This window comes from Rhinoderma darwinii, chromosome 1, assembly GCF_050947455.1.
Source record: "Rhinoderma darwinii isolate aRhiDar2 chromosome 1, aRhiDar2.hap1, whole genome shotgun sequence".
NCBI classification, from domain to species: Eukaryota; Metazoa; Chordata; class Amphibia; order Anura; family Rhinodermatidae; genus Rhinoderma; species Rhinoderma darwinii.
In genome coordinates this window covers 636,322,374-636,465,142 of record NC_134687.1, presented here as the reverse complement: position 1 = coordinate 636,465,142, position 142,769 = coordinate 636,322,374, and the positions used below count along the sequence as shown (strand labels likewise).

At 43.5% G+C, this 142,769-nt stretch overlaps 2 protein-coding genes across 3 annotated transcripts in view; both read right to left on the bottom strand.

The window, feature by feature from the left end:
- The window catches only part of LOC142660751 (uncharacterized), an 85,656-nt gene extending 68,843 nt beyond the window's left edge, over positions 1-16,813 (bottom strand). For both annotated transcript variants that reach the window (XM_075837714.1, XM_075837624.1), the window contains exon 1: positions 16,713-16,813. The gene's annotated coding sequence lies outside the window, so the exon portion shown is untranslated. The remainder of the gene's footprint in view (positions 1-16,712) is intronic.
- Positions 16,814-38,467: 21,654 nt separating this feature from the next.
- On the bottom strand, positions 38,468-85,675 carry LOC142693710 (uncharacterized). The gene is made up of 13 exons (XM_075847609.1): positions 85,658-85,675; positions 85,240-85,425; positions 85,041-85,119; positions 78,093-78,190; positions 77,817-77,928; positions 74,340-74,444; positions 73,268-73,365; positions 73,096-73,174; positions 72,872-72,969; positions 71,853-71,931; positions 71,661-71,758; positions 71,380-71,494; positions 38,468-39,542 (listed from the first exon to the last, which is right to left on the bottom strand). Exons 1-13 carry the CDS (start codon positions 85,673-85,675, stop codon positions 38,485-38,487), a joined length of 2,223 nt encoding a protein of 740 aa, XP_075703724.1. The 3' UTR covers positions 38,468-38,484.
- Between the last annotated feature and the right edge of the window lie 57,094 nt (positions 85,676-142,769).

Genomic DNA, 142,769 nt, shown 5'->3' with positions numbered 1-142,769 from the left:
GCCCGCCCGCTTCTCAGCTGCTTTAAACATTGGAATGAGGACCCCCAGCGTTAGTCACTTGGAGAAAGGAACGGACCCTGCAATGTAATAGGGCCCGTTCCTTAATCTGAAGTAACCAACGCTGGGGCCCGGAGAGGACTAACAGAAGAGGAAGATGCAGCATGAGAAGCAGAAGCTCCGTGTGGAGATCCTGCCCCCCAGACACTTCCTTCCCTACACAGCTGACTGGACCTGCAGGCTGGTGAATGGTTCCCCCACGTGTAGAATATATAAATGATGTTAAAATGTTTGGGTTTTGTGTTTCCCTAGCGTCTTTTTGCCGCGATTTTCGCAATCACAGCAAAAATAGCGCAGTTTTGCCGTGATTATGTAAAAATTGTGGCAAAACCGCGTGATTTGTGCCTCAATTATGAAAATTGCATTAAAAAAAAAAAAAAAAGGATGCAAAACATGAAAAAAAATAGTGCTGTTAGGCTATATTCTCATAGTGCGGTCAAATCACGTTTTTTGCAAAAAAAAATAAAAAAGGGGTTTGACCGCACTGTGTAACTAGACTAAGGCCTTATTCAGACGGCCGTGTTCGGTCCGTGATATACGGAGCGTATATCGGGGGTATTTCCCAGGCTGACCACAATTCATGGAGTCGGACTCATAGCATCACAGTTATCAATGCTGCTGGGAGTCCCTGCCTCTCCGCGGGAATACTGCCCCATACTGTAATGATGCCTTCAGTACGGGACCGGGGACAGTATTCCCACGGGAAGGGAGGGACTCCTAGGATCATAAAAACCTGGCTCCCTGAACTGTGGTTGGTCTGGGATATATGGCCGACACGTGGTCCGTATATGACAGACCGAATATGGACGTCTCAATAAGGCCACTTACTTGTCCCCTATTTTTGGTGCAGATTGTGCACTGAAAATTCACTACAAATGACAATATAAGGCGATATTCAGACCAACGTGTGTGACATCAGACGTGAAGAACGGATGATTTGCACCCGTGCGGGACCCGTTTTCACAGGTCCCTCAGACTTGAGTCTATTGAGGGATCTGTGAAAATGGACAAAAATAGGAAAAAAAAATTTAAAGCAACAACCGTATGAATAGCCCCATAGAAATACCTGCAGCCGTGTGACGGTCATTAAAAAAACATCCTTCACACGGACGATTAAGACGTTAGTCTGAATAAGCCCTAACTCGTGTGAATGGGGTTTGCACGTGCGGCAGAAAAAAAAATCTGCATGGAATTTAAGACAGATAACCAAAATGTACACGAGCAGCAAAAGTGTGAACTCCAAATATCTATCTTTTGTTATGTGTCTAGAACAGTCAAAGTGACATAAGTAACCATAACTATAGACTAGGGAGAACACACATATAAACCCAATATGACCTGGTACTCTGACCATAGCATTACTAAGAAAACCTATAGAGAAAGAGGGCAAGTACACTCAAAATGATGTGTGATAGAAAAACCTTCTTTATTAATAGATACAAAAAAAAACACAGAACAAACAATTAAAAATGAGTCATACAGTGTAAAATCGGCGTCTACCCATGCGGAATACATAAATTGATGGTAAAGCGTGATGGAAATGAATAACAAGAACCCAGAATCAGTATTGATGACAAGAACAGACTTGATGTATATGGCATATGTGTGACAAACGTAAATAAATAGTGGATTCTGCTATGCCAATACGTATATATAAAGCGATTCTCAAGTTAGAACCACCATTACCTGGTGTTTGGAAATTATAACCAGTATATATAGTTATACAGTGCCAATACACACGGATAAAGTAATTCTCATATGAGATACACCATTACCTGGTGCTAGGATGTGTAACCAGTATATGTAATTTGGCAACATAGAACAATACAACTGAGGCAAATATAAGTGGAAATGTTAGACCTAGATCCTAATACCAGAGCAGCCACATACAACAGAAAGGAAGTAATAACACGTACCCGGATTCATATGACCGCATGGGGGAGACGCCAGTCCCGACGCGCGTTTCGGCAGATGCCTTCGTCCGGGGGTGGCGTCTTCCCGGTGGGGCCCTCCCTTATATACAGGCATAATTAAAACGAAATTGGTGTCAGTGTGGGTGATGTGGGAGGTTCTCGGCGACAGGCCGGGGGTATAGCAAGATGGCTACTCCCCACTTCCGGTGCCGCGTCATCGAGGCGGAAATGCGCGAATGCTGTCTGACAGCGTCGCCCACGTCCAACCAGGATTGAAGACTCGGCCGAGAGTGAGTGAGCCACTCCCCCACCCCTAGCCAGCGCACACCTCTCCCACCCATGTACTACTCAAAGGGGAAATGTGAACTTAGAAACCACTGATCATATTAGCAATAGGTATATGGAAGTACAAGCAGAGACTTTGGAGACAATAAATATTGTTAGGAAATACAAATATAACATATATAAGGTAAGCTGTCAACGAGGGGGAAAGAGATAAATCAAGAAGAAAGAAGAACAGAAAAGGGAGAAAACGGAAAACAGGGGAAAGATAGGACTAGGGAAAGAGAAGCGCGAATATGTGTAGTGTGACGTGAAGATTGTCCATGATAACACTAAAATATAAATTCACTATGTAAGAAAGGGACCGAAAGAAAATAGATTAATAAATATGTGAAAAACATGTTAAAGAATGTGTGTGAATGAAAGAAATATAAATATGAGCAGTGTATTACATATGTGTACATAATATATATGCAATATACAGCTATATAAATAAAGTGAAAAAATAATGTATACACAGACTTTATATATATATATATATATATATATATATATACAGGTACATGATCAACAATAATTATGTATAAATACATCATAAACAAATATATATATAAATTTAAATACACAAATACAGCAAAAGGTACAAAAATATATTTAGACAGTATAGAGAACAATATATATATATAAATGCATAGAGAACAATATTCATAAATATAAATATATCAATAGAAATATATATACAAAGATACAAAAATATAGAAATATATATTAAATAGCATAAATCAGTGCATAAATATCTGCGCATCTATATATTAAAATCTTTGTGCATATAATGTAATAAGAATTAGTACATAAGTGACCACGTGTCTATATACTAAAGATCTACACATACAGAAGACCAACAAAAATATATATACAGAGAATCATCGAACATACTGACAATAATAATTGACAATACATTATTAATAAAGTAACAATATATACAATATATTAAATCAATTGTATACACATATATATATATATCAATAGAGTACATATTATGACAAATTTTAAAAAAACGCACATATACAACAACACCCCCTCACCCATTGACCAGATAAATCAGACACATATATTAATAACTTCATCACCTCCAGTAGCCCCAATGTACACATCTCCGAAGGATAACTGTATTTCTTTATGCCTTAAAAAAATAAATTTTTTAATTCAAACAAAAATTGGCACAATGCGAAGCACGCTGGATTTGGACCCTTGGGTCAATGCAGCCTTTGGGTCTTAATGAATCTCTTAATTTCGCTCCATTTCTCTGAACCACTGACTCTCTGCGGGTCAAGGTTTTTTAACACATTTTTTAATATAGTCTTTATTGGTTGCTATTTTTTATATATATATATATATATAGTCATTACCTTGTTAACTACCCTCCTTTGTGAATTTTCATTTTTTGAAGGCATAAAGAAATACAGTTATCCTTCGGAGATGTGTACATTGGGGCTACTGGAGGTCATGGACTTTTTGGAGATGATGAAGTTATTAAAGAGGCTCTGTCACCAGATTTTGCAGCCCCTATCTGCTATTGCAGCAGATCGGCGCTGCAATGTAGATTACAGTGACGTTTTTATTTTTAAAAAACGAGCATTTTTGGCCAAGTTATGACCATTTTTGTATTTATGCAAATGAGGCTTGCAAAAGTACAACTGGGCGTGTTGAAAAGTAAAAGTCCAACTGGGCGTGTATTATGTGCGTACATCGGGGCGTGTTTACTACTTTTACTAGCTGGGCGTTCTGATGAGAAGTATCATCCACTTCTCTTCACAACGCCCAGCTTCTGGCAGTGCAGATCTGTGACGTCACTCACAGGTCCTGCATCGTGTCGGCCACATCGGCACCAGAGGCTACAGTTGATTCTGCAGCAGCATCAGCGTTTGCAGGTAAGTAGCTACATCGACTTACCTGCTAACGCCGATGCTGCTGCAGAATCAACTGTATCCTCTGGTGCCGATGTGTCCTCGCTCGTCTGACACGATGCAGGACCTGTGAGTGACGTCACAGCGTGATCTCTGGAGAACACGGCTGTGTCTGCACTGCCAGAAGCTGGGCGTTGTGAAGAGAAGTGGATGATACTTCTATACACAACGCCCAGCTAGTAAAAGTAGTAAACACGCCCCAATGTACGCACATAATACACGCCCAGTTGTACTTTTACTTTTCAACACGCCCAGTTGTACTTTTGCAAGCCTCATTTGCATAAATACGAAAATGGTCATAACTTGGCCAAAAATGCTCGTTTTTTAAAAATAAAAACGTTACTGTAATCTACATTGCAGCGCCTATCTGCTGCATTAGCAGATAGGGGCTGCAAAATCTGGTGACAGAGCCTCTTTAATATATGTGTCTGATTTATCTGGTCAATGGGTGAGGGGGTGTTGTTGTATATGTGCGGTTTTTTTCAATTTGTCATAATATGTACTCTATTGGTATATATATGTGTATACAATTGATTTAATATATTGTTACTTTATTAATAATGTATTGTCAATTATTATTGTCAGTATGTTCGATGATTCTCTGTATATATATTTTTGTTGGTCTTCTGTATGTGTAGATCTTTAGTATATAGACACGTGGTCACTTATGTACTAATTCTTATTACATTATATGCACAAAGATTTTAATATATAGATGCGCAGATATTTATGCACTGATTTATGCTATTTAATATATATTTCTATATTTTTGTATCTTTTTTGTATATATATTTCTATTGATATATTTATATTTATGAATATTGTTCTCTATGCATTTATATATATATATTGTTCTCTATACTGTCTAAATATATTTTTGTACCTTTTGCTGTATTTGTGTATTTATATATATATAGATTTGTTTATGATGTATTTATACATAATTATTGTTGATCATGTACCTGTGTGTGTGTGTATATATATATATATATATATATATATATATATATATATATAAAAAGTCTGTGTATACATTATTTTTTCACTTTATTTATATAGCTGTATATTGCATATATATTATGTACACATATGTAATACACTGCTCATATTTATATTTCTTTCATTCACACACATTCTTTAACATGTTTTTCACATATTTATTAATCTATTTTCTTTCGGTCCCTTTCTTACATAGTGAATTTATATTTTAGTGTTATCATGGACAATCTTCACGTCACACTACACATATTCGCGCTTCTCTTTCCCTAGTCCTATCTTTCCCCTGTTTTCCGTTTTCTCCCTTTTCTGTTCTTCTTTCTTCTTGATTTATCTCTTTCCCCCTCGTTGACAGCTTACCTTATATATGTTATATTTGTATTTCCTAACAATATTTATTGTCTCCAAAGTCTCTGCTTGTACTTCCATATACCTATTGCTAATATGATCAGTGGTTTCTAAGTTCACATTTCCCCTTTGAGTAGTACATGGGTGGGAGAGGTGTGCGCTGGCTAGGGGTGGGGGAGTGGCTCACTCACTCTCGGCCGAGTCTTCAATCCTGGTTGGACGTGGGCGACGCTGTCAGACAGCGTTCGCGCACTTCCGCCTCGATGACGCGTCACCGGAAGTGGGGAGTAGCCATCTTGCTACCCCCGGCCTGTCGCCGAGAACCTCCCACATCACCCACACTGACACCAATTTCGTTTTAATTATGCCTGTATATAAGGGAGGGCCCCGCTGGGAAGACGCCACCCCCGGACGAAGGCATCTGCCGAAACGCGCGTCGGGACTGGCGTCTCCCCCATGCGGTCATATGAATCCGGGTACGTGTTATTACTTCCTTTCTGTTGTATGTGGCTGCTCTGGTATTAGGATCTAGGTCTAACATTTCCACTTATATTTGCCTCAGTTGTATTGTTCTATGTTGCCAAATTACATATACTGGTTACACATCCTAGCACCAGGTAATGGTGTATCTCATATGAGAATTACTTTATCCGTGTGTATTGGCACTGTATAACTATATATACTGGTTATAATTTCCAGATACCAGGTAATGGTGGTTCTAACTTGAGAATCGCTTTATATATACCGTATATGTCGGCGTATAAGACGACTGGGCGTATAAGACGACCCCCAACTTTTACCCTTAAAATATAGAATTTAAAGGAATAGTGTCATCACAAATAATTTTTTTATATGTTAAAGATGTTAGTGCTTTAATAAAAACGTTTATATTCATTTGTGTGTTTGTGTTTTACTGTTTCTTATTTTTACACTTTTTCTTCCCTATGGGGGCTGCCATTTTTTGTTCCATTTCTGTGTGTGTCGATTAACAACACACACAGACATGGAGTACGGCAGCCACAGTCCCATAGGGACTGTGAACGGCTCCCGTCCCATTCACGTCCGTGTACGGCGTCTGTGTGGGAACTGCGCATGCGCCGCTCCCACACAGTCCTATTCGAAATTGGCGCCGTCCGGCGCCATTTTCCAGTGGACCGGAAGTCGCGGCCGGACAGTAATATTACTACTTCCGGTCGCGGCTTCCGGACTTGTGCACATGGAACAGCGGCAGCAGAGGGAGCGGACGGGCCGGAGGGAGCCGCGGCGGCAGGAGCAGGTAAGAGATTTCAATGTATGTTAGTGTTTGTGTGTGTTTACTACTGTATGTAAACCTACTACACTGTGGGTTAGCTCAAAAAATGGCGACACACAGTGTAGGAGGTTAAACCTTTCAAACCCCTCGTTTATCCCGGCACTAGCCAGGATAAAGGAGGGGGGGATGCTGAGAGCTCACTAGAGCGAGAGCTTTTAACCCAATGTTGCAATGCTGCAATTTTGGGAACTAGCTCCATCTAGTGACCAAAAATGGGTAGTATTATAAATTAGAAAAAATTTATAATATTTCCTGACTCGCGAAAAAAATAAAAAAAATTTGAACAATGTTTAATCACCCACACACTAAATGTTTAAATTTAAAAAAAAAAACATGTTTTTCGGGCAACACCATGCCTTTAAGATATACTCACCATTTCGTGCAGGAGCGCTTCACTATGGCCATCGGCGGCAGGACCCAGGACTCTCTGTCTCTTTGAACTCGCGCATGCGCAGATAGGCTGCTTCATTGCGCGAGATCTGAGAGGCAGGGAATGAGAGGAAAGGGCGGGCCAGAGGATCTTACAGAGATGTTCCCTGGCGGCTAATACCGGCTTCCCTCAGATCCGTGGCGGATTCCGTGCATCCCGGGAGCCTGTGTACCGGACTGCAGGCTCACAAGGTAACACACAACCTGTGTGTAGACAATATGTAGACTAGGGATGTCACGATACCAGAATTTGGACTTAGATACCGATACTTCGTTTAGTATTGCGATTTCGATACCAATTTCGATACTTTTGCCAACAGTAATAAAATAAAAATTCTTCCGTTTTCTGATGTGAGGCGCGACGTGTGATGAATTTTGAACGCGCCTCACATTAATAGTAATTAATCCCATCATGTTTCTCAGTCATAATGGGTTAATGTGCGAGGTACATGATGGGGTTAATTACTATTAATGTGAGGAACATGGAGTGTAAATTCATCGCACCTCGCGCCTCACATTAATAAGTGATAGAAAGCCGTGTTTATTTCATTTTTTTACAGCGTACACATCATAAATGATGCAAAAACATTGTTGTCCGCGCCATTACTGAATGTGTGTATTTTATGTATTGAGACTTATTTTAATGTTTATTGTAAAAAAGGTGAAGGTGTATTTTTTTTAAAATTTAACAATACTTTGTTTTTACTTTATTTTTAAACTTTAATGTACTGACATATATCAGATATGTGCCAGTACATTACCCTGTGGACAGATAATACACAGGCAGTTGTTAGGACATACTTGGGTATGTCCTAACAACATGAAATATGGTAAGACAGCCCTGGGGTCCGTCAATAGACCCTGGGCTATCTGCCCATATATGGTATGGCCCTCGATCGCGTCACAGGAATTCCCTGTGATGCGATCCAGGGGCATCCCCCCTTCTCACTTTCCCCTGAATGCTGCAGTCAGCTGTGATCGCAGCATTCAGGGGAATAACGGCGGAGATGAGCGGTTTCTCTGATCTCCGCCGTTATAGAGCGGGGCTGCGGCTGTGTAATACAGCCATTGCCCCGCTCCTGACAGGAAGTGCGCGCGCGGTCAGCATGAGGTGATGCGGCCGGCGCTGCACTAATGAGCGGCAGTTCAGGCACTGAAGACAGAACATGGGGGTGTTTTGTAGCGCGCCCGCCATGTTCTGTCTCCAGTGCCGCCGCTCATTAGTGCAGCGCTGGCCGCATTGCATCATCCTGACCCCGCGAACTTATCATGACTCAGGAGCGGGGCTGTGGCTGAATTACACAGCCGCAGCCGCGCTCCCATACATTCATGTGTTACTATACTGAGCTGTGCGGCTGCAACGTGCATCCCTAATGTAGACAATATCCGGCATATAAGACGACCCCACACTTTTGACATTTTTTTAAGGGTGTAAAAAGTCGTCTTGTACGCCGATATATACGGTACGTATTGGCATAGCAGAATCCACTATTTATTTACGTTTGTCACACATATGCCATATACATCAAGTCTGTTCTTGTCATCAATACTGATTCTGGGTTCTTGTTATTCATTTCCATCACGCTTTACCATCAATTTATGTATTCCGCATGGGTAGACGCCGATTTTACACTGTATGACTCATTTTTAATTGTTTGTTCTGTGGTTTTTTTTTGTATCTATTAATAAAGAAGGTTTTTCTATCACACATCATTTTGAGTGTACTTGACCTCTTTCTCTATAGGTTTTCTTATGGAATTTAAGACGTGCGGCTGATTTTTAAATCCTCATCATGCCTATTATGTTGCAGAATTGTAACGTATTTCATCCTTTACCATGTAAAGGGTTAATTTGCTGTAAATCCCTAGCAAATTCTGTGAGGCTACACGCACACACCGAGGAATTTGGTGCACAAACTCCACATCAAAAGCGCAGGTAAAATCTGCAACTTAGGGCTTATTCAGACGAACGGGATATACGTCTGTGCAACGCGCGTGATTTTTCACGTGCGTCGCATGGACCTATATTATTCTATGGGGCCGTGCAGACAGTTGCGTGATTTTTACGCAGCGTGAGATCGCTGCGAAAAACTCACGAAATGTCCGTTCTTTGCGCGTATTTCGCGCATCACGCACTTATTGAAGTCAATGGGTGCGTGAAAACCACGTGCACCGCACGGAAGCACTTCCGTGGGACGCGCGTGATTCGCGCAACAGCAGTCAAAGTATGAATGTAAACAGAAAAGCACCACGTGCTTCTCTTTTTACAAACATCGAAACGGAGTGTCATAATGATGGCGGCTGCGCGAAAATCACGCAGCCGCGCATCATACGGGGCTGACACACGGAGCTGTTAAGTGCCTTTTGCGCACGCAAAACGCCGCGTTTTTTGCGTGCGGAAAACGCACACGTTCGTGTGAATCCGGCCTAATAGTGCGGTTTTTACATTTTGATGCGGAAATAGGTGCAGATTTAAAAAAAATAAATAAATGTAAACGCTTAAAAGATAAATTGACATGTATCATATTTTCAAATACACAGTAGAAAATGCGACATGTTGATGAGATTTCTTGATCTCATTTACTTTGCTGGTTCTGTATTACACTGCGGATTTGCCACACGAAAATGCCCGTGACAACTTTGCACATAATAAGCATCGTGTGTATTTGGCCTAACAGAGGGTTTTTTTAACTCACTCTAAGGCCCCGTTCACACATGTTGGATTTGACACGGATTCCGATGACATGCCGATGATTCTGCATCCCATGCATATGAAGTTTCTGCAACCCAGTTCACATGCTGCGAAAAATTGACCACGTGTATTTCTGTCCGCACCATGAAAAGAAATCCACCACAGCAATAAGTAGCACGCGACTTATATTACATGGAGAAGCCGAGGATGAGCAGCTCTGAATGACAATGGGACTTAGGCCTTGTTCACACTGCTTTTTGCAGGCAGTAAAATCTGCCTCGGAATTCCTTCAGTGGGAGGTCAGAGACAGAAACGCCCAAAGAAAGGGCATGTCGCTTCTTTTTCCCGCCAGCGTTTTATTCGGCTCGCGGGAAAAAAACGCCTTCACCTCCCATTGAAATCAATAGGAGGCGATTTCGGATGTTTTTTGATGCAGTTTCCAATGCGGTTTCCGCGGCAAAAAAAAACACTGTGTGAACAGGGCCTTATTCTCATGCGGATCTGCTACACGCTTGCGCCGCATCTGCGTCAGAAATCAAAGGGAAAGCCTCAGATTTTTGCGGTTGAAAAACACATTGATTTTTAATGGAAACGTAAGAACGGAGCATTAGTGCTCCTTACATCCTCACAAGCGCTGCCCCTCCCATAAGGCCCCTTCACATCGTGTTGTTACCCTAAGTTTATCGTGTAGTCAGGAAATCTCCTACCGTGCACTGTAAACAACGTGGACAATAATACACAGGGCTCCATTATGTCCTTTTAGCCTCCGTCGGGCTGGTAGAGGTCGGTAAACCTTATTTTGGAAGGATGGGATAGCAGAGTAAAGTTTGCAATTCCATCCGGAGAGATTCCACACAAAAAAAAAAACGTATACCGCTCCTGACAGTATATGGACAGTGACGTCAGGAGCTTCCCAATGTTGTAGTCCCCGGACAGAGAATCACAATCACTCTGCCCGTGGATTTTGTCCCTGGGAAAGCTCCGCACATTACTGTCCATATATGTAAAGTGACGTCAGGGGATTCTCCAGGGCCGGAATCCCTGGTCAGAGTGTTGCCGACGCTCCGGCCATGTGTTCAGGCTTTGCAAAGCTCCGGACGTCACTTACGTATATGGACATCAGGAACAGCGCCAGAGTCCCTGGGCAGACCGCTGGTAGAAGGCTCCAGCCCTGGGAAAGCTGTAGACGTCACTGCCATTCACGGACAGTGACTTCAGGAGTTTCCCCAGGGCCATTCCCCGGGTGACATATGCCAATATATGCCATACAGTGGGATACAATTTGGCTAAATAGATCAAAATCCCGAGCATTAACAAGTGACTGCCGGCTCCGTGGTTTCCTTCACTGTAATTGACATCAGCACCAAAATCAGTTATTGTGTATAACATACAAACGTGAGCTCCACACTTTCCGTATCCCACCCCCGGTAATGGAGAGGGGCCCAGACATCTTGGCTGTATGGGGCCCAGAAATTCCTGACGGCCGCCCTACACACATCTATACACCGTGACACACACACATCTATACACCGTGACACACACACATCTATACACCGTGACACACACACATCTATACACCGTGACACACACACATCTATACACCGTGACACACACACATCTATACACCGTGACACACACACACATCTATACACCGTGACACACACACACATCTATACACTGGCACTAGGGCTGGTCGATCAAATTAATTTGATTAATTCGCCTTGGAGTCCTGAGACGATTCGGTTTTATAACAGAACCGTCGAATCGATTTCATAATCTCACCGTCGGGCTGAGCTACAGGAGGAAGCTCCGCCACGCAGCATTGTCACCTGTGACTATAATGAAGTCGCTCGTTTACCACTGTTGCTCCCCTGTGTTGACCGCCATTCCATCCATTCAGTAAGGAGAGAGGAGACGCAGGACGCAACAATGAGGTCTCATCCCACCTCCTCCTGTAGCTGCCCGACATAGTGCTCCGTAGTACTAGTACGGCATGGCAGTACTGCATCGGTTAGTCTTCTATTGGCTGGCAGCTTATGAAGTCATATGCTGTCAGCCAATGGCGGGAGGTCATTCAGAAAAGAGATGGGGGTGAGAATGTAAACAGATAGGTGCCGAAGCCCCTGACATCACGGTCCACATATGAACAGTGATGTCAGGAGCAAAGCAGTGTCCCAGGCAGAGCGCTAGTAGCCCTCTACCCAGGACTTTGTCTCTGGGATTGCCCCTGACATCACTGTCCATACATGGACATCAAGGGCTCCTACTGAAGCGGAATTGAGCGTCGGAAATGCTCTGGTTGGGGATTCCACTCCTAGAGCGAGCCCCAAAAGGTGCTAACTACAGGGAGAGGGGCTGTGTGGCACTCCCTGAGAGGAGGGGGTGCTATGTGGCACTCCCTGAGAGGGGAGGGGGGGGGCTGTGTGGCACTCCCTGAGAGGGGAGGGGGGGGCTGTGTGGCACTCCCTGAGAGGGGAGGGGGGGGGGCTGTGTGGCACTCCCTGAGAGGGGAGGGGGGGGCTGTGTGGCACTCCCTGAGAGGGGAGGGGGGGGCTGTGTGGCACTCCCTGAGAGGGGAGGGGGGGGGCTGTGTGGCACTCCCTGAGAGGGGAGGGGGGGGGCTGTGTGGCACTCCCTGAGAGGGGAGGGGGGGGGCTGTGTGGCACTCCCTGAGAGGGGAGGGGGGGGGGCTGTGTGGCACTCCCTGAGAGGGGAGGGGGGGGGCTGTGTGGCACTCCCTGAGAGGGGAGGGGGGGGGGCTGTGTGGCACTCCCTGAGAGGGGAGGGGGGGGCTGTGTGGCACTCCCTGAGAGGGGAGGGGGGGGCTGTGTGGCACTATATCTATGGAGGTACAACCTGGGTGTCTAACTTTTTTATGTGGGAATAAAGTGAAGTTTTCTGCCATTTTACTGCCACCGTGACCGCATGGCAGAGCCGAAGTATGGAAAGCTGGATGAGCACGGTGAGGAATTAAATATATAAGCGTACAAGATGCTGATTACAAACGGGCAAAGAAATACAAAATTTCATGGGAGTTCTTCATTAAATTATCTCTTGGTATATTTTTCAGTTTATTATACAGCAATAAGAAAACCGATATTCAAATCCAACATCGCTCATGGGGTAGAAAGTAATCTAGTTTTTGGCAAAATCGCACAGCCCTGACACCTCTACATACATACACCGCCGCGCCTCTACATACATACACACACCGCCGCGCCTCTACATACATACACACACCGCCACGCCTCCACACACATACACCGCCACGCCTCCACACACATACACACACCGCCACGCCTCCACACACATACACAGCCACGCCTCCACACACACACACCGCCACGCCTCCACACACATACACCACCACGCCTCCACACATACACCGCCACGCCTCCACACATACACCGCCACGCCTCCACACACATACACCGCCACGCCTCCACACACATACACCGCCACGCCTCCACACACATACACCGCCACGCCTCCACACACATACACCGCCACGCCTCCACACACATACACCGCCACGCCTCCACACACATACACCGCCACGCCTCCACACACATACACCGCCACGCGTCCACACACATACACCGCCACGCCTCCACACACATACACCGCCACGCCTCCACATACATGCACCGCCACCACATACATACACTGCCACACATAATACAATGCCACGCCTCCACATACATGCACCACCACGCCTCCACATACATGCACCACCACGCCTCCACATACATGCACCGCCACACCTCTACATACATGCACCGCCACACCTCCACATACATGCACCGCCACGCCTCCACATACATACAAACATACACCGCCACGCCTCCACATACATACACTGCCACATACATACATACACCGCCACGCGTCCACATACATACACTGCCACGCCTCTAAAGACACCGCCACACCACCACATACATACACTGCCACGCTTCCACATACATACACCGCCACGCCTCCACATACCGCCACGCCCCTACAGACATACACTGCCACGCCTCTACAGACATACACTGCCACGCCTCTACAGACATACACTGCCACGCCTCCACAGACATACACCGCTACATACACCGCCACGCCCCTACACACACCGCCACGCCCCTACAGACATACACTGCCACGCCTCCACACACATACACTGCCACGCCTCCACACACATACACTGCCACGCCTCCACACACATACATACACTGCCACGCATCTATTGCAGTTTAGAAGAGTAAAATGAAGACATTTCCCCCCCAGACAATGGAGACCGGACTCCTGACAACCTGACACATGGCGGATACAGGGGAGACATTGCTGACATCACACAAGACGTGGTGCACACTATGCAGTCAGTGTTTGATATGAACTGTGAGGTTCTGCAGCAGCTGAGGTGACATTATATATAAAGGAACCCGGACAACGTCTCCCCCCGAGTTTATATGAGTGAAATACGGGGTCACACTGGTCTCCCCTCTGACGGTTTTCTCCACCACGATCATATAAAGACGACACTGGAAATATAACAAAGCCGCTAACAGCTTCTCCTCTCCTACAAATAATCAGACCCCGCGTCACGTCCCCCAGAAACCTGACCTTTATTTTTTAGTGGAAAAAAAAAACAATTTACCCCCCCTCCCCATAGTAAACGTGTAATGAGTCTCCCCGGGAAAATGCTCCAGAACAATCTATATATTCTCCACAGAGAACGCCATAAACACAAGAAGAAAATCTGATAATTATTCATAGCCCACAAGTAACAGGTCATCTCACCACTGGCTGATAACAGAGAGAACACCCGACCAGCACTGCTCTATAATACACTAACCACTGGCTGATAACAGAGAGAACACCCGACCAGCGCTGCTCTATAATATACTAACCACTGGCTGATAACAGAGAGAACACACGACCAGCGCTGCTCTATAATATACTAACCACTGGCTGATAACAGAGAACACCCGACCAGCACTGCTCTATAATAAACTAACCACTGGCTGATAACAGAGAGAACACCCGACCAGCACTGCTCTATAATATACTAACCACTGGCTGATAACAGAGAACACCCGACCAGCACTGCTCTATAATATACTAACCACTGGCTGATAACAGAGAGAACACACGACCAGCACTGCTCTATAATATACTAACCACTGGCTGATAACAGAGAACACCCGACCAGCGCTGCTCTATAATATACTAACCACTGGCTGATAACAGAGAGAACACACGACCAGCGCTGCTCTATAATATACTAACCACTGGCTGATAACAGAACACCCGACCAGCGCTGCTCTATAATATACTAACCACCGGCTGATAACAGAGAGAACACCCGACCAGCGCTGCTCTATAATATACTAACCACTGGCTGAAAACAGAGAGAACACCCGACCAGCACTGCTCTATAATATACTAACCACTGGCTGATAACAGAGAACACCCGACCAGCACTTCTCTATAATATACTAACCACTGGCTGATAGAGAGAACACCCGACCAGCGCTGCTCTATAATATACTAACCACTGGCTGATAACAGAGAACACCCGACCAGCACTGCTCTATAATATACTAACCACTGGCTGATAACAGAGAGAACACCCGACCAGCGCTGCTCTATAATATACTAACCACTGGCTGATAACAGAGAACACCCGACCAGCACTGCTCTATAATATACTAACCACTGGCTGATAACAGAGAGAACACCCGACCAGCACTGCTCTATAATATACTAACCACTGGCTGATAACAGAGAGAACACCCGACCAGCACTGCTCTATAATATACTAACCACTGGCTAATAACAGAGAGAACACCCGACCAGCACTGCTCTATAATATACTAACCACTGGCTGATAACAGAGAACACACGACCAGCGCTGCTCTATAATATACTAACCACTGGCTGATAACAGAGAGAACACCCGACCAGCGCTGCTCTATAATATACTAACCACTGGCTGATAACAGAGAACACCCGACCAGCACTGCTCTATAATATACTAACCACTGGCTGATAACAGAGAACACCCGACCAGCGCTGCTCTATAATATACTAACCACTGGCAGATAACAGAGAGAACACCCGACCAGCACTGCTCTATAATATACTAACCACTGGCTGATAACAGAGAACACCCGACCAGCACTGCTCTATAATATACTAACCACTGGCAGATAACAGAGAGAACACCCGACCAGCGCTGCTCTATAATATACTAACCACTGGCTGATTAACACCCGACCAGCGCTGCTCTATAATATACTAACCACTGGCTGATAACAGAGAACACCCGACCAGCACTGCTCTATAATATACTAACCACTGGCTGATAACAGAGAACACCCGACCAGCACTGCTCTATAATATACTAACCACTGGCTGATAACAGAGAACACCCGACCAGCGCTGCTCTATAATATACTAACCACTGGCTGATAACAGAGAACACCCGACCAGCGCTGCTCTATAATATACTAACCACTGGCTGATAACAGAGAACACCCGACCAGCGCTGCTCTATAATATACTAACCACTGGCTGATAACAGAGAACACCCGACCAGCGCTGCTCTATAATATACTAACCACTGGCTGATAACAGAGAACACCCGACCAGCACTGCTCTATAATATACTAACCACTTTGCTGATAACAGAGAGAACACACGACCAACACTGCTCTATAATATACTTACCACTGGCTGATAACAGAGAGAACACCCGACCACCGCTGTTCTCTACCTCATACACGACAATATCTGAAGGCCCTGTGGTGACGTCACCACCATGCGACCAGGGAAAGGGGCGGAGCTTATCAGTGTAGGGAAGTGGAGAATGAGGGATTTGTGATTATGATCACGTGACATGAAGAGTGGAGCTCTGTGAAGGGGCGGACCTCATGTGCTGTGCCGGTAAGTAATACTCACGTGACATGAGGGCGGAGCTCTGTGAGGGGGCGGGGCTCCTGTCCTGTGTGGAGAATGTTGGATTCGGTGTTTTCTTCTTCTATAGGTTGTCAGCAATTATGTGAGAGCTGGAGCCAGGGGAATGATGGGAATTGTAGTCCTGTCCTCTTATACCTCTCCCTGTAATGTCTTATATCCCATAATAAGAGCCTGGACATGCTGGGAGTTGTAGTCCTCTACTCTTATACATTCTCCCTGTAATGTCCTCTGATATCCCATAATAAGAGCCTGGACATGCTGGGAGTTGTAGTCCTCTACTTTTATACCTCTTCCCTGTAATGTTCTCTAATATCCCATAATAACAGGCTGGACATGCTGGTAGTTGTAGTCCTCTACTCTTATACTTCTCCCTGTAATGTCCTCTTATATCGCATAATAATAGCCTGGACATGCTGGGAGTTGTAGTCCTCTCCTCTTTTACCTTCTCCCTGTAATGTCCTCTGATATCCCATAATAACAGGCTGGACATGCTGGGAGTTGTAGTTCTCTCCTCTTATACCTTCTCCCTGTAATGTCCTCTTATATCCCATAATAACAGGCTGGACATGCTGGGAGTTGTAGTTCTCTCCTCTTATACCCCTCCCTGTAATGTCCTCTGATATACAATAGTAACAGTCTGGACATGCTGGGAGTTGTGGTCCTCTCTTATACCTTCTTCCTGTAATGTCCTCTGATATCCCATAACAACAGTCTGGACATGCTGGGAGTTGTAGTTCTCTCCTCTTATACCTTCTCCCTGTAATGTCCTCTGATATCCCATAATAACAGGCTGGATATGCTGGGAGTTGTAGTTCTCTCTTATAACTCCTCCCTGTAATCTCCTCTGATAACCCATAATAATAGCTGTGGGCATGCTGGGAGTTGTAGTCCTCTCCTCTTATACCGTCTCTCTGTAATGTCCTCTGAAATCTCATCTTAACAGCCTGGGCATGCTGGGAGCTGTAGTTCTCTCCTCTTATACCTTCTCCCTGTTATGTCCTCTGATATCCCATAATAACAGGCTGGACATGCTGGGAGTTGTAGTCCTCTCCTCTCATACCTTCTCCCTTTAATGTCCTCTGATATCCCATAATAACAGGCTGGACATGCTGGGAGTTGTAGTCCTCTCCTCTCGTCTCATACCTTCTACCTGTAATGTCCTCTGATATCCCATAACAACAGGCTGGACATGCTGGGAGTTGTAGTCCTCTCCTCTCTTACCTTCTCCCTGTAATGTCCTCTGATATCCCATAATAACAGACTGGACATGCTGGGAGTTGTAGTTCTCTCCTCTTATACCCCTCCCTGTAATGTCCTCTTATATCGCATAATAATAGCCTGGCCATGCTGGGAGTTGTAGTCCTCTCCTCTTTTACCTTCTCCCTGTAATGTCCACTGATATTCCTTAATAACAGTCTGGACATGCTGGAAGTTGTAGTCCTCTCTTATACCTTCTCCCTGTAATGTCCTCTGATATCCCATAATAACAGGCTGGACATACTGGGAGTTGTAGTCCTCTCCTCTTATACCTTCTCCATGTAATGTCCTCTGATATCCCATAATAACAGGCTGGACATGCTGGGAGTTGTAGTCCTCTCTTATACTTTCTCTGTGTAATGTTCACTGATATACCATAATAACAGTCTGGACATGCTGGGAGTTATAGTCCTCTCCTCTTCTACCTTCTCCCTGTAATGTCCTCTGATATCCCATAATATCATCCTGTACATGTTGGGAGTTGTAGTCCTCTCCTCTTATACCTTCTCCCTGTAATGTCCTCTGATATCCCATAATAACAGGCTGGATATGCTGGGAGTTGTAGTTCTCTGCTCTTATACCTTCTCCCTGTAATGTCTTCTGATATCCCATAATAACAGCCTGGACATGCTGGGAGTTGTAGTCTTCTACTCTTATACATTCTCCCTGTAACGTCCTCTGATATCCCATAATAACAGGCTGGACATGCTGGGAGTTGTAGTCCTCTCCTCTGATACCTTCTCCCTGTAATGTCCTCTGATATCCCATAATAACAGACTGGACATGCTGGGAGTTGTAGTCCTCTCCTCTCGTCTCATACCTTCTACCTGTAATGTCCTCTGATATCCCATAACAACAGGCTGGACATGCTGGGAGTTGTAGTCCTCTCCTCTCTTACCTTCTCCCTGTAATGTCCTCTGATATCCCATAATAACAGGCTGGACATTCTGGGAATTGTAGTTCTCTCCTCTTATACCTTCTCCCTGTAAAGTCCTCTGATATCCCATGATAACAGGCTGGACATGCTGGGAGTTGTAGTCCTCTACTCTTATACAGTGAAGGAAATAAGTATTTGATCCCTTGCTGATTTTGTAAGTTTGCCCACTGTCAAAGACGTGAACAGTCTAGAATTTTTAGGCTAGGTTAATTTTACCAGTGAGAGATAGATTATATATATAAAAAAATCACATTGTCAAAATTATATATATTTATTTGCACTGTGCACAGAGAAATAAGTATTTGATCCCTTTGGCAAACAAGACTTAATACTTGGTGGCAAAACCCTTGTTGGCAAGCACAGCAGTCAGACGTTTTTTGTAGTTGATGATGAGGTTTGCACACACGTTAGATGGAATTTTGGCCCACTCCTCTTTGCAGATCATCTGTAAATCATTAAGATTTCGAGGCTGTCGCTTGGCAACTCGGATCTTCAGCTCCCTCCATAAGTTTTCGATGGGATTAAGGTCTGGAGACTGGATAGGCCACTCCATGACCTTAATGTGCTTCTTTTTGAGCCACTCCTTTGTTGCCTTGGCTGTATGTTTCGGGTCATTGTCGTGCTGGAAGACCCAGCCACGAGCCATTTTTAATGTCCTGGTGGGAAGGAGGTTGTCACTCAGGATTTGACGGTACATGGCTCCATCCATTCTCCCATTGATGCGGTGAAGTAGTCCTGTGCCCTTAGCAGAGAAACACCCCCAAAACATGTTTACACCTCCATGCTTTTCAGTGGGGACGGTGTTCTTTGGGTCATAGTCAGCATTTCTCTTCCTCCAAACACGGCGAGTTGAGTTAATGCCAAAGAGCTCAATTTTAGTCTCATCTGACCACAGCACCTTCTCCCAATCACTCTCAGATTCATCCAGAAGTTCATTTGCAAACTTCAGACGGGCCTGTACATGTGCCTTCTTGAGCAGGGGGACCTTGCGGGCACTGCAGGATTTTAATCCATTACGGCGTAATGTGTTACTAATGGTTTTCTTGGTGACTGTGGTCCCAGCTGCCTTGAGATCATTAACAAGTTCCCCCCGTGTAGTTTTCGGCTGAGCTCTCACCTTCCTCAGGATCAAGGATACCCCACGAGGTGAGATTTTGCATGGAGCCCCAGATCGATGTCGATTGACAGTCATTTTGTATGTCTTCCATTTTCTTACTATTGCACCAACAGTTGTCTCCTTCTCACCCAGCGTCTTACTTATGGTTTTGTAGCCCATTCCAGCCTTGTGCAGGTCTATGATCTTGTCCCTGACATCCTTAGCAAGCTCTTTGGTCTTGCCCATGTTGTAGAGGTTAGAGTCAGACTGATTAATTGAGTCTGTGGACAGGAGTCTTTTATACAGGTGACCATGTAAGACAGCTGTCTTTAATGCAGGCACCAAGTTGATTTGGAGCGTGTAACTGGTCTGGAGGAGGCTGAACTCTTAATGGTTGGTAGGGGATCAAATACTTATTTCTCTGTGCACAATGCAAATAAATATATATCATTTTGACAATATGATTTTCTGTTTTGTTTTTTTATATAATCTATCTCTCACTGGTAAAATTAATCTAGCCTAAAAATTCTAGACTGTTCATGACTTTGACAGTGGGCAAACTTACAAAATCAGCAAGGGATCAAATACTTATTTCCTTCACTGTATATATATATCAATATACCTTAAAAATATCTGGAAAAAACATGTATGTGTATATATATTTTTCGAATATTATAAGATTTCATCGTTATACCACGTGAAAAAATTTCAGACCTGTGCGTTGTTGTCATGGAAACATGACACACAATAATACTATTAAAAAGGATGCAAGTCTTTTTAAGTACGTTCGGCACCCCTCACCTTTGAAACCTGTGTACTGTTGTCATGGAAACATAACATTCAATAAGACCATAAGAAAGGATGCTAAGGTTTTTAAGTATATTTAGTTGTACGCATTCAGTAGTGCAAAACTGGTTGCACAAGCCCCAGTTGTCACTGCACCTATTCCTGCTGTTCCTCCTGCTACACCTCCGGTCAGTATCAGTGCCGACACCGATGCTTCCTTCCGCTACCTCTTCGCTATGATGGAAACACGAGGTCCTGCAGGGGATTTTTGAATTAGTGCCTGATCCACTTCAGACTACATGTCAGGGCCTTCTCTCTGATGACGCAAGAATCGCCTTCATAATCTCTCTACTTACTGGCAAAGCCAGTAGCAGCTGCTAAACCTAACCCTCTCCCCCTACACATTTCCCCGGTTTAACCCTTCACCTCTCGCCCTATACAAAGAGGGTGGATATTAATAACCCGACTGTGGTCTTGAAGGCGTTATTTGGCTCATAGGATGCTCTTACAAATCTGATATACTGGAGGGAGCACATACCCCTCTATACTACATGTCTAATATGGCTGCGACAGTGGCGGCCTCATACTCTGTTGTGAAGACCTCGGTCGAGAAGGGGGAGATGGGGGGCGGTGGTCTCCCTACTTACCATTATGGAGAAATTCCAAATGATCAGAACTGCTACACCTCAATAAATAGGAGTTCTGGCCTCAAAGGAGCGTCAAATATCTTACCCAATTATATGGCAACAGCACTCTCAAGTCATCTTCTGCTCTTAGACAGCAGTTTAATACAGCACAGACCTCTTTACACCGTTATCTACGTTGCGGCATGCCTGTATTGTACAATTTCGTAGGCCTCTCATATGTCAGAATGTGGTGCTTCAGAAATGGCGGCTAGACTTGAGCACCTTAGGAAGCCAGCGTCTTCCTTTTATAAAGCCATCACTGAGATGCAAAAGACACCTTTCCATTTTCCAATGTAAAGGAATTGGTTGTTACTTGTAAATCTACTGTGATGAGCTTATATATATAGGCTAAGTGGTTTCATAGTGTATTAATCCAGATGCGAAGTGATATTTGTACCAAATGTTATGGGGGGTAGGGTTACCTCAATTTATATGATCCGGGAGTGCCCAGTTATCAGATCACACTGGTCCGCTATCGACGAACTGTTAAACACTAAGCTGGGTTTCCTTTCAGTGTGCTCTCCGGAGAACAGTCTTTTAGGCCTTGCATAGGAACATCTCCCTTAAACGTATGGAAGAATCCTGCATAGAGTTATAATGTTCTATGCTAGAAAAGCCATCCTTCTTAACTGGAAAACTCCTAAGAAACCGACCTAATCCCATTGGGTGAAGCTCATTATTTATCCATGTATAAACTGACATACTCTGCAAGAGGGACTCCAGACCGATTCCTTAAAATATGGGATCCGTGGGAAAATCAAAAACAAAAAACACACCATTTCTACATCCTCTCTAAGGCCAGGATAACACGCAGTTTTTTTAGTAGATCTAAAAGACAAGAAAGATATAAAGAAAACAATGACGCATCTCCTTTCTTCTTGTGCCCACTCATGTTTAGCTAGAAAACTGAGCAAAAACACTGCATGTGCAAACCTGGCCTTAGGCTGGAATCACACATGCAGTTTTTGTGTGTTTATTGGTGTAATTTGAGCCAAAACCAGGAATGGATTCAAAAGAAATGGGAAATATATGAAGGACTTAACCCCTTCACATCGCAGATCTGTAGATTTACGTTGTGAAAGGGTATTTAAATATAGTGCCCGTTCAAGAAGCAGAGCAGGCGCCATAGCCGCGGGGTCTCTGCTGTATTACACAGCAGGGACCCAGCGGAAATGCTTGCGATCAGACAAATTTCTGATCGCAAGCATTTAACCCCTCAGATGCCAATGTCAGATGTGACCACCAGCATCTGAATGGTTTTTACTGCCTTTTTTACTTCGAGACCAGTCACCGACTCCTGCGTGGCAAGATTGCGGTAGTCGGTGTATTCCTATAGCAGTTGGGAGCCTTCTGAACACTCCCATGCCTGCTATAGGAAGATTGCTATTGAGATCTGCCTCTGGCAGGTCTCAATAGCAATGCACTGATTTTGCCAGTTTATATTGGGATTGTTTAAATCAGCTGTACTGCGCCAATTACGTTGCACTATACCTGGGTGTAGTGTGATGTAATCGGCACAGTTAAAGAGGCTCTGTCACCAGATTTTGCAACCCCTATCTGCTATTGCAGCAGATCGGCGCTGCAATGTAGATTACAGTAACGTTTTTATTTTTAAAAAACGAGCATTTTTGGCCAAGTTATGACCATTTTTGTATTTATGCAAATGAGGCTTGCAAAAGTACAACTGGGCGTGTTGAAAAGTAAAAGTACAACTGGGCGTGTATTAGGTGCGTACATCGGGGCGTGTTTACTACTTTTACTAGCTGGGCGTTCTGATGAGAAGTATCATCCACTTCTCTTCAGAACGCCCAGCTTCTGGCAGTGCAGATCTGTGACGTCACTCACAGGTCCTGCATCGTGTCGGCCACATCGGCACCAGAGGCTACAGATGATTCTGCAGCAGCATCAGCGTTTGCAGGTAAGTAGCTACATCGATTTACCTGCAAACGCCGATGCTGCTGCAGAATCATCTGTAGCCTCTGGTGCCGGTGTCCTCGCTCGTCTGACACGATGCAGGACCTGTGAGTGACGTCACAGCGTGATCTCTGGAGAACACGGCTGTGTCTGCACTGCCAGAAGCTGGGCGTTGTGAAGAGAAGTGGATGACACTTCTATACACAACGCCCAGCTAGTAAAAGTAGTAAACACGCCCCGATGTACGCACATAATACACGCCCAGTTGTACTTTTACTTTTCAACACGCCCAGTTGTACTTTTGCATAACTACAAAAATGGTCATAACTTGGCCAAAAATGCTCGTTTTTAAAAAATAAAAACGTTACTCTTATCTACATTGCAGCGCCGATCTGCTGCAATAGCAGATAGGGGTTGCAAAATCTGGTGACAGAGCCTCTTTAAATTCAAAAAAGGCTGCCTGCCGGCAGAAATAAGCCCTGTTTTCCAACCATTATTAAAGAGTAAAAATAAAAAAGTCTTTATTCAATTTGCAACAAGGACAGACTATTGGCCCCGATACCCCTGAGGACGCTACATCGTAGCGAAACATGTCAGGGGGGCTTCTACCTTTATTTTAATAATTGTCCTATTGACACCTTTGAATCTAACTAATAACTAACTGCATGTAGCGCTCTGTGGTTGTGGTACTTAACCCTTTCTAGACAGAGCTCTTACGTCTGGCACTGTGCTAATTGCTGTCAGAAATGGACATTAACTTTTACATTTCATGTAGTCTGTCCTTGTTGCAAATTGAATAAAGACTTTTTTATTTTTACTCTTTAATAATGGTTGGAAAATAGGGCTTATTTCTGCCGGCAGGCAGCCTTTTTTGAATTTAACTGTTGCACGCCCACCAACTATTGAGGTCCGCTCCATTGTATTTTATGTAATCGGCACAGGCGCAGTACAGCCGACTAGACCAGTGAAACTTTAGGGATGTACTGCGCATGTGTCGATTCAGAAGCAGAGGCGCGGGCCCGCTCAGGAGAATACGGGGCCATGCGTGATCACTGCTTTTACACTGCCTGGCACTATCAAATCAAAGAAAGAAGGGTGTGACGGAGAGAGGGTCGGACTTGGCATAGAACGTAAGGCAACAGTGATGCCCTCGTTGCTCCAAAAAGCTAATTTGCAAATAAGAAATAAAGTTATTATCGCTGCATCGGAGACACACTCAGCTGGAAAATAAAAAAAAAGCGTTCGATTCAGGTGAGGCTACGCTATATTACTGTACTGCTGATTTGATAGGAACATTTCTGGTGACAGACTCCCTTTAATATGGAGAAATTGATTTTTATTTAAGGTCTTACTGATAAATATACTTCGATCTTTTTCCACAAAAAGAAATGTCATGAGAATTTTTATTTTTTCAATTGTTTTTAATTGAAAATTTCAGAAGAAAATATGCAGTATACAAGTAATAAGTTGACAGAGTAGGCTGAAGCTCCAATATAAATAAGATATACAATGAAGTTAGAGATTGGAGCTTAACTGCACAAAATAAAGCTAATACACAAAGCAAGACACGGTTAACAATGGGTAATACAACATTTGTAACATTAATGAAGTATACCACCGAGGAGACGATAAATAGCGCCAAGGAGGTGTATAGCAGGGTAAGGCAAGATTAGTAATAGGAAAAGGTATGGTAGGAGAAGTGGAAGTAACGGTGGTGCAGAAGACAGGAGGATAGAGTACAAGGGTAGTTTCCCAATGCTATTCTGGATAGGACCTAGTCCTTAAAGTAAAACTTCGAGTGAAACCTTTGAGATGCCACATAGATCCAAGACCTGTGAGAAACGAGTGGTCTAGCTGAGCGTATTTTGTAAGCACATGTCTCTAAAGTATATTGGACCTTTCTATTTTCCTCTGCTGTACAGCCAATAGTATCCCAAATAGACAATTAGAGAACACCAGAGACAAGTTCACTTATCGAGGGGACAGGCGAAGACTCCCATCTCCTAGCTCTCAAGAAACATGCAGAATTAGACACCGAAAAATGTACTAATTTTAGGTGGGAATGTATTTATTCCAAGTAGTAGGAGGGCCAGTTCAGGCTTTAAGGAGTTGAGTGACAGACAAAAGTTAACTAGTAACCTAAAAACACAGCTTTAAAAGAGGTTAATATTGCATTTCCAAAATATATACGGATTAGTGTGCCGAGTGCTCCACAACCTCTCCAGCCCACTAGTGAAGAATATGGATATATGCGGGATAGTCTCAGTGGTACTATCTGAGCAGTAGTTTTTGGTATAGTTTCCAATGGAAAAAAAAAGTGATTATTTTTTTAGCCTACACTAGAGTAGACCTTCATTGTAGACGAAAACATTTTGGCACGGTCAGTCTCCCAATTGGGAAATTGGTTTAATGCCTGATTTTTGAGGTCCAGTAGAGGGTTTCAGGAGGCCGGCTAAAAGAGACAGTAACTGTTTGCTGTTGGGGAGGTGTTTGAGAAAGTTTTTAACCTGCAGGTAAGTCATAGCGGTCAGTGACTGGGGGAGAATATCATGATTGAAGTAGAAAAACATTAGTAGGACAGTAACAGGTTAATTACGTGTTTTATGCCTGCCTCAGACCACGTCTGTAGCATGAGGTTTGGTATCAGATGGAATATTCACCTTTGTTAGGGGAGTAGGTGTCTCACTTAACAGCCCACTTGTCACGCTGCTAGTGAGGCTTTTACTATGGGCGGTGTGGATGCGGGTAGGGGGTGGTAGTAAGAATGATCTCCAGCTGTGGATATTGGTCGGCTATGCTTCTAGAGTGGCCTATTGTTTTTCAAAGGATTGGGACATCTAGATCTTCATTTACTCTAAGAATAAAGTTGACTAAATGTATGTTGGGGATACCCATTCCCCCACGTGCTAATTTTTTTGTCACGATAGAAAAAGCAATATGAGGCATAGATTTTTGCCAAATAAACTGGTTTATTTATTTGTATATGGAGTTGAAAGTTGAGTTAGGAATTGGAACAGTCAGAGTTCTTAAAGAATAGAGGATACGGGAAGAATGAGCATTTTGTAAAGCATGATTCTTCTCATCCAACTTCCAATTCCATCCCACCTCATCCCTAATCGGGTCTATCCAAGTCCTAACCCATCTCTTCAACCTATTACTAATCACTGGCATGTTCCCTTCTTCATTCAAACATGCAACCATCCCACCCATCCTTGAAAAACTAACATCCCTCGACATGTCCCCTATCCAACTATTGCCTCATCCCATTTCTCCCATTTGCTGAGAAATTCCTTGAACTGCATGTCCATCTTGAACTGTCCTTCTACTTCTCATCCAACTCTCTTTTTAACCATCTAGAATCTGGCTTCCGACCCCACCACTCCACTGAAATGGCCTACCAAAGCGACTAATGATCTTTTAACTACCAAAGATGTTAAACATTATTCTGTGCTCCTCTTTCTAGACCTAACTTCTGCCATCTTTGCAGTCGACCTCGCTCTCCGGTTACGGATTCTCTCAGCTCTTGGTCACAGACATGGCCCTGTCCTCTATCTTCTCATACTTCACCAACTGAACAATTAGAGTCTCCCACTCACATACCACCTCCTAGTCTCGCGCTCTTTCTGTTGGTGTCCCTCAAGGCCCTATCCTGCTTCTACTACTTTACCAGATAAACGCCGTAGATGGTTAGCCATCGCGGGTTGGGTCCTCTCTCCTTCTGTACCAGTCCGTCAATTATTAAGCTTATGTTTATTGTACATGTTTTTATTTATGTACTCAAACCCCTTCTCATCTGTACGGCACCCCGAAATGACTGATACTTTAAAATTATAATAATTTTAGGCAATAACTTACTGGCTTTATTGTATGGGAAGTGTAAATAAGATATTTTTAGATGTTCGGTTTGTTTATAAAACTCTAGAGCTAGGTGTTTTTTTTAAGTGATAGGCTGGTCACTAAAGGGTTAACAAAAAGCACACATATTTTGGGTCTTAATGACCTGCCAATTTTTTCCATTTTTATTAACTTTGGATTTCAAAAGTCATAACACTTATTTTTCCTACAGACATAGCTGTGTGAGGGCTTGTTTTTTTGTGGGACGAGTTGTGTTTTTTAACCTTTGGGGTACATATTATATATTGAATGGCTTATTAACTTTTTGGAGATAATGGGAAAAAACAAGAAATGGCACCATTTTTTTTTGCGTCTTAAATTGACGCCATTTATGTATGCTATAAACAACAACTTTATTCTGCGGGTCGTTTCGATCACGGCGATACCAAATTTATGTATAGTTTATGGTTTACTATTTCTGCACAATTAAAGGAACAGTGTCACCAAAAATTTTTTTTTATATCAGTTTTATGTTAGGGTTTTATTAAAAACGTTTATATTTATTTGTGTGTTTGTGTGTTACTTTTTTCTATTTTTACACTTTTTCTTCCCTATGGGGGCTGCCATTTTTTTTCCATTTCTGTATGTGTCGACACATACAGACATGGAATACGGCAGCTCCAGTCCCATAGGGAATGCGAACGGGGCCCGTTCCATCCACTATGGTGTACGCCGTGTGTGTGGGAACGGCGCATGCGACGCTCCCACACAGTCCAAATTGAAATGCGCGCCGTCCGGCGCCATTTTCCTGTGGACCGGAAGTCGCGGCCGGACAGTAAGATTACTACTTCCGGTCGCGGCTTCCGGACTTGTGCACATAGAGCAGCGGCAGCAGACGGAGCGGACGGACCGGAGGGAGCGGCGGCGACTGGAGCAGGTAAGTGATTTCTATGTATGTTCGTGTTTCAGTGTGCGTTTACTAGTGTATGTAAACCTTCTACACTGTGTGTTAGCTCAAAAAATGGCGACACACAGTGTAGGAGGTTAGACCGTTCAAACCCCTCGTATCTCCCGGCACTAGCCAGGATAAAGGAGGGGGGATTCTGAGAGCTCACTAGAGCGAGGGATTTTTTTCCCAATTTTGCAGCATAAAGCAATGTGGTTGCTTTACCACATGCAATGCTGCAATTTTGGGAATTGCTCCATCTAGTGACCAGTGCTGGGAAATATTATAAATTGAATCCAATTTATAATATTTCCTGACTCGTGAAAAAAATAAAAAAAAATTAGAACAATGTTTAATCACCTACACACTAATTGTTTAACAAAAAAAAAAAAAAAACATGTTTTGCTGGCAACAGTTTTTAAAAAAAAACAAAAAAAAAACACACACACACACACACACACACACACACACACACACACACACACACCATACCCTAAGAGCCATAACTTTTTTTTACCAACTGAGGGCTTGTTTTTTTTGCAGGACGACTTGTAACTTTTCTTGGTACAACCTTTTGAATACTTTTTATTAAATATTTTGGAAAATGAAGAATGAACGGAGAACAGCAATTCTGGAATTTCATTTTTTTACGGCGTTCACTGAGCAGGTTAAATAACAGTTTTATAGTCCAGGTCGACACATCATTTGTCGGTTTTTAATCTTTTGTGTTTTTTATAATAAACCATTTGGTAAGGGAAAAAAAGTTGGGTTTTCATTTTCTTACTTGGTATTTTGAATTTCTTTGATGTATTTTTTACTTTTTTTTGTCCCACTACGGGACTTCACTTTGCGATCGTTTGATCGCTTTTAGAATACATTAGAATAATTCTGTATCGCAGTGTATTATGCCTGTTTGCAAAAAATTGGCAGGAATCCTATTAGGCCTTACCTTACCGCGCAAGATCACGCTGTGACGGGACTTTCTCTGACAGGTCTTTCACCGGAGCGATGGAAGAGTCAACAGACATCGCCTCCAGCCGTGCCAGGACGTGCCAGGACGAATCTACAGCGGCTGGAGGTGATGTCTGTCCATGGCTCCGATGAAGAACCTGTGGGAGGAAGTCACGTCACAGCGTGATCTCGCGAGATCACGCTGTGTAGTGAAACAAGCTGGGCATAAATTAAGAGAATTGTATGACGCCGATTGCTCAGCGTCATACACTTCTCTTTACAACGCCCACATGGTAAAAAGTTAAACCGCCCAGTTGGTCATTAAGCACTAATTAGCATAAATCTAAAATTGTTCATAACTTTTTCAAAAATTATTGTTTTTCAAAATAAAAACCACGGTTATCTACATTACAGCGCCGATCAGATTAGGTAGGAGATAGGGCACTTATAATCTGGTGACAGAGCCTCTTTAAGGATCATTAGTCCTGTGCTGGGCTCATGAGGGAGCCATGAAAAGGCGGTGCTGTGGTATTCGTACCCTTAGTGATCACCATTAAAAGGCGTATAGGTTGTTAGAAAGGAATTAAAGCAGAAGGTGGTAGGGTTGGACTGTTGTCGTTCCAAATTGGAAATTTTGTCTGGTAGGTTCTGGGATCTTTAGTGCATTGTTTCTTAAATAGACACCAATTTTTCAAACAACTTGCTAATCGAAGAGTATGCCTGATATTTATGTATATATTTACTTACTGTTAATATTTAGCTGTTATCTATGCAAATTCTGTGTGAAGTTCCTGCCACTAGGTGTCTCTTTAAGATGAGTAGCAAGTTTCTTGGATTACTTTCACCAAAATAATGTGTATTATAGGGTGTGTTGAAGTGCGGAGTAAAGAATATTGGCGAATGGTCTGACCATGTAATATTGCCAACATCACACCTGGAGAGGTCTGATAAGAATCTCAAGAGATCAGCAGCACAACCAATTTTGTTTCACAGAGGAGAAAACTTGTACAATCCCAAAGCACGGAGGTGCACGCAGCTGAAACGTCCCACTCCACAGAGACAGCATGTAACCAGTATAAATAGAAAGAACTGGAGCACTCAGGATTTCCAACAGCAAAAAAGTGTTTTTTTTTATTCACCAAGCATAAAACCTTGCAACGTTTCAACCCATATTGGGTCTTTATCAAACTAAATAAAGACCCAATATGGGTTGAAACGTTGCAAGTTTTTATGTGCTGCAGTTCTTTCTATTCATACGGATGTCTGATAAGAGCCATTTATGAACTATGAACATGTTAATCCTCATATGTGTAATGGTGTTTGGAGAAGAAAGCATAGTCTCTCGTTAGCATGAGTACATCTCCAAACAGCATGGAAATATTTTTGGAAAAGCCATGGCCCAAAATGAGGAAGAGGTGTGCTGCCTTTGGAGGTAGTATGAATTATTGCATCGTCTAGAATATTAACCCCTTAAAGGAAAGGTGTCGCGAAAAAAAATATTTTTTAGATCAATTTGCTTTTAGTGTTTTATTAAAAAATGTTTTATTTGTGTGTTTGTGTTTTACTTTTTTTTTTCAAACTTTTTCTTTTCAACTCTGTATTAACGACACATACAGAGATGGATGCGCCGCTCCCACACAGTCCAAATGGAAGGTCTTTGGCCAAGCGACATCTGGCGCCATTTTCTTGTGGACCGGAAGCCGCGGCCGGACAGTAAGATGACTACTTCCGGTCGCGGCTTCCGGACATGTGTTCTGAAGCAAGCACTAGGAGCGGAGGGAGCAGACGGAGCGTACGGACCGGAGGGAGCGTCGGCGGCAGGAGCAGGTAAGTTGTCAGTGTTTGTTCGTGTTTTACTGTGTGATTACCACTGTATGTAAGCCTACTACACTGTGTATTTGCTCAAAAAATGGCAGCACACAGTGTAGGAGGCTTGAACATTCAATCCCCTCCTTTCTCCTGGCACTAGCCAGGATAAGGGAGGAGGATTCTGTGAGCTCACTAGAGCGTGTGTGTTTACACCAAATTTGCAGCATAATGCTCCAATTTTGGAAATTTCTCCCTCTAGTGACCAGCACAGGGAAATGTTATAAATTAGAATCTAATTTATAATATTTCCTGACTTGTGAAAAAAAATGTAAAAAAATTATAACAATGTCTAATCATGTATACACTAACTGTTTAACTAAAAAAAAAAAAATAAATTCTAGCGACACATTCCCTTTAATGACCAGCCTATTTTAAACTTTAATGACCAAGCCATTTTTTACGTTTTTCCATCGTCGCATTCCAAAAGCTATAACTTTTTTATTTTTGCGTCGACATAGCTGTATAAGGTCTTGTTTTTTGCGGGACAAGTTGTATTTTTTAATAGCACCATTTTGAGGTACATATTATTTATTGATTAACTTTTATAAACATTTTTTTTGGGGGGGGGGGGGAGAATAGAAAAAAACCTGAAAGTTCGCCACGCTTTTTTGCATCTTAAATCTACGCCGTGTACCGTGTGATATAAATAAAACAATAACTTTATTCAGTGGGTTGTTACGATTGAGACAATACCAAATTTGTATAGTTTTTGTATGTTTTACTACTTTTACACAGTAAAAACGCTTTTTTTTCAAAATGATTTGTTTTTGTCTCCATATTTGAAGAGCCATAACTTTTTTATTGTTCCACCGATGCAGTTGTATGAGGGCTTTTTTTTGCGGGAAGACTTGTCGTTTTTATTGGGACGCTACAGAAGTGGTCAGGATTGTGAATACACATCACGTCCTGGCTGGAGGTAATGTATATTGATAGTCCGGACACTGCAGTAATGTTAGTGTGTGTGTATGTGGCTGCACATAGCATTTGAGCTATATCGCTATCTGAAGTAAATGAATGGAGAGAAGTGTATGACGCTGATTGGTCAGCGTCATACATTCCTCTGTACAACGCCAACTTGGTTATATAGTAAAACACGCCCAGTTGGTCATTAAGAAACTCATTTAGCATAAAGCTAAAATACGTCATAACTCCGTAAAAAGTGAGTTTTTCTAAATAAAAAACACTGCTGTAATCTGCATTACAGCTCCGATAACATCATGTACAAGATAGGCCACTTATAATGTAGTGACAGAGACTCTTTAAAGTCTCCACAGAGGACAAGATTTCCCTAAATTTGGTTTTCTAGTTTCTAAGAAGGAAACTTGGGAGGAATTGGGTGCATAGAGGTTAATTATGGTGCAAATGAAGGCAACATACCTCCCCTTTTATCAGAGATTATGCGGATCAATTGAAAAGTTAGAGAATTTCACAAAAATTCGAACACCAGCATTTTTCTTAAAAGACTTAGAAAAAATATGCCAAAGATATGCGTGTGTGTGTCCGGGGGGAGGGATTAACTTGTTAAAATATATGATTCTTAAAAGCAAAGGACATCTGCATTTGATGTTTTAGCTTTATTGTTCAACCCTTTCACATTCAGATATAAAATCTTAAAAAGGGAGATAATGGCATATAAGAAGATCGCTTAATAGGGTGCCAAGGGCATAATACAACAAATAGCCAGCTGGGGGCCACCAACTTTCACTTAAAGGTCATAAAAAAGTGGTGCACTTAAGGGGAGTAATTATTTCACCAGTAAGGTGGTCAGAAAACAGCCTGGGTATAATCAAACATAGGAAACACAGTCTTGAAAAACTGAGCAATGTGTTAGAATGTGAAAACGGGGGAACAGGACAGTTTGCAGGTACAGAATGGGACACGAACAGGTTCTGCAATTTACCAAACTTCGGAAAATCTACAATTTAAACTGACTCGAAAAAATATTGGAGCATGTAGACCATGAATTGCCTCAAGTAAGATTAAAACATATCAATTTTATTTAGAAATAATTTAAAAAGACAAAGTGATACAAAGAATAAAAAAGAAGCCATCAACAATGTACATGCAACACTGCTATAAATATAATATACATTTCCCTGTTATTCCAAATTTTATGGTCAGAATAGACGAATCATATAGTTTTATGTCAGCCGCAGAAAAATGGCATCCTCATAAGTACAAAGTGGTATTTTGTAAATCAGCATAAATATGTTATGCATGAATGGTAACAGCTGATTAAATTGCACACATATTAATAACACAGATGTTGCAACAGGAATTTATACAGAGAATTCGGGACAAACTAACTTGCACAACAAAGTAAGCAAGGAGTGAGTAGAGTAACCAGTGTGTATGACTGCCCCGACGCGTTTCGCCGTAGTTCTCAGGAGGCATGCTGCTAATAGGCGTGTTATTAATATGTGTGCAATTTAATCAGCTGTTACCATTCATGCATAACATGTTGATTTACAATATAGCACTTTGTACTTATGAGGATGCCATTTTTCGGTGACTGACATTATAAAACTATACGATTGGTCTATTCGGACTAGAAAATTTGGAACAGTGCAACGTATATTATATTTACAGCAGCGTTGTATGTACATTGTTGATAGCATCTTTTTTATTCTTTGTATGTATCACTGTCTTTTTAAATTATTTCTAAATAAAATTGATATATATTTTAATCTTACTTGAGGTAATTCATGGTCTACATGCTCCTATAGTTTTTCAGAGTCAGTTTAAATTGGATATTTCTGGGAGTTATAGCGGTCTTTTTACAAAGATGGACCAGATATAGGAATACTTAGGAAAATGTACCTCAAGTAAATTCTGCTGATAAAGTATTTCAGTCGGGCATGATTTTCAAGGGACCTCGAGCAGCTTTAGGATTGTCGGGTAATGCAGATGAGAGTTGCTATTAGCGGAGGAAGTCCATACCTTTAAATCAACATAAGTGATGGTGTGGGTGACTCCATCCATCATAATGATAATCTTCTGCAGGAAGACACATATGTATAGAACAGCTTGCTGTTAAAGAACCTGGGTGATCAGAGAGTTTCTTTCTTGTTGCTACTGTTGTTCGGAAGAGATCGGCAAAGAGAGACTTTTGGCAGAAGTCAACTGTTCCTTTATTTGAGAAAAATTAACGTGAGCTATGGCATCCAATGGAAAGAGATCTGGTAGATTCTTTAACTTTGGGAGCCTGCGGCTTGATCAGGTCTCGAGAACAGTTGGGTAGTACCACTTTAATGATTTTAGGATCATTAGGATCATATAGGTTTACCTAGACTCCATTATGGTGAGCATTTATATGCAGGTGCTCTAGATGTGGGGTCACAGCCTATTTTTTGTGCTAGTTAGTTTGTGTAGATTCTTTTGCTATAGGCCTCGCTGTTGAAGGCGTTTGAGCCCTTATGGAAGAGCCAGTAAGCGCTTGACTAGAATCTTCACCAATACAGGTCAGAGAAGCTTTGAGAAGCCAAGGAGGGAGAGAGTCCCTGTGTCTCCGTGCATGCAGCCGATATATCATTTGGCGTATAGGCAGGAGAAGTCGGAGAGCCTTCATCAATGAAAGAAATCCATCAGGCGCTTTGGGGAAGGACAAGTCATACCGGTGGTTAGGAGAGTGCACAGGTTGCTTTATGGGCAGTTAGGGGTACAGGAGGTACAACTTTGGAAATTGCTTTGCAGGAAACTGGGACAAAGCAGGATGACACTGCGGTCATTTTGCTCATGGTCCAAGCCACGACCCCTTGATTTTTTTTAAAAATAACTACAAATTATTGCAAAGTCAATTTATCAGTGTTTCTGTTCAATTCCATCACCTTCATTTTATTCTGTTTGTAGTGTCCTTACTATCCATTTTTTTTGTTAAGCTTTAAAAAAAAAAAAAAAAAATATGAGACTTATTACAGGAAATGCTAAGCTTTTTTTTAAAACCAACAGTACTTTTGATGGATGCTTTGTATCAGTTTCCAACCTTTTTTCCCTCTTTTTATTATAAAAGGGGTTAGGATTTTGCCAGTTTGTTTAAAAATAAAAATTATAATATTAACGTCACACAGAATGCCTAAAAAAAAACAAAAACAGATTCAGGTGTAAACAAGTCAAACAGACACTTAGGTTTTCAAGTAGACTTCCGTCATGCCAATCGATCAGTAAACATACCTGTTCTTTAGATAAAAAATTAAAAAAAACACACAAAACTGATATTTGAAACCGGATAACTAAACGAGATGTGAACGGGCACTAATAAGTCTTCATTCATACCGGTTTCTGAAGCTACATTAGGAGTCTCTGACACAATTCTGGTCAAAAACGGAGGAAATAGCGCAGCATGTTGTACTATTTAAGGTAAAACTACGGACAACATGCGGAAAACCCAAAGGAACCCATTAAAGTTAATAAGTACGGGTGCGTTGGTGTTCATTATATTATAGGTCTGTAGCTTCCTTTTTTTGTTCTTCTGCTATGACATGACGGAACGGAACAGAACAATGGAAAACTAAACGCAGGTTTGAACACAGCCTAAAAGCAAGGCTCATGGTGACAATTAAGCTTCCCTGCTTTGACAGTACACAAGGTTCTTTATTTTCTGAAGGTCAACTGTGAAAGGATCCATTTGGATTTAACCCCTTAATGACCAGCCTATTTTTAAACCTTAAAGAGGCTCTGTCACCAGATTCTGAAATCCCTATCTCCTATTGCATGTGATCGGCGCTGCAATGTAGATAACAGTAATGTGTTTTTTTGTTTTTTTTTAAAAACGTTCATTTTTGGCCAAGTTATGAGCTATTTTATATACATGCAAATGAGGTTTGAAATGGACAACTGGGCGTTTTTTTTTCGTTATGTCCAACTGGGCGTGTATTGTTTTTAACTGGGCGTGTTTACGTGTATGACGCTGACCAATCAGTGACCAGTCAGCATCATACACTCATCTCCATTGATTTACACAGCAGCGATGTGCAGCCACATAAACAGAGATTAACGTTACTGCAGTGTCCTGATAATGAATACACATGATCATCCAGCCTGGACGTCATGTGTATTCAGAATCCTGACACTTCTGAATCTTTTCTTTGAGATTTCTAGCAAGGGAAACGAAATCTCGCGAGATTACGGAGGTAATCCAGGCTGGATGATCATGTGTATTCATTATCAGGACACTTCTGAATCTTTTCTGTGAGATTTGCAGCAAGGGAAACAAAATCTCGTTTACCTCCGTAATCTCGCGAGATTTCGTTTCCCTTGCTAGAAATCTCAAAAAAAAGATTCAGAAGTGTCAGGATTCTGAATACACATGACGTCCAGGCTGGATGATCATGTGTATTCATTATCAGGACACTGCAGTAATGTTAATCTCGGTTTATGTGGCTGCACATCGCTGCTGTATAAATCAATGGAGATGAGTGTATGATGCTGACTGGTCAGCGTCATACACGTAAACACGCCCAGTTAAAAACACAATACACGCCCAGTTGTCCATTTCAAACCTCATTTGTATATATATATATATATATATATATATATATATATATCTCTATATATAAAATAGCTCATAACTTGGCCAAAAATGAACGTTTTTTTAAAAAAAAAACACGTTACGGTTATCTACATTGCAGCGCCGATCACATGCAATAGGAGATAGGAATTTGAGAATCTGGTGACAGAGCCTCTTTAATGACCAAGCAAATATTTTCCATTTTCGCATTCAAAGAACTATACCTTCTTTATTTTTGCATCGACATAGCTGTATAAAGGTCTTGTTTTTTGCGGGACGAGTTGTATTTTTTAATAGCACCATTTTGGGATACATATAAATTTATTGATTGACTTTTATAAGCTTTTTTTTTTTTTTGTGGGGAATATAAAAAAAAACAGCAATTTCGCCACTTTTTTTTGTGTTCTAAATTTACGCTTTTTACCGTGTGGTATAAATAACATAACTTTATTCAGCGGGTCGTTACGATTGCGGCGATACCAAAACGTATATAGTTTTCTTATGTTTTACTACATTTACACAGAAAACTATTTTCAAAATTCGTTTTTGTGTCACCATAGTTTAGGAGGCATAACTTTTTTTTTACTTTTATGCTGATGCAGCTGTATGAGGGCTTTTTTTTGCGGGATGACTTGTAGTTTTTATTGGTACGATTATGTAGTACATGTGACTTTTTGATAAAAAATTGTAATCACATTTTTTCGAAGGAAGGATGAACAGAAAACAGTAATTCTGCCATTGGTTTTTATTTTATATGGCGTTCACCAAGCAGGTTAAATAATGTAATAGCTTTATAGGTGGGGGTCATCATTACCCGGAGATACTAAATATGTGTAGTTTATTTACATTTTTCCTAATAAAGCATCTAAGGGGAAAAAGTTGGTTGTAATTTTTTTTTTACTGGAGATTTATTATAAAAACTTTATTAGACTTTCTTTTAGACCCACTATGGGACTTTACTGTGCGATCATCTGATTTCTTTTATAATACACTCCAATACTTCTGCATTGAAGTGTATTAATGCCTGTCAGTGTAAAACGGACAGCCGTTTGTTAGGTCATGCCTCCGGCATGGCCTAACAGGCATTAACTAGAGGCAGACGTGTTGGCCTTTGTTAGGCCTCCAGCTGCCATAGAAAGCACCGGCACTCTGCGATCGCATCGCAGGGCGTCGGTGGCCCGTGAGGGGGAACCCCCTCTCTCTAAAACCACTCAGATGCAGCGATTTCTATTGAGTGTCGCATTTGAGGGGTTAAACGAGCGGGATCAATATGGATATCAATCCCGGCTGCTCGAGCAGGTCTGCTCCCAGCACGCAGCTACCTCCAGTAGCTGAGAGCAGGGAGATTTACCTGCTCCCGGCAGCGATTATTTATTCCGATGCAGTTCCGTTGTAAAAAGGCTACTGCATCGGAATAAAGCCAGCTAGTGCCCACCGTAAAAACACCTATGGGCGGTTACTAAAGGGTTAAGAAAGAACAGTTTGGGTGTTCGGCAGATCCAAGCTAATTCCTCCCAAAAATCACAACACTTATTGGCTGTTTAACATCTGTGAATAACCGGTTAAAAAAAATAAAAAATTTTTTGCATTTGTAGTATTTTTCACATTCCAAAGAACGTTTTTTTTTTTTCTTCTATGAAAATGCACAGTCGAGTTTCAAGTTTGATTTTCTTGTAAAACATTATCCACATACATACATACATAATATATATATATATATATATATATATATATATATATATCAAAACGGTTTCTCCCCTGTGTGACTTCTCTCGTAATCCCGAAGCTTGGCTTTAGTAAAAAAGAAATTCTTACATTCTGAAGATAAATATTGTTTCTCTCCTGTGTGATTTCTCTCATGTACAACAAGATTTGATTTAATTTTATAACATTTCCCACATTCAGAACATGAATAGATCTTCCTTCCTGTATGATTTCTCTTATGTATAACCAGATTTGATTTGTTTTTATAACATTTTCCACATTCTGAACATGAATATGGCTTCTCTCCTGAGTGAATTCTCTCATGTGAAACAAGATTTGGTTTTTGTGTAAAACATTTTCCACATACTGAACATGAATATGGCCTCTCTCCTGTGTGACTTCTCTGATGTTTAACAAGATTTGACTGTTGTGCAAAAAATTTGCCACATTCTGAACATGTATATGGCTTCTCTCCGGTGTGAATTCTCTGATGTTTTCGAAGACTTGATTTATTTGTAAAACATTTCCCACATTCTGCACATGAGTATGGCTTCTCTCCTGTGTGAATTCTCTCATGTACAACAAGATCGGATTTATATGAAAAAAGTTTACCACATTCTGAACATGAATATGGTTTCTCTCCTGTGTGCGTTCTCTGATGTTTAAGAAGACTTGACTTATTTGTAAAACATTTCCCACATTCGGAACAAGAATACGGCTTCTCTCCTGTGTGAATTCTCTGATGAATAACCAGATGTGATTTATCTGTAAAGCACTTCCCACATTCCGAACAGGAGAACGGCTTCTCTCCTGGGTGACGACTTCTGTGCATTAAAAGACCTAAGATTTTTGTAAACCGTTCACATTCAAACCTGTTACCCCCTTTCTGACTTGTACTTGTGGTAATAATCTGAGATTGCTCAGGAGAAGGTTCTTCATTAGTAGGATTATATGATAGATCTGTACTGTGAAGTCCTGGATTTACATTGAAAGTAAGGAGATTTTCTCCTGAAGACTGCTGCATGATATCTTCATCCTCTTCCTTATAATTCAGAAATGACATGACATTCTCCACAGAGTTCTTACTGGGATTTCCTGTTAGGATTAAAAATGGATTTTATATTTTTATTTTTCAAACCACAAAGTAGACAAATTTATTACATTCATATTAGGCTGGAAAAACACATGCAGTTGTTGATGCAATTCTTTGAGCCAAAGCCAGAAGTGGACCCAGCAAGGAGGTATAAGCCATTCCTTTTGAATCCACTCTTGGATTTAGCTAAAAAAAAAAAAACTGCCACAAAAACTGCATGTATGATACCAGCCTTATAAAGCCCAGTACAACACTTTAAAATGTATAAATTACAAAGTCCAGGATTCTGGTCTACACCCAGTCACCGCTTTTATTACATAAAAGCTTGACTTGATAAAAAAATAAAGATTTTTTGAGTACTCACTGTAAAATCCAGTTTATTAGGGGACACAGACCGTGGGTATACTCTGCCCACAGACACTGAGCTAGTCACAGTCCACAAGCAATAAGAGAAGCAGATACAAGGTAAGATAAGTATGTCAAACACAAGTGGGGAATCCCTCAAACTGACAAGCCATAAATGCAAAAATACCATGAAAACAATTGGGTAGGAGAATTCTCCCACAATAAACTGGACAAGAAAAGGATTTTACAATGAGCACTCAAAAAAACCTTGTTTACTTGGCAATTACATTGGGGGACACAGTCCATGGGACGTTCTAGAGCAGTTCCCAGTGGCGGGAACAGAAAAGTCTGTTATTTCACACAGATGCCTGCGATACATTGCAACTCAAGAGAACTTGACCGGGGTGTGCAGTGAAGACTACGTGGCTGCCGTGTACAATTGAAGGGCAGAGGCCTGATGGAGCACAGCCCAGGAAGCCCGAAACCGGAAAGGACGAAGTTTCCCGGACGCGATAAGCCTCACAAACAAGCATTCAAACCGACGACCAATGGGTAAGGGCCACGGGACGTCGGCCAACCGGGAAACTAGGTTCGCATTCAAACATCAGCTATGCCAATTCAAGGCTACCATAATCAGTAATCCCTTCCACCTTTACTTGAAGGAGCCGCGGCAGGAGGCAGAGGAGAGAAGACTTACTGAAGACTGGTCGGACCAGGACGCCACGAGATCATCCATGGCTTAGGCCTCTGGATCCAGAGCTTAGGAGGAGATGACGCGCGGGCAGGGGGGGTGGCTGTCGATTGTTCCTGGAGACCAAATCCACGACCCCACAAATATTGTCATCTTGAGACCACCCCCAGGGACCCACCGTTTCGCACCCAATTGTTAACGCCGGGAATGTGAACTGCTGTGAGAGCTGGAACGTGAGCTTCCGCCCAGGCCAGGATCCAGGAAGACTCCGCCATCACTGCGGCAATGCCAGTGCCGCACTGGTGATTTAGATAATGCCATGCATTGTCAGTCTGAATGCTCAGCGTGTGTGCGGATAGAGACACAGAAAAATGGCTCGCAAATCCAGACTATTGATGAGAAGGGCAGACTACTGTGAAGACCAAAGCCCCTGAGTCGTAAGGTTCCGAAGGTAAAGCCCTTGACGCTGGCATCCGTGGAGAGGACCAACCAGTTTAAACGTGAGGAAAGAGTGCCACTAGGGAACAGCCGGAGAAGTGATCCACCACCAAACAGGGGGGGGGGGGGAAGGATGAATTTCAGAACCAGCGACTGCAATGATCAATCCCACCAGGAGAGGATCACCCGCTGTAGAGGAGACGTGTGGAACTGCACAAAAGGTATTGTCTCGATTGAGACCACCACGTTCCCGAGAACCCACATGCAGAAGTGGAGTAAGGCCGGCCCAGGTGTCTGTAAGGAACGAATCACAAAGAATGGAGAGAAGCTCTGGAGGAAGTAAAACCTTCGGCGAGCTACCCACAAAAAGACGATCTGCTGTGAAGGAGATAGGCAAGACTTTGAGTGTGTTTGGTTGGATCATCAACTTGTCAGTGTCCAGAGTGGAGCCATCTTGTCCTCCTAAGGAGGAAGATTTAAATAGGATGTTGTCCAAGTTTGGGGGTGACCGACACACCCCTGGTGCGAAGGAGTGCCATCACGACAGAGAATCTTCGAACACTCTTGGGGCAGTGGCGAGACCGAAACAAAGGGAAATTAAATGGTAATGACGAGACAGTACTGCAAAGTGCAGGAAGCGCTGGTGGGTAGCATAGAGACGTGTAGGTATGCGTCCTTGATGTCCACAGAAGAAAGAAATCCCCCCTGTTCCATGGAAGCGATGACAGATCAGAGAGATTCCATCAGAGAATGACTGACCTGAACATGCGCGTTGAGGCTCTTGAGATCCAGGCTGTGCTAAACTGAACCGCCCTTTTTGGGGACGACAAAAAGGTTAGAATGAAAGTCCCGGAAAACAGAGAGTTGACTGCCCGAAAAAAGGGTGCTGTCCATGATGGAGACTGTGGAACAGCAGACTGAAAGAAATGCTCTGGAGGGAGGTCGGCAAACGTGATTTTTTTTATTCTAAAAGATACTACCTTTTGAACAAAGATGTCCGAAATGTGAGAGAGCCAGACATCCGAAGTGCAGAAGCCGAGGAGTGTCGAATAGGAGTGCACTTTCAGGCAGAAGTGGCCTTGTGGTTCCAACCTTTGCAGGTGGTCAGGGACGACAAGAGGGCCGGGTCTTGAAGGAAGGTTTGGCCTTTTGATCCTAGTGGGTCTGCGGCCTGGAAGAAAAGGTATTTGAGAAACCATGAAAGTAACAAAAACACGGGCCCATATTTTTGGCTGGGGTAGTGCGCATAGGTCTATTCTAAGGAAGACGGGTTCTTTTGCCACACGTGGCTTCCGAGATAATCTCGTCCAAACTAGGCTCAAAAAGAGACGAGGCCCTGAAAAAGGTAGAGCAGTCCGGGAGCGCTTGGAGGCTGAATCCACAAGCCAAGCCTTGTGTATGGTCCTGCGAACAGTGACATAGGAAGCAGAAGCCTGCACCACCAGATGGGCAGCGTCAACGGCAGCTTTGCGTATATACTTGGACGCATTGGAGATAAGATGAGGCAGATCAACTAGTTCCTCCTGAGGGGGACCTGAAAGCAAGCCATGACTGAATTTGGGAGAACGTTCAGTGACGGCTCTAACGCAGGCAGATGTAAAAATTGGGCGAAAGGCATAGCCCAAGGCCTCAAAAGTGGTTTTAGCAAAGTCGTACATGCTGCGATCCAGGGGATCTTTGATAGAAGTGGAATCTGCCATTGGCAAGGTAGTGGTCTAGGCTAGGAGTCCACATCCACACGGAAGAATTGGCCTCCTGAGAGGGGTAGAAAGCATTCAGATTGGCTAGAGTGGGAAAACAAGGCCTCTCTAGGAGAGGAGGCATATGGGGAGGTAAAACAGAAGAGGACGGTGAAAACGAAAGCAAGTCTCTGGTAGACATGCGGGATACACATATACATACATAAATACACACACACACACATTATATATATATATATATATATACACACACACATATACATACACACATACAGTGAAAGAAAATAAGTATTTGATCCCTTGCTGATTTTGTAAGTTTGCCCACTGTCAAAGACATGAACAGTCTAGAATTTTTAGGCTAGGTTAATTGTACCAGTGAGAGATAGATTATATTTAAAAAAAAAAACAGAAAATCACATTGTCAAAATTATATATATTTATTTGCATTGTGCACAGAGAAATAAGTATTTGATCCCTTTGGCAAACAAGACTTAATACTTGGTGGCGAAACCCTTTTTAGCAAGCACAGCAGTCAGATGTTTTTTTGTAGTTGATGATGAGGTTTGCACACGTTAGATGGAATTTTGGCCCACTCCTCTTTGCAGATCATCTGTAAATCATTAAGATTTCGAGGCTGTCGCTTGGCAACTCGGATCTTCAGCTCCCTCCATAAGTTTTCGATGGGATTAAGGTCTGGAGACTGGCTAGGCCACTCCATGACCTTAATGTGCTTCTTTTTGAGCCACTCCTTTGTTGCCTTGGCTGTATGTTTCGGGTCATTGTCGTGCTGGAAGACCCAGCCACGAGCCATTTTTAATGTCCTGGTGGAGGGAAGGAGGTTGTCACTCAGGATTTGACGGTACATGGCTCCATCCATTCTCCCATTGATGCGGTGAAGTAGTCCTGTGCCCTTAGCAGAGAAACACCCCCAAAACATAATGTTTCCACCTCCATGCTTGACAGTGGGGACGGTGTTCTTTGGGTCATAGGCAGCATTTCTCTTCCTCCAAACACGGCGAGTTAAGTTAGTGCCAAAGAGCTCAATTTTAGTCTCATCTGACCACAGCACCTTCTCCCAATCACTCTCAGAATCATCCAGATGTTCATTTGCAAACTTCAGATGGGCCTGTATACATGTGCCTTCTTGAGCAGGGGGACCTTGCGGGCACTGCAGGATTTTAATCCATTACGGCGTAATGTGTAATGGTTTTCTTGGTGACCGTGGTCCCAGCTGCCTTGAGATCATTAACAAGTTCCCCCCGTGTAGTTTTCGGCTGAGCTCTCACCTTCCTCAGGATGAAGGATACCCCACGACGTGAGATTTTGCATGGAGCCCCAGATCGATGTCGATTGACAGTCATTTTGTTTGTCTTCCATTTTCTTACTATTGCACCAACAGTTGTCTCCTTCTCACCCAGCGTCCTACTTATGGTTTTGTAGCCCATTCCAGCCTTGTGCAGGTCTATGATCTTGTCCCTGACATCCTTAGAAAGCTCTTTGGTCTTGCCCATGTTGTAGAGGTTAGAGTCAGACTGATTAATTGAGTCTGTGGACAGGAGTCTTTTATACAGGTGACCATTTAAGACAGCTGTCTTTAATGCAGGCACCAAGTTGATGAGGAGCGTGTAACTGGTCTGGAAGAGGCTGAACTCTTAATGGTTGGTAGGGGATCAAATACTTATTTCTCTGTGCACAATGCAAATAAATATATATAATTTTGACAAAGTGATTTTCTGTTTGTTTTTTTTAATATAATCTATCTCTCACTGGTAAAATTAACCTAGCCTAAAAATTCTAGACTGTTCATGTCTTTGACAGTGGGCAAACTTACAAAATCAGCAAAGGATCAAATACTTATTTCCTTCACTGTATATATATATACATACACACATACACACACACACACACACACACACACACACACACACACACACACACACACACACACAGCAGGGGCGTAGCTAGAGGGGGGCAGGCGGGGCACGTGCCCCGGGCGCAGTTCAGAGGGGGGCGCCAGCGCCCCCTCCTCCTGCACTATAATTGTACCTGTGTCGCAAGGACACAGGTACAATTAGAAGCAATGAATGACCGGGCACGTTCCATGCCCGGCCATTCAGCGCCTCTCCACGAATGAAGCGACTGGTACCTTTTGTACCAGTGACGCTTCCGTCGATGAAAGGCGCTGACTGACTGGCAGGGAAAGTCATCCTGCCCAGCCAATCAGCGCCTTTCATAGACGCTGTGTTCAACCCCCTGGAGACCTGCGCAGAAGAGAGCAGGTCTCCATGGCTGCCGGACGGCGTGGGAGCGGGAATAAGGAGAGTTTGAATTTTATTTATTTTTTTTAAATTGTAATAGACGTGTGTGTCTGTATCTGCGGGGAGGGGACTTTGTCTACGGGGGGGGGGTGTCTATCTACAGGGGGACTATATCTACAGGGCTGGGCTATATACAGGGGGACTATATCTACAGGGGGGCTATATACAGGGGGACTATATCTACAGGGGGGCTATATACAGGGGGACTATATCTACAGGGGGGCTATATACAGGGGGACTATATCTACAGGGGGGCTATATACAGGGGGACTATATCTACAGGGCTGGGCTATATACAGGGGGACTATATCTACAGGTCTGGGCTATATACAGGGGGACTATATCTACAAGGGGGCTATATACAGGGGGACTATATCTACAGGGCTGGGTTATATACAGGGGGACTATATCTACAGGGGGGCTATATACAGGGGGACTATATACAGGGGGACTATATCTACAGGGGGCTATATACTGGAGTGGGCTGTCTATATAGCACCATATACAGGGGTGGGCTACATAGTATATAGCCCCCTGTAGATATAGCCCACCCCTGTATATGGTGCTCCATAGATAGCCCACCCCAGTATATAGCCCCCCTGTAGATATATTCCCCGTGTATAGCCCCCTCTGTAGATATAGCCCCCCTGTGTATAGCCCACCCCTGTAGATATGGTCCCCCTGTATATATACTGTAGATATAGTATATACAGGGGTGGGCTATCTGTGGAGCACTATATACAGGGGTGGACTATCTAGTGGAGCACTATATACAGGGGTGGACTATATGTACAAGGGGGGCTATATACAGGGGTGGGCTATCTGTGAAACACCATATACAGGGGTGGACTATATGTGGAGCACTATATACAGGGGTGGGCTATATCTACAGGGGGGCTACATATATGATTGGGCTATCTGTAGAGCTCTATATACAGGGGTGGGCTATCTAGTGGAGCACTATATACAGGGGTGGACTATATGTACAAAGGGGGCTATATACAGGGGTGGGCTATCTGTGAAACACTATATACATGGGTGGACTATATGTGGAGCTCTATATACAGGGGTGGGCTATATCTACAGGGGGCTATAAACAGGGGTGGGCTATATCTACAGGGGGGCTATATACAGGGGTGGGCTATCTGTAGAGCACTATAGGGGGAGTTTTTTGTGGGACACTATATACAGGGGTGGGCTATATGGGGGCACTATTTACAGGGGTCACGGTGTGTGTGGGACACGGTGTATGGCGCTATTATATTTAGGGGCGTAGTGTGTGGTATAATGATAACTTTATATTTATTTATAGGTGCAGAAATGTTGGTAAAGTGAGAAGCTGAAGACATGTGAGCGGCAAACTGCAGAAATGGGCTGTGACCGGGAGAAGTCATCATAGAGGTCTGGACCGGATGGAGAAAAAGAGCTAGAATCTGAGACGTCACCGGTGAGTCACTTAATGTAAATGTTCATTCTGCCTCTAATCAGTACTGTAGTCACTGTATGATCTGCAGCGAGATGATGGGTGGAATGATTATGATAGGATTTATTTTTTGTGAAACGGCATCTTCCAGCATATCCTTACCATTGTTCGGGCCATGCTGGGAGCTGTAGTTTTACGCCGTACACACCTATACGGCAGGGGTTGCACAAAATTGAGCTGTATTTGTGCTGGTGTTGTATATATGTAGTGAGCTTGCTTCTGGGGCTGTATAAAGAACCATATTGCTTGTGAAATGTACAAATAATTTTATGCTCACGTTACATAAAAATAAATGACACGTCGATTGGTAGAGAAAACAAACACGGCGAGGGGGAAGGAGATGTCGGGAAAGAGGTTGGGGGGGGGCGCCAAACTGAATCTTTGCCCCGGGTGCTGGAGAACCTAGCTATGCCTCTGCACACACACACATACACACACGATCGTTCAAAAGTTTAGGGTCACTTAGAAATTTCCTTATTTTTGAAAGAAAACCACAGTTTTATTTCAATGAAGATAACATTACTCAGAAATACACTCTATACATTGTTAACCCCTTAAGGACGCAGCCTAGTTTTGGCCTTAAGGCTCAGAGCCCATTTTTCAAATCGGACATATTTCACTTTATGTGGTAATAACATCGGAATGCTTAAACCTACCCAAGCGATTCTGAGATTGTTTTCTCGTGACACATTGGGCTTCATGTTCGTGGTAAAATTTGGTCGATATATTCAGTGTTTATTGGTGAAAAATTGCAAAATGTAGAGAAAATTTTGAAAAAATTGCATTTTTCAGAATTTAAATGCATCTGCTTGTAAAACAGACGGCTATACCACCCAAAATAGTTACTAGTTCACATTTCCCATATGTCTACTTTAGATTGGCATCGTTTTTTGAACATTCTTTTATTTTTCTTGGACGTTACAAGGTTTAGAACATAAACAGCAATTTCTCATATTTGTAAGAAAATTTGAAAAGCCTATTTTTTAAGGTACCTCTTGAGTTCTGAAGTGGCTTTGTGGGGCCTATGTATTAGAAACCCTGATAAAACACCCCATTTTAAAAACTAGACCCCTCAAAGTATTCAAAACAGCAGTTAGAAAGTTTTTTAACCCTTCAGGCATTTCACAGGAATTAAAGCAAAGTGGAGGTGAAATTTGCAAATTTCATTTTTCTTGCTGAATTTCAATTTTATTCATTTTTTTTTCTGTAACACAGAAGGTTTTACCAGAGAAACACTACTAAATATGTATTGTCCAGATTCTGAAGAGGTGTTGAGGTGTCAAAACAGTAGGAATCCCCCAATAGTGACCCCATTTTGGAAACTACACCCCTCAAGGAATTCATTTAGGGTTGTTGTTACCATTTTGACCGCACAGTTTTTTCACAGCACGTATTTGAATTGGGCTCTGAAATGAAAAAAGTCATTTTTTCCAATAAAATGTCATTTGTGATCAAAATTTCTTATTTTCACAGGGAACAAAATACCCCATTTTGTTGCCCAATTTGTCCTTAGTGTGGCAATACCCCATTTGTGGTGATAAACTGCCGTTTGGGCCCATGGGAGGGCTCAGAAGGAAAGGAGCGCTATATGTTTGTTGGAGTCCAGATTTTGTTGGATTGGTTTTCGGGTGCCATGTCGCATTTGCAGAGCCTCAGAGGTATCAAAGCAATGGAAACCCACCAAAAGTGACCCCATTTTGGAAACTACACCCCTCAAGGAATTCATTTATGGTTGTTTTTAGCATTTTGACCACACAGTTTTTTCACAGCACCTATTTCAATTGGGCTGTGACATTAAAAAAATGACATTTTTTCCAATAAGATGTAATTTTTTACCAAAATTTCTTATTTTCACAGGGAACAAAATACTCAATTTTGTTGCCCAATTTCTCCTGAGTGCATCAATACCCCATTTGTGGCAATAAACTGCCGTTTGGGCCCATGGGAGGCCTCAGAAGGGAAGGAGCGCTGTGTGTTCTTTGGAGTACAGATTTTGCTGGTTTGGTTTTCGGGTGCCATGTCGCATTTGCAGAGCCCCAGAGGTATCAAAGCAATAGAAACCCACCACAAATGACCCCATTTTGGAAACTACACCCCTCAAGGAATTCATTTATGGGTGTTGTGACCATTTTGACCCCATAGTTTTTTCACAGAACTTATTTGAATTGGGCTGGGAATGAAAACAAAATAATTTTTTTCTAATAATATGTAGTTTTGGCTGAAAATTTCTTATTTTCACAAGAAACAAAATACCCCATTCTGTTGCGCAATTTGTTCTGAGTGCCGCAATACCCCATTTGTTGTGATAAACTGCCGTTTGGGCCCATGGGAGGGCTCAGAAGGAAAGGACCACCATTTGGCCTACTGGGGATTTTCTAGTGCGAAGTCATGTATGCAGAAGCCCCTGAGGTACCAGTACAGTTGAAACCCGCAAGAAGTGACCCCGTTTTAAAAACTACACCCTTAAGGCATTCATCTAGAAGTGTAGTGAGCATTTTGACCGGAGACCTACACCCCATAAACTGTAATGTGGGTTCTCCCGGGTATGGCAATACCCTACATGTGGCTGTTATCAGCTGCCTGGACACACAGCAGGGCCCAGAGGGGAAAGACGAGGGGGGATAATCTGTGTGGAGTGCATCAGGGTAAGTAAAATTGGGGTAAATTATAAACCAAGGGATGTATGATAAATTTTAAAACACTTTCATACAGAGCTCTGGTTATTCTGGACATGTCACATTGATATATTGTGTCATCCATTATCGCCCTCTTATAGCAGACTTTGCACCTCTTTTGACTTTTTCCCCTTCTTGCCAGTTTGGGGAACTTCTCCTGGAAAGTGTTGCCCTGGTACGATGCGTGTGGGCTCGCTTCCAGAAGTACTGGGTGCCCCCCCTTCTTGGTCCCTAAAGATTAGGTTCTTGATAATCACCTCTTGAAATTCCAGGAAAGTTCCCGTCTGGCCTGCACATCGACGTAGCATGTACGCATTGTAAAATGCCATCTGTATGATGTGCCCGGACAGCTTCTAATACCACACCGCATGGCGCTGTAGGGCTTCAGGGCTTGATCTTACAAGTCCATCCCTCCCATGTACCTATTGTAGTCCAGGATGCAGTCTGGTTTGGGGGTGGCCTTTCCTTCATATATCCTAAACCTGTAGGTATACCCTGATGCACTCTCGCAGCTTATACATCTTCACGCCATACCTTGCCCTCTTATCCGGCAGGTTCTGGCGGAATTGAACCCTCCCTTTAAAATGTACCAGGGACTCATCAATAGAAATACACTTCTCGGGGGAGTATGCTTGGGAAAACCGGGCACTGGAACGGTCTAATAGGGGTCTCCGTTTATACAAACTGTCAAAACTGGGGTCATCTCGGGGTGGGCACGGCTCATTATCAGTATAATGTAAGAAGCGAAGTATTGCCTCATTTATTTATTTTTTTAGGTTCCAGTTCAGTTCTGAAGTTGCTTTGAGGGGCCCATATATTAGAAACCCCTATCAAATACCCCATTTTAGAAACTAGACCCCTCAAAGTATTCACAACAGCATTTAGAAAGTTTATGAACCCTTTAGGTGTTTCACAAAAATTTAGAGCAAAGTAGAGGTGAAATTTACATTTTTTTTGTTGTCAGAAAATCCTCTTTATACCATTTTTTTTATAACACAAAAGGATTTAACAGTGAAACGCAACTTAATACGTATTGCCCAGATTCTGCAGTTTTGAGAAATATCCCACATGCGGCCCTAGTGCGGTAATGGACTGAAGCACCGGCCTCCGAAGCAAAGGAGCAACTAGAGGATTTTGAAGCCTCTTTTTTATTAGGCACCATGTCCGGTTTGAAGAGGTCTTGTGGTGCCAAAACATTGGGAACCCCCCAAAAGTGACCCCAATTTGGAAACTAGACCCCTTGAGGAATTCATTGCAGTTTTCTTGGGGTGCATGCGGCTTTTTGATCAGTTTTTATTCTATTTTTAGGTGGCGTGGTGACTAAAAAACATCAATGGTACGATTGTTTTTTTTTTCGTTTTTTTTTACAGCGTTCACCGTGCGCTATAAATGACATATTCACTTTATTCTCCGGAGCGATACGATTACGGCGATACCAGATGTTTATAGTTTTTTTTTATGTCTTATGGCGTTTGCACAATAAAATACGTTTTGTAAACAATCATTCACTTTTTGTGTTACCTTATTCTAAGAGCCATAACGTTTTTATTTTTCAATCAATCAAGCCGTGCAAGGACTTATTTTTTGCGTAACGAACTGTAGTTTCCATCAATACCATTTTTAGGTACATGCGACTTTTTGATCTCTTTTTATTCCATTTTTTGGGAGGTGAAGTGACCAAACAATTGTGATTGTGGTACGGTTTATTATTATTTTATTTTACGGCGTTCACCGTGCGGGATAAATAATGAAATAATTTTGTAGTTCAGGCCGTTACGGACGCGGCGATACCAATTATGTATAGTTTGTTTGTTTATATATTTTTATTAATAATAAAGGACTGATAAGGGAAAAAGGGGGATTTTTACTTTTAATACCTTTAAATCTTTTATTTTCTTATTTTTACACATCTTTTTTTAACTTTTTTTTTACTTTATTACTTTGTCCCACTAGGGGACATGAGGGCAGGAGGCCCTGATCGCTATTCTAATACACTGCACTACATGCGTAGTGCAGTGTATTAGAACTGTCAGCTACTCACTGACAGCAAGCATAGTGGGTCCTGACGTTGTCAGGACCCACTAGGCTTCCGTCTATGGCATAGCCGGACGCCATTGTTTGGTGTCCGGTTGCCATAGTCACCATCGCCGGCCGCTATCGTGTAGCAGGCCGGCGATGGCAGCTTAACCCCTAAAAAGCCCCGATCTCTATAGAACGTGGCTTTTAAGGGGTTAATCAGCGGGGACACAGCGATCGGTCCCCGCTGTAGGAGCTGTGACAGCTGCTGAACAAGACAGCAGCTGTCACAGCTCTTGTATGTGTCGGGAGGACGGCCGAAACGGCCGTTACTCCCGAGACGTACTATTACGGCATGGAGCGCGAACGATACAGCTGCCATGACGTAATAGTACGTCAAGGAGCGGGAAGGGGTTAATTTGCTAAATGACTATTCTAGCTGCAAACGTCTGGTTTTTAATGCAATATCTACATAGGTGTATAGAGGCCCATTTCCAGCAACCATCACTCCAGTGTTCTAATGGTACATTGTGTTTGCTAACTGTGTTAGCAGGCTAATGGATGATTAGAAAACACTTGAAAACCCTTGTGCAATTATGTTAGCACACTTTTGCTGTTTAGAGGAGCTATAAAACTGACCTTCCTTTGAGCTAGTTGAGAATCTGGACCATTTAGAAAAAGAGAGCTTTCATGTGAAACTCGACAGTCTATTCTTGTTCTTAGAAATGAAGGCTATTCCATGCGAGAAATGGTCAAGAAACTAAAGATTTCCTACAACGGTGTGTACTACTCCCTTCAGAGGACAGCACAAACAGGCTCTAACCAGAGTAGAAAGAAGTGGGAGGCCCAGCTGCCCAACTGAACAACAAGACAAGTACATTATAGTCTCTAGTTTGAGAAATAGACGCCTCACAGGTCCTCAACAGGCAGCTTCATTACATAGTACCCGCAAAACGCCAGTGTCAACGTCTACAGTAAAGAGGCGACTCCGGGATGCTGGCCTTCAGGGCAGAGTGGCAAAGAAAAAGCCATATCTGAGACTGGCTAATAAAAGGAAAAGATTAATATGGGCAAAAGCACACAGACATTGGACAGAGGAAGATTGGAAAAAAGTGTTATGGACAGACAAATCGAAGTTTGAGGTGTTTGGATCACACAGAAGAACATTTCTGAGACGCAGAACAACTGAAAAGATGCTGGAAGAGTGCCTGACGCCATCTGTCAAGCATGGTGGAGGTAATGTGATGGTCTGGGGTTGCTTTGGTGCTGGTAAAGTGGGAGATTTGTACAAGGTAAAAGGGATTTTGAATAAGGAAGGCTATCACTCCATTTTGCAACGCCATGCCATACCCTGTGGACAGCGCTTCATTGGAGCCAATTTCAGCCTACAACAGGACAATGACCCAAAGCACACCTCAAAATTATGCAAGAACTATTTAGGGAAGAAGCAGGCAGCTGGTATTCTATCTGTAATGGAGTGGCGAGTGCAGTCACCAGATCTCAACCCCATAGAGCTGTTGTGAGAGCAGCTTGACCGTATGGTACGCAAGAAGTGCCCATCAAGCCAATCCAACTTGTGGGAGGGGCTTCTGGAAGCATGGGGTGAAATTTCTCCAGATTACCTCAGCAAATTAACAGCTAGAATGCCAAAGATCTGCAATGCTGTAATTGCTGCAAATGGAGCATTCTTTGACAAAAGCAAAGTTTGAAGGAGAAAATTATTATTTCAAATAAAAATCATTATTTCAAACCTTGTCAATGTCTTGACTATATTTTCTAGTCATTTTGCAACTCATTTGATAAATATAAGTGTGAGTTTTCATGGAAAACACAAAATTGTCTGGGTGACCCCAAACTTTTGAACGGTAGTGTACATTATATACACATACACACACACACATATACACACAATAGATTAAAAAAAAACAACATTTCTAGTGATTAGTCTGCTCATAATAAAAATGAAAAACATGGAATTAAGCTACCGTATTTTTCGGACTAGAATACATAACTGACAATAAGACGCACCCAGGTTTTAGACAACAGAAAATAGGAATAAAATTTGCGGTGCTACGCTGTTTCCATAACTCCCATTCACTTCTGGGAGTTACGGAAATAGCGTAGCTCAGTAAGCACTCGGCTGTTTCCATAACTCCCGACCACCTAACCAGGAAGTGGATATGTCATAAATGTCCTTCATTGGAAGAAACCTATAAATACCACGGTCGCTATTGACCGTGGCATTTAACTAGGTAAACGGCCAGGAGCAGCGCCATTGCTGTTACTGGCCGTTAGAGCAGCGTGTCAGCTGTAAAACACAGCGAACACCTGCAGTGCATGGAACGGGCTCAGAGTGTGAGCCCGCTCCGCTCCAAACATCATCACCTCCAAGCTCCATGATGCCGCCACATCATGGGTTGGGAAGGGGTTGAGTAAAAAGTGGTCAGGGGGCCCGGCGCTGCCAGGGCCCTTTACTGCCAACCATAAAAGACGGAGGGACATTTTAGAAAGATTTATTCTTGCTAAAAACTGCATCTAAATAGTCCGAAAAATACGGTAATCTGGAAAATGAAAGTCTCATAAGTCTTGTAAAAAAAAAAAGTAAAAATAGCTGTGATATTCAAAGCGGTTGCAAAGATATTATAGTTTAAAGAAGTGCATATCAGAAATGGAAAATTTGACCTGGACACAGAGGCATCAATGACACTTGGTTATGAAAGGGTTAATATTGTTATTTACAATCTAATCAGGTCCAGTGTCTACATTTAACAAGATAACGTGTCATGATAAGTACTACAACTAACAAGATAACGTGTCATGATAAGTACTACAACGGTGGACCTAGTGAAGTGGCCTCTGAGTGTAGGTGATCATCACTGAAACGTCTCTGTATGTACAATAATTACATGTGAAATAGGAGCTGCTTAATAATCATTATCCGTTAGATTGGATTACCCCTCCCCCCTACAAAATACACATCTAATTGATTGATATTGCAGCCTAAGGTTGTACTATGGAAATATCCTGAAGACAACATGTCCCGTTGTGACCGGTGTGCAGAGTTGTCATAGGGACGCTGTGTGTTTTTTCAGACTGCCAGAGTCAGCCATTTCACTGATCTAAACAGCTGCAGAAGGAGCAGCCCCGTTCCTGCCATTGATCTTACAGGAGATCACCATCACAAAAATGTATGTGGCTATTCAGGAGCCAGCACCCGACTGGGACATTTTCGTCATTAATCGTTAACAGGTTAAAGGGTTATTCCCAAGTGGAGTACATTTTTTTTTTTAGACTTTCTAAGCTGGAATTAAATAATAAAACATTTGCTGTGAAAAAATGTGTAAAAATTCATTTCCTAACTACCTTTTTTTAAAATTTGATAACTCCGCTAGTGCTGGTTATCTTTTATAAAAAGGGGCGTGAGCGGCTCAATGTCAATCAAGCCGCTCTGCAGTGTGCACGCTCCCGATTCTGCTAGATACTGTAGTTCTAGCAGCATCGGGAGAATGTTCGTCTCAACCAGGCATGGTAAGCCTGGTTGAGACGTACACACCTTGAATTTCAATAGCACGCAACCCTTCTCTGCAACACTCTTCACCCTGTTGCAGCAAGCCACATCTCCCCCTCTAGCTAAGCTGCCCCCCCATGTAATATCTTTAGTCACCGCACCGGTTCTGCAGCAGCACCCGGCGAACCACCGAAAAGATTTTTTTTAAAAACTCACCTAATACGTTTCTACGAAGATCTGAACGGTCCCGTCACTTTCCATCTTACTGCTACTTGGCGCCGCTAGCATTCACAGTAACAATGCGTTATGGTGCAGATGACGTAATCATATCACACTCACGTGATTATGTCATCTGCGCCCACCGCTTTGTTATTGTGAATGGGAGCGGCGCAAAGTAGCAGTAAGAAGAAAAGTGACGGGACCGTTCAGATCTTCGTGGGAACGTCTTATGTGAGTTTTTTTTTTCTTTTTCATTGGAGCGAAGTCACCAAACCTGGGAGCATAGACAGCAGACTAACTACTATATGGGGTCATGTATGTATGGCCATGTATAACACAGTCTGCTGGGGCCCTGTATCTAAGCCAACTTTGTGGTAGGCTTCTATACATGGTATAACAGTCAGTATCACACATAGGCCTGAATCGAAGCCTACGACGTTTTATTCACTTTTTTTTGTTTGTGTTTTTTTACAGGTTTGGTCGTTGGACTACGTCGGTTTTGAGGACTACTTTGAGGAGGGCTCTTTTTTTTCTACAATAAAATGGTTAATGAGTGTTGTGTTGGGGGTGCTTTATTTCAATAAAATATTTTATCTATATCTTTTCTTTTAAACTTTTATTACTACCGCTTTAGTAATGGCCGTTGTCTGATTGACCACGTCCATTACTAAGACGGGGCTTAGCGTTAGCCGGTGCAGAGGCTAACACTAATCCCCATTATTACCCCGGTTCCCACCACCACCAGGGGTGCTGGGAAGAGCCGGGTACGATCCAGTACCCAACCCTCTGCTGTGATGGTCGGGCACTGGGGCGGCCGCAGGCTGGTATTATCAGGCTGGAAAGGGCCAAAAATAGTGGCCCTTCCCACCCTTGTAATGCTAGGCTGCTGCTGTGTTGTATCTGGCTGGTTCTGAAAAATGGGGGGGACCCCACGTCATTTATTTTTTATTTATTACATTTTTGGGAAATATTTTTTCCCACCCAATTTATCATAACCAGCCACATACAACACAGCAGCAGCAACCTAGCATGAAAAGGGTGGGAAGTGCCACTGTTTTTTTCTTTTCCCAGTCTAAGAATACCAGCCTGCGGCCGCCCCAGTTCCCGTCCATCGCTACAGATGGTTGGGTACTGGATCGTACTCATCTCTTCCCAACAACACTGTTGGCGGTAGGTACCAGGATAATAATGGTGGTTAGTCTTCGCCTCTGCACCAGCTAACACGAAGTACCGCCTTAGTAATGGACGATGTCAATCAGTCAGCATCCATTACTAAAGTGGTAGGAATAAAACTTTCAAGGAAAATACACAGATGTAGATACAAAATTTTATTGAAATAAAGCACCCCAACACAAGAAGAAAGCGCCGTCATCTAAGTAGTCCTCGAATCGAATCCAAGGTAGTCCAACAACCGAACCTGTAAAAAAATGAGGCAGGTATGTTGGGCATTATATTGTATGGGGGGCATACATACCCCATAGTAGCCTTATGTAATGGGGGACAGCAGGCAGTAATCTTATATAGTATAAGACTTGTGTCTGCTGTGCACCTGTATCGAAGCCTAACGGTTTGTTGGCTTAGATACTTGATATAACAGACAGTGTCACCCATGTACCCTGTATGTAAGCCTACCCCATGTGTTATACATTTTGTATTTGTGTGTGTTTGTGTTTTTAGAACATTTTGGTTGCTTGACTAAGTTGGATTCGAGGACTACTTTAGTAACGCTATTTTTTTTTCTAAAGGGAAAGTGTAGTGACCAAATAAGAGATTTAATACAAATATTTTTAAAGTTTTGCTGTATTCTGAAGAAAAAAAAAAACAAAGTTAAAAAAAAGGGACAGCACAAGGAATCATTTCACAAAAGAATGCTTCAGGCCTAATTTATATATTTTAATCAGGTTACGCTGGACCTATTGTACTACGTAGTATATTCGGTGGACTATTGCGATGATCTACGATTTTTGTTTAAATAATATGGTTAGAGGATTCTGTGGTGGATTTATTTCAATAAAATTTTTGGGGAATAGCTATGTTTTTTTAGAGACTTTATTAGCGCATGCATAATGACAGTTTTTTGACGACGTCCATTAGGCTAGCAGTAAACCGCCATTACCCCCGGTATCAACCTCAACTACGGTTATCGGGAAGAGCCTGGTGCAATCCAGTGAAGGTGGATCACTTGGGCGGCCGAAGGCTGGTGTTACTAGCCTGGGAATGGACAAAACCAGTGGCCCTTCCCAATCGTGTAATGCCAGGTTGTTGCTGCTGTGTTGTATCTGGCTGGTTATTAAAAATGTGGGGGACCCCACATCTATTGTTAAATTTGTTAATTTAAAAAAAGAAAAAAACCGACGTGGGGGTCCCCCCCATTTTCATAACCAGCCAGCTACAACACAGCAGCAGCAGCCTAGCATTACAAGGGTGGGAAGGTCCACTGTTTTTGGCCCTTCCCAGCCTCATAATACCAGCCTGCGGTTGCCCCAGTGCCCAACCATCACATACCCGGCACTTCCCGGTAATAATGGGTGGTTAGTGCTAGTCTCTGCACCGGCTAACACTAAGCCCCGCCTTAATAATGGACGCGGTCAATCAGCCAACTGCCATTATCTAGGCACTAATAAAGTTTAAAAAAAAAACACAATTTTTTTTATTGAAATAAAAAATCCCCCACAAAACCCTCGTTAACCATTTTATTAAAATTTTTGAGAAAACGTAGATCTATGCAGTAGTCCAACGAATCAAAGATGTAGTCCAATCGGTACAACAAAATCTGCAACAAAATAAAAATAAAAAGTTTTCAATGCGAACAATGCCAATACATACTCACCTACACACAAACCCCACACACATACACAAGCACACACGCACACACACGCACACACACACAAACCTTCAGCGGACCGCAGACTTCTCACGACTGGTGCCTTGCCCTGCATCTACTGCGCATGCGCCGATATGCGCGTTCATAAGAGGATATCATTGCGCATGCGCGGCCACCGCTTAAAAAGTAAAAAGCGGTGGCCGGATCCCTAGACAACGAGCTACAAACAAAGAGGGACAAACAGCGACTTCAATCAAGAATATCACGAAAACGACATCGCTGGGCTATAGCCAGGTAATTAGAAAAATTATTAACTTTAGAAGGGTGTGCCTAATAGCTTGATTTTTGTAGATGGAAATAACCCTTTAAGGTCTAAGGAGATTTTATTTTTGCTACCCCGAATATCTGTCAGGCAAATTTTTTTTACATCGCTATTTAGAGGACTGTTTTTTTAAAGGGCAACCTTGTTTAATGCATCATTTTAGGGTTTCAAAGGGAGCCCCCTATCGGTGGGGTATGGTTTGATCAGAGGCGTAGCTAGGTTCTCCAGCATTCAGGGCAAAGATTCAGTTTGGCACCCCCACCGCCTCGATTCTAGTTGTTCTTTTTCTCTTTTCTTCACCATCTGGTCCAGACCTGTATGACGACTTCTCTGGGCCACAGCCCATTTTTGCAGTTTGCAACTTAGAGGCCTTCAGCTTCCCACTTTTCAAACATTTCTGCACCTATAAACAAAGATAGAGTTCTCATGGTGCCACACACTACACCCCTAAATATAATAGCGCCATACACGGTCACTGAGTATAATAGCACCATGCACCGTGCCCCCTGTAGATAGTGCTTCCCATAGAGCCCCCTGTAGATAGTGACCTCCATAGAGCCCCTGTAGATGGTGTCCCACATATATCCACCCCTGCAGATAGTGCCCACATATAGCCACCCCTGTATATAGTGCTCCACATATAGCCCAAGTAGATAGTGCTCCATATAGCCCACCGCTGCATATAGTGCCTCACATATAGCTCCCCCTATAGTGCTTTACATATAGCCCAACCTGTATATAGTGCTTCATATATAGCTACCCCTATAGTGCTCCACATATAGCCCACCCCTGTATATAGTGAATCACATACAGCCCAACCTATATATCCCCCCCTGAAGATAGGGCCAACCCCTGTAGATAATGTCACTTACATTTTTATTAGGATAATAAAAACAAAAAAAACAAACTTTACATACTCACCTTAATTCTGCTCCCGCGCCTTCCAGTGGCAATGAAGACATGCTCTCTTCTGAGTAGATATGCCATTAATTGAACGACGCAAGCGGTTCGCACCGCTTGAGTCGTTGAAAGGCGCTGATTCACAGGGTAAGTCATTCTCAGCGCCTTTCATAGACACAAGCGGCGAAATTAAGTTATTGTTCCGCTTGAGTCTATGAAAAGCACTGATTGGCAGGGCACTATCACTTCACCTGCCAATCAGCGCCTTTCAACGTCGCAAGTAGCACAATGAAGTATTCGCGCCGCTTGAGCCTTTGAAAGGCGCTGAATGGCCGGGCACGGTAGGTACCCAGCTATTCATCGCCTGTAGTGCAGGAGGGGGTGGCGGCGGCTGGTTTCAGTGGTGCCGCCGCCACCGTAGGCCACCATGGACGGCACGGCCCTGGCGCCCCCCAAATTCCCTCTTAGTTGTGCCCGGGGCAGATGCCCTGCCTGCACCCCTAGCTATGCCCCTGGTTTGATATTGGTCTGAGCGGACGCTTCAGAGTTCCCTGACCCGCCACCCTGCTGAACTGACACATTTCAATTTGACAACTTAATCTTCTGTTGGGTGTCAAAGATGCTTGCTTGGAGCTCCAGTGTTGTGGCGTGGCCTTCCTAAATGTAGGCCTCCCCTCCTGGCACGTGTTGTGGTGGATCAACGCCTCCTCCTGCCTTCTGGACATTCCACTCGCCCACTCTTGGACGGCTCTGGATACACCACTTGGATCGGAATTCTCCATAGGACCCAGGCCTACTGCTGGAGCTTGGGTCGCAGCGCACAGGAAGTTTGTGGTATTGGCGACGCCATCTTGGCTTCCCTGTCAGCAGGATATGGCCGATCATCCTAATCCTCACTGGATCAGCGGCCTGTAGGCACTCCAGATGGCATAAGTACCCTGCTGCCCACCTATTTATCTAGTGGGGGCTGTGGACATCCTCTCCCCAGTATAAAGCAGCTGTCTGTTCAGGACCTGCAGTGGTCTTGTGGGGGGGGGGGGGGGTGCAGTACGGGCCCCCCTTGCTTTTTATAAAACAGAGACTGGGACACAAAAGGAAAAACTCCTTCAATTACACGCTGCTGTATTCTGCCATATTATTACTGGGAGCGGTTTGTGTAGCTGCCGCATGCTGAGCTTAAGATATTGTCTGTTTGCACAAAGTCCTGTAGATGCAGCAGTCAGTAATCCAGCAGGCAGTGAATATCTGTGTCCTACTCCTCAAATTTTGCACTGTCCATTTACTGTTGGGACCCCCTGAGGACTGCTTCTTAAATCTGAAAAAGGTTTACCATCAATTTGGGGGCACTACAAAGAGAGGAAAGTTGAAGGCACCCCTCAATGATCACTATACAGCTGTAGCCCAGAATTAATAATTGCCGGACAAAACCCTATTTCACTCCATCGGAGCCCCTGGGGAGGAGGCATCCACACAAAAATAGAATTAGTTTGTAATGGCAGGGGGTAAGGAGACGGACAAGTGAGCCCTAATCTACCCGCCACTCTGTCCCTGCCTACTTGCAACGACCCGCCCTAGGCGACGGGGTACAACTGGGCGGCGGTCCCTGCGCTCAGTAAGTGCACGACAAACACGACAAACATACAAGGAACACAAGCAAGGAAAAGGGGCCGTTGCCCACGGCAACACCGTGAGCAACCAGAGTGGTGAACGAGCCGAGTCAAGCCAGGAGTGTGCGAGGTACAAAACGAAAAGCAGAAGAGTAGTCGGTAAGCCAGGGTCGGTATGGAGCAGGATCAAAAATAGCAGGAGCTGTAGCTGGGCCAGGAACCACAAGGAAAGAAACAAAAAGCAATAACAAGCACCGAGGGACAGGTAGTGCAGGCTTAAATAGACCGAGGGCGGGAGCTAGCTGAGTCTGGCCAGGTTACGATAGGCTCTCCCACTCCTAAGCCTGCCAGCCTGAATGGTGGAAGCAGGAGTCAGTCTCAGGGATGTATTCTCAGGTGCTGACTGATTAGTTCTGGGAGTTAACCCCGAAGCTGTGCCTGGCAGATCCTTTACAGTATCCCCCCTTTTATGAGGGGCCACCGGACCCTTTCTAAGTGGACCTGGCTTACTGGGGAAACGCAGGTGGAACCTCCTGACCAATACCCCAGCGTGAACATCCCGGGCGGGTACCCAAGTCCTCTCCTCGGGCCCGTATCCTCTCCAATGGACCAGGTACTGGAGGGAGCCTTGGACCATCTTGCTGTCCACAATCCTGGCCACCTCGAATTCCACCCCCTCCGGGGTGAGGATGGGAACAGGAGGTCTCCTCGAGGGAGCCAAGGACGGGGAGCGGCGTTTGAGGAGGGAGGCATGAAACACGTCGTGTATCCGAAAAGACGGGGGTAACTCCAGCCGGAAGGAGACAGGATTGAGGACCTCAATGACCTTATACGGCCCAATAAACCGGGGAGCAAACTTCTTGAGACGCAAGTTCCTAGACGACAACCACACCAGATCCCCGACCATAAACAGGGGGTTAGCAGAACGTTTTTTATCAGCCTGAGTTTTTTGTACGCTCTGGGACACCTCTAGGTTTTTCTGAACCTGGGCCCAGACTGTGCACAGTTCCCGATGAACGACCTCTACCTCAGGATTGTTGGAACTACCAGGTGAAACGGAGGAGAACCGTGGATTAAACCCAAAATTACAAAAAAAAAGGAGAGACCCCTGACGAGTTACTGACCCGGTTATTAAGGGAAAATTCGGCGAGGGGAATGAAAGAGACCCAATCAAATTGACAGTCAGAGACAAAACACCTTAAATATTGTTCTAGAGATTGATTAGTCCTCTCCGTTTGGCCATTGGTTTCAGGATGGAAGGCAGAGGAGAAGGACAGATCAATCCCCAACTTCATACAGAAGGCTCTCCAAAACAATGAAACAAATTGTACCCCTCTGTCCGAAACAATATTGACAGGGACAACATGGAGACGCAGGATGTGTTTGACAAACAAGGTAGCCAACGTTTTGGCGTTGGGTAGTTTCTTGAGGGGCACAAAGTGGCACATCTTACTGAAGCGGTCCACCACCACCCACACCACCGACTTGCCTTGGGATGGAGGCAAATCGGTGATAAAATCCATGGAGATGTGTGTCCAAGGTCTCTGGGGAATGGGCAACGAACGCAGTAAGCCCGCTGGTCGGGACCTGGGAGTCTTGGACCTAGCACAAACCTCACAAGCGGCGACGTAGGCCTTAACGTCTTTAGGCAACCCAGGCCACCAATAATTTCTGGTAATGAGGTGTTTGGTACCCAGGATGCCTGGATGGCCAGATAGTGCGGAGTCATGATTTTCCCTAAGTACCCTTAGCCGGAATTGCAGGGGAACAAACAGCTTGTTCTCAGGAAGGTTCCCGGGAGCTGAACCTTGATCAGCAGCAATTTCAGAGACTAAATCAGAATCGATCGAGGAAATGATTATACCTGGAGGCAAAATACAAGCAGGATCTTCCTCCGAAGGAGGGCTGGCCATGAAGCTACGCTACAGTGCATCAGCCTTAATATTTTTAGACCCAGCCCTATAGGTAACCAAAAAATTGAATCTGGTAAAAAATAACGCCCATCGAGCTTGTCTCGGGTTTAGCCTCCGGGCAGATTCTAGGAAAACCAGATTCTTGTGGTCGGTAAGGACCGTTACCTGGTGCCTAGCCCCCTCCAGGAAGTGGCGCCACTCTTCAAATGCCCATTTAATGGCTAAGAGTTCGCGGTTGCCAATATCATAGTTACTTTCAGTTGGCGAAAACTTCCTGGAGAAGTAGGCACAGGGGCGGAGATGGGTGAGGGACCTGGTACCCTGGGACAAGACAGCCCCCACTCCCACCTCAGATGCGTCAACTTCCACGATAAATGGCTCCATTTGGTTGGGCTGAACCAGCACCGGGGCCGAGACAAAGCACTTCTTAAGGACCTCAAAAGCCTGGACAGCCTCAGGAGGCCAGTGGAGGAGATCAGCACCTTTGCGAGTGAGGTCCGTAAGGGGCTTAGCGATGACCGAGAAGTTAGCAATAAATCTCCTGTAATAATTAGCGAACCCCAAAAAACACTGTAACGCCTTCAGGGAGGCAGGTTGGACCCATTCCGCCACAGCCTGAACCTTGGCGGGGTCCATGCGGAATTTATGAGGAGTAAGGATTTGACCCAAAAATGGAATCTCCTGTACCCCAAACACACATTTTTCGGTTTTGGCAAACAGTTTATTTTCCCGAAGGACCTGGAGCACCTTCCTGACATGCTCCACGTGGGAGGACCAGTCCTTGGAAAACACCAGTATGTCATCAAGGTACACTACCAGAAAAATCCCCAGGTAATTTCTCAAAATCTCATTTATGAAATTCTGGAAGACCGCAGGGGCATTACACAACCCAAATGGCATGACGAGGTATTCGAAATGGCCTTCGGGCGTGTTAAACGCAGTCTTCCACTCATCAGCGGTACCCCTGGCCGGTACTCGCGGCACCCCAGTTGGGAACCACTGTTCTAGAGCCTTCCTTAAGACCACTGGAATTAGTGGGAATGGAGAAAACACATAAGCCAGCTCCATGTTCCACTGATGGGGCAAGATATCTACTCCTACCAGGTTGTCCTTGAATTTTAGGGGGAAAAAAAAATAAATTATCTACCTGAGTATTTTGTTTTGTGGCAAATAGATCCACTTGAGGAAGACCCCATTTCTGGATTAGCGATTGAAAGATTTTTGTTCAAGGACCATTCTCCCGGATCTATTTTCTTCCGGCTCAGAAAGTCAGCGGATATATTTTCTGTGCCCTTTACATGGACTGCTGACAGACAGGACATTTTCTTCTGCCCAGCTGAAAATTTGAAAAAAAGAGAGCTTGGAGAGGAGTATGAGTAGGTCTTGTTCCCCATTGGTGACAAAGAAAGGATACTGCAGCGATGTTGTCTGACAATATCCTTATATATGTTTCCCTTTTACTAGTGGAAGAGCTTCCTTGAAGGTTTCCCATACAGCTCTCCGTTCCATGTAGTTTGAAGACATCTTCCCTATTTCAGGAGACCAAATGCCTTGGAAGTGCTCGTCTTGAATTATAGACCCCCCAACCTGGTTTGCTTGCATCTGTGGTGACTACAACGTATGGAGAAAACAACCATGAAACTCCTGTTTAGATTGTTTGGAGACACCCACCAGAGGAGGGATGTCTTGACTGACTCAGGGATCAATATCTTTGAATTTAAGGACTCTTGTTTGTGATCCCACTGGGATAGAATCAGATTTTATAATATTAGAGAATGGTATTGGCTCCACGGGATAAATTGGATACAGAAGGTCATCAATCCCAGGATTCGCATCCCCTCTTTTATCAGACAGCGGTTTTTATTCAAAACCTTCCTGATCTCATTTTTTTAGGTGAAGTTTTGGTATCTCTGGTGGAAAGGAATATGGAAGGGAGGAGTACAATAGTAGCCATAGAAAAAAAGAATTTATTTTGGGGAGAAAGATTTGATTTCTAAGTTTATCAACCAACCCAAACTTTGTAGAAGGGTCAGGAACTGGGTACGTTGGATTCTTAGGATGGATGGGGTATCTGCTACTAGAAGAACGTAGTCTAGATATGGGATGATAATCCCATTTTGCTTCCTTAGAGATACGCTATAACTTCTGCAATAATCTTTATAAACACCCTGGGGGTTGAGGGGATTCCAAAACGGAGACAAACTGGTAATGAAGGATGGGGGACCAGCTTGAATTGCAAATCTTAGATAACTCTGATATAATGGGTGATCGGAACGTGACAATAGGGATCTTTGACATCTATTGTACATATTAATGCACCCTGATTAGTGGAGTGGTAGATCAGATAGACTCCATCTTAAACGTCCGATATTTCAACCATTTGTTTAATCCTTTGAGGTTGATGATCGTCCTGTAAGATCAGTTTTTTTTTTAATCAAGAAGACTTGAATAATGGCCGTTTTTTTTACTTCGTTGTGTGGCACAGGAGATATCGCCGTCATTTGCAGAAGTTTTTGAATATCTCTGATGAGAACTTGTATAAGATCTTTGGATCAGTATGAAGTTACCCTTCTTATATAATTCGTATCACCCAAGTATTCTGGGATATCTTGGTCCACTCTGAAAGAAAGAAAGTGTAGGAGTCTTCCCCCACACTCCTGGCGTCATTGTTTTGTGGGTTGTAATGAGTTGTTGGGGTTAAGAAATACTCTACCGCTCTCCCCCTTTGGGGTAGCTCCAGCGACCAGACTTCCCTTTACCTCAATAGCTCGGTTGCTGATGAAATCTCAGAACCGGAGGCGCCTTTTTTTGGTTTCTCTTCTGGAAACCCTTTCTTTTTATCAGATGCGTTCAACATATTATCAAGGAGTGGTCAGAACATCAAGGATCCCAAGAAAGGGATAGAACACAACTTATTTTTTGATTTGGTGTCCCCGTCCAGGTCTTGAGCCACAACGCTCTTCTGGCAGCGTTGGGTAGTGACCCCATTTCTGGCAGAAAACCTGACCGACCCGGCTGATGAGTCTGCCAAGAAACCGGTCACCATCTTAAGTAGAGGAATAGTTTCTCTAATGTCTTCTATAGAAGTCTTCATTATCAAATGGTTTTCTAATGGAGTTAACCATATGAACATTGATCTGGCAACTGATGTAGCCGCAATATTGGTTGAGACTAAGGCGGATGAAGACTCCCACGTACTCTTTAGAAGACCGTCTGACTTGCGGTCCATAAGATCTTTTAGCTGTGAGGAATCCTCAAAGGGGATTGCTGTCTTTTTTGCTACTCTTGAAACCAGGATGTCTACTTTTGGAATTTCATCCCAGGGTTTTGTATTTTTAGCTTCAAGAAGTCTATTTTTAAATTAGCGAAAAACAGACTTTTGAGCCCTCCCATTCTGAAAATATAATTTATGAGGTTTTTGTTTATAGGAAAAAACCTTTGTTTTCCTTTCTGTAAGGCACCCAAACATCCGTAATTTCTAAAGAGAAATAAAACTTCCTTTCCTGAGCGGATGACGATGACTGAATCAGATCCGCTCTCTCTCCGAATTCACCTTCAGACAAATAAAAACATTCCTGTTCTGAGTCGGATGACCCCACTTCTGATCCATTTCTATCCTAGGTCTTTTTGCCTGGGACAAAGAAGGAGTCCCTTGAGGCGGTATAAAAAGGAGGCCACGGACTGTTTTACTTCTTCACCTATTATAGCCCTCAATTCGGACATAAACGAAGGTTGTTCTTCAATTTTACTATGCAATCCCGGCAAAATAGCTTTTTGTGCGTATCCTCCAGTTTTTTCCCACAGGTAGCAAATTTTTTTTATCTTTTTTAGGCCCGATTGCGTCAGAGAGGGTTTTTTTATCCTACAAAAGGTGGAGGAGGGGAGGGAGGTAAAATACCTGTATATAGAAAGGGAGTATACCTGTAAAGGATTTGCCAGACACAGCTTCTGTGTCGACGCCCGTGCGCAATCAGTCTGCACCTGCTCCTATGTCTGTGAGACTGACTCCATCTTCCACCACTCAGGATGGCAGGCTTAGGAGTGGGAGAGCCTATCACAGCCAAGCCAGGCGGAGCTAGCTCCCGCCCACTGTATTTATACCTGCCTTTCCTGTTCCTCCTTTGCCTGTGATTCTTCTCTGCTTGTTTCCTGGACTTGCTGCTGCTGCTTGTACTACTCATCCTCTGCTTGTTATTGCCCTTGGCTTTCTGACCACTCTCCTGCTCAGCGTTTTGTACCTCCTTCACTCCTGGTTTGACTCGGCTCGTTCACTACTCTTGTTGCTCACGGTGTCTCCGTGGGCAGCTGCCCAGTTTCCCTAGCTTCTGTGTACCCTAGTCTGTCTTTCACTTACTGAGCGTAGGGACCGTCGCCCAGTTGTACCCCGTCGCTTAGGACGGGTCGTTGCAAGTAGGCAGGGACTGAGTGGCGGGTAGATTAGGACTCACCTGTATGTCTCCCTACCCAGTCATTACAATACCTTTAAATCTCCAGGAGGGACTCCCATGACAGATCTGGAATAATATCCAGCCGTGAAGGATCCATATTACACAAAGGATAAGGATAAACTCCAAACATTCCTGTAGATAAGTATTAGCATACCAGTACTAATAGGATATCCGTATGCTTACCTGTGCATGTCCCGTTTTTATACCTGGGAATATTTGAATTTCCCGCTGTCCTCTCAAGATGGCCGTAGTCCGGAAGTGGTCCGACATCAGTTCCGGTGACGCTGCCGCCTATACTGAAAGACGCGCGTCACCTATACTTCCGGTTTTGACATCCGGGGGTTAGGGGGAAAAAAAACAAAAACATGCTGTGGTTTGGTCTTCCCCAAGATGGTCTCATCTTCAAGCCATGTCACCAGAGCTCGATACAGCCATCAAATTTCCCACCTCCGGACTACACTAGGATCTGGCTTAGGCCCCCGGTTTACCAATGGTTAATAGTCTGGGCGTGTGGGACTAATTGACCCCCGAGGCGGTTTTAAACTAGGGAAAAGGAAGGAGAAGCCTGGCTCACAGATCTCACCCCATGCCTTAGTCTTCCAGGTAGCTGAACTCTCTGCACCTGACCTCTGTAGGGACAGGAAGAACACTGACAAGTGGGTGGAGGGATGGATCTTTTAACCTGTCTTCCGGTCCCTATAGAGGTCAATAGGGCAACCTCCTGTGGTGCGGTCATAAGGGATGTACTGGAAAGATCACTGCTGTGAGAAAGATCTAGGCTATAATGCGCTCACAAAAAAGGTATTGACAGAGGACCAAGTGGCCGCTTTACAAATCTGTTTCATTAAATTTCTCAGCCCAAGATGTTGACATGGCTCTAGTTGAGTGAGCTTTCAATTTATCTGGGAGAAGATACATTTTGATCTTGGTAGGCTTCTAAGATGGCTTTCTTTATCCTATTGGAAAGAGTCCTCTTTGAGGCCTTCTTCCCTTTATATGCTCCAAAAGATTGGATAAATAAGTTATGATCTATCCTCCAGTCTTTTGTAGCTGCCAAGTAGGCAAGTATGATTCTAACATCTAGTGTATGAAAACTCTCTTCCTCTCTGTTCTTGGAAAAAAGATGGAAGTATAATATCTTGTGACATATGAAAATGTTAAACGACCTTAGGTAAAAAGGTAGGATCAGGGCGTAGGATAATTCTATCATCCAAAATCTGCAGATATGGCTGTCATGTTGAAAGAGCCTGGATTTCCCCTATTCTTTTAGTGGTTGTGATAGCAACAAGAAAAGCCGCTTTCCAAGAGAGATTTTCAATTCAGATTTTTTAAATGGGTTCAAAAAGGAGTGGATGTTAGACAATTTAGGACAATATTTAGATCAATGGGGGGGGGGGGGGGTGGTGACAAACTGGGGTAATCTGTTCACTCCTGAAAAGAATATCTTTTGATTCAACAATGATTTGCTAAATCATGATCAAAATATGAACAAAGTGCAGAGATCTGGACTTTCAATGTAACAGGTCTTAGCCCTTTTTCTAGACCTGCCTGCAAAGAACAAAAAACTAAAATCTTAGCTATATGTGGGTGACATATCTGGGATGTTGTCCTTACACGAGGACAAGAATGCTTTCCATACTTTACTATATTTAGTGTTGGTAACCTCTTTTCTGCCTGTTAGAAGAGTTCTAACTACTGCCTCAGATAGACCTCTAGAAGCCGGGCTGCTAGCTGGAATTTGAGGGTCCACGTAATATCAGGGCCATGGTACAGCAGATCTGGCAATGGTGGCAGGATCAAGGGTTCTGCTATTTTTAGGCTGTGGAGCAGACCATACCAAGCACTCTTTGGCCATAGAGGGGCTACCAAGTGAATTTCTCTTTGCGAATCTTCTGAATCACTCTTGGGAGAAGAGCTATGGGGGAAAGGCATAAGCTAGGGAGAAATGCCAGTTGTGGGCCAGGACGTCTACTCCCAAAATGGAATCTCTTGGAATTAGAGGGGAAAAAAAAATCTGCATTTTGGAGTTTTGTTTTGCGGATTGGCAAATAGATCCACTTCTGGGCTTCCCCACAACTGTGTGATCTGATGGAATATTTTGTTGTTTAGACACCATTCTTGTGGATGAAGATCCTTTCGATTCAGAAAATTTGCCTATATATGTTTAGGGATCCTTTTGGTGATGATATAGAGGGCACAAAAGGTTTGGGAAAAGGATGCTAAGGACTTTTGAACTTCCTGTTTAACAATTCCGCTAATCCCTTCAATTAAAGAGGATTGCCCCTCTTATCGTTTCCGTGCAATGGTAACAAAGCTTATTTTGCTGGAAGATGATCTTTTTTTACCGCATATAGCACATTTACTAAATTAAATCTCCCTTTTACTTTAAGATAGCTCTCTAGGAGTGTCCTATAAAAACATATAAACACAAAGAGGAATAAGACCCCACATATACGTATAAGGAAGATAACCCATAGCCAGACTACTCGCTGGAGCTGGGAGCATGCGAGGCTCAGAACCTAGGTTGAAGGTTGTTATCATGGCAATAGTCACAGCGTCTTACTTGACTGAGATCTTTCTGTAGTCTGGCGGCGTTTAATCTACCACGACCACTGCGTGCAGAAACCGACTACTCCCCCCAGAGTCCATGTCCGTAGGAAGGCCGCAAGAAATCATTCTGCGCATCCTCTGAACCGGAAGTGCGTCAGACGCACTGCATCATATATACCTATGGAACGCCTCAGAATGGTTTAATGCGTGTGTCCCAAGGTGGAACGCACGCGGAGGACCGAGGGATGTAAAGAGGGAAGGCTGGGGAAATACAGGACGACCGGAGACCGCTATTCAGCCACCTCAACATTACCTGGAGGCGCAGGAGGGGCAACACAAGACTAAGTGATCTTATCCGGCAATAAGAAACAGCAAACTGAACCGAAGGCCAAGCTGGAAAGTAGAACATCTTTAAGTTAAGTCTTTGCACCTATGAGGGCAGTAACCTCTTGCATGCCCCTAGCAGGGACAGGAAAAACACTGAGATGGGGAGGGGCTATATAATCCTTTGTGTGTTCCGGTCCTGGTTAGGGGTGGAGATTCAACCGGTGTGCTGTCATGGAGGGTGTAATTAAGAAAACACAGCAAAAAAATTGGTGCAATAATCCAGACTGGGACCATTACAGTAGGACTCTCCTAGCACTCACTTTCTATGTTTGATGTCTCCCTCAGTCCCCCAGAGATCTTTGTGCTTCCCTTCTCGCAAAGATCAGAAATTTGCAGACATAGCTTAAATTAAAACAGGACTGTCATCCTTAAACATGATATGAAAAGATTAGAGAACGCACGTCTGAAACTCAACGCAGCATATCGAAAGTTGAAGCTATCCAACGGCCCATTTCAACTCAAAATTTCCGTAACTCCTTTACAACAGAATTGAGAGAGCCCCGCACATGCCTCAGCCCTCTCTCCACTAGTCCCTGCTTAGATTCACCAGTTGAGTCGAGTGATCCCCATTCTCAATATAGGTGCAGGTCCCAGAGCTGGAACCCGCATCTATCAGACACTTATATGGCCAATCCACAGAATATTCCATAAAGTGGGGAATACCCCTTTAATTTGAGGGAGGAATTTGGTTTCCTAACTGGCTTGAAGGTGAATTGATTCAAATCTGCTCCATTTCTCCTACATATCAACCTACATCCAATTTGCTGGCAGACCTTCCAGTAGGCACGCAAATCAAATGTCTAGAAGTGTGGGTATCAGGAAACATCACTTTTATTTGTTACATTTAGAACCTTCAAACATCCACCGAGACACAATTAAAAACGCAACACTTATCGTTAACACTTAGTGGCCGGATCAATATATTTAAAATTATCTACCTACCAGAATTTTTCATGTCTCCCCAGTCTTCAGAACTAATATTTTACGCTCCTAAACAGGCTACTTGATTGGACCTTGTTAACAGGTAAACACCCAGGTACAAAATACTGTACATCAGTAGCAAATGTCCTTGTAAGTTTGATAACATTCGGTTGGGATAGGTTGAGCCAGACGGCGCGCTGCTTAAACTGGTTTACTTGACAGGACTTGTGCATTTATGTATTCTTACTTTGCCTCTCTCTTGTGCAAGTTTTTTTTATTTTTTTAAAGCAAGCCTCCTATCAGCATTTATTGCGGTGCCTAAGTGGTTAAACAGAGTTTTCCTAGAACCCGGCTGTTAATCGCAGCTGGAGCCCCCAAAAAAATCTGATGCTAGGCCTAGTGCATGACCGGATTGATAGAACACCTTGTAGAGAACTTCTATGTGCAGTCACAGCTCCTCAGTTCCTGCACTATGTATAACACATTGTCTGACGTGTTACTGTAATGTAGAACTAAGGAGGAACCCCACCTTAACAAACCTCCCAATTCACTTTCTAAATTCATTATTACGGACCTGTGGTAACACCTCCTGGAAATTCCTCCTCCACTTCACTCTTACACGGTTGATGGTTCCTCACTCGTTGTTCTTCTTCTTCATCCTCTGTTTTATTATTAGTCAGATCTTCCCCCTGATTTCACATATGTAACAATTCAGTACAATACAGCAGAGAGTGCGAAGAATCTAACAGATCAACATAAGAAACCACCAAAATCTATGACCACATCTGTGACCGCAGGACCAAATAGCTCCACACCCCCCTATATAGATCTGGTATAGGGCTCAGCTTCATCTACCTGATGATTCTCTGGGCCATTGTGATTTTCCTCTGGGCAGTCCTGGGAATACAGAGGACTGGGACATCTCTCTGGTGGATTTCTCCTACTGGATCCATCTGTAGGAAATACACAGTAACGAAATAGATTGTTTACATGTGATGATTAGATAACTTTTTCTTTTACAACCAATGAAAGTCTCCCCCTCCTTACACTGCTGATCAGCCCTTAAATTCGTTTCCTCTTCTGCTTCATCTTTTACCACAACATTAATATCAATCAGATTTTCACCCTAAACAGACGAAAATAAAAATAAAAATCCAAATGAAAGAAGAACTCCAATATTTTTTTTTACATATCATAACTCACCAGTAATATTGTAGCATTGTCATTAGATTTCTCCCAACTCGGTGGCAGCTATACATTTTTAATCCTTTCATTATGGGCAGCTGTGTCATATGATCTTAGTCTGACCACCAAAATAGACCATGTTCTCATGTGCATATGACTTCCTGTGAACTACAGGATCACCAATCAAATTCCTCCTGGCAGCTCTGAGACCCCTCCCCTCCCAGCTCCGTCTTCCCGATTCCTCTATATGCCCCCTATGCTTATAGTACTGCTGAAGAGATTATTTCTTCCCTATCTAAGGGAGCAGGAGTGCAGTGATATAACAGGCGAGTCCATCCCATAATTAGCTGCAAAGTTATACAACCTCTGCAAACAGCACAAACAGATAGTAGAGAGAGTCTGTGTGAGTCAGAGAGTCCAGTTTATTTCTGAGATGCTGCTCCTGTCTAAAACTGACAGAGAAATCTAGCAGGAGGCAGAGGAGACAGACTGAAGCTGCATCACATAGGATATACTAAAACTTTACATTGTGGGGACAGCAGTTCTAGGTCACTGATCTATCACTTGCTGCACTTCGATACTATTCAGAGCATAGGAAGTGCAGTGTCATGAGAATCCACCCCATGCAATGCCAGAGGCATAATGGGAAATGTAAGCTGCATTAGGGGAACCATATTAGATGAGGAACCAAGATGGCAGATAACCCATAAATGGCACATTGTCTAAACATGTATACAAGAGGCATACACAGGAGCCTATACATTATTCTTTAATAACAGTCCATTGTGCACTATATAGGCAAAAAAATTTGCTGAAATGTTTTTCACTTGGGGTTCAAATACTTCATGGCCATATTTTAGTGAGACTTTAGCGCCGTCTACCTGATGATCCTTTGGGACATTAGGATTTTCCTTTGGACAATCCTGGAAATACAAAGGACTGGGACATTTCTCTGGTGGATTTCTCCTACTGGATCCATCTGTAGGAAACACACAGTAACTGAATAAATTGTTTACATGTGATGATGGGATGATGGGAGTAGTATCTAGGTGACCCTCAAAACAGTTTTTTCTTTTACAACTAATGAAAGTCTCCTCCTCCTTACACTGCTGATCAGCCCTTAAATCCGTCTCCTCCTCTTCTTCATCTTTAACCTCAACCTTAATATCAATCAGATTTTCACCCTAAACAGAAGAAAAAAAAAAAACACTATGTGAAATGATCTTGGGTTCAATTACTTTATGGTAATTTTTTGATGAGACTTTAGCACCATCTACCTGATGATTCTCTGGGACATTGTGGTTTTTCACTGGACAGTCCTTGGAATACAGAGGACTGGGACACTTCTCTGGTGGATTTCTACTGCTGTATCCATCTGTGGGAGGCAGGATCACACAGTGATGGAATACATGACTACTGTATATCGGGCTCACCTGACACTAGACATTGAGCGTAAGGGTCCATTGTAATTCAAATGTCTATCGCCTTCCGTCTCCAAGTGACAGATTTAGGCCAAATCCCCTTAAATCAGTTATGTGACATTAAAATATTTTTATGATCGCCCCACCATTCTACACTTAAAGGGAATGGTTACAACTGGAATATGTTATCACACTTTACTGGATAGACTACAATTTAACTCCACTTCCTAAATAGGTTTAATCTAGGGTAATCCGCATTTAAATGTTAAACACAACATACGTAACGCTTCTTCTAAAGGACACGGAGTCGATAGAACGAAATATATATCTTTTTAATATTAACTTCATATACAGGAACAACGCTCACAAAAATATAGTTATCAGAATATAAAGACATATAATAGACATAAAATAACATGCAAAACAAGTATATAAAAAAAAAAGAAAAAAGATTCCTAATACTTTCGTGAGCTGGGGAACACAGCACAGAACAAGGGCCAATCCCACGATAACGTGTGTATGGATTCCCAAGTAGTGACAACAGGTCTTTTTAAAGGTGAAACAGCCCAAATAAGGAGTCTTTCTGAGAAAACGGAGATTGACATGACTTGCTGTAGCTCTCAGCTACTAGCCTGATCCTATAAGCATTACGTCACTGACAACGTTGTGCACGCGTAGACTGAAAGTACGACTAGGCTGTTAGTTCGGATCGGGAAAGTATGTGAATAAATATTCCGCTGATCTGAATTTTTAGATGTTTCGGCTAATATTTTAAAATCGATCTTAATCTGTAAACCTGAAAGTATTTAAAAAGGTCGAATAGAAAAATTTTTCTTTGAGACTTGCCACCTAATACTGCACTTTCCATGGGAAATTACCCACATCATGGTCATTTTACAGCTTGGATGTATGCTCAAACAACGCTTACCTTTGTTTTTATTGGGGAGACATCCTGCCGTTTGAAGCTCAGGGGTTCCCTCATCGACCTGTTCTAGGTCATAAACCCCTTTGAGTAGAATAACCACATGTGATCCTGTGCGGAAGAAATAAATCTGTATTTACAGCAAGTCAAGATGGTCAGGATAGTCTCTGGAATTTTGCCTTCTAGAAATGCCTCAACACATTCAATTCTGATCGATTATTAGGGTCTAAACTGACCTTGATACAGGTAGTGAGGACCATAAAATTGCAGAGTGCTTCATAGGTCGCAGGTCCGTAGAAGCCTGTGACCTTCAAAAGCGAATAGTGAGAAGGGAGCAAACTACTCCCTGCTCAGGTCATAGTATTCAACTGTGTCCCTGTCCTGTGGATGCGAATACACTTGAAAGTGGCAGGGCACAGGCGCCCTATTGAAAAAGTGCCTTAAATAGAAAAAAATAATAATAAAAGGGCCAGGTGCGGCCACCATTGATCGGACTTGTCTTTCCAGCACATCAAACAGATGTCTGGGGAAAATGGAGTCAAGTCAACACCTTGAACGCTCAGGTTTATCAAATCATCCCTGAACAATTTTTGCAGTGTGGCGTCGACATTATCCTGCTGAAAGAGGGCACTGCTATTAAGAAATAGCTTAACCATGAAGGGGTGTACTTAGTCTGCAGAAACGTTTAGGTAGATGGCACAGGTCACATCCACATGAATGTCAGGACACAAGGTTTCCCAGCAGAACATTGTCCAGATCTCTCAATGACTTTCTCCGCCACGGACTGCTTTTTTGGACTGGGGATGAAGCAGGATCGTTTTCATTCGAGTGAAAAGCAGGCAAAGCCACTACAAAATGTACGGAGCTGTAGGTACACGGTCAATCAGCTGATCGGCAGGGTTCCTGGGAGGCGGATTCCTACCTATTTGAGATTAATGGCCTATGCAAAGGGTAATATTGTAATCAAAGAAAAAACACCTTTAACCTCTCCTAGGTTCATTATAGCTTTAAAGGGACACTCATCAGAAAGGGGAAATTTTAATTTGACACAATATTAATGCATCAGGCTTTATATGTTTTTTTGCTCGTTTTATTTCAGCTGTACTGACATTTAATAGAGACTGTCACCAGATTATAAGTGCCCTATCTCCTACCTAATCTGATCGGCGCTGTAATGTAGATAACAGTGGCTTTTATTTCGAAAAATTATAATTTTTGAGCAAGTTCTGAACAATTTTAGATTTATGCTAACTAGTTTCTTAAAGGGTGTCGCGGAAATTTTTTTTATATATCAATTTGCTTTTAGTGTTTTATCAAAAAATGTTTTATTTGTGTGTTTGTGTTTAACTTTTTTTTTTTTACTTTTTCTTGTCTATAGGGGCTGCCATTTTTTTTCATCTCTGAATGTGTCGATTAACGACACATACAGACATGGAATACGGCACATACAGCCCCATAGTGAATGCGAACGGGACCCGTTCCATTCACTATGCTGTACGCCGCTCCCACAGAGTCCAAATGGAAGGTCTTCGGCTCCATTTTCTTGTGGACCGGAAGCCGCGGCCGGACAGTAAGATTACTACTTCCGGTCGCGGCTTCCGGACATGTGTTCTAATGCAAGTACTAGGAGCAGAGGGAGCAGACGGACCGGAGGGAGCGGCGGCGGCAGGAGCAGGTAAGTTATTTCTGTGTATGTACGTGTTTTAGTGTGTGATTACCACTGTATGTAAGCCTACTACACTGTGTGTTCGCTCAAAAAATGCCGACACAGTGTAGGCGGTTTGAAAGTTCAATCCCCTCCTTTCTCCTGGCACTAGCCAGGATAAGGGAGGGGGGATTGTTTGAAGACGCTAGAGCGAGTGTGTCTTCTCAAATTTTGAAGCATAAAGCAATGTGGTTGCTTTACCACATGCAATGCTGCAATTTTGGGAATTGCTCCATCTAGTGACCAGCACTGGGAAATGTTATAAATTAGAATCTAATTTATAATATTTCCTGACTCGTGAAGAAATTAAAAAAAAGCGTCATACACTTTTCATTCATGCCCAGCTTGTTTCACTGCACAGCGTGATCTCGCGATATCATGCTGTGTAACGGGACTTCCTCCCACAGGTTCTTCATCGGAGCCATGGAAGACTGAACAGACATCGCCTGTAGCATGGGGGGGGGGGGGGGGGGGAGGGGTTTACTAGAGACGTACACAAAGATAGCAAAAAGGTATTTGTTTTGTAGATTAACCAGTTGGTCATGACGAGCCTATTTTGAGCCTTAATAACCATGCGTTACTTTACCGTTTTTTCGTAGTCTCAAATGCCATACCTTTTTTTATGGTTCCGTAGACAGTCAAGTGAGGGCTTGTTTTTTGCGGTACTGATTGTATTTTTTAATGGCACCATTTTGGGGTGCATCTCAGTTATTGATTAACTTTGAACTTTTCTTTGTTCAAGAAAATACAGATCGCAATTTTGACATACTTTTTTCCATCTTAAATTTACAGTTTACCGCATGATATAAATAACATAGTAGCGTTATTCTAAGGGTCGTTACGACTACAGCGATACCAAATGTATAATTTTTTGTGTTTTACTATTTCTGCACATTAAAAAAAACACTTTTAAAAAATATCAAAATGTTTTATTTGTTTTGCCATATTAACAAAGCAAGAACTTTTTAGTTTTCCGCTAACCTAGCTCTATGATGCATTCTTTTTTGCGGGACGACACTTTTTTTGGTACATAAGAACTTTTTGATCGCTTCTTATTGCGTTTTTTGGAAGGCAGGATGAACAGAAGACAGCAATTCTGTATTTTTTGTTTTATGCAGTTCACTGTGTGATTTATAGGGTGTTTTCAGAGAAACATTTTCATGTGGTCAATTAACCCAAGGTCTACTGCACTAACATTGTAATATGCTTACTTTTTTTTTTTTTAAAAAGCCCTCATTCTTAGCTCTCCCTGAGAGTCACATGACCTGTGACGTCATGTTTTCTTCTGCCTCGAGTGGCATCCCGTATACCAATTACAGGACCGAGAATACGGAACATCACTAATGAAGTTTCGTTTAGGAGGCGTATATTATCAGAGCGGACTGGTGTTTAGAAAGTACAAAGCCTCTGGCAGCTGCATAGAAACTAATGGAGCACGCGCACCAGCGCTTCATTGCATCCAGAAAGCTGAGCAAACAGACACAGCCCGCAAGCCATGTCAACAAACAGTGCATGCCGGGAGCGCGAGTAGTAGTACGTACCAATTTTATTTGTGGGGATAATTTCAATAGGTCAGCTACAGTACGGAGAAAAACATTTTTTTTAGGTGTATCCCGGAAATCCCTTTTAAATAACACAATAGCAGAACCCCCGAGGTGCCGTGCATTAGACTGGTATAAATGTAACACATTGATGAAGTGTTACTGTAATGTAGAACTAAGGAGGAACCTCACCTTAACATACCTCCCAATTCACTTTCTAAATTCATCATTACTTACCTGTGGTAACACCTCCTGGAATTTCCTCCTCCACTTCACTGTTATATGGTTGATCGCCCCTCACCCGCTCTTCTACTTCACCCTCCGGCTTATTATAAGTCAGATCTTCCCCCTGATTTCACATATGTAACAATTCAGTACAATACAGCAGAGTGCGAAGAATCGAACAGATCAACATAAGAATCCACCAAAATCTATGACCACATCTATGACCGCAGGACCAAAAATCTCCACACCCCCCTATATAGATCTGATATAGGGCTCAGCTTCATCTACCTGATGATTCTCTGGGACATTGTGATTTTCCTCTGGACAGTCCTGGGAATACAGAGGACTGGGACATCTCCCTGGTGGATTTCTCCTGCTGGATCCATCTGTAGGAAACACACAGTGACTGAATACATGACTACTGTATATCTGTCTATATATCAGACACTTCTCTCAATACCTTCAAGTCTATGTTTAGTTACCAGAACCGATTACAATGTTGTTCTCCTCACCACCTGCGCCAGGGTCCTAGCACCTTGAAAGCCATAGGCCTGATGTAGCCTAACCAGAGTGAATGGCAGGGAGCCAGCGGCTCCACTATAGTATTCATTGTATCTGTCTCCTGAAGATGCGCATACAGTTAAAAAGAGCCTTCCCTGTGCCCCCTACGAACCAGAAATCTCCCCACTTCAAAAGGGGACCATTAGATAACAGTTCCTTTTTGTCTGGGAGTACCCAAGGGTCAGTTAGAGATAGTTTCCTGAGCCATGAACAAAAAAACCTTGAAACCCAATGGATGGGAGCAGTGTCCCCCCAATAAACTGGATCAGAAAAATAATTTTACACTCCGTACTAAAAAAAAAAAAAAAAAAAATATAAATCCTATTCTCTTGCTCGTTGTATTTGGGGGGGGGGGACAGACCCTGGGATGTCCTAGAGCAGTGCGGGAACAGAGTACAGGACCTGGTAACCTATTTAACAGATGCCTGCAAGACCTTGCGACCTAGGGAAGCATCCACAGAGGCCATGGTGTGCATCTGATAGAACTTGAAAAAAGTGTGCAAGGAAGACCATGTGGCCGCCTTGCACACCTGAAAGGTAGAAGCATTATTGTGCACAGCCCAGTAAGCCCCAACCGCTCTGGTAGAATGGCCCGTGATCCAAAAAGGGGGAACCTTACCAGCGGGCGTGGCCTTAGAGGCTGCCAACCACTTTCTGGGACCCTCCGGGAGAATGAACAAGGAGTCTGTCCTCTGGAAGGAAGAAGTGACAGAAAGGTAAGTCAATAAGGCACAGACAACAACAAGGTTGTGGAGGGAACGCTCCCTCGAAAGAGAGATGGACAAAAAGGACGGAAAAACCATGTCCTCAATCATTTTAAAAGCCGAAACAACCTTAGGCAAAAACAAAGGCACTGTGCAGAGCACCACCTTGTCCTGATGAGGAGTCAGAAATCAAGAACAAAACAGAGCCGTCAAATCAGAGACCCTCCAGATGGAAGTCACCGCAAGCAGAAAAAACACTTTCCAGGCAAGACAAAGTGAGACTTCGCGCAAGGGTTCGAAGGGTGCAAACTGCAAGACCACCAAAATCAAGCAGTTGCCAAGAAGGAATTGGAACCGCGTGAGCAACCCCCTATAGAAAAAAAAACTTGACGTCAGAGTTAGAAGGCAATCTGCGACCGAACAAGATGTAAAGTGCAGACACCTGTCCTTTCAGGGAACTAAGGGCCAAACCTTGATCCAGGCCACCTTGGAGGAAGAGAAGAACACTGGATAGAGAAAACCGCAGAAGAGGAATTTTGCGATCCTCGTACGAAGGAAAGTAGGTCTTCCAGGTACAATGGTAAATGAGGGCTGAGGAAGCTTCCCAGCGTTGAGCAAAGAGAGAATATCACTCTTCAACAAAACCGCGAGCCTTCAGGACAGTGGCCTCAATAGCAAAGATGTTAAGCGTAGTACCCTTAATTGGAAGGGAGGTTGGGACGGAGAGGCAATGGTCACAGGACACCAGCCAGCAGGGTCTATGTACCAGCAATGACGCGGCCCATCTAGGGCAACCAGGATGACCAGCATCCCCTCTGCCTTAAAGAGGCTCTGTCACCAGATTTTCAAACCCCTATCTCCTATTGCAGCAGATCGGCGCTGCAATGTAGATAACAGTAACAGTTTTTTTTTCAAAAACGAGCATTTTTTGGCCACGTTATGACCATTTTTATATTTATGCAAATGAGCCTTTAAGTACAACTGGGCGTGTTTAAAGTTATGTCCAACTGGGCGTGTATTGTGTGTGTACATCTGGGCGTTTTTACTTGTTTTACTAGCTGGGCGTTGTGAATGGAAGTGTATGATGCTGACGAATCAGCATCATCCACTTCTATTCACAACGCCCAGCTTCTGGCAGTGCACAGACACACAGAATGTCCACGCGAGATCACGCTGTGATGTCACTCACTTCCTCTCACAGGAACTTCATCGCATCGGATGAGCGAGGACACGCTGTGTGTCTGTGCACTGCCAAAAGCTGGGCGTTGTGAAGAGAAGTGGATGATGCTGATTCGTCAGCATCATACACTTCCATTCACAACGCCCAGCTAGTAAAAAACGCCCAGATGTACACACACAATACACGCCCACTTGGACATAACTTTAAACACTTTAAAAATGGTCATAACTTGGCCAAAAATGCTCCTTTTTGAAAAAAAAAACGTTACTGTTATCTACATTGCAGCGCCGATCTGCTGCAATAGGAGATAGGGGTTTGAAAATCTGGTGACAGAGCCTCTTTAAGCTGGCAGAGGAGCCGAGGCAGGAGAGTTAGAGGGGGAAAACACGTACAGGAGCTGGAAGCTGATCCACGGAGACAAAAGAGTGTCCAGTGCAGGCCTTTGAAACCCGGGCTTGGGAGATGGAGCTGGGAACCTGGCAATTGAACCTAGATGCCATCAGGTTCATGTCCGATCGGCACTGAGGCAAATCTAGTCAGAGTCATCCTCTTGGTGGAGGGACCACTCCCCGGGATCTACCTTTTCGTGACTGAGGAAGTCCATGAGAATCTTTACAGCAAGGCAGTGATGGCCGAGTCCACAATTTGCACCCTTGTGATTGAGAGAAGCCACGGCTGTGACATTGTCCATTTGAACTCACACCAGCTATTCGGACAGCAGCGATGTCCAGTGCAGCAGGCAAACGAAGATGGCTCTCAACTCCAGTAGGTTAATGGGGAGAGAGGATTCCTGTGGAGACCACAACCCCATGAGCTGTGAGGTTCTGAAAGATTCCTCACCACTCCTTGAGACTGGATTGGGTGGAAAGGATCTGCCAGATTAGCAGAACTAAGTCAGGGTACGGCGGGGAGGAGAGCCATTATCGAAGCAATTAACGGACTGTGAAATGAAGAAAATATTGGAGATCCAAGGAACGGTTCCACCGGGAGATGATTGGCTGCTGAATGGGGCACACATGTGGAACTGTGCAAAGAGGAGGATCTCTATCTATGCCACCGTGGTTCTGAGAACCCTCATGCAGAGGCGGAGTGAGGTGGGAGCAGCAGTCTGCAACAAGCGAATCCGGTACTGAAGGAGCGACTGTCTGCCAGAGAGTGTTCCTTCCTCCGAAACGAGTGTTGAAAGCTACTCCCAGCAACACAATCTGCTGGGAAGGAAAGTCAAGATTTGGAGCAGATTACAAATCGAACCGAACTGGCACAAAGCATCCAGAGTAGGGATGCACGATGCATCGAAACTTCGATACTGTGCATTCCCAAACGGTTCCATACCATTATTTCATGTATTTCAATGCTAAGCTGTGCGGCCGCACAGCTCAGTATAGCAACACATGAATGTATGAGTGCGAGGCTGCGGTTATGTTATACAGCCATCGCCCCGCTCCCGAGTCCTGACAAGTGCGCGCCGTCCGGATGATGCGATGCGGCCAGCGCTGCACTAATGAGTGGCGGCACTGAAGACAGAACATGGCGGGCACACTGAAAAACACCCCCATGTTCTGTCTTCAGTGCCTGTGCCGCCGCTCATTAGTGTAGCCAGCCGCTTCACCTCATGCTGACCGCGCGCGCACTTGTTGACAGTAGCAGGGCAATGGCTGTATTACACAGCCACAGCCCCGCACTATAACGGCGAAGATCAGAGAAACCTCTCATCTCAGCGACTATAGTCCTGAATTCCAAATTCTGGTATCGTGACATCCCTAGTCCAGAGTGATCCAGAGCGCAGTCGGGTTATCCGCCCTGGTGGGAGACTTGATCGAAATGTCGTCCCGGTTCGGGGTAGACACCCACATGGTCCAAAAGAACTCTATCATTACAAACAGGATTTTTGTGAGGACACTCAGGGCCATAGCCGAGCCAAAAAGAACAGCGAAAAATTGGTAATGATGGGATAGTACTGCAAAGCACAGGAAGCGCTGGCGAGTCTGGCAGATTGGACGTGCAAATACGCATCCTTAAGGTCTACTGAGAAAACTTCCCGTTCTATGGAAGCGATGACTGAACAAAGATTCCACAAGGAAATGGTGGACCCAGACATGTGAGTTGAGGCACTTAAGGTCCAAGATGTGCCAGACAGAGCAGTCCTTTTTTGGTACGACAAAAAGGTTGGAGTAGAACCCCCGAAACCTTTGGGTCGGGGGAAACGGAACGATGACCCCTTGAAGTAGCGGACAGGCGATTGCATTAAAAAAAGGTGGCCTACCTGGGAAGGGGACTGAGGAACAGCAGACTGAAAGAAATGCTCTGGGTGGGGGACTGGTAAATTCGGTTTTGCATCCAGAAGATACCACTTCCTGAACACAGGAGTCCAAAAATGAGAGCCAGATGAACTTTGGGGTGCAGAAGCCTGCCCCCCCACCCAAACTGAATCGAGCGGGGGTGCACCTCTAGGCAGAAGTGGACTTACCAGCTCCAGTTTGGGCAGACTGAGGTCAGGGTCGCCAGGAAGGGCTAGCCTTAAAGGAAGGTTGGTCCTGGCGAGACGTCGGTCTGGAAGACAGTGTTGAACCCACAAAAAAAAATAAAAATTAAAAACGAGGACCTGCCTTCTTTATAGGCGCAGTCTACTTGACTAGGTTCCAGGGCAGGTGGGTGCTTTTGCTCCCAGTAGTCTCTGAGAAGATTTCATCCAATGTGGTCCTGAAGACACGGGAACCTGAAGAAGGAAGCCGTATTTGCAGACCCAAATATTAGCCAGGTTGTCCGATGAATAGCAATGGTAGAAGCCGAAGCCACCAGTCAGCAGTGTCAAGAGAAGCCTTGCAAAGGTACTTGGACGCATTAGAACGAAAATCCACCAACTCCTACTCAGGAGTCCCAGAGATCAGGTCATAAATGAGTTTGTGTGCCCATTCAGCGACAGCTCTGCTGACACAGGCTGAGGCAAAAACAAGGCGTAAGGCAAAGCCGGAAGCCCCAAAGGCGGACTCGCCAGAGGATTCCACACAGCAACTCAGAGGATTCTTGAAGGAAGTGGCTTCCACCAAAAGCAAAAGAATAGTTTTGGCCAGATGGGAAACTGGGTTCTACCGCCATAAACTTAACTCACTTGGAAGAGGCCCATTCCTAAAAAGGATAGATGGCGTACAGCCAGCTAGCGTGAGAAAACATCTTGTCTGGGTATTTCCATTTGGAAACTATGCTCTGAAGTTCAGAATGAGCTGGAAAAACCACCTTGGGCCATTGAGATTGATGGTAAGAAACAGATTCAGTGTAGGAAAGGGAGTGGTATCACAAACCTGTAAGGGGGTCACAGACAGCCCTAAGAAGCACCTCAACAGAAGTAGGCAGATCCCTCGTCTTCCAAACCAAAATCAGAATGTCCCCCCTCCGACAAGACCCATCTAGGACCCATCTTCGGGGGCGAAGAGAAGGCACCAGACCGTACCTCCATTGAGGGTGAGGCAGAGAAGGCCTCACAAAGCACAGTCAAGAGGTCCTGTGTCTCCAGCAGCATCAGTCGGAATGAAGGAGAGAGTGGGGAAACTATCCAGGCCCCCCCCCCCCCAACCGCCACAATTTGCCCCTGAATTCCTATGAGGAAAGAAAAAGAGCACCATTTGAGGAGCGTGGGTCAGCTGCTCTCACTCACCTAACAATCACCATGACATCATCCTCTATCTCCAAAACGTGTGACCAGCAGCAACAACCCCCTCAGTGGATCACCTGTGGTAAGGGGAGGACACTGGTGGAAGAGATAGGAGAGGAGTTCCTTAGGCTGGTGGGAGCCAGAGGAACTGAACCTCGTGTCACACTTGTCTTCATAGGCAGAGGGACAATGGCGAATTTGATTACGCCGTGCACCCGCCATGGAGGGGAAAACAGGGAGACATCTGTCAGCCTGTTTATCTGCTGTAAAAGGAAAAAAATAAACTAGAAAAATGGTAAACTTCTGCAACAGCAGAAGTGTATGCCTCTTAAAGACACCAAAGCCCCGCGCACACTACCGTAGATTTTGTCCGTAATTACGGACCCATTTACTGCTACTGCCCATGGACACCTTCCTGTATATTTACAGAAAGGCTTCTCAAAAAATAGGAACATTTTTGCTTTTTATGTACAGTGTTCCCATACTTTATTTGGGAGCACGGCCTGCAAATGCGGGTGGCTGTCCGCGGCCGTCCGTGCCCGTAAAAACACGGAATGTGATTACAGGCACAGTTGTGTGCAAGGGGCCTAAGCGAAGACTTAATAGCTCAATGTCTGTAGATGGGGCATATCCTGTAGGAGACAATTTAATTCTTAGTGTCAAGACTCCTACTGGCAAACAGCATATACCCAAGGTCTGTATCCCGCAATGCAACAAACGAGAAAATAGATTAGTCTACAATACCAGCCCAATGGATGCCGAAAGGACACTCTTAGCATCTGTCACATGAACGAATCCCTATGGATTTATTGGAAGTATTCGGGAAACGTAGGGCTCTAACATGATGTGGAAAGAGACGAAATTGTGGATTTCCTACATTACTTGTCATTGTGCATACGTGTATATTTACTGCACATGACCGTATAAAAGGAAATATGCACCTTTGAATGGAAAATATAAAGCAAGGTGTTGTGTTTTTAAGCAATTTTTCTGATGGACTTTTATCGAAAAAATAAAAAAAAAAATTAAAATTTTACTCTTTACGATACAGCTTCTATGCATCGTGAATAAATAGAAGATCTCTGCTGATTCCGTCAGTTCAACGGTCTAACAAAACTCAAAAAAAAAAATCTGTCTCTTACTTTGTGATGTGCGGGGCCGGTAGTTCTCCATCATGACCTCCTGGTACAGATCCTTGTGTCCTTCTAGATACTCCCACTCCTAGATGGAGAAATAGACAGTGACATCCTGACACCTTATAGGAACCTGACACACACAATGACACAGTCATTACCCAGACACCTCCAGTGCGGTTACTGGATAATTTCCCAGCAGTGTCACCTCTCCAGACAGCAGCTCCGTCATCTTGTAGATCAGTTCTAAGATCTTCTTCTTATTGTTCTTCTCCTGTATCCGGGAGTGAGGGGGAGGCTCTGTGATGGGGCTCTGACTACTGCTCCATCCTCCTGACTCATGGATGATGGGAGTCGTACAGTCACCCGATGTCTTCTTCACTATTGTGTATTCCTGTGTATGGAGAGAGACACTTAGAGAACTGAACACAGTTTCCCCCCCCCCTCAGTAGAAAGAGGGAGATTGTGACCCGCTGTATAGACCTCTAGTGACCCCACATCTGTAATACTGGAGACCTCACCTACAAAAGGACATTGAGAAAATAGAACGAATGGGCTACTAGATGGACCATGTGCTCTCCTCCTGCCGTCATCTTCTATGTTTCTATATAGAGGTCACCCTGAACCTCCAGGTTCCTTGTCATTCTCATTGCTCTACAACATTACTATTGCTGCATTGGTGACATGACACATAACTGACCATATTGGTGGCTGATCTTCAGCTTCTTGACGTCACTTGGAAGGTCTGGACGCTGTTATACAGGACACCGGATTCTTCCTATTATGTATTGTCCCTTCCCTATGGGTGACTTGTTCTATAATGTAGAAAAGTTTACCTCTCCGCTCAACAGGTAGATGATCTCCAAGGTGAAGTCTAATATTCTTCTGCTCATCTCATTCCTGTCCTTGTCCATCCTTGGTGGGTCATTCAGGAGAAGGAACGTTGTGGAGGAGAAGATGAGAAAACTGGAGGATCTGGAGGATCTAGTACTGCAGACGTCTTTATGAAGAAAGGAGAAGATGGAAATCATACAGGGGACAACATCATGTGTGACATACAGAACCTCACTTATTGATCATTGAGAGAAACATCTTCTCAGAGCCGTCACCACATGGAATAAAGGGGTATTCCCAACACGGACATTTCTCCCCAGGATATGCCAGAAATGTCTGATAGATGCAGCTCCCACCTCTGGCCGTGCTCGGCTGTTTCTGGAACTCCTATACAAGTGAATGGAGAGAGTCGTGCACATGTGTGGTCACCTCTCCATTCATTCTCCACCTGGATGTAGTCATCACCTCACCAGGCGGGTCGGGGGACCCCGTTCTCCACACACACCTCCCAACTTTCAATTATCGCAAAGAGGGACAACCTAATTTTTTTCCTTTTGAGCCACGCCTCTAATTCCACCCAGACACAACCGGTTTAGACCACACAGTAAAATGCCCCCATACAGCTTAATGCCCCATAGTGCTCACTAAAACAAATACATAGGCTACATACATGACCGTAAAAAAAAAAATGGTCATTAAAAACAGAACAACGGTCAGTATTTCATGGCAGTTTTGCATCAGTGCGTCTCCACATTTTCATTCATTTCCAGTCCATTTTTAATGGCCACTAAAAAAAAAAAAAACGGATGGATTTAATTTGGCAGGGTCCTTTTGTCCCAACCCCATGAAAGGACCACAGTGCCCACATATAAAAAGCCAGTGTCACCTGTAGATAGAGCCCACATAGTGCCACAGTGAATTCAGGTGGTGGAGGAGCCACTAACGTCACTGTCCATACATGGACAGTGACGTCAAGGGCTTCCCCGAGTTCAGCGCTTAAAGAGGTTCTTTCACCACATTATATCTTGTACATGATGTGATCGGCGTAGATTACAGCAATGTTTTTTATTTAGAAAAACAATAATTTTTGACAGAGTTATGACCTATATTAGCTTTATGCTAATGAGTTTCTCAAATGGACAACTGGGCGTGTTTTTACTTTTTGACCAAGTGGGCGTTGTGGAGAGAAGTGTATGACGCTGACCAATCAGTGACCATACACTTCTACACTTCTCTCAATTCATTTTCATAGCACATAGCGATATAGCTATATCACTATGTGCAGCCGCATAAACACAATATGTGTCATGACAATGACTATACATTACCTCCAGCCGGGACGTGATGTGTATTCAGAATCCTGACACTTCTGTGATTTACAGCATAGCAGGCGAAGTCTCGTGAGATTACCCTGTAAGATGTCATTTACGAGATCTCGCTATGCTGTAAATCACAGAGACGTGCAGAGAAGTGTCGGGATTCTAAATACACATCCCGTCCTGGCTGGAGGTAATGTATATTCACTGTCAGGACACTGCAGTAACGTTATAGTGTGTTTATGCGGCTGCACATAGTGATATAGCTATATCGCTATCTGCAGAGTAAATGAATGGAGAGAAGTGTATGATGCTGATTGGTCGCTGATTGGTCAGCGTCATACACTTCTCTCCACAACGCCCACTTGGCCATATAGTAAAACACGCCCAGTTGTCCATTGAGAAACTCATTAGCGTAAATATAATATAGGTCATAACTCCGTCAAAAATTATAATTTTTCAAAATAAAAAAACACTGATGTAATCTAAATTACAGCGCCGATCACATCACGTACAATATACAATATAGACCACTTATATTGTGGTGACAAAGCCTCTTTAAGTGGCGCTGTGCCCGACGAGTGGAGATCCCTCTGCTCCTCCGCTCTGTGCAGAACGGTGTGACGACGTCATTGCGTCGCGCCTGTCTGTGCCGAGCGGCTCACGGCCTCTTCCCAGTGAATGCTGGAGCAGGGAGCCGACGATGCCTTACCTCAGCATTCAACTGTATCTGCGTCCTGAGGACACAGATACAGTAGCCACTGGGACATACTAACACCAGTCGCCCAGGACACCACCCAGAATCCGGGACTGTGGAGAGGTATGGGCACAGAGATGGGACCCCCATATGTAAGACATTCATAGCTGCAACCCCACGTGACCTAAACAACAGAAATGAGGACACCAAACCCTACTAGCACCAGGCCTATGAGCTTGCAATCTATTCAAATTCACAAAACATTCTGCCTTTCCCTCATAGTCAGAAGAAAGGAAGAAGTAACTAATAGGAGATCATGACGTAAAAGAGAGCGGCCACCCGGCTAATAACGAGGCTGATTGTCTCCACCCTGTCACATGCTGAGAACAGGAGAATCTCACCAGTAATCACATCATCTCACCACCGCCATCATGGCTGATAACAGAGAGAACACCCGACCAGCGCCGATCTCTACCTCAAACACGTCAATGGCTAAAGGACCTCTGATGACGTCACCACCATGTGACCAGGGCGGAGCTTATTCGTGGCGAAAAGTGGTGGATGAAGGACCTGTGCTAATGATCACATGACATGGGGCGAAGCTCTGAGGGGCGGGGTTACTGTGCTGTGCAAAGAAGTGATGATCACGTGGTGTGAGGGGCGGGGCTCCGGAGAAGTGACGGTTCAGTGTTTTATTCCATAGGTTGTCAGCAATTGCGTGAGAGCTGGATCAAGGGGAATGCTGGGAGTTGTAGTACTCCCCACTTATACCGCCTCCCTGTAATGTCGTCTGATATCCCATAACAGCCTGGGCATGTTGGGAGCTGTAGTCCTTTCTTATAACTCCTCCCTGCAATGTCCTATAATATCTCATAATAACAGTTTGGACATGCTGGGTGTTGTAGTTCTCTCCTCTAACACCCCTCCCTATAGTGTCCTCTGATATCACATAATAACAGCCTGGACATGCTGGGAGTTGTAGTTCTCTCATACCCCTCCCTGTTATGTCCTCTGATATAACAACGGCCTGGACGCGCTGGGAATTGTAGTCCTCTTCTATTATACCCCTCCCTGTAATGTCCTCTGATACAGAGCTGGCTTTAGGGGGTCAAACGGGGTAATTGCCCAGGGCCCCCATCTTCTCAGGGCCACCTGCCCACTATAGTAGCCATAGCGGCTACTATTGGGCCCCGCGCTGTCCGGCACATAACATTTAAGGGACAGGCGGCACAGGTCCCCTCGTGCCCGGTGGCGCGAATGCCACACTCAATTGTATCAGCATCCTCAGGACGCTGATACAAATGAATACTATTTGCTGCAGGCCACGTTAGGCCTGCAGCCTATAAGATGCTGGGACGATGAGTCCCTGCGCAGGCCCGCGTGATGACGTCACTGGATCACGCTAGCCTATAGAAGGCTCCCGTCTGGAGGCTGTGTGGTGCAGTTCCGTCCGTCGCGGGAACGGGGCTAAGTAAAAAAAATCATTTTGGGGGGGCTGTGTGGCACTATATAGTGTGGCACTCTTTACAAGGGGAGGCTGTGTTGCACTACTGGGGGGGGGGGGGCTTTGTAGCACTATACAGGGGGGAATTGGTGTGTGGCACTATCTACTGACGGGAGGTCTGTGTGGCACTATCTACTGACGGGAGGTCTGTGTGGCACTATCTACTGGGGGAGGGCTGTGTAGCACTCTACTAGGGGGGATGTGTTACACTATTCAGGGATGATTGCTGTGTTGCACTATCTACAAGTGGGGGCAGTGTGGCACTACCTACTGGGAGGCTGTGTTGCACTATCTACTGGGTAGGACTGTGTGGCACTATATACAAGGGGAAGCTGTGCGGCACTATACTGGGGGGGTTGTGTGGCACTATCTGCTAGGGAGGACTGTGGCACTATCTACTGGGGAGGGGCTGTGTGGCACTATACAAGGGGGATTGCTGTGTGCCACTTTCTACTGGGGGGGCTGTGTGGCACTATACAGGGGGGGCTGTGTTGTACTATCTGCAAGGGGTGGCATGGAACTATCTACAAGGGGCTGTGTGGCACTTTACAGGGGTGAGGGCTGTGTGTGGCTACCTACAGGGCTGTGTGTGGTTCTATCTACAGGAGGCTGTGTGTGTGGCGCTATCTATAGGGGTCTGTGTGTGCGGCTCTATCTACAGGGGGCTGTGTGTGGCGCTATTTACAGGAGGTCTGTGTGCCACTATTTACTAAGGGGGTTGTGTGGCACTATCTACTGGGGAGGGCTGTGTAGCAGGAGGACTACGCTGCACGCAGGTAAGATGTCCATGGCCACAGCCGTCGAGGATTTAAGTCAGAACGACGGGCTGTGACCATAGACGCTACATTCAGCAACAGTATGGGGGTATTATTCAGTCACTATGTGGTCATGGTGTGGTGGTACTATTAAGTAGCAGTATGGGGGTATTATTCAGTCACTATGGTTATGGTGTGGAGGTATTATTCAGTAACAGTATGGGGTATTATTCAGTCACTATGTGGCCATGGTGTGGTGGTATTATTCAGTAACAGTATGGGGTATTATTCAGTCACTATGGTTATGCTTGCCTGACGAAGACCACAGTGCGTGGTTGAAACGCGTTGCAGCAATCGAATTTTATATTGTTTTAATAATAAAATCGTTGAAAATAAACCCTGACGATTTTGTGAAGATACCAGTACAAGCCACACCTAAGCGCCCGTTCAGAGGAGCAGCTTTTTCTTCCTAATCTGCATTACTATGGTTATGGTGTGGCGGTATTATTCAGTAACAGTATGGGGGTATTATTCAGTCACTATGTGGTTATGGTGTGGAGATATTATTCAGTAACAGTATGGGGGTATTATTCAGTCACTATGTGGTTATGGTGTGGCGGTATTATCCAGTAACAGTATGGGGGTATTATTCAGTCACTATGTGGTTATGGTGTGGCGGTGTTATTCAGTAACAGTATGGGGGTATTATTCAGTCACTATGTGGTTATGGTGTGGAGGTATTATTCAGTAACAGTATGGGGTATTGTTCAGTCACTATGTGGTCATGGTGTGGTGGTATTATTCACTAACCGTATGGGGGTATTATTCAGTAACAGTATGGGGTATTCAGTCACTATGTGGTTATGGTCTGGTAGTATTATTCAGTAACAGTATGGGGGTATTATTCAGTCACTATGTGGTTACGGTGTGGCGGTATTATTCAGTAACAGTATGGGGGTATTATTCAGTCACTATGGTTATGGTGTGGAGGTATTCAGTAACAGTATGGTGGTATTATTCAGTCACTGTATTTTAGCATTATTCAGTCACTATGTGGTTATGGTGTGGCGGTATATTCAGTAACAGTATGGGGGTATTATTCAGTCACTATGGTTGTGGTGTGGAGGTATTCAGTAACAGTATGGTGGTATTATTCAGTCACTGTATTTTGGCATTATTCAGTCACTATGTGGTTATGGTTTGGTGATATTATTCAGTGACAGTATGGGGTTATTTTTCAGTCACTATGTGGTTATGGTGTGATGGTATTATTCAGTATTAGTATGGGGGTATTATTCAGTCACTATGTGGTTTTGGTGTGACAGTATTATTCAGTATCAGTATGGGGGTAGTGTTCAGTTACTTTGTGGTTATGGTGTGGTGGTATTATTCAATAACAGTATGGTGGTATTCAGTAACAGTATGGGGCTATTCAGTCACTATGTGGTTATGGTGTGGCGGTATTATTCAGTAACGGTTTGTTGGTATTATTCAGTTACTATGAGGTTATGGTGTAGCGGTATTATTCAGTAACAGTATGGGGGTATTATTCAGTCACTATGTGGTTATGGTGTAGCAGTATTATTTAGTAACAGTATGGGGTATTATTCAGTAACAGTATGGGGGTATTATTCAGTCACTATGTGATCATGGTGTGGCAGTATTATTCAGTAACAGTATGAGGGTATTATTCAGTCACTATGGTTATGGTGTGGGGGTATTATTCAGTAACAGTATGAGGGTATTATTCAGTCACTATGGTTATGGTGTGGTGGTATTATTCAGTAACAGTATGGGGGTATTATTCAGTCACTATGTGATCATGGTGTGGCAGTATTATTCAGTAACAGTATGAGGGTATTATTCAGTCACTATGGTTATGGTGTGGTGGTATTATTCAGTAACAGTATGGTGGTATTATTCAGTCACTATGTGGTCATGGTGTGGCGGTATTATTCAGTAACTCTACAAATAGAGGGAGTACAGGTGGATACGAGTCTTATTAAACATGACCTGTCTAAAATAAGAGAGGCTGAAGGAAAGGGTCTCTTCTCTTGAGGATACGGTGACCACTTTAAAATCTAAGATTGCCATTTTGGAGAGAGATGTGAAAGATTCTGAGTTAAGTTAGTTGAAATTAAGAAACGTCTGAGAAAATGGAGTTATTGTGTTCCTTGCTATTCTCGGCAAACTCTAAGGGTTTTCCATAAGAAGACCAGTTTGTTGCCTGGATGGACTCTATGTGACTGTTCTAAGGAATTGTGATGTTATAAATAAGATGTGGGGTGGTATGTGTCATGGCCGCGGGCCGTCAGGCTCACTCACCTCCTGGCGGCCGCAGCCATAGATGTGCGAGCGCTGGCCCCAGTCTCCTCAGGAGACGCCAGCGCTCACTTCCACTCAACTCGGCCGGGTCCCGTAGGGTGCGCGCCCACGATTGTGCCCGCTCTTAAAGGGGCAACGCGCACCGGACTTTCATGTTTAATTATCCCATAGCACCCTGGACTATAAGAAGGTCTCAGCCCCTTCCTCCCACACCTGAGCGTTGTTGTCGTACACTAAGTTTGTCTATGCAAATGGTCTCCTAGTGTTTCCCAGTTCCCAGTGTTCCCTGTTCCTGTATCCCGTGCTATCCTGGTCAAGTGCCGTGCTGAGCTGAAGTCGTGCTCTGCGGTTTTCCACGCCTGTCCTGCTACACTACGCCTGACATCTACCTGCTGCCTAGTCCCAGCCGAGCCTGCCTTGCTACTGTCCGAGCTGCCACAGGTACCCTATACGAACTGTAGACTGTAACCTGTGCCCAGTTGGCCAGCTGCCATACCGCCAAGGCGGTACTGCCCAGTGGGTCCACGAACGTGACAGTACGCTCATGCCATGGACCTTGCTGGTTGATCCAAGATGACGTCACAAGGGATGCGGACGGATATGCTGGACCTCCGGTCTCGACAGGACCAACTTCTAAAGGCCTTGAAAATTCTTGCATGTCGGCAGGAGGCACAAGCTGCCGTTCCTCCTACTACACCTCCTGGCAATGTTTATCCCTATTTTTCTTTGCCACTTCCTGACTGCTATGATGGAGATGCAGGTACCTGTCGTGGATTTTTGAACCACTGCCAGATCCACTTCAGCCTGTATGCAAGGACATTTTCGTCTGATGGCGCAAGGGTCGCTTTCATCATCACTCTCCTCACTGGCAAGGCTCGAATCTTATCTGGGACAGACAAGGACCAGAGACCCGTGACTTCCAGGGCTTCCTCCGGACTTTTCGCATGGTGTTTGAGGAGCCTGGACGAGTCTCATCTGCAGCGGCTTCCTTGCTAAACCTACGCCAAGGAGACACCTCCGTGAGCAAGTACGCCATCCACTTCCGCACCCTGGCTGGAGAACTGTTGTGGAACAATGAGGCCCTGGTGGCTATATTCTGGCAGGGTCTGTCTCCTAAAATTAAGACCGAACTTGCCGCTCGAGATCTACCGTCTACCCTGGATGACCTCATCCTTCTGTCCGCCCGGATTGATATGAGGATCCGAGAACGGCTCTAAGAGGCTCGTCGGGAGGGAGGCCTTCCTAGTCCGGTCCCACCCTTGCAGCAACCTCTGCTGTCCTAAGGTGCCGATCCTCCTAAGGAGTCTGTGAGGATGGACCAGTGTAAGCTATCCACCCAGGAGAAACAACGCAGGACGCACTTCGGGACTCTGTCTATATTGCGGCCTCGGAGGCCATCTTGTGCGTCTGTGTCCCCAAAAGTCCCAAAGCCTAGAGTTGCCCGGAGAGGCAACCTTGGATAAAAAAGGACTTCCGTCTAAATTGTCCATACCAGTGACCATAGTGTCCGGCGAGAAAACGAATCAGGTCTCTGCGTATCTGGACTCTGGATCCACTGCTAATTTCATTTGTAGAGACCTGGTGGATCTTCTTCAATTACCCACTACCGCTCTTGAGAGGGCGTTGATGGTTGCATCTGTGAATCGACTACCTCTGCCAGATCCAGTTTTTGCTTTGACCAAGCCGCTGAGGCTCCAAGTGGGAGCTCTCCACTCCGAGCTGTTATCGTTCTTTGTCTTGTCCAAGGCTGTTAACCCCATGCTGCTGAGCCTGCCTTGGCTCCGATTACATGCCCCAGTCCTGGACTGGAACTCTGGAGAGGTTCTCCAGTGGGGCCCCGAGAGTCTTCAGCAAGAGGCGGAGACGCTGCCCCCACACAGGGCGTATGACTGCCCTATTGAGCGGATTCCTGGTGCATCCCTTCCCCGTGGTAGGGTATATCCTCTCTCCTTACCAGGGACTCAGTCCATGTCCGCCTATGTTAAGGAGAACTTGGAGAGGGGCTTCATACGGAAATCCTCCTCTCCGGCAGGAGCCGGGTTCTTCGTGAAGAAAAAGTATGGTTCTCTACGTCCCTGTCTCGACTACCAGGGTCTCAACCAGATTAATGTGAAAAATAAGTATCCGTTGCCACTGATCTCAGAACTGTTTGATCGTATACGTGGTGCCAATATTTTTTCCAAACTAGACTGCGTGGGGCTTACAACCTAATCCGGATTCGCCGGGGTGACGAATGGAAGACTGCATTTAACACCCGTGATGTACACTATGAATATCTAGTAATGCCCTTCGGCCTGTGTAATGCTCCCGCGGTCTTCCAGGAGTTTGTTAATGACATCTTCCATGACCTCCTCTAAGTTTGTGTTGTGGTCTATCTTGATGACATTGTGTACCTGTGGCAGCTCGGTCAGTAGCAATGACAGGCTCGGCTGGGACTACGGCAGCAGGCAGACATCAGGCGTGGAATACAGCACAGCACGACTACAGCTCAGCATGGTACTTGACCATGTAGCATGGGATACAGGGTACAGGAACAAGGAACACTGGGAACTGGAAAACACTAGGAGACCATTTGCTAGACAAACTTAGGGAACGACAACAATGCTCAGGCAAGGGAGGAAGGGGCTGAGCCCTTCTTATTGTCCAGGGTATTCATGGGCTAATTTTAACAACTTCAGGTTCGCGCGCTGGCCCTTTAAGAGCAGGCACGAGCGTGCACGCGCACCCTACGGGACCCGGCCGAGGTGATCGGAAGTGAGAGCTGTTGTCTCCTGAGGAAGAGACGGGGGCCAGCGCTCACAGACCCATGGCTGCGTTCGTCAGGAGGTGAGTGAGCCTGACGGCCCGCAGCCATAGACATGACAGTATCACCCCTCTTACGCCCCCTCCTCTTGGGGCCAGAGCGAGAGAGAAACTTCTTCAGAAGGGTAGGAGCATTGAGGCTCTCCTCTGGCTCCCAGGACCTCTCTTCATGACCAAACCCCCTCCAATACACCAAATAAAAAGTTTTTCCTTTTACTTACTTGGTGTCCAAGATATCCTTAACCTCAAAGGTGTCTGAAGGGCCCCTGGAGGCAATTGCAGGGCTAGGAGTCTTGGTATAATGGTTCAGAACTACTGGCTTCAGAAGGGAGACATGGAAGGAGTTGGGGATCTGGAGAGCAGGAGGCAGCCGAAGCTTGTAGACGACAGGGTTGATCTGCTGCAGGATCTCGAAGGGTCTGAGGAAGCAAATTTGCATGATGGCACCCTCAGTCTTATATTCCTGGAGAACAGCCAGACCTTCGTGCCAGGGAGAAACTGAGGAGGTTCTCTTCTCCTTGTATCTGCCTTCCGTTTCATGCGGTCGACCGCCAGCAGGATGGAGGATCGAGTCTCCTGCCAGATCTGCAGAAAGTCCCTAAAAGCAGTATCAGGAGGTTCTCTTCTCCTTGTATCCGCCTTCCGTTTCATGCGGTCGACCGCCAGCAGGATGTTGGTCATAGACGATAAAGAACGGTGTATTCCTTGTGGACTCGCTGGTGTGATTATTGTAGGAGAAGTCAGCCGACGGGAGCAACTACACCCAGTCATCATGCTGCTTAGAGATGAAGTGGCGTAGGTAGTTCTCCAAGATCTGATTGATCCTCTTGACCTGACCATTGAACTGAGGATTGTAGGCAGAGGAAAAGTCCAACTTTACACCAAGGAGTCCGCAGAGGGCTCTCCAGAACTTCGAGTTGAATTGAACCCCCCGATCAGACACAATATGCTGCGGCAAGCCGTGCAGGCGGAAGATGTGTTGGATGAAAAGCTTGGCCAGTTGAGGAGCAGAAGGAAGACCGGGCAGAGGAACGAAGTGGGCCATCTTCGAAAATCGATCCACCACCACCCACAGACAATACTGCATCCAGCAGAGACAGGCAGGTCAGTGATAAAGTCCATAGCTATATGCTGCCAGGGAGCATCGAGCACATGCAATGGCTGGAGCAGGCCAGCAGGTCTGGAGTGAGCAACCTTGTTAGCTGCACACACTGAGCAAGTAGAAACAAAGTCCATAATGTCCTTGAGCAGCGTGGGCCACCGGAAATGACGGGCAATCAGATCCCGGGTCTTATGGGTCCCCGCGTGACCTACCAGTCTAGAGGAGTGTCCCCAGCAGAGGATTCTCCCTCTGTCAGCCAGGCGCACAAAAGTCCTCCCTGGAGGAATGTTCCCAACTTGCAGGGGATTGACAGAGACAATGAAAGACGGATCAATAATGTTCTGTGGAATTTCCATGGTGTCTTCTGTCTCGAAAGACCTGGACAAGGCATTGGCCCTGACATTCTTGTCGGCCGGGCGATAATGGAGCTCAAACTGGAACCTGTAAAGAACAGTGACCACCTGGCCTGACGAGGGTTCAGCCATTGGGCCGTCTGAAGATAGGTGGGGTTGCGTTCTGCAGAAGAGAAGAGCTTAGAGAAATATCCACATACCATTGACTTGCCCTTGTAACCACTCTGGAACAGGAGTGCACCAGCACCGACAGAGGATACGTCCACCTCCAACGAGAACTGTAGGGAAACATCTGGATGATGGAGGATTAAGGCTGACGTGAAGGCACTCTTCAGGCTATTGAATGCGAACTCTGCCTCAGGAGTCCACACCTTGGTGTTAATGCCCTTCTTAGTGAGGTTAGAGATAGGAGAAGTCAGTGAGAAGTTTGGAATAAACGGTCTCTAAAAATTGGCGAATCCCAGAAAGTGCTATATGGCCCTCAAGCCTTGACGGCGTGGCCATTTCAGGACAGACTTTACCTTTTCAGGATCCATCTTGAGACCTCTATTCGAGACAATGTAGCCCAGGAAGGGTAGAGCATCTTTTTCAAACTCGCACTTCTCCAACTTGGCGTACAGACGATTCTCCCTTAACCGCAGCAAAACTTGACGGACATGTCTCTGATGCGTCATAGGATCTGGAGAAAAAAATCAAGATATCATCAAGGTAGACTACTACACAAACATAGAGGAGGTCACGGAAAATGTCATTAACGAACTCCTAATAATGTAAAGATTCTTCAAAAAACGGGACTACGTGAGGCGCTGCTACTCAATGATGATTCAGTTGTAATGGATAATGATATTTATTGATAAAGGCTACGCGTTTCAATGCCGCACCGGCATCTTCCTCAGGCCATATGAATTGCAGTCTAAACACCAGCCCTTTTAAATACACCACGCGGGAAAAAAAACGCCAATGTAAACAAGGTCAGAGTGCACCAGTGACGTAGTCGCTGGAGGCAGTTATACTTAAAAATACATCAAAACATTTGTAAATACAAAATACATCATTAATTGGGACAAGAAAAATGAAAAGTTAGAAAAAAGCAGAAAGTAAAAAATAGTGACATTTAGTAACAGTTAAAAGACAATCTGACAGATTCAGTAGTATACATGGCGATGAGTTAAACGTGAGTTCAACCTCAAAAGATCATCTGGATGTGCAGAAATTTTCCTATATCACATTTGCGATGTTTTACAGTACTAGACAATCAATTAGAAAGAAAACTAAATTAAAAGAAATAAAGGTAATAAATAAAAAAAATTAAACATACTGGTGAACTAAAACCAAGAGGAAATCAACTGGACGAAGAGAACAAACCTCATGATGTCTAAAATAATAAGAAATAATACTAATAAAGACCATCCGTTGCTCTTATTGATATTCTCAATAGTAACCATTTGGACATAAATATGATGATTAAGGCTCCCAGATACGTCCCCAGTGGAGACATCAATCATAAATAAGTGGGAATATCAGGCTTACGATTTGATGCAAATAAGGTTAACAGAATATATGGAATACTGAAAATTAAAAGCAAGAAAGAAGGGAGCCAAGCATATTAAAAAAACATTATAAACATATACACATATATATATATATATATATATATATATATATATATATATATATATATGTAAAAATTGCACATTAAAAGATAAAAAGAAATAACCAGAATATTTAAATCCAGATTATATGTATATATAAAACCTAAATCATTAGTCAAGAGATGTTTCCGAAATATCATTCAAACCGTTTGGATGCAGGGTCAATAGCTTAAAAATCCCAAAATTTTCTCTTTGTTTGAGTTTTTGGAACCAGTTAGGAATATCACAAGAAATTTGTTCAATGGGGGTGATTGTAATTCTATTGAATTGGCAGTTATGGGAAGAAGCACAGTGTCTCGAAACACTATGTTTTAAAAACCGTTTTAGAACATTATATCTATGTTTATTAATTCTGCTCCGCAGGCATTGGATAGTCCTCCCAATGTACTGAAGCCGACATGAACATTCAAGGAGGTAAATAACAAAACTGCTACCACAATTGAGGAAAGCCCTAATTGGGAAAATTTCATTGGTTATGTTGGAACAGAAGGTATATTTTTTATGTGAAATATTATTGCAACATAAGCAGCGCCCTTGGCTGCATTTATAGGAACCATTTAAAACTGGGAGAATTTTTGGGATAAAAGACTTAGAATTGTTAATCCGACTGGGGGCTAATATATTTTTCAAATTTGCTGCCGTCTAAAGGTGATACCTGGTTTATCTGGCAGGGAATTTTTGAGAAAAGGATCATTTTTCAAGATATGCCAGTGTTTGGACAGAATAGATCTCACAAATTTGTGTCCACTATTATATGCTGTGATGAAATTGTTTGTATATTTAATCTTATTTGTATCTATTTTTCCATTTTCGTTTGTGCAGTCAGTAGTAACCGCCATCTTTTTTATTGGGTTTACACAGGACTTTTAGGTTAGTTCAGCCGCTTTGGAGCGCGCCCCTTTAATCAATTGCATAGGAAAAATTTTTTCTTTAAATCTGCCTTCAAGAATATCACATTCCTTTAGAAAATGTTGTTCAGAGGAGCAATTCTTCCTCACTCTCCTGAATTGCCCAAAGGGTACATTTTTAATCCAAGGAGGGTAATGGGCACTTCTAAAATCGATATAGCTATTAACATCAACGGTTTTAAAATGTGTTCTAGTATTAAAATTGCTAGTAATTTCATCATAACCGATGGTTAGATCTAAAAAGTCGATGCAGGTAGTGGAAAAGGTGTAAGTGAAAGTTATTCCAAAATCATTAATATTTAACGTTTCCATAAAATCAGTAGCTTCTTTTCCATTACCTTTCCATACAATAAATAAATCGTCGATAAAACGTCTATAAAGTAAAATTTTATCTTTAAAATTGTGACCATTAAAAATATGCTTATCCTCGAAATCACCCATATACAGATTAGCATATGCCGGGGCAAACCTAGAGCCCATCGCACCGCCCTTTACTTGGTTGTAAAAGTTGTTTCCAAAACTAAAAACATTATGCTTGAGAATGTATTCCACACAATTAGTTAAAAATAGAATTTGTGCAGTAGGAATGTTGGGGTTCGAGGCTAAAACTGATTCCATCACTTCAAGACCTCTGTCATGGGGAATGTTGCTATATAAGGCTGTGACATCAGCTGTTAAAAAACACACTTTAGGTAAGGGGGGCTCAAACACCAGATTTTGTAAATCTTTAAAGGGAATGTGTTGCCAGAAAAACATGTTTTTTTTTTAAAATTTAAACATTTAGTGTGTGGGTGATTAAACATTGTTCACATTTTTTATTTTTTTTTGGCACGAGCCATGAAATATTATAAATTATTTCTAATTTATAATACTACCCATTTTTGGCCACTAGATGGGGCTGTTCCCAAATTGCAGCATTGCAACATTGGGTTAATAGCCCTCGCTCTAGTGAGCTCTCAGCATCCACCCCTCCTTTATCCTGGCTAGTGCCGGGATAAACGAGGGGTTTGAAAGGTTTAACCTCCTACACTGTGTGTCGCCATTTTTTGAGGTAACCCACAGTGTAGTAGGTTTACATACAGTAGTAAACACACACAAACACTAACATACATTGAAATCTCTTACCTGCTCCTGCCGCCGCGGCTCCCTCCGGCCCGTCCGCTCCGTTTGCTGCCGCTGTTCCATGTGCACAAGTCCGGAAGCCGCGACCGGAAGTAGTAATATTACTGTCCGGCCGCGACTTCCGGTCCACAGGAAAATGGCGCCGGACGGCGCCAATTTCGAATAGGACTGTGTGGGAGCGGCGCATGCGCAGTTCCCACACAGACGCCGTACACGGCAGTCAATGGGACGGGAGCCGTTCGCAGTCCCTATGGGACTGTGGCTGCCGTATTCCATGTCTGTGTGTGTCGTTAATCGACACACACAGAAATGGAACAAAAAATGGCAGCCCCCATAGGGAAGAAAAAGTGTAAAAATAAGAAACAGTAAAACACAAACACACAAATGAATATAAACGTTTTTATTAAAGCACTAACATCTTTAACATATAAAAAAATTATTTGCGATGACACTGTTCCTTTAATGAGCTGAGTAGAGTCCCTCAGATAAGAGGGTAGTTGCAGCACAAATGGCTGGAGATGTAAATCAATATAATGATACAGATTACTAGTGAGAGACCCAATGCCGGAGATGATGGGACGGACTGGTGGATTGCTAACACATTTGTGTATTTTCGGTAGATGGTATATGAAGGGCAAACTAGGGCATGGCATATTGAGGAAATTCTTTTCTTTTTTAGTCAGTAATCCCTCTGAGAAAGCTGTATCTATGAAATTTCTATATTCACATATATAAGAGGGAAGCGGGTTATCCACGAATTTTAAATAAAATGAACTATCCAATAAAATCCTGGAGGTATCCTTAAGGTAATCACATTTGTTCTGTATTACAATACCCCCTCCTTTATCCGCCGAGCGGATAACAATCTCCTTATTGTTGCGTAAGGATTTGATTGCTTTTCTCTCATTGGTAGATAAATTGTCTGGCATAAAATTAGGTTTATCCAGTAAACGGAATTCATTTCCAACAAGTGTAGAAAAGGTTTCCAGAAAGGAACCTTGGTGGTGTATAGGATAGAAGCTGGATTTGGGATGTACTTCCACACTTACAGCCATTTGGGTAGACACACTCTCAAGAGAATCATTTTTTGGAGGAACAACTGAGAAATAGTCGGACATAGAAAAGTGTCTAGATAAGGTTAGTTTTCTGATAAACCTATTTAGGTCCATAAAAAGTTCAGACGTATCTGGAGGGGCCACTGGACAGAAAGAAAGCCCCTTACCCAATAAACTCATTTCCCAATCATTTCATTTATAAGAGGACAAATTGAAAAGTTTTACTGTGTGTTCCTTTGTTTTTTGGACTGCAAGTGGAGTGTTGACAGAGGGGTGGTAGGAGCCGTATATCTGTCAACACTCCACTTGCAGTCCAAAAAACAAAGGAACTACTAGCGCTCCTACTGGGACTCCAGCTGTGCTCCTGACATCACTGTCCAGCTCTGGGGAAGCGGGCCGCGTGCTTGAGACCCCTGGTTTAGACAAACTTGGATACAACAAACAATGCTCAGGCACTGCAGGAAGGGGCTGGGCCCTTCTTATAGTCCAGGGGGCTCATGGGCTAATTTGGCATTAAAGTCCAGTGCGCGCGCTGCCCCTTTAAGAGCGGGTACCGGCCGAGGTGAGTGGAAGTAAGCGCTGGTGTTTCCTGAGGAGGAGACTGGGGCCAGCGCTTGCCGACCCATGGTTGCGGCCGTCAGGAGGTGGGTGAACCTGACGGCCCGCAACCATGGACATGAAAGCATGCAATATAGATCTAAAATCAATGCAATATTGTGATCACTTGTCTCATCTATCCATGCTCAATATATAAGCTTATATCAGTCTGCCTTGCAGACTTCATATCACATGTTACATCACACAGCCTCCCTCCCTGTCACAATCTATATTAGTCATCACATCTCCCTCACACCAACCTACTTGTAACCACCTGTAATCAGTCACTTTGTCATTTTAAACTACGCCTAGTTAACAGTTAACTCCTGGCCATCCACCAACCCTTATTCAACTTTCCACAAACCATTGTATTTACCACATGCAAACAACCATCTTTTGGCCACCAGCCTTTTCAACAATTTTTTCCCCAGAGTTTGACAGTTTGCTATTCACATCTGGGTCTAGGGGTTTTAGTAATGATTTCTTTAGGGGCTTTGGGTGTGTGCCAATACCAATGTCCTTCACTGTAATTTGTGCAGGTAGTTAAACTACTACGACACATGTGGGTCATTCTTTGCTTTGAACACAGATTATTATGTTTCAACGGTATTCAGCTCCAGCGGTCTCATGTTATATATACTACAGACATATTTCAAAGTCAATAAGCCAGATTATCAAATGTGTGCTAGAAATCAATCTGTACTGATTCCTTATACCTGATTCCTGTACCTTATGTCAGTCTGACAATGCATACAACTGGTGGTTTTTGAGGACCTTTACACAATATGTCAAGCTGACAGTGTGCTAGAAACATATACTGAATACAACATTCAAAGTTTTCCCTATTGCACTGTGTAAGGGTACATACACACTTCTCACATGCACTTTCATATATATTAATTTGACTACTACAATCCTGACAAAGAACCTGATTATTACAGTACCCCTTTTGTAGTTGTTATAGCGTCTATTTGTCACAATTTATTTCGCTCTATATCACACTATGGAGTTTCCCCTGCTGCTCTGCTCTCCGACTTCTCCATTATCAGGACTACCACAGAAGTCCTAATGATACTAATGGATATCACCTCCGAATATCCAACTTTTCTGTCCCAGACTCTCTGCTATAAACGCGCAGTTTGTCTATCCGCGACTCTCTGCTATAAACGCAAAGTCTGTCAATGTTCGCGACTCTCTGCTATACTCGCGCAGTCTGTCTATTCGGACAGTTGCCCAAGTCAGGGGTCCCTGACACTCTGCTCCCTCAGAACAACCAGGCAACAGGATAACATTCCCCTTTGATCGTTAAAAGTTTATACACAACAGCGAAATAATAAATGAAATGTTCTACAGACCTATAATACACAAATCCAAACAGCACGGTTCATTGCAGGTTCCCTGACACTTTAAAGTTCCTCTTTTCCTCTCTTTCTTTTTACTACGTCATCACATTCCACAAGTAGGGTTCACGCACCACTCCTCACAGCTTCTGTTCCCACAATCTTAACAGTTTCAATGCTATGCCGGCAAAAATTCTCTCATACCATGAACCTCAAGATTCAGACATCTGTATAACAACTCAAGATAACGTACGTATCTGCAATCATTTATCACACAAAAAGCTTTCAACATACTTCTGGATAAATTACTGCATTCAGGAAATGTGACGTCATGACCGCTAATTCCAGCCTCGGCAATGAATTAGTGAAAAATGTTTGTAAGAATAAGCTTCTTACGTCCCGTCCGGTTTTCAATATTCACGGATGCAATACCGCCAGGCCTCCAGCGACAGCTTATCAGACGAGCAATCTCCCGCGTTTACGGCACTAAAACTGTTAACGAAATCATGGGCCAAAATATATTAGACTGAAATTTGTATTGGGTTATGTCAACCGATACCCGCCGTCCAGTGATTTATCCAATTTCAAATGATAGGTAATCGATTATATATATATATATATATATATATCTCTCTCTCTGAGAGAAAAGATGACACAAGAGACCATGCTTGGTATGCTCAAAATTCTTCTCTGCCGTTTATTTATCAAACCATTACAATAATATCTTTAGAACTAGGAGCAGCTTGATTCCATTCAATCATTTACAATGTTTACAATATGACATTAATTTGGATTTCATTTAGCCAATAGCACATAATGACAATATGTTTTGTCCTGAACCAATCATACACTTACATGACGTCTGAAGTGTAAAACTATGAGTTCCCAAAATATACTGCCTCATAGATGCTAGGACTACCCCCTCCCTTATATTAAACAAACCTCTTCTCCAAGGCTAAGAGTCAGACTGACCCCTCCCTTATGGTAAACATGGTCATTCTCTAGACTCTCAAAGATGAATAGCTCATCACACAAAAATAATAAAAACATTCAACTCGAGAACAAATAACATAGAATTGTTTCTAGACAACTGCTGACGTAGATATTTTAGCTTTTTAAAGCAATCATAACTTATTAATCTCAAAATGGCTCCTTCAGGCCACAAGATGGATTCCAACTATTCAAAATGGTCACCACCATACAAGATGGAGTCTATGCAAGATGGAATCATTTAAACATTTTAATCACTTTCACACTGCACAGTAGTCACATGATGGCGGTGGTGATATGACATGTTACATGTGGAGTTACTGTAATATATGATGTATAGAATATAATATAATCGCTACAGGCGCAATAGTCACATGATGGTGGTGGTGAGATGTTACATGTGGAGTTACTGTTATATATGATGTATAGAATATAATATAATCGTTACAGGCGCAGTAGTCACATGATGGTGGTGGTGAGATGACATGTTACATGTGGAGTTACTGTAATATATGATATATAGAATATAATATAATAGTTACAGGCGCAGTAGTCACATGATGGTGGTGGTGAGATGACGTGTTACATGTGGAGTTACTGTAATATATGATGTATATAATATAATAGTTACAGGCGCAGTAGTCACATGATGGTGGTGGTGAGATGACGTGTTACATGTGGAGTTACTGTAATATATGATGTATAGAATATAATAGTTACAGGCGCAGTAGTCACATGATGGTGGTGGTGAGATGACGTGTTACATGTGGAGTTACTGTAATATATGATATATAGAATATAATATAATAGTTACAGGTGCAGTAGTCACATGATGGCGGTGGTGAGATGACATGTTACATGTGGAGTTACTGTAATATATGATGTATAGAATATAATAGTTACAGGTGCAGTAGTCACATGATGGTGGTGGTGAGATGACATGTTACATGTGGAGTTACTGTAATATATGATATATAGAATATAATATAATAGTTACAGGCGCAGTAGTCACATGATGGTGGTGGTGAGATGACATGTTACATGTGGAGTTACTGTAATATATGATATATAGAATATAATATAATAGTTACAGGCGCAGTAGTCACATGATGGTGGTGGTGAGATGACGTGTTACATGTGGAGTTACTGTAATATATGATGTATAGAATATAATATAATAGTTACAGGCGCAGTAGTCACATGATGGTGGTGGTGAGATGACGTGTTACATGTGGAGTTTCTGTAATATATGATGTATAGAATATAATCGTTACAGGCGCAGTAGTCACATGATGGCGGTGGTGAGATGACGTGTTACATGTGGAGTTACTGTAATATATGATGTATATAATATAATAGTTACAGGCGCAGTAGTCACATGATGGTGGTGGTGAGATGACATGTTACATGTGGAGTTACTGTAATATATGATGTATAGAATATAATATAATAGTTACAGGCGCAGTAGTCACATGATGGTGGTGGTGAGATGACGTGTTACATGTGGAGTTACTGTAATATATGATGTATAGAATATAATAGTTACAGGTGCAGTAGTCACATGATGGTGGTGGTGAGATGACGTGTTACATGTGGAGTTACTGCAATATATGATGTATAGAATATAATATAATCGTTACAGGCGCAGTAGTCACATGATGGCGGTGGTGAGATGACATGTTACATGTGGAGTTACTGTAATATATGATGTATAGAATAGAATATAATCGTTACAGGCGCAGTAGTCGCATGATGGTGGTGGTGAGATGACGTGTTACATGTGGAGTTACTGTAATATATGATGTATAGAATATAATAGTTACAGGTGCAGTAGTCACATGATGGCGGTGGTGAGATGACGTGTTACATGTGGAGTTACTGTAATATATGATGTATAGAATATAATATAATAGTTACAGGCGCAGTAGTCACATGATGGTGGTGGTGAGATGACGTGTTACATGTGGAGTTACTGTAATATATGATGTGTAGAATATAATATAATAGTTACAGGTGCAGTAGTCACATGATGGCGGTGGTGAGATGACGTGTTACATGTGGAGTTACTGTAATATATGATGTATAGAATATAATATAATAGTTACAGGCGCAGTAGTCACATGATGGCGGTGGTGAGATGACGTGTTACATGTGGAGTTACTGTAATATATGATGTATAGAATATAATAGTTACAGGTGCAGTAGTCACATGATGGCGGTGGTGAGATGACGTGTTACATGTGGAGTTACTGTAATATATGATGTATAGAATATAATATAATCGTTACAGGCGCAGTAGTCACATGGTGGCGGTGGTGAGATGACGTGTTACATGTGGAGTTACTGTAATATATGATGTATAGAATATAATATAATAGTTACAGGTGCAGTAGTCACATGATGGCGGTGGTGAGATGACGTGTTACATGTGGAGTTACTGTAATATATGATGTATAGAATATAATATAATGGTTACAGGTGCAGTAGTCACATGATGGCGGTGGTGAGATGACGTGTTACATGGGGAGTTACTGTAATATATGATGTATAGAATATAATATAATCGTCGCAGTAGTCACATGATGGCGGTGGTGAGATGACGTGTTACATGTGGAGTTACTGTAATATATGATGTATAGAATATAATAGTCACAGGCGCAGTAGTCACATGAGGGTGGTGGTGAGATGGCATGTTACATGTGGAGTTACTGTAATATATGATGTATAGAATATAATATAATCGTTACAGGCGCAGTAGTCACATGGTGGCGGTGGTGAGATGACGTGTTACATGGGGAGTTACTGTAATATATGATGTATAGAATATAATATAATCGTTACAGTCGCAGTAGTCACATGATGGCGGTGGTGAGATGACGTGTTACATGTGGAGTTACTGTAATATATGATGTATAGAATATAATATAATCGTTACAGGCGCAGTAGTCACATGATGGCGGTGGTGAGATGACGTGTTACATGTGGAGTTACTGTAATATATGATGTATAGAATATAATATAATCGTTACAGTCGCAGTAGTCACATGATGGCGGTGGTGAGATGACGTGTTACATGTGGAGTTACTGTAATATATGATGTATAGAATATAATATAATAGTTACAGGCGCAGTAGTCACATGATGGCGGTGGTGAGATGTTACATGTGGAGTTACTGTAATATATGATGTATAGAATATAATATAATCGTTACAGTCGCAGTAGTCACATGATGGCGGTGGTGAGATGACGTGTTACATGTGGAGTTACTGTAATATATGATGTATAGAATATAATAGTTACAGGCGCAGTAGTCACATGATGGCGGTGGTGAGATGATGTGTTACATGTGGAGTTACTGCGATATATGATGTATAGAATATAATATAATAGTTACAGACGCAGTAGTCACATGATGGCGGTGGTGAGATGACGTGTTACATGTGGAGTTACTGTAATATATGATGTATAGAATATAATATAACCGTTACAGGCGCAGTAGTCACATGGTGGTGGTGGTGAGATGATGTGTTACATGTGGAGTTACTGTAATATATGATGTATATAATATAATATAATAGTTACAGGCGCAGTAGTCACATGATGGCGGTGGTGAGATGACATGTTACATGTGGAGTTACTGTAATATATGATGTATAGAATATAATATAATAGTTACAGGCGCAGTAGTCACATGATGGCGGTGGTGAGATGGCATGTTACATGTGGAGTTACTGTAATATATGATGTATAGAATATAATATAATCGTTACAGGTGCAGTAGTCACATGATGGCGGTGGTGAGATGATGTGTTACATGTGGAGTTACTGTAATATATGATGTATAGAATATAATATAATAGTTACAGGCGCAGTAGTCACATGATGGCGGTGGTGAGATGACATGTTACATGTGGAGTTACTGTAATATATGATGTATAGAATATAATATAATCGTTACAGGCGCAGTAGTCACATGAGGGTGGTGGTGAGATGGCATGTTACATGTGGAGTTACTGTAATATATGATGTATAGAATATAATATAATCGTTACAGGTGCAGTAGTCACATGATGGCGGTGGTGAGATGATGTGTTACATGTGGAGTTACTGTAATATATGATGTATAGAATATAATAGAATAGTTACAGGCGCAGTAGTCACATGATGGTGGTGGTGAGATGACATGTTACATGTGGAGCTACCGTAATATATAATGTATAGAATATAATATAATAGTTACAGTCGCAGAAGTCTCATGACGGTGGTGGTGAGATGATGTATTACATGTGGAGTTACTGTAATATATGATGTATAGAATATAATAGTTACAGGCGCAGTAGTCACATGATGGCGGTGATGATTTGAAATGTTACATGTGGAGTTACTGTAATATATGATGTATAGAATATAATATAATAGTTACAGGTGCAGTAGTCACATGATGATGGTGGTGAGATGACGTGTTACATGTGGAGTTACTGTAATATATGATGTATATAATATAATATAATAGTTACAGGCGCAGTAGTCACATGATGGTGGTGGTGAGATGACGTGTTACATGTGGAGTTACTGTAATATATGATGTATAGAATATAATATAATAGTTACAGGCGCAGTAGTCACATGATGGCGGTGGTGAGATGACGTGTTACATGTGGAGTTACTGTAATATATGATGTATAGAATATAATATAATAGTTACAGGCGCAGTAGTCACATGATGGCGGTGGTGAGATGACATGTTACATGTGGAGTTACTGTAATATATGATGTATAGAATATAATATAATAGTTACAGGCGCAGTAGTCACATGATGGCGGTGGTGAGATGACGTGTTACATGTGGAGTTACTGTAATATATGATGTATAGAATATAATATAATAGTTACAGGTGCAGTAGTCACATGATGGTGGTGGTGAGATGACGTTTTACTTGTGGAGTTACTGTAATATATGATGTATAGAATATAATATAATAGTTACAGGCGCAGTAGTCACATGATGGTGTTGGTGAGATGATGTGTTACATGTGGAGTTACTGTAATATATGATGTATAGAATATAATATAATAGTTACAGGTGCAGTAGTCACATGATGGCGGTGGTGAGATGACATGTTACATGTGGAGTTACTGTAATATATGATGTATAGAATATAATATAATAGTTACAGGCGCAGTAGTCACATGATGGCGGTGGTGAGATGACGTGTTACATGTGGAGTTACTGTAATATATGATGTATAGAATATAATATAATAGTTACAGGTGCAGTAGTCACATGATGGTGGTGGTGAGATGACGTGTTACATGTGGAGTTACTGTAATATATGATGTATATAATATAATAGTTACAGGCGCAGTAGTCACATGATGGTGGTGGTGAGATGACGTGTTACATGTGGTGTTACTGTAATATATGATGTATAGAATATAATATAATAGTTACAGGCGCAGTAGTCACATGATGGCGGTGGTGAGATGATGTGTTACATGTGGAGTTACTGTAATATATGATGTATAGAATATAATATAATAGTTACAGGCGCAGTAGTCACATGATGGTGGTGGTGAGATGACGTGTTACATGTGGAGTTACTGTAATATATGATGTATAGCATATAATATAATAGTTACAGGCGCAGTAGTCACATGATGGTGGTGGTGAGATGACGTGTTACATGTGGAGTTACTGTAATATATGATGTATATAATATAATCGTTACAGGTGTAGTAGTCACATGATGGCGGTGGTGAGATGACGTGTTACATGTGGAGTTACTGTAATATGATGTATAGAATATAATATAATAGTTACAGGCGCAGTAGTCACATGATAGTGGTGGTGAGATGACGTGTTACATGTGGAGTTACTGTAATATATGATGTATAGAATATAATAGTTACAGGCGCAGTAGTCACATGATGGTGGTGGTGAGATGACGTGTTACATGTGGAGTTACTGTAATATATGATGTATAGAATATAATAGTTACAGGCGCAGTAGTCACATGATGGCGGTGGTGAGATGACGTGTTACATGTGGAGTTACTGTAATATATGATGTATAGAATATAATATAATAGTTACAGGCGCAGTAGTCACATGATGGCGGTGGTGAGATGACGTGTTACATGTGGGGTTACTGTAATATATGATGTATAGAATATAATATAATAGTTACAGGCGCAGTAGTCACATGATGCCGGTGGTGAGATGACGTGTTACATGTGGAGTTACTGTAATATATGATGTATATAATATAATATAATAGTTACAGGCACAGTAGTCACATGATGGCGGTAGTGAGATGACGTGTTACATGTGGAGTTACTGTAATATATGATGTATAGAATATAATATAATAGTTACAGGTGCAGTAGTCACATGATGGTGGTGGTGAGATGACGTGTTACATGTGGAGTTACTGTAATATATGATGTATATAATATAATAGTTACAGGCGCAGTAGTCACATGATGGCGGTGGTGAGATGATGTGTTACATGTGGAGTTACTGTAATATATGTTGTATATAATATAATAGTTACAGGTGCAGTAGTCACATGATGGTGTTGGTGAGATGACGTGTTACATGTGGAGTTACTGTAATATATGATGTATAGAATATAATATAATAGTTACAGGTGCAGTAGTCACATGATGGCGGTGGTGAGATGACGTGTTACATGTGGGGTTACTGTAATATATGATGTATAGAATATAATATAATCGTTATAGGCGCAGTACCTGTATTCTGTATGCAGAGCAGCTATATGTAGCGCTAAATTCTGTTCCTGTCAGGTCCCCGGGAGTTACGGGTTCAGTGACAGCGGGTCCTGCGTTTCTCCTGTTATCCATCACATCTAAGTACATAACTTAGATGTGATAGATGACACGCAGGACCCGCCGAAACTGGACCAGTCGGGTCTGCGGGACTGACGGATTCAGGTCATCGCAAAAGATACAGCTGCTCTGTATAAAGAATACAAAGCAGCTGTATCTAAAAAAAGTAAAACAAATTTTTAATAAAGAATGATTAAAAAGTTACACCAAAACACACTGACTGGTCTGTATTAAAAAAAAAAATGCCGATCAAAGGTGGGCATAGCCTTTAAAGGGTAACTAAACATTCAACAAACTTCTGACGTGTCATAGTGACACGTCAGAAGTTTTGATTGATGGGGGTCCAAGGAATGAGACCCCCCAATCGCTAAAACGAAGCAGCAGAAGCGCTTGTGTGAGCGCTGAGCCACTTAATTTGTCCATACACCGCTACATCGATTTTTGGAAAAAGCCGAACCGAAACAAAGCGGCTCAGCGCTTACACGAGCGCTTCTGCAGCTTCGTTTTAGTGATTGGTCGGGGTCTCAGTGCTAGGACCACCACCAATCAAAACTTCTGACATGGTCACTAAGTTTGTTGAACATTTAGTTACCCTTTAAGTTATGGAATTTATTGAACTAAAAGTTGCACTTCCTCGCATATGATCCCAGAATCTGCCTCTTACTACTGGTGGAAGATTTTATACATAGTGTAGATGCCAGATCACTTATGATGCTCTTATTGTTTTATGCAAAGAAAATGATCCTCATGCACTGGAAACACCCCACAGTTCCCATATTGTCAGAATGGATCACGTTGGTAAGCTCTGATCTGCCACTCTGTAATCTCGCATATGAAGCACGCAGATGGCGAGATAAATTTCCATAAAAATATGGCATTCTTGGATAGTCAACCCTCATACTAGTCAATAGTTTTGACCTCAATTTTGATATCATGTTGACACCTTAATTTCTTCTTGCTCACTGTGAATCGTCGCCACAGCTGTAGCCCCGACTTACAGTATCGCAGCCTTTTTCTCCCATTGAAGTGAATGGGAGAAAAGGCTGCAATACCTGTAAATCACTGCAACGATTCATAGTGAGCAAGTAGAAATGAAGGGTAAGCGCTGCACACCCTTCAAAACAGCTGATCGGTGGGGTCCCGGGCCCTGACCCATCAGTTATTGATGGCATATCCTGAGAATAGGTCATCATTTTTTAGGGACTGGATATCTCCTTTAATAAAAATTACCTTTAAAAAAAAAAGTAATGTTCAATAATTCCGCTAGGGGAATACAACTGCGCATACAAGATTTGCACTACGCATACTATTGTAACTTTGGATGCTGTTCATTTCCTTTTGCTTGCACCTTGAACTCTTAAACATTTACCTGCGTCCTGTTGGCCAGCTGCCATACCGCCAAGACGGTACGGCCCAGTGGGTCCACGAACCAGTCGTGACAGGGAGCACATAGGTTCCATTGTGAACTATGACCAGAATGAGAGAGAGAGAGAGAGTCGAGTCCAAAATAAACCCTTAAGGCCTAATTCACACGAGCGTATTTAACGCCTGTGCTACGCGCGTTAAAACAACGGACGTCACATGGACCTACGCCATTCAATTGTGCCATTCAGACATTCAGTGTTTTTCACGCAGCATGTGTCCGCTGCGTGAAACTCACTTCATGTCCTATACTTGTGCGTTTTTTGCGCATCGCGCACCCAGTGAAGTCAATAGGTGCATGAAAATCACGGACAGCACACGGGCGCACATCCGTGTGCTGTCCGTGATTCACGCAACAGTTTCTAAAGAAACGATGAGTAAAAGAAACACACCTCCTTCAGGTTTTTTTGCTGACGTAAAAAACGTGTGACATACGCGTGACATACGCGCGGAAAAAACGCAGACGCGCACCGGTGCGTACACGAATGTCACACGGTACTGCAACGCAAGAAAAATGCTACATGTTTTACACGTGCAAAACGGACACGTTCGTGTGAATAAGGCCTTACTTCAACACCAATTGCCAGGCACTAGAAAAAATGCTTAATTTGGACTGGACTAGCCTTAAAGGATGGGCAATTTATCAGGTACGTCTTGGCATCAGAGGAGGGAACCTTGATGAGTGCCTCCTCAAGAGAGAGAGTCTTTGGATTTTCCGCATGGATTCTGTAAGTCCCCGAGGTTTGAATGAAAATTTCAATTTTGGCTGCTTCCTATAATAATGGTGAACAAACCCTCCTCTCATTGTGATTGAGCTCATCCCCTTAACTAAATCAAAACAGGGGATACTTTAACCATCCCCAGCATCCTTTTTCCTTTTGAATCAATTCTATTACTTACCCCTCCATCTGAGAATTATTAGGAGAGCTTTAGAATTCATAGGCATACATATCTATATGTATATGCATATGATTTATCTTCACGTTTTATTGTAAGAACAACCAGTAATGGAACGAAAATTAATAAAATGGTTAATAAGTAACCTTATGTCATTGTTTACAATAAAATATAAATTTTGGTTCCTAAATTTCACTATTGGGTTTATCAATGCAGTATCAATGTTATTATTGACATAACAATTTGTTGTGATTTATTGTTATACTTTACTCATAAGAGCTATTATGGTTGTTTTCCAGTCTATTAAGGAATAATTATCAGGCTCTCTTGAAGTTCGGAGTAGTAGTCTTTGAGATGAAAAGGTTATTATCCCTTTTCTTTTGGCCATTACCTAGTAAACATAATTACTTGCCATGGACAGAGCTTTGTACTTCCAAGCTGTTACCACACGTTGAGACATAGTATTTTTTCTAAATTGGTTTTCATTGGCTCTTTGTGATGTCAATCATTAATTGACCTATAAAATAGCTGTCAGTCTGGCGATCGCCATTCCTAGAAGAAGCCAGAAATGCTGGCGAAACGCGTGTCGGGTGTCACAAGTTTTTAATCCTATGTTGTTAGCCTCACAACCAAAATGTATCTCTCATAATACCTCTCAAACATAAAAAGCCACGAGTTCCTCACCATTGCCTCTGCTCTGAACAGGAGCGAGGACACTTCTAGGAAGAGCAGCCGTTTCCAGTGCACTGTAGCGCTGAGTGCTACAGGAGGATACAGTGACAGTGGTGCTGGGACGAGAGCTGCGTCCGGTGTACCCCTGCTGGCTAAACTCTGTTCTCCCGCTGTCTCCACTTCTACACGAGCAGACAAACAGCGATATATGAGACAATACTCAGTGCTCCAACATATTACTAGAGAGGATTAAACAGCTATCGGTACACGGATTAGAATTGAACTCAGTGCACCCACAATTGAACGTAGGGGTTTATATTACTATACCCTCTTTGTTTGGAGTCTGAGGGTATGTTCACACGCAGTAGCAAAATACATCTGAAATTACGGAGCTGTTTTCGTCTGAAAACAGCTCCTGATTTTCAGACTTTTTTAACAACTCGCGTTTTTCGCGGCGTATTTTACGGACGTTAGCGGAGCTGTTTTTCAATGTAGCCAATGAAAAACGGCTCCAAAAACGGCCCAAGAAGTGACATGCACTTTTTTGACGCGGGCGTCTTTTTACGTGCCGTCTTTTGACAGCGACGCGTAAAATGACACCTCGTGGGAACAGAACATCGTAATTCCCATTGAAAGCAATGGGCAGAAATTTGTAGGCGTAATGGAGCCGTTTTTTCAGGCGTAAAACGCCCAAATTACATCTGAACACAGTGTGTGTGAACATACCCTTACCATCTGCAATTTTATAATACAATCTATAATAGTTACACGTGGGATTTCACTTGCCACTCCAGTTAGAATTTAGCCTCTATCACCAGTGCAATATATAGAACTATACAGACCATAGTCAGGTACTTGCTATGTGACTTAACATAAGGCATTCAATTGTTGAAATTAACTTCACAAGCCATACCGTATGACACCATTAGGGTGATCTGCCCACACTGCATGTGGTAGAGTGCAGGTGACAAGTGCAGATATATATGCAAGAGCTCAAGGCAAATCTAGTCATATATATTGCACACATCTTATAAGAGAGAGAGGAATAAAATACAGTTAGGTTGGGCATTAACCCCTTCCCGTCGTAAACAACTGTCATGCCCATGGCCGCGGGCCGCCAGGTTCACTCCCCTCCTGACGCCTGCAGCCATGGAACTGTGAGCGCTGGTCCCCATCTCCTCCTCAGGAGACGCCAGCGCTCACTTCTGCTTCTACCGGCCCAGTCCCGGAGGGCGCATGCTCGTGCCCACTCTTAAAGGGCCAGCGCGCGCACCTGAAATTAGTACTAAATTAGCCCATGAGCATGCTGGACTATAAGAAGGGCCCAGCCCCTTCCTGCAATGCCTGAGCATTGTTGTCATACCCAGAGTTTGTCTAAACAAATAGTCTCCTAGTGTTTCCCAGTTCCCAGTGTTCCCCGTTCCTGTACCTGTATCCTGTATCCCGTGCTATCCTGGTTAAGTGCCATGCTGAGCTGAAGTCGTGCTGTGCTGTATACCATGCCTGTCCTGCTACACCACGCTTGACGTCTGCCTGCTGCCTAGTCCCAGCCGAGCCTGTCTCGCTACTGTCCGAGCTGCCACAGGTACACTATACGAACTATAGACTGTGACCTATGTCCTGTTGGCCAGCTGCCATACCGTCAAGGCAGTACGGTCCAGTGGGTCCACGTACCCAACGTGAAAACAACTTTCAGATTTTAATTTTCGTTTTTTCCTCCCCACATTCCAAAAGCCATAACTTTTTGATTTTTCCGTCTATATAGTCCTATGAGGGCTTTATTTTTGCGGGACGAGATGTAGTTTTCCGTAGTTTCCGTAGTTTTCCGACATTTATTGTGCCATATAACGTACTAGGAAACGGGAAAAAAATAATTTGTGGGGTAGAAAATGCAAAAAACAGCGATTCATACATTGTTTTTTTGCGCTTCGTTTTTACGGAATTCACTGTGCAATTAAAACAACATGTTAACTTTATTCTGCGGATCAATACGATTACGGCAATACCAAATATATATAGTTGGTTCTATATTTTACTACTTTTATAAGTAAAAAACGAAGTGTAAAAAATAATTTATTTTCTGTCGCCAAATTCTGAGAGCCATATGTTTTTTATTTTTCCGTCGATTAAGTGGTATGAGGGCTTATTTTTTGCAGGATAAGCTGTAGTTTTTAATGATACAATTTTTTATCACTTTTTATTTCATTTTTTGTGGGAGATGAGGTGACCAAAAAATAGCGATTCTGGCATTTACAAATTTATTTATTTTTTTATGGTGTACACCGTGCTGGTTAAATAATAATATATTGTAATAGTTCAGACTTTTCCGGATGCGGCAATACCAATTGTGTTAATTTATTTATTTTTTACTATGCTCTAGGGGGAAATGGGAAAACGTTTTTTTTTGTACTTTAATTTTATTTTTTTAACATAAACAAACGCCTTTATTTGACAAATTTGTACTTATTTTTATTAGTCCCCGAAGGGGACTTCAAACAGCGATCGTTGGATCACTTGCACTATATACTTTAATACTAATGTATTGCAGTATATCGTCTTCCTCCCAGGTAGCCATAGCAACCATCTCCACCCCACGATTACATTGCGGGGGACACGATTAGCTGCTAGAGTGGGTCGCCCCCCTCTTTCTAACTATTTAAATTCCGCGGTCGCTATTATTCGTGGCATTTAATGGGTTAAACGAGCGATATCGCGCTCGAGCGTGATCCCGCTCATTACTGAGAAGTGTCGGCTGTATCATACAGCCGACACCCGCATTGTATAGAGCGGTTCACTCCGTGAGCCCGTTCCATACTTCCCCTATCCGGCTATGACGTATGGATACGTCAAATGTCGGGAAGGGGTTAATTCTTCATTAGGGCCAACAGTGGTCTCTATAGAATGCAGACAAAGGGGTCCTCTGCATTCGTTACAATTATATCAACATAGGACTTTTTTTATTTATGAATAATTAATAAAAGTAGAATATTTCAATCTATACTGTCACGGTATGTGGGTTTGTGGACCCACTAGGCCGCACCACCGTAGCGGGGAGGCAGCTGGCCAAACAACAGGAACCCCACAATTACAAAGTCCTGCACAAGTGTACCTGGATAGTCCAGACAATGGCCGCAGCCCTGGCACGGATGGAGGTGGGTGCAGCAGGTAACGCCAGATGTGGCGGATGACAGCAGGTGCGCAGGTTGCGCCAGACGTGGCGGATCCCTCTGGACGTGGCAGATGACAGCAGGTGCCGCTGGTTGCGCCAGACGTGGCAGATGACACAGGACGTGGCAAGGCAACAGCAGGTGCAGTAGACACGACTCCAACTAGTAGGCACAGGAACAAGAACACAGCACGGGATACAGGAACAGGTAACAGGGCACGGGTAACAACTGGAACGGGAAACACTAAAGGACCATTTGCAAGCCAGACTTGGGAATTACTAACAACGCTCAGGCAAGGATCAGAAGGGCTGGGGCCTTCTTATAGACCATTAAATCATGTAGTTGATGATGATGATTTTCATGTGCGCGCGCTGGCTCCTAGGAAGGAGATGGGGACCTGCGCTCACGGATTCTTGGCTGCAGGCGTCGGGAGGTGAGTAAACCCGACGGCCCGTGGCCATGGACGCTACATATACTGTCCAATAACCAGACACTGTCCCATCTTTTCCCTCCTAGCATAGTATATATAGACCGGTGGTGTACACTATTTGTGGTTAACTTTTACTATATTAAATTTCTATTTTTTGAGGGGATTTGCCAACCTCCTCTACAGGATTCAATAGCAACTATCATTAAGGCAGTTGACTTTATTTCTGATGCCTCGGCTTTATGATTAAATGCTATTTATATAACAATGGTTTTTATTACTATATGAAATTACATGCCTCAATACATACCCATGTGGATGACCAACCCCTATCTGGCTAACTAGTTAAAGGGGCTATGCGGGGACAAAAAGTTACTAGCAGTGGACTCACTGTAGTATGTGAGTACACTTACTAATATACATTCCGGTACCCCGTTGCGCTGATTCAGAGATTTTCATAGAATTTTATAGCATTGCCGGTGGACCGGAAATCTAGTTGCACAGCATTCTTTGATGATAATAAGACTCTTCGTCATGTGACCGAGGGACGCAAACATACAAGGAAGGACACAAACACACAATTAAGGACACAAACATACAAGGATGGACACAAACATACAAGGATGGACACAAACATACAATAAAGGACACAAACATACAAAGATGGACACAAACATACAAAGATGGACATAAACACAACGAAGGACACAAATGCAAAACGAAGGACATAGACTGACCAAGACACCGTGTGAGCAGATAAAAAACGTGGATTGCAGGAAAATAAAAATAAAGCGTGTATTGCAAGTACAGTGGTCCCTCAAGTTACAATTGGTTCCAGGGTGACGATCGGAAATTAAACATAATGTAACTTGAGACCATAGCTCTATGGAAAACTAGGAAGGAGCTTCTTCAGGAGCCTGTACAGTACACAGTGTACCAGAAATATAACATGGAGCCGTCCTTACCTGGTGTCAAAAGAAGCAACTCATCCTGGCGCAGGTAAAGAGCAGTACAGGACAGGTAGTACTGTACTGTAGAGAGGCGCTAGTAGACAGCCAATCAGGGCATGCACTGCATTACAGCAGGTGTTTTACCAGTGAAATGCCCATGCTGATTGGCTGGATCTTCCAGCCAATCACACGCACCTGAGATCCAGACCTTTTTTGGCATTGTATTTTGAATATGGTTTAAAGTTACAATGTTGAAAATATTGTAACCTGAGGCCATTGTAACTTGAGGGACCACTATATATATTGTAAATATACACACACACACACACACACACACACACACACACACATATCAAAGAAATGTAAGGAGTCTCTTCGATTTAACTCATTGCTGTCTAGAAAGGGAATTTAGCCCCTTCATATCACGTAAAAATTTGTCAAACAAACCCGTCCTATTACACTCCACCCCTCTTCCTATAGATGTGATCTATGAAATGACACTATTTTTATAGGATGTACTTTTTCTTCACTTGCTAAATATAGCTCTATATTATCTACCATTGATGTATATGTAAATCCACACCAATTTATTTGTGCTAGAAACCTACCTATCATTTATCAGGATGGGTGTAGCGCCTCCCACCACTATCCCTCCTCTGGGAGTGGTGCTGCACTAGTTGTCTACTGTTAGGCTATTTCTTTTTGTATTTTTAAAGTGTAGCTAAACATTTGACAAACAGAAGTTTGACATGTCAGAAGTTTGGATTGGTGGGGGTCTGAGCACTGAGACCCCACCAATCGCTAGAACGAAGCAGCTGAAGTGCTCGTGTGAGTGCTCAGCTGCTTTGCGTCTGTTCGGCTTTTTCCAGAAAGCCGATGTATCGGTGTATGCACTCATAGACTTTCTACTGAGTCTGTACACCGATATATTTATGTCCAGAAATAGCCGAACAGACACGAAGCGGCTAAGCGCTCACACGAGCACTTCAGCTGCTTCGTTCTAGCAATTGGTGGGGGTCTCAGTGCTCGAACCCCCACCAATCCAAACTTCTGACAAGTCACTATGACATGCCAGAAGTTTGTCAAACGTTTAGCAACACTTTAAGCCTTGTACGTGAGGAGTGAAACTTTTCTATACGACGTTACTTCTACAGTTTCCCTTTTCCTGTTGCTACTTACAGAGAACCCCCTTGGCCTTGATATGGGTGGAAAACAAAAAACATAAGATAAAAATTGTCATGACTGGCTTGAATTGACAAATAAAAAGTCTCTTTTTATTCCATTTTTTTCCTCCTATCGATCTTCTTAGACCCTGAATCTAAAGGGTCTCTGAAGCAGGGAAGAAAGGGGATCATTGTCCATCATGACCAATGTCCTATTACCAAGGTGACTTCACTACTTTCCCTGGTTAGCAGAAGAACAGACCCTAAGGAGGAATCTGTCCCTGCCATTTACAACTTCAGAGGTATGATAGTCTTTACCTTCCTCTACTTTTCTTGGTGGTAGAAGGGAATTAAGACATGTCCATTGTCTCAAATGCAGACAGCTGGCGTAGGAGAGGTTTGATGTAGCAGTCGTTTGATCTAACAGAAGTTTGGCAGAGATGACACTCTAGACTCCAACACTAGACTTTGCACTGGAAAAAAACACAATTACTGGTTATGGTATACGGGGCACAGGAAAAGGGAACACTGGGACCAGGATACAACTAAGGGACTATTTGCAATGATGAACATAGGCAGACACAACAACACTCGGGCAAGGAGAGGAGGGACAGGGTCCTTTTTAAAGTCCAGGGTGCATAAGGATTGGTTAGAGAACTTTACACTGGTGCGCACTGAGATGGAAGCATGTGCTTTATCATTTAATTAATAATCAAGTTCTTATAAAACAAGATTCAATTTATTTCTCCTGTCTAGAAAAAACTATTCCTTACAAAAGCAAAAACATGTTTAAGTTGCATAATAACTGCCTCTACTTTTGTTACCCTTTCTCTCGCCACCAACTGAAAAAGTTACTTCCTTTCTCGTAAATGGCTGACAACAAACAGACAAATACTTCTTCTTTTCTAGAAATAACATATTACAAACTCTGACCACGTGGCTAAGAATATGATGACTGAATTTATAATACATCATGTGACAATGTATACATGTTCTCAACATTGATTGGATAGACCTAAGGCCATGGCCCCCTCTTATGTGATTGGAGAAGGAGACATGGTCAATATTGATTAGATAGACGTAAGGCCATGGCCCCCCTTATGTGATTGGAGAGGAAGACATGACCAACACCTCTTTTAATGATATATAATTTATGTACCATTTCCTAATAATCCAGAGAATCTGATACACTCACATATTGTGTTAGTCTGTGCTAATTCCTCCGATTCATCGTACCTATTACATGCTCTCCCACCATTTGAAACCAGAAAGAGACTACAACGAGGTCCAGTTGATGACCTGCCTACACTAATGTCCGCAACAGCATGCTGGCCCTTTAAGGCCCTACAGGAATCAGAGGGGAGCTGCAGCCGCACGTGCCGGTGACTCTGGAGATGGAGACGCCGGCATGAAGAGAGTGTACTGCGATTGCAGCTGCTGGTAAGTAGGCTGTGGAGGCGGTCAGCGACCGCGGGCACAACAGTACCCCCCATTATTCCCCCTCTACTTAGGTCCAGAGCGTAAGAGGAACCTCTTGATGAGAGGTGGGGCATCAATGTTCCTGTTCAGGCTCAGATACCAGTACAAAACTGTTGCTACGCAACGCGCCGTTATAAGAATCCTTAAGAACAGCCTCCGATAACCTTGTTTTTATGTCTATGTCGTAGATCGGGGGACTGACATTTATAGGTACTTAGGGGGGATCATTTCTCCTAAGATGAAGATACTGCCCTGAGATGGAAGCCTAGACTTTATCTTCCATCTTATATATTATTCTCGAAGTCTTAAAATCTATTGACGTTTTTGTTACTGACTTATGTAACACTTTAACTTATGTTCTTCTTTTGAAATGTCTCACCGCAAGCTAAAAAGATACGTCCTCTTTCTTAGACAGACTATGAATCTGCTGCATAGCTAAAAATATGATGAGTCTGAGCACGTAGCTAAAATATATGATGATTACAATTATAACAAAACATGTGATATAATGTGATACGTTGTGATATAATGTATACATGTTCTTTTCTGAAGACTCCAGGTCAAAATCCCTTGTGATTTAGAGAAGGAGGAGACATGGTCAACATTGATTGGATAGACTGAAGGCCATGGCCCCTCTTATGTGATTGGAAAAGACATAGCCAACACTCCTTTTAATGATATATAATCTACGTATTGTTTGCTAATAAACTAGAGAATCAGATTACACTTACAAAATGTGTCAAGTCTGTTAATTTCTCTCTGATGCATCGTCAAGATCTCCCACCATTTGAAACCAGATAAGAGACAACGAGGTCCAGGTGATGACCTGCCTAAATTGATGACCTAACAATTGGTGCTGAAACCTGGGATGAAAGACAACGAGTAACGGACTGAACACAGTGGACGGATTCGGGAGGAGTCACTGACATAAAACCGCAGTGAGTAACACTGTTAGTTACTTAAAAATTGCCACTCCACTCCCGATTCTGTCTCAGGTCATTCAGTGTCTCTTATATTTCCATCCCGAACAAATGTCTCTATCTGTGTTTGTATGATTGTTTGAATGTAAGGTCTACAATAGAGCTGAGACTCTATAGACATATGTAACTTGAAATGACAGTAACAGATATTGATCGAAATACCAACTACTATTGTTTGTGTTTTACTGTATGTAATCATTATATGGTTAATAGTTAAGATAGTAAAGGATCAACTTAAAGGGAATGTGTCGCAAATTAAACCTTTTTTTTTAAGTGTCGTTACTTATTTCTATTATATTTTTTACGTTTTTTGCTGTATTTTATTTTTTTTATGGTGGAGAGTATTAAAAATTAAATAATAATTTGACATGTTTTCCAATGTTGGCCACCAGGGGGAGCACTTCCCAGAATTACAGCAAGGTGAATAAGGCAAAGCAACCTGACTCACAGCTGCTGTAAATGTGGGAGGGAACCTCACCCCCCCCCCTCTCACAAGCCAGGTAAAGGTGTCTTGAAATTGCTAAGCAGTGTCTGGCAGCCATATTGGGTGTGATTCTGCAGCTGGAAGAAGTTATAGGACACACCAAAAGGGAAAACAGCTCCTGATTTTCAGCCATTTTTTAATCAAACTCGCGTTTTTTAACGGACGTTTTTGGAGCTGTTTTTCTATAAAGTCAATGAAAAACGGCTCCAAAAACGTCCCAAGAAGTGATGTGCACTTCATTTTGGTCGGGCGTCTTTTTACGTGCCGTTTTTGGAAAACTACCACGTAAAAAACGCCCTGTCGGAACAGAACGCCGTATTTCCCATTGAAACCAATAGGCAGATGCTTGTAGGCGTTCTGCTTCCGATTTTTCAGCTGAAAACATTGTGTGTGAACATACCCCTAGGGTATGTGCACACACTAACTGCATTTACGTCTGAAATGACGGAGCTGTTTTCAGGAGAAAACAGCTCCGTCATTTCAGACCTAATTGCTCGTACTCGCGTTTTGCGAGGCGTCAATTACGGCCGTAATTTGGAGCTGTTCTTCATTGAATTCAATGAAAAGCGGCTCAAATTACGTCCCAAGAAGTGTCCTGCATATAATGTATATAAGTGTCCTGCACTTCTTTGCCGAGGCTGTTATTTTACGTGCCGTCTTTTGACAGCGACGCGTAAAATTACAGGTCGTCGGCACAGTACGTCGGCAAACCCATTCAAATGAATGGGCAGATGTTTGCCGACGTATTGGAGCCGTCTTTTCAGGCGTAAATTGAGGCGTAAAACGCCTAGTTTACGCCTGAAAATAGGTCGTGTGAACCCAGCCTTAGAATGATGAAAGTGAAGTGAATGACTTTTCAGTTGACCGGTTCACACACCGTGTATTTGACATGTTTTTTTTTTTTACGTGCAAAAAAAACACATAAAAAACGCTTGATTACACTTGATTTTGTGTGTTTGGGGGATGTGTGTGTGTGTGTGTGTGTGTGTTCTCGCCGCTGATTCTTCAAAACAGCTGATAAGCGGCTATGAAGTATCAGCGGCGCCCGTGCACACTCCACTCTGCCACACACACACACACACACACACGGGAAAAGTCTTAAAGGGGTCGTCCAGGAAAACATGGCGCCGCACCTGTCCTCAGGTCGTGTGTGGTATTACAGCTCTGTCCTATTCACTTCAATGGAGGTGAACTGCAATACCAGACACAACCTGAGGACAGGTGCGGCGCTGTGTCTCCAATCCGGACACCCCTTCTGTCCTGAGATGACCCGACGGGGGGAGGCGGGTTTCAGAGCCACCCACCGCCATCACCGCAGACAGAACCACACAACTATGGCATGAGGGCAGGACTTGTCCTGAGTGCACGGTCTCTTGTTATGGACAGAGTTATAGTCACATGAACCCCGTCTGATGAACCGGTAACTTAGGTCCGATCACATGACAGAGGGGGTCACCAAAAACCCTGTGCACCCTCAGCCCGTCCATCCAGCCCTTTCCTGGTTATATCTGCGTCTGGGAAAGCTGGGTGACCACCATTACCCCTCATACTGGAGTGTTTAGGGATGTGACTAATGAACCTCTCACACTCCAGTAGGAGGGGTAATGGTGGTCACCCAGCTTTCCCAGACCCCTGAACGGTAAATTTCTCTAGTTGTCCTGAGACTGTTTGGGGATGTGACTAATGAACCTCTCAGTCTCAGCACAACTAGAGAGATTTATCATTCAGGGGTCTGGGAAAGCTGGGTGACCACCATTACCCCTCCTAGTGGAGTGTGTTTGGGGATGTGACTAATGAATATCACACTCCAGTAGGAGGGGTAATGGTGGTCACCCAGCTTTCCCAGACCCCTGAACGGTAAATCTCTCTAATTGTGCTGAGACTGAGAGGTCCATTAGTCACATCCCCAAACAGTCTCAGCACAACTAGAGAGATTTACCGTTCAGGGCTTTCCCAGTACAGTTTCATCGTGTGTCCTTCACACAAGGGAGGGGGGAGGAGGGGGGGTCGCTTCGGGGGGGGGCAGTCGGGGGGGGGGGGGGCATTTCGGGGGAGGGGGGGTGTCGGGTGGGGGGGCCCGTCGGGGGTCACGAGAGCGGGGGTCTGTGAGGTAGAGAGTGGGACATGCAGAGACACACATCTTACCTGCAGTGCAGCTGGTCTTCAAGATGGCTGCTCTCTCCCTGCAAACAGCTGCTCTGCTCTGTCTGACTCTGACCTGCGTCTGCGCAGGACAGAGCCATAGTGCAAAGTCAATGGGACGGGTCCCGTTCATTGACACCTATGGACTGGAGCTGCCGTATTCCATGTCTGTATGTGTCGTTAATCGACATATACAGAAATGGAAAAAAAAATGGCAGCCCCCATAGAGAAGTAAAAGTGTAAAAATAAAAAAAAGTAACACACAAACACACAAATTAATACAAACGTTTTTAATAAAACACTAACATCAAACTGATATAAAAAATTTTTTTGGGGTGACACTGTTCCTTTAACGGAAACCCCACCACACACCTAGTATAGTGTAAAAGATATATATACCTTTCGAGTGCTATAGGCCTGGGGAAAATATATCATTGTGTCCAGGGGCGTAACTAGGAAAGACTGGGCCCCATAGCAAATTTTTGACTGGGGCCCCCCATCCCCTGGGTGTCACACAACCCCCCCTTGTAGATAGTGCCTTTTTTACAGCCCCCCCTGTAGATAGCGCCATACAGCCCCCCTGTAGATCGCGCCATACAGCCCCCCTGTAGATAACGCCATACAGCCCCCCCTGTAGATAACGCCATACAGCCCCCTTTGTAGATAGCGCCATACAGCCCCCTGTAGATAGCGCCATACAGCCCCCTGTAGATAGCGCCATACGGCCCCCACTGTAGATAACGCCATACGGCCCCCACTGTAGATAACGCCATACGGCCCCCACTGTAGATAACGCCATACGGCCCCCACTGTAGAGAATGCCATACAGCCCCCACTGTAGAGAACGCCATACAGCCCCCTTTGTAGATAACGCCATACAGCCCCCTGTAGATAGCGCCATACAGCGCCCTGTAGATAGCGCCATACAGCCCCCTGTAGATAGCGCCATACAGCCCCCCTGTAGATAGCGCCATACAGCCCCCTCTGAAGAGAACGCCATACAGCCCCCACTGTAGAGAACGCCATACAGCCCCCCTGTAGATAACGCCATACAGCCCCCCTGTAGATAACGCCATACAGCCCCCCCTGTAGATAACGCCATACAGCCCCCCCTGTAGAGCACGCCATACAGCCCCCTGTAGAGAACGCTATACAGCCCCCCTGTAGTTAACGCCATACAGCCCCCTGTAGGTAACGCTATACAGCCCCCCTGTAGGTAACGCCATACAGCCCCCCAGTAGGTAACGCCATGCAGCCCTAAACCCCCCCTGTAGGTAACGCCATGCAACCCCCAAAAAAAAGCCGACCTATAGTGTGTCCTACAAAAGACATGTATCCCCTATCCACAGGATAGGGGATACATGTGTGATCGCTGGCACTGATAGGGAAAACGGGGGACAGTAAATCCCCCGAAGTTCTCCATGACTAACCTCAGACTTCCGGCGTCTGCGCAGCTCAATAAAAATGAAAGGAGCGCTGGTCACGCATGTGCACAAGCGCGTCCGGCGCTCCATTCATTTCTACGGAGCTGCCGACACAGACCCCGGAAGTCCGAGGTTTGTGATGGAGAACTTCAGGGGACTTTCGGTCCCCCATTCTCCCTATCGCTGCCAGCGATCACACATGTATCCCCTATCCTGTGGATAGGGGATACATGTCTTTTGTAGGAACAACCCCTTTAATGGCAGAGCGGGGAGATACCTCCCTGCACTGCCGTAGTGTTTAGTGACGTCGCGCTGTAGCAGCCATAGCGGCTGCTAGCGGAGCCTCCAGCCATGGTGGGGGCCCGCGCTGGCAGGCGACACGGGCCCCCTCATGCCGCGGGCCCCGTAGCAGCCGCTACGGCGGTAGTTACGCCACTGATTGTGTACTAATTGTAAGGAAATAATTGAATCTGATATAGTCAGATTTCAACAGAGGGTGACGATATACCAATTCCTTTCGAGTGCTGTAGGCCTGGGGACGGTATATCACTATATCCTGATTGTTTGGACATAGAAAGGTTTGACACAGTCGGACAAAGGAGAGTAGTCCTTCGAGGTCTGATACAGCTGACCTGGGAACCTCCTTATAAACTCCCGACATGGGGTCCGGAGACCGTGAACCCGACAGTGGGTGTGAGGAATCATGGGTGTCAGCAGTTGATATAGTTGAACGATTGAAAGGTGAAGAAGCAGTCAAAAACTGTAAAAAAAAATGTAAACAAATAAGGATAGGAAGTAATGGTACGTTAGATAAAAGGAGGTTATTTACATAGTTCAATATGTAAGACTAACGGATAGGAAAAGCAGAACTATAGAAGAGTATGTCAATGATGTTGATATGAATAGTATGTGTATAAAAGCATAGATTTTGATAAGACTGACTGTACTAGTGATGATGAAAAATAATACAGCTAGTTACATTGCAGTGAGTAATGTGGATAATGACGAGAAGTATGATATAGACATGTATACAGTGTGTGTGTCGCGGACTAGTCTGAGGAGTGACTGGAGCAAATGAAAATGTGTACTGTTTGATGTGAGATGTTTTTCTCAATCCTGATTAAGGACTGAATTTATGGAACTTAAAATAATTGTTATTATATTTAAAAATATTGTGTAAAAACTATTATTGTGTGCTACTCAGTTTCCTTTCAGCATTTTGGCTTGCTGGTGCTTCTAGTTCTACAAGAAAAGGGAAGTTGTGAAAGGGGGGGGGGCAGTGTGTGAGAATGTTAGAAGGAAGTAAATTGATGCTCTCTCCCTCAAGTGAAATATTACAAGCACAGTCTGCATAAATGACATTGCTAATTTATTAGAAAGGAAACTGATAATTATGTATTTTTTTCTCTATCCCTGTGTCTCCAGATTGTTACCAATACACAGTGGCAAACAGTATGCCTGGATGGTGCTTCCCCAGGGTGGAGCAAATTCCCCTGATATTGTCACCCGTACAATTAAAAAGCTGTTGGATAGTGGTCCCCCAAACACTCCACCACTAGTCTATTGCAATATGTTGATAATTTGCTTTTGTGTTGTGTCTCTGTTCACATATGCACTCAGGAAACAGTCTCATTATTGTTGTATCTGTCCCAGATAGGTTGCAAAGTGTCCACGAACAAATTACAACTTTGTATCCCCCTGTTGTTTTCCTTGGACATTGCCTCTCTGCTGGTGTATTGCACCTGACTCCCTCCAGGCTTAGGCTGGGTTCACACGAGCATGTTACGTCCATAAAGGACGGAACTTATTTCGGCCGCAGGTCCCGGACCGAACACACTGCAGGGAGCCGGGCTCCTAGCATCATAGTTGTGTACGATGCTAGGAGTCCCTGCCTCTCCGTGGAACTACTGTCCCGTACTGAAAACATGATTACAGTACGGGACAGTTGTCCTGCAGCGAGGCAGGGACTCCTAGCGTCGTACATAACTATGATGCTAGGAGCACGGCTCCCTGCAGTGTGTTCGGTCCGGGACTTGCGGCCGAAATACGTTCCGTCCTTTACGGACGCAACATGCTCATGTGAACCCAGCCTTACTGCTATCCAAGACCACCCAGTCCCACACAACCATCACTCTCTCAGAGCCTTCCTGGGATTAGTGGGTTATTGTAGACCATGGATTAAAAATGCGTCCATATCAATGCAGCAGCTGTATGATTGCCTGCAAACTGACCCCTTCCAACTTTCGTCCAACCTCTAGATGCATTTTACACCCTCAAGCAGTCTTTAGTCTCAGTCCCAGCTCTGGGCATCCCTAGCTACCTTAAGCCTTTTCACCTTTATTGTCACGAACAAGGTGGTCATGTTTCAGGTGTGCTCACACAAGACCATGGTGGTCATATGCGCCCCATCGGATATTACTCCGCTGGCCTCGATCCCATTGCATCAGGGCTATTGCAGCAGCCACCCTCCTCCTTGACAAAACTGCAGACATTATTTTACAACATGATTTAGTGCTTCATGTCCCACACGCAGTTGCACTCTGAAAATATGTACTACGCTCAACCCTGCTACTCTAATGCCTATGGTTGTAGTGAATGGAATGAGCAGACAGGACATTTCACCACCGGGTATGCAGTAGTCCAGAAAGGTAAGACACTGCTGCAGAAGTCACTGCCTCCAGCAGCTCTGTCACAGAGGCAGAACTCATGGCACTCGCAGAAGCATGTAAGTTGGGCACTGGTAAAAGGGTGAACGACTATACAGACTCAAGATACGTCTTTGGAGTCGCACATGATTATGGCACAATATGCTGAGCGAGAGGCTTTCTGATTTCAGCAGGCAAACAAACAAAAAATGCAGATGCAGTACAACAACTGCTTGAGGCTCTAGCATTACCTACACATAGCTAGCCATAATTAAAGTGCAAGAGCACACAAGACTAGACACCCCTGAAGCAAAAGGGAATGCACGGGCTGACCAAGCAGCAAAAGCAGCTGCCACGCTCCCCGTGTTGGTAGTCCAACAAGTGGGCCCAGTGACGGAGGAATTGCTGTGTGCTTTCCAGACCCAAGCACCGGCCCTTGAACAGAAGTTGTGGCAGGAGGCCGGAGCTGTCAGAGGCGAAGGAGAGCCATGGCGTGTAAAGGGTAAAATGTGCTTACCACGTAGTCTTTTCCCAATGATGTGTGCCCTAGCGCATTCCCCAGCCTACAACTCAAAAGGAGCCATGAGTAGCAAAGTGTTACAACACTGGTTTGCCCCTGGATTCCAGAACGCAGCTGCTCGACATGTAGAGGGTTGCCTGACATGCGCCAGACACAACCCCGGTAAAATGACAAAAACACCCAGTAAGCACACACCTCACCCTGATTACTCCTTCCAGCGACTGCAGGTGGACTACGTACAGCAACCCAAGGTGAGTGTATATGAATATGTCCTCGTATGTACTGACGTGTTTTCAAATTGGCCTGAGGCATGGCCAGTAACCAAAAACATAGCTAAAAACACTGCTAGGGAAATACTCAGTGAAGTAGAATGCCGATATTGGGTCCCTGGAGTAATTGAGAATGACAGAGGAACCCACTTCACAGGAGTAGTACTAGGACATATACATACTAGCCTAGGCATCACACAGGCATTCCATACACCATATCACCCTCAAAGTAGCGGTAAGGTAGAAAGACTAAATGGAACCCTGAAGTTATAAATACAGAAAGCCATGGAGTCCTCAGGTTTGCCATGGACTGAATGCCTTGGCATTGTACTCTGTTACAACCACTCCTAGGGGGCCATTGAAACACAGCCCCTATGAAGTACTGTTTGGGTCAGTCCCAAAGACGGGTTTTTACTTCCCACAACAGTTGCAACAACAATTTGACGGACTAACAGCCGATGTTATCCAACTACACAGGCATTTAACTGAATTGCATAAACAAGTGTATTCTTCTATTCCAGACCCCAATTCCTTAGAAGGTGCCCATCAACTGCTGCCCAGTAATTGGGTAGTCCTGAAAAGACACACAAAGAAGGCTTTGGAGCCCAGATATACTGAACCGTACCAAGTGCAACTGGTCACTGCAACTTCAGTCAAGTTCGAAGGCAAAGACACCTGGATCCACGCCAGCCACTGCAAAAAGATTGTAAACCAGGAAGTCAAAGATGCCGCTCTTAACGATGTTGCCACTGGCGGGCACCCTCAATGATGTACTCAAGGACGATTGGGAAAATAAGTTTATCAAACATCACCAGGTTTTTTAAATGAAATAAAGGAACTGTACAACAATACTTCAAATACCACCCTGACAGGGAAAAACAAGAATAAAAATGTACCATTGCCCATAGCTGCATAGATGGAAGAGCCTTGGATGTTATTTAACAGGAGCGGCCCACCCCTCAAATTTGCACAGACATCTTGGGCTTCTGCTCGAGTGGACCTTGCCTGTTATCCTAGCTTCTCATCCTGCAGCTGCATTCAGATTAAATCTAAAGGAATATCCCTCTTATTAATGAATTACACAGAGTGCAACGGAACAAGTTCCATCGATACTCAGTGTGTGGGAATTGATGCTACTTTAGGTCAGATGCGCCCCTGCGTAAATACTACTGTACGATTACTTGGGGAGGCCTTGCGATTATATGTTAGAAATAACACTGACATCACAGATTCCTCCTCCGTATTAGAAGGTAATATGATGGCTAAATGGGTGACCAGTTTGTTTAAGGGGTCAGTCATAGGGGTACCGAAAAATATGTCTATTGTATGTGAACATCAGGTGTATAAATGGCTGCCAAGTAACTTCACAGGTACATGTACATTAGCCTATCTAACACCTGCAACTTTTATTATACCACTGAGAATGTATATGTTAACGCCGTGCCCAGACATACATTGTATAAAAGAAGGGCAGATGGGCGACCATATATTGTACGTATGGGAAGTGGTAACGCAGTCATAAGTGCGCTATTCAGGGGCGTAGCTAAAGGCTCATGGGCCCCGATGCAAAAATTCTTACTGGGCCCCCCCCCCTCCTCAAACTTCTCATGGCCGACGGTCCGCAGCTTTCAGCTGCATCGCTGGGTCTCCTAAGTGATCCAACAATGCAGCACTAGCAGCCGGGGGCGTCACTAAGGCTGGGTTCACACACCCTATTTACGGACGTAATTCGGGCGTTTTAGCATTGAATTACGTCCGAAAATGCGGCTCAAAAGCGTTGGCAAACATCTGCCCATTCATTTGAATTGGTCTTACGATGTTCTGTGCCGACGGTCATTTTTTTTTACGCGCCGCTGTCGAAAGGCGGCGCGTAAAAGACGCCCGCGTCGTCAAAGAAGTGCCTGTCACTTCTTCAGACGTAAATGGAGCCGTTTTCCATGGACTCCATGGAAAAACAGCTCCAATTACGTCCGTAATGGACGCAGCGAAAGATACCTGCACTTGCCTTTACCGCTGAAATTACAGAGCTGTTTTCTCCTGAAAAGAGCACCGTAATTTCAGCCGTAACGGACGCTGCCGTGGGAACATACCCTCAGGGCTTAAAATGTCAGGGGAAATAGCCCCAATACATATGTGTCCGCCCAAAAAAAAAGTGTGTATATGAGACAGCATATCTATAGCACTACAACCCTATAAACTATGGATAGGATTAGATACAGTGGCTCAGAAGGCAGTATCACACATGATAGGATTAGATAAAGTGGCTCAGCAGACAGTACCACACATGATAGGATTAGATACAGTGGCCTCAGCAGACAGTACCACACATGATAGGATTAGATACAGTGGCTCAGCAGACAGTACCACACATGATAGGATTAGAAACAGTGGCTCAGAAGGCAGTATCACACATGATAGGATTAGATACAGTGGATCAGCAGACAGTATCACACATGATCGGATTAGATATAGGGCCCAGCAGACAGTATCACACAAGATACGATTAGATACAGGGCCCAGCAGACAGTATCACACATGATTGGATTAGATACACAGCTCAGCAGACAGTATCACACATGATAGGATTAGATACAGTGGCTCAGCAGACAGTATCACACATGATCGGATTAGATATAGGGCCCAGCAGACAGTATCACACAAGATACGATTAGATACAGGGCCCAGCAGACAGTATCACACATGATTGGATTAGATACACAGCTCAGCAGACAGTATCACACATGATAGGATTAGATACAGTGGCTCAGCAGACAGTATCACACATGATCGGATTAGATATAGGGCCCAGCAGACAGTATCACACAAGATACGATTAGATACAGGGCCCAGCAGACAGTATCACACATGATTGGATTAGATACACAGCTCAGCAGACAGTATCACACATGATTGGATTAGATACAGGGCCCAGCTCGCTGACATTGCGGCTCCAGCGCTGGACCCAGGATAGGTAAGAATAATAATTTTGCTTCTTTATGTGTTACTGATTATTTTTGTGTGTTTGTGTTTTTTTTACAGGTTCGGTTGTTGGACTTCGGATTCGAGGACTTCAATGACGGCGTTTTTTTTATTCTCAATAAAATGGTTAATGGGGGTTGTGTTTTTTTATTTCAATAAAATATTTTTTCTATGTGCTTGTATCTTTTTAAACTTTATTATCACCGCCTTAGTAATGGCCGCTGGCTGATTGACAACCTCCATTACTAAGGCGGGGCTTAATGTTAGCAGGTGCAGAGGCCACACTAACCCCCATTATTACCCCGGTACCCACCGCCACCAGGAGTACTGGGAAGAGCCGGGTACGAACCAGTACCCGACCATCTGTAGTGACGGGCAGGCACCGGGGTGGCCGCAAGCTGGTAGTATTAGGCTAGGGAAGGCCAAAAACAGTGGCCCTTCCCACCCTGGTAATGCTGCCTGCTGCTGCTGTGTTGTATCTGGCTGGTTATGAAAATTGGGGGTGGGACCCGACATCGTTCTTTCCAATTATTTTTTTTTTTTTAAATGACGTGGGCTCCCCCCCATTTTTCATAACCAGCCAGATACAATAAAGCAGCAGCAGCCTAGCATCACCAGGGTAGGAAGGGCCACTGTTTTTGGCCTTTCCCCTCCTGATAATACCAGCCTGCGGCCACCCCAGTGGCCGACCATCACTACAGATGGTCAGGTACTGGATCGTACCCGGCTCTTCCCAGCAACCCTGGTGGCGGTGGGTACCGGGGTAATAATAGGGGTTAGTGTTAGCCTCTGCACTGGCTAACACTAAGCCCCGCCTTAGCAATGGATGCTGTCAATCAGCCGGCGGCCATTACTAAGGCGGTAGTAATATAGTTTAAAAAAAAAACACAAAGACATAGAAAAAATATTTTATTGAAATAAAAAAAAAAAAACACACAGCCCTCGTTAACCATTTTATTGATAATAAAAAAAAAGCTGTCATCGAAGTAGTCCTGGAATCCGCCGTAGTCCAACGACCGAACCTGTAAGAAAACACACAAAAAATGATTAGTAACACATGTGTTAGGATATGTGCACACACACTAATTACGTCCGTAATCGATGGACGTATTTCGGCCGCAAGTACCGGACCGAACACAGTGCAGGGAGCCAGGCTCCTAGCATCATAGTTATTGTGATCGCAATGAGGTCACTTTACGCCTTGATCTCCATGCAGGTTCAAATCAGGTGGGGGGGGGGGTGCGAGCTCGGAGAAGCAACAGATACACTGAGACGTTTCTCAAGGTAAAAATCCTTCTGACTTTATTTGCAGAGACACAGAGTTTATATAGTAAAAATATCACATGACTACGTGCAGACACACATTAATCATTTACATTCTTGTGGTTTCTTCCCTTGTGATTTATGTCACAATGTACATTGTTCTTATCTCTAGTTGTTAATCTGGTGTCTGGTCCTTATCTTATCTTGGCTGTATGCACAGAACTCAAAGATCAAAGATCAAAGATCAAAGATCAAAGATCAAACATCAAACAGACTCCTTTGTGTCTGGTAAGTCCTTGTAGGGCCCCAATTTCTACTATCTACAGAATGTCTGCAAATCTATTCCATTACCTTTCCCAGAATATATTCTAATACATGTTTTCTCTTCAGCATTGCACTCTTTCAGGTCTCAGATACATTATACATATATTTATTCCATAACAATCCCTCCTTTTGTGATTTTACCAACACCTAAATTCCAATGCTACTTCTATCTCCTGATAGCAAGGCTTCGATCCATTTCTTCACTTGATTCACACAGGTATGTAGGTGGGGTAATCTCACAACATTCTTTCATCATAATGTATAGGCCTCTGTTTGAATGCTTCCCTTATTTTGCAAAATGCATAACAATTGAAACATGTAAGCAATACAAATAATATTATGAAACATATCAAGGGTTGGAACAACACATGCAGTATCTTAGTGGCAGTGGGGGAAAATCCTGTAAATATGTCATACCAGTGATGGGCACTGGCATCTTTTATTGCTGACGATAAATTTATCACTTCCTTAGCTGCTATTGTAGCCAATACTTTCACTTTACTTAGAGTTACATTATGGGCTGCTATCAATTTCTTTACGTCTTTAGACTTTTGTAACACTTGTTTTAACTCTTCCAGTGGCAAACTAAAATTTCCATAGGGCAAAGGTTCAGGTACCCATACAGTGGACATTATTTCTTCTAAAGTAGGCAGGAACACTATAGTTTGGTTCCCCCAAGTCAAATGCGTCACATTGTATAGACATCCTGAAAATGGTCCCATGAGATTAAACTGGCTAAGGGTCTGCTTGTTGTTAGTTATTAAACATACATGCTGTGGACCTACTTCAATATATACCTGTAGGTTAGCTTCTGGGATTATAGTGAGTGCGCATACATTATCCTGGTGCTGCATCAGACAGGGTTCATATATCCCTGACTGTTGATTACATACATATCCTTGCTCTGTTAATTGGCACAAATCTATATTCCTTGTCTTATTTTGAGAATCTATGTGTGTTCCTTTCATTTCTGGCATCCAATATTGTCCTAATAATGTCACCGGATCAATCATTACCATTGGCATAACAATAAATTTGCATAATAGAGTAGGATTTTTCACATTGAATGCTATTAGTCTTCCTGCGCACCATCTAAGTGTACACTCAGTATACTCAGGCTGGAACAATAACCACGTATCATTTCTCTCTCCTACGGGCAGAATGTCTGTCCATTGCCTAACATGACTACTAAACAATTTATTCTTACAATTATTCATCTGTTCTTGTTGCCACATCGTTTTAAGCGTACATACTGTCCAATTTACAAAAGTTGATACATTCTGTAATGTTCTATATTCGGTTAGCATACTTTCATTGAAAACATTTAGAAACAGTTCATCTATAGTTAACCCTTTCTGTTGTATGGCAAAGGTAGTAGGTAACCATGACGCCCCTATCCTTAATGCAGTACATGTGTCGTCTCCCACTGAGTTTAATTTGTTCATAACTGTTTCTAACTGTATCCCATTCAATACTCCTAATCCCGTTCCTGCCCCTCCTAATAGCGGGTCATACCATTCTCTTTTTTGTCTATGACAGCTGGGGGATTCAGGGAAGGAAATATTGAAGTGTACATTCTCTTTCTGCTGTTGGGTTACAGCGCTCTTACAAGTGTGTGGGATTCTTTCCAGACTTTGTACTGTTATATGTGGCTTAAAACTATCTCTTAAAATTGTTATCAAGAATACAAAATATCTTCTATTTCTTATTTGGCTATTATTCATACATAATATCATCCCATCAGTTTCTTTTATTACAATCGTAGAGTTGAGCCTCTCCTTGTTGCATCTTTCATAAATCTTATTTATCATTTCATTTCTATTTTTACTGGTTGTATATTTCTGTCGATACTGTAAATCTGGTTCATAACAACAAAACAACAGCCGTCTCTTCTTGTATGCTAATGTTGGCTGTTTTGTCTATGTGAAGGTACACAGTCCCTCCATGTGGTCCTTTTCTCCAAGTCCCTTCGGTTGTAGTCACATTTGTAGTATAACACGGGTCATTGGCCTTACAGGTGTAGTTACCCTGCTTTCTATCCACTGTGGCATTCGCCCACCCTGTCCTGAACTGTTCCAGTGATTCTGTACTGATTACGTGTACAGGAGTAGCAGTTCTGCCTTTTTGTATAAGAGCACACGCAACAACCGCCGCAACAACCGCAAAGATCTTCATTCTTCTGGCTGAAGAACCTTTTTACAATGACTGGCGTGAATCCAGCTTGTCTTTCCTTCGAGCTTTACAGAGGTGCTTGTAACGAGTAGGACTTGAAAAGGACCATCAAATCTTGGTTCAAGGCTCTTCCTCACGTGTCTTTTGACAACGACCCAATCTCCTGGTTCTAGCTTATACGTCAACTGAATCAGGACCTGGAATGGAAGCAAAGACTTGTGCATACACCTTGGTCAATTGTTTGTTCAGCGTTGATACATAATCTGTTAGTCTACCATACTGCATTTGGAGCACCTGTGGAAAATAACATCCTAATCTGGGAGCCGACCCAAATAAGATCTCATATGGGCTGAGACCTGTTCTTTTTGTGGGCGTGTATCTTACTGAGAACAAGGCTAATGGTAGACACTCGGTCCATGGTTTCCCGGTTTCTACCATTACTTTTTGGATTTTCAATTTGAGAGTCCCATTTAGTCTCTCAACCTTCCCACTACTTTGTGGATGGTATGGTGTATGTAGGGCTTGACTTATGCCTAGAGCTGACAACACATAGTTCATGATTTCACCCGTAAAATGAGTTCCTCTGTCGCTCTCGATCATCTCTGGAACTCCATATCTGCACACCACCTCGTTGATCAGTTTCTTTGCTGGGCTACGGCTGTAGCTTTGGTTACTGGAAAAGCTTCTGGCCATCCTGAAAAAAGATCAATACAAACAAGCACATACTCATAGGTACCAACTTTGGGTAATTGAATATAGTCTATCTGCAGTCTCTGGAACGGATATATAGGTCTGGGTGTGTGCTTCTGTGGTACTTTTACAGTTCTTCCAATATTATGTGTTGCACAGATCATGCATCCTTGTGTAAAACTGCTGGCCATCACACTAAACCCTGGGGCATACCACACCTTGTTTACCAAGTCCATCATTGCCGTTTTTGACTGGTGTGTCTCTCCATGTGTTATCTGGGCCATCATTGGGAACATTGTCTTAGGCAGGCACAGTTTATTCTGGCACTGCCAGAGGCCATCTTTTCGTAGCGTTGCTCCTTGGGCCGTCCACTTGTCTTTTTCTTCTTCTGTTGCTTGTCCTTGAAGTTTTTGCAGTAGTTCCGGGCTTACAGCTGGTCTTGTTTCCTCTGGATCTTTTATCTGACATACGGCTGCTAACACGGGTAGCTTCTGTGCTGCTTGCTTTGCCGCTTCGTCTGCCAGGGCATTTCCCCTTTTGTCTCTGGTGAACTCACCTTAGTGTGAGCTTTAATTTTTACTACTGCTACTTCTGTGGGTAACATCAGGGTCTCCATCAAGTATTTTACAAAGTCTGCATTCTTTTCAGGTGTACCTGCAGAGGTCAAAAACTGTCTTGCCCTCCATATGGGGCCATAATCGTGTGCAATCCCAAAAGCATATCGAGAGTCAGTGTATATATTTGCTGTCTTTCCTTCTGCATGTTGGCATGCTACTGCCAGGGCCTTAAGCTCCACTTCTTGTGCTGAGCGGGACGCTGGTAAGGAGGCTGCTTCTAGGACTACATCTTCGGTGGTTACTGCATATCCTGTAAGAAAAGATCCTTCTACACAATACCTTGAACCATCCACAAAGAGTATTGGGTCTGGGTTTTGGAGTGGGGTATCTTTTACATGTGCGAACCCCACTGTTTCCTGGGCCATAAGGGCCATACAATCATGTTCATCAGTTTCAGGCAAAAATTGTGACCATACTTTACCTACGTCTTCTCCCCCTTGCTCCAAAGGCAGTAAGGTAGCTGGGTTCAATGTAGTACAGCGGCGTAAAGTAACCTGCTCAGGAAGAAGAAGAGCACAGGTTAATCTCAAATGTCTTGCAGTTGACAAATGCTTAGGTTGTACTTGAGTTAGAATAGCAGTAATATACAAGTTTTGTTTTGCCTTCTCCCTCATCTAAATCCATAAAAACTCGTGTGAGTGATGTCACATCGCCTCCTGTGTAACTTTGCTGGAGGGGGATGGTCTCTTACACATAAACCAAAATTGTACCTAATCAGTTCCTTCACCCTTCCCCCCTTTGTGGACTCTGCGAGAGTGATGTAGCAGAGTTCAAAACTACATCTCAACATAACACTAATTTAACCCCTTGTAATGTACAACAGCCTGAAACAAAAATGACTTTTTCCTGACAAACATGTTATCTTTACAATGACATAACTCATGTGTGAAATCAAAAACAAAACAATTGTAGTTAGTTATTCAATAAAACAGAAAATATTATCTCTGATAACATTAATTACTGCAAACCAATAAACAGTATAACGGTGGGGGGCACATACATTTTCAATACCCCGTGTCTCACAGTATCTGTAGTTTAATACATCTGAATTATCAAAACACATGAAATCTGATCACATCATAACACATAATTATCGTAACTTTTATAACCAACAGCGCTTGCGCAAAAGAGAAGAAATTTATTTCGGTTTGTAGACATTACTGATATATATATATCTCAGCAGTGCATATTGAGATCCCTTTGTCTCATCAGCCCTGCAGACTGCACCCAGTCAGCCCCCCTCCTCCTCCTCCCAAACACAGCACACTTTAGAGGGGAGGGAGGGGGGTCACACACTCAAAGCTTCTCACAACTTCTCACAACTTCTCACAACTTAACACTTTCAATGCCGGCAAAACAACATACGTATCTGCAATCATTTATCACACCATTGTATAGGAATTATCTACGTTAATGTTTAACCGTACAATCTGACGGCCACCATCTCTATATTATGATGACGTGTTGTTTCATCAGTGAACTAGACTGGAACTTCTGTAAAATAGAAAAAACACTACAAATAACAAAATTAACAAGGTGATTATTTCATACTGATTTGGATGGGCCGGGCGTGGCCACATCAGGGGCAGGGGGGGGGGGCAGCCTCTCCCATTGGAAACAGTGCGCAGGGGGTTTCCCACCAACAATGAGGACACACTCAACATGAGGTACGGACGCCATTACCGGGCGTCGGCTGGTCCTGTTTTCTAATACATACAAAATGACACAAAGTCATACAAAATATCTATATCAGCATTTAATGTTGTGTCCATTCATTTCAAGAACAAGATTACATTTCTTATCTCACCAGCAGCTGTTCTCCACCTCCCCCTTCTCTTATCACACTAGTTGATTCTAAATTATACCATATGGGAATTTACTATAAGGTCATTTGCAACATTAAAACAGCTACTACTTCTATATATCTCCAAAAAGGGACAGGCTCTGTCTCCGGGTCAGGGGCTTTCTGAACTAAAGTCAACGCATCCCTAGGGTTCCATGGCTTATATTTATGTTCTCTACCTTTATTGAAATTTTTGTCAGCTTCAGTCGCAAATAGGTCTGTCAATACTTGTAACCTTTTTCCCACGTTTTCTAATGCTTGCGTCGTATCTTTTGACTCGGGAAGCTTCATTGCTGCTTCTGCCTGATTCATATTACGCTGATGTCTTTCCCTTTCCTCTTTATACGCTCTAGTTTCTACTCTTTCATCCGTTGAGCCCTCGGCTCCTCCTGTTACTGGGGTTATTCCTGCCAACACTACAGGGGCCAACCCTATTGTTTGTTTATATGGTTCTGGTACTTGTTGAGGTGAGGGGGCAAAGGGGTTTGTGCTACTCATTCTTGGTACCACTGGATATATCCCTAGGGGATTTTGCCCTCCTGTTCTTGCTGCCCCACATGCAAAACAAGTATCCCTCCATGCTTGATTCTGCTGACCACACACTCCACACGTCCATCCCCCTGGTCCCTGCATCGTGACTACCCCATACCCCGGTGGGCTACTTGCTATTCCGTTTCCTTGTTTACCACCTTCATTATAACAAGTGTAGTAAAACTTATCTTTACATTCTGTTTCCCTGAAACCTCCTCGTACTACTTCTTCTGACACTTTTCATCTTTCAGCCATCCACGTTTTGTGTCACAACATTCATTCCATTTTTCTGCGTCTAACCGTCCATGGGATTCTAGACCCCATGCTTTCATTAATTTTTTTTTTTTTTTTTTTTGTTTTTTTTTTTTTTGTTCCCTGCGTTGCCTTTTTACCTTCTCTTTCTGCTACTACCTGTTTGGCGGTTTGTCCTTTGGGGTGCTCATCTCATACTCTTGTTACAGATTCTAGCTACTGACAGATGAATTCCATTCTCATCTGTTTTATACAGTTTCTAGCTTCCGTACTTACTCCTGTTACAGATTTTAGCTACTGATAGATGAATTCCATTCTCATCTATTTTAGACAGTTTCTAGCTTCCGTACTTACTCTTATTACAGATTCTAGCTGACAGACGAATTCCATTCTCATCTGTTTTAGACAGTTTCTAGTCTCCGTACTTAATAGGGACACCAGTTCCCCATTGTCTAGTTATAAGTGGTCGCCTATAGGCAGACCCTAAGTTATGTAGGGGGTAGTTTTCCTGATAGGTGAATTTCTGGATTTACGATCCCCTAGTAAGCTTACACCCTTTTAACAGGTGCTTGCTCACCCATATGCCATACCTCAAACTCTCGTTTGCCGTGACTGTTTCCCATAGCCCTGCTATGATGGAGGGGACTCTTACCCTTCTCTCTCAGTTTTTATCTTCACTAACAAACACTATGGCTATTGGCTGTTAGGGAAAGTCCCACACTACCTTTCTCACCTATTTTATACAGTTACTTATCCCCTCAAAACCCTTTTAAACCTTCTTCTACTCTGGCCAGAGAATTAAATTCCTTTTATAACTAGCTTACTTTCTTCTTATTCACTTTAAACACCACTCAAGGAGATATCCTCCACACCATAACAGTAATATGACAAATATTCCTGATCCAAATAATAAGGAAAACGTAAAATCAAGCTGTTCATTTGACATGCCGGATTATCGGATTGCAGAAAATTCTGGAATTTTGAGCTGAAAATCAGTGCATGATAATCCCCGCAAGTACCTCAATGCTGTACACACATTTTCGGTATTTTGCCAGATTATCAGATTGCACAAAATTTTCGATTTTCGGGCTAAAATTTAGCCTATCATAATCCCCGTAGTCACCTGAAGCATGTACACATGTTTCTGGTAATTTGCCGGATTATCGGAAGTTTTTTCCAAAAACAATTTCCTTATTCTAAAATGCATTTGTGACACAAAACTGGGTTCCTACAACATTCATACAAATACTGTCATGGAGATCAGGCACTTTATCCTGAGGGTAGGATTACATATAGACTTGACCAGATTTTTACACTAAAAATACCCTCATGTGGCCCCTCTATTCCTCAGGAGTACTACCGGGAAGGTGACCTACCAGACAGGAAGGTGCAGAGCAGAGTTTGTAAGAATTAAGTCTTCTTACCTTGCTGCAGCAGTGGTCTGCACGTTCCTTCGTCCGGGAGGTCGCCATTCAAGTCCCGGGAGATCCCCTAGGTGGGGTGCCGTCCTTCTGGTCAAGTCCCTGGTTCGGGCGCCAATTTCTGTGATCGCAATGAGGTCACTTTACGCCTTGATCTCCATGCAGGTTCAAATCAGGTGGGGGGGGGGGGGTGCGAGCTCGGAGAAGCAACAGATACACTGAGACGTTTCTCAAGGTAAAAATCCTTCTGACTTTATTTGCAGAGACACAGAGTTTATATAGTAAAAATATCACATGACTACGTGCAGACACACATTAATCATTTACATTCTTGTGGTTTCTTCCCTTGTGATTTATGTCACAATGTACATTGTTCTTATCTCTAGTTGTTAATCTGGTGTCTGGTCCTTATCTTATCTTGGCTGTATGCACAGAACTCAAAGATCAAAGATCAAAGATCAAAGATCAAAGATCAAAGATCAAACATCAAACAGACTCCTTTGTGTCTGGTAAGTCCTTGTAGGGCCCCAATTTCTACTATCTACAGAATGTCTGCAAATCTATTCCATTACCTTTCCCAGAATATATTCTAATACATGTTTTCTCTTCAGCATTGCACTCTTTCAGGTCTCAGATACATTATACATATATTTATTCCATAACATTATGTACGATGCTAGGAGTCCCTGCCTCACTGCAGGACAACTGTCCCGTATCGTAATCATGTTTTCAGTACGAGATAGTTGTCCGGCAGCGAGGCAGGGACTCCTAGCGTCGTACATAAGTATGATGCTAGGAGCCCGG

Coding starts and splice junctions, on each gene's coding strand:
- LOC142693710 (XM_075847609.1), bottom strand. Junction 85,120..85,239: donor CGGAGCTGCTGTCTGGAGAG/GTGACACTGCTG, acceptor TTCTCCATCTAG/GAGTGGGAGTATCTAGAAGG. Junction 72,970..73,095: donor TTTAAGGGCTGATCAGCAGT/GTAAGGAGGAGG, acceptor TGTTTCCTACAG/ATGGATCCAGTAGGAGAAAT.